The 144179-nt window shown below is 47.6% G+C and overlaps 2 protein-coding genes across 3 annotated transcripts; both read right to left on the bottom strand.

The window, feature by feature from the left end:
• Positions 1–39447: 39447 nt before the first annotated feature.
• FGF18 (fibroblast growth factor 18) lies at positions 39448–113000 on the bottom strand. 2 transcript variants are annotated; one of them, XM_051793823.1, is made up of 6 exons: positions 112945–113000; positions 111869–112146; positions 111540–111576; positions 82780–82960; positions 57217–57323; positions 39448–39807 (listed from the first exon to the last, which is right to left on the bottom strand). In XM_051793823.1, the coding sequence occupies exons 2-6, from the start codon at positions 111898–111900 to the stop codon at positions 39541–39543; spliced, it is 624 nt and encodes a 207-aa protein (XP_051649783.1). In that variant the 5' UTR covers positions 111901–112146; positions 112945–113000; the 3' UTR covers positions 39448–39540. The 2 variants fall into 2 exon arrangements, with proteins under 2 accessions (XP_051649783.1, XP_051649782.1); XM_051793822.1 differs by lacking the exon at positions 112945–113000 and adding an exon at positions 112613–112648.
• An 11395-nt stretch (positions 113001–124395) lies between these two features.
• On the bottom strand, positions 124396–137073 carry NPM1 (nucleophosmin 1). Its single transcript, XM_051793818.1, has 11 exons — positions 136927–137073; positions 136208–136287; positions 133263–133382; positions 132389–132482; positions 131551–131654; positions 130953–131014; positions 130422–130476; positions 129207–129296; positions 127706–127807; positions 125729–125803; positions 124396–124752 (listed from the first exon to the last, which is right to left on the bottom strand). Exons 1-11 carry the CDS (start codon positions 136988–136990, stop codon positions 124714–124716), a joined length of 885 nt encoding a protein of 294 aa, XP_051649778.1. The 5' UTR covers positions 136991–137073; the 3' UTR covers positions 124396–124713.
• Between the last annotated feature and the right edge of the window lie 7106 nt (positions 137074–144179).

Below are 144179 nucleotides of genomic sequence, written 5' to 3'. Positions count from 1 at the left end.
GACCCATGTTGGAGCAACCTATTCCTGAAGGACTGACCCTGTGGGAGGGACCTCCACTGGAGCAGTGTGTGAAGAACTGCAGCACACAGGAAAGACTATGTTAGAGAGGATCATGGAGGACTGTCTCCCATGGGAGGGACCACAGGCTGGAGCAGGGGCTGAGGGGGAAGCAGTGGTAGAAACATGTGATGAACTTACTATAACCCCCATTCCTCATCTACCTGCTCTGATGACAGGGAGGAGGTAGAGAATCACAAATAAAATTAAGCCTGGGAAGGAGGGAGGGATGTGGGAAAGGTTTTTAAGGTTTTTTATACTTTTCATTATCCTATTCTGATTTTGATTGGTAATAAATTCAATTAATTTCCCCCAAGTTCAGTCTGTTTTGCCCATGATGGTAACTGGGGAGTGACCTCTCCCTGCCCTTATCTCAACTCATGAGCCTTTTGGTGTATTTTCTCTTCCCTGTCCAGTTGAGGAGGGCAGTGATAGAGCAGCTTTCTTGGGCATCTGGCACCCAGCCAAGGCCAAACCACCACACTTCCCCAAGGCCTGAGATGACTGTCACAGCCTGTCAAACCACAGTAACTTCACATGCCTCTGCTCCGAGGGGTGCCTGGGGACTTGCTGCCTAGGTTCACATTCCTGACCCACTCAGGAACTCCTTGTGGGTCAACCTGGGTCACCATGACTCCTCTGGGGTATGGTTACGAGGGCTTGTAGAGCTTGTATATGGCTGAGCAGTCATGGGGTTGCAACCGTGGTTACCCTGCTCACCTGGTTGATGGAAGGCACTCCCAAGAGACTGTACTGCCTCCCAATTTCTACGTGGTACAATGAAATCTGCTGGTCCTTTCCCTGCAATGAGAGCTGCCTAGGGAGGTCTCAGCCACGCCAACTACCTCCAGGCTGAGCCTGCTCCTCCTGACACAGCATGAAACACCTCTCTTCTCATGGAAGCAACAGGACTACCCATGGAACACTTTTCCATAGGGCACTTTTCCTGCTGAGGCCCTGACACAGGTTGCCCAGAGAAGCTGTGCTGCCCCATCCTTGGAAGTGTTCCAGGCCAGGTTGGACGGGGCTTGGAGCAACCTGGGATAATGGAAAGAGTCCCTGCCCATGGTAGGGGGTGGAACTGGATGAACCCTAAGTTCCCTTACAACCCAAACCATCTTATGATCATTCTATACTAGAACAACTTATACTACAGAGAGTAGGAAGGGATGAGTGAAACGTGTGATTCCTTGCTCCACCAGGCTCCACAGATTTTAACATGGCCCCTCAGAATTTAAGAGTACAGAAGCCAATCCCTACATGTGCATATAAAGCACAGAGTAACAAGTGGTGATAGCAAACCAATGGATGAAAAATATGTTGTTCCTACATTGCATGTGATGAAGTTAGTAATGAATAGATAAAATTCACCACCCTGCAGGTAGAAGGTACCAACCTTCAGCTGAGATGCAGTAGCAGCAATTTGGATCCTCCTAGCAGGTACAAACACAAAGCAACATGGGATGCTACCACACCTCAGGATGCAGATCACCAGTTGCCATAAGTCAGTCAGGAGCTCCTGACCTGATGCAAAGAAAGGCCAAATGCTCTCCATTGCTTCCAAAGGGAACAGCAGGGTCGGTGCAATCCTACCTATACCCAGGCTCCAACAAGTCAACTCCAGATTGGAAAATCCCATTACCACCCATTGAAACATCATTAAACTCCCAGATCATTTATGGGCTGCACAGAAGCCTAGGTTACAGCAGTGCATCTGCACTCACAGGCTGTGCCTGCCTGGGTCACGCAGAGGCTTCTCAAACCTCTTAAATCCACCCAATTCGGCAATGTAACTCTGCGGCCCGGCCAGGCTTGGAGGGAGAGTGCTGGGCACCACTTCCAACCAGCCTTGCTCCCAAACTGGGGTGTTTGGGGCTGCTACAGACTGTGCCAAGAAAATACCGAACATACCATGCACAGTGCTGTGCACCTCAGCACTCACTTGGCTGGAGACAGAACTCTTCCCAAAGCAAGTATTCCAGGCTTGCATATAAATTAAAGCTCATAAATCAGGGGAGAAAAAATCTTCTCTATGGAAATGGCCAACTTGTTAGAAGGGAGTTAAAGGCTACAGACAGTTTCAAGGGAGTCTTCCTGGCTGTCAAGAATGCGTGAGGCAGCAGAGTTGTTTGGGTTGGGAGCACGAGTCGGATTTTTCTCCCCTCTTTTGAGGACAATGAAATGTAACAGCTTTCCTTCCCCTCTGAGCTGCTCTGAGCGACCCGAACCGGGAGACAACAACACAGATACCATCTCTGGAAATCATGAAGTGACTGAAGAATGGCTGAGGAGTTCTGAATAACTAAATAAAGCCCTCTGTGTTTTCTTTAGCAAGTAAAGAAAATACTTTTAGCATTTTAGTGCGACTTTTGGGGTCAAGGGGGGATCTCAAGTCCAAATACAACAAACCGGTGGGGAAATTGCTGCCAAGAGTCTGACAGTTAGGCTGAGAGCTTGCCTTGGGGCTCAGATGAGAGAATACGGCTCACAGAAGGCAGACAGAGTCTGAGGTTTCGCTCAGATCATAGGAATCTAGGACTTCCTGAAGGTACTTGCCTTTAAAAAGCTGAATGCCACTCAGCATCCCATGGGAACAGCAGGTACTGATCTCCAGTGCTCTCTGGAGATGGAGGAACACCCACAGGGCTGGTGTCAGGTCTTTCATGTCTCACAGCAAATGTGGACACATCAAGGACACCAAGCACAGAGTCACTATTTTGCAGCCTACAAATGCTTCCATGCTCTAAAACACATCTTCTCCTTGGGATTCTCAGATCCACTTCAGACACTTGGAAATGAAGCACTCCCAAACTGCTGACCATGGGACAGCACCGAGCAGCCAGAGCCATTACCCAGCACAGATGATTGCACCTCCAGGCAACTCATTACATCACTGGCTTGTGAAATCCTTTTAGGAAATAGGTACTCAACACCAAGTGATGCAACAGGGTCACAAAGCACATAAAAGGGAGAGTCAGGAGCCAAACTCACAGACAGAGGCTGTGGAGATGGAGTTCCACAGAGGCTGAATGTTTTTTTACCTGCTGTTTCTGATTCTCATCTTGCTGGTTTTGAAAAACCAAATAACCTTCTGCTTTCACCAGTCTCTTTCCCAAACACAGGCTTTCAGGTTTCCTTCGGTGTCTGCCATGGTGAGAGCAACAGCAGCTGTGGCACAGAAACAGCAGTGTCTCAGGGAGTACATTCACAGTGACTTGAGAGAGATGTGAGCTGGGAGGAACTAAAAGGCTCAACAAAGAAACAGGAAAAGAATTCCTATTTCTCAGTTTCCTGATTTTTGATGCATTTTACTATTGGAATTCCCATCCCTACACTTCCCACTGAAAGTCCTAACCTTTGTCTGGCTTGCACTGTTAAAACAGAGCCGATCTTCCAATGCCAGATTCCGAAAAAAAGTAGAAATTAATAATTCAAGCTTCAAGTAGATTCAACAGATTTTTGAAGGGATTCTAGGGATTCTTTGTTTGCTTAGGTAGTAAATGAATATTTGTATCAGCACATCCATCAGAGACAGGCCTAGTTCAATTTCATTTACCCCACCTGTCTTCATCAGCCAGGGTGGAACAACCCTGATACCATAAAGAGCAGAGCTGCACATCAGAGGCACACACCATTTATTTCTTATACTGGCAGTAGTATTACTGGAGCCATGAGCGGCTTTTGTTAGAACAATATAGCTGGAAAAACAGACAAGCTTTCAAGAGTATGAGGGCTTCCTCTGCTTTCCTGGTGTTGTCACAGTTAGCCTAATAAAAGGTATTACCTCTCTCTTCAAAATGGTCCTTGTTATTCATGACATTCAGTCAAATGAAATGGAGATTACAATAAATAGCACATGTTTTTGTCTCATTTTCTTCTATTGCATTACTGTGTCTGGAAACGGGGAGCACCTATGATTCCACACAGCATTGCCTGTGGCTCTCTCTCTCTCTGTGGTTATGGTGTGCAGCCTCCTCACAAGCCCATCTGCTCTCAGAGACAGCCAACATCTGACACACCACGAGCCACGTACCATGGCACAGCCTCCCAAGGACAGCAGCGGGCAAATGATACCCTGCATCTGCTCAGTTCACAGTCATTTCTAGCCACCTAAGGTTTGGCTGAAACAGCGCTCCTAAACCCAAATACATATGCTGGCTTAGAGGCACCACAGTAAAGTAGCCTAACAAACCAAAGCAATTGGTTTTAATAAGAATCTTGGCTTGTTTTGACAATGCACTGAATCTTCATGTTGGCACCACGAATGTTTTTTTAGGAAAATGTATGCATCTTTGCAGCACTCAGCAACTAAATCCTCTCTTCACTTCATGGAAAGGGTTTCCTGGCTATCCACTTTCTAATGTATTCCAAGTCCCTTGCAGCTCTTTGTTGTCTGGGTTGGAAATACTTTAATTTTAAGCTCACCCCTTTTCCCCCATTGCATTTTGTGTGCAGGCTGGTGAGTGGGGCATGAGGGTCACAACCCATGCCCCCTACATTTCCCAAGGTGCTCCCAGAGTGTGCAAGGCTGTGGAGGCACCGGGGTGGGCCTGCCTCTCGTGGGGCAGATGTGTCTGTAACAGCCACGGAAGCGGTTGTCTCTGCTCCCCAGCCTTGTTACAGGCAGTAGCAACACACCCAGAGTTCAAAGGCATTTCATGCTCACTGAGTGTTTTTCAGCAAGAAATCTGAGATTAAATAAACTTGAATCCTCTCTGAGGAGAAAGAAGAAGATGGAGAGAGAGGAGCTGACTCTCAGCTTCACAGTGTGTATCTCAGTGTACCTTGGAGAACACCCAGGTGAGGTGCACCTCAAACCCATGGCTGACCAGGGCGCTTCACTCCTGGGGCCAGATTTGCTCCTGCTGCAACCCCGTGGATCTCTGTGTGCTCGTGCCAAGGCTGCCAAAGTGTTGCAAACCTGAAAGTCGACCAAGATGCTTTCTAGCCTTTTGTTCCCAGAGGGCTTGCTGAGGGTAGGATTTACATTTGGATGCACATCTTTTCTCTATTTTAATCTATAAAAGATGACATGTTAGCTTGTCACCAACAGAAATATCTAGCTTTAGTGAGTACAGGTGGAAGACCCCGTCTCTCTAGAAAGAGCTGACCTGTTCATTAACAGAAGGCCACATTCTGCTCTTGTACTAAAGAAGAGCTGAGCATGCTGCAGTGGCAATTAGCACATCTTAGACAATACACTGCGAGTCCAGGACAGATCTAAAAGCTTGAGAGGCAGACATACAAGAGTGTTATGTCCTCTGTCTGAGAGCCGAATTCCAGGGAGGGTGGAAACAGCAATGTAGGACAGCTGTGAGTATGCTTAGTATTAATATCAAATATAATGGTAATTCAAAACAGAGTCTTTTGGTACAGATCTGAACTGCACAAGCCAAGTTATGAAATGATATTAGCAGCTGGATCTGTGAAGCAGCTGAGACTAAGCTGGCCAGCAATTGCCATATGTCTCATCTGCAGAGAATATTTAAATAAGTAAACACAATGAGTTAATAAATACATAAAATAACTTTGCAAGATAAGCAACTCTGTGCTAGTGGAGTGGCAGATTGTCAGAACGATCACATCCAGTGGAAAGTCTGAAAGGGAAAAATTTAGATGGCACAATGCTGGATTTTTTTTGAGTATTCAATTGACTGAACAGCATAACCCAGAATGGTGAACATTCATAATGATCTTTATCTGCTGGCAGGTGAGAGAATCCTGTTGCCATTGCCAAAGCTTTAACTCATCTTGGAAAGGTACACTGAAAACTTTCAAAGACCTTCTAGCTACCTCCCTGTGTAGGCAGAAGGGACTATCATTTTAAAAGCATCAAAGGTACAGAAAGTCATGCTGCTTTCCAGTAATTCCCTAATAACACCTAGAGGGTGAAACAAACCTGCTGGTGGTCTAATCTGAATGAGAGGAAGAAAAAAATGCTAAATGCTGATTCTGGGAAAGAAATTATTCCTTAAAAACAAGCCAGATGGATCCAGTGTCCTGAATTAATTTTAATTTGTGCATAAATCTAAACGTCTAAACTTGGGGAGGATTTTAGGATTTGACCCCAGAGAAGCTCTTGAGGGACCACCAGAATTCAGACTTTTTATTAAGAATTCTCTCCCCTTTGAACAGCAGATTGAAGGGCTTGGGCATGAGGTCAGTGTCATCCAGTTCCTCAGCCGCATCCACAGGCTTCTAAACACATCCAACCCCCTGAGCAGTTCACTCTGACTCTGAATCACATTTTTTTATTGACAGAGAAGGGAGAGTATTAATTGCACACCAAGGACATTTTTACACCGAATTTTTTTTGTAATCTCAGCATCTCCCTAGAAGATGTCAACAATTTGATTCTAATAGGCTTCAGCAATGCATGGTACTATGAGTTTATCAGCCTCTGCTCTTTTGCTTTGGGTGGTACAAAATGTTACTGAAAATCAATGCTGCTATTAACAATAGGTGCTCAAAATGGTACTTGCAGTAATTTTAGAAAAGTTCAAAGCCCAAGTTTGTTTTGGCTCTCCAAACTAGAGCACGTAACGTTATTTTAATTTAGAACAGGACCTTGCTTCAGTGAGTGGATTCGAACAGGACTGATTGTTTTAAAGATGCACATGCTGAGTCCTTCTGACTTCATTCTTGTTCGCTCTCCTTTTATGGAGAATGGGATAAAATGGATCATTCAGTAGAATCAAACCACATCCATTCAGGTTTCACGGGTTTTATTTCCAAGGGGTGTAAAATCCCTTCTTTAACATAAAGTAGCACTGCTTCTCTCCATCAAGGCTTCCTCCACTGAGAAATGTTTACCCCATGAAGGCAAACAGCTGCATAAAGAGTTGATACATGAAAGTAGGTCATATCTGCACCAACTATCAATAGCACTTTTTCCTTGCCTCTTGCATGTAATTCATAAACAAAGTTAAATTTTATAGAGACTGGTTGTGATGTGTAGTGGACTAAATGGTTATGATGCTTAGTGGATTAAATGGCTGTGATGCTTAGAGGACAGATGCTTTAGGATTCAGTCTGGGTGGTGGAAACTGCACAAATAAATCCAGTTGCCATCCCAGCATACTCTTCCCAATTTGCTCCCTCACATCTCCCAGGCAGGGAAGGCAGAAGAGTTCTGCACTGTGGGGTTGTACTTTGGTTCACTACACCTTCCCACCTCTCCGAGCTCTTGGCCAATAACATGAAGGCTCCATATCCACAGCAATGGACGTCAAAGGTCATTTGCACTTTCACAGCCTGATGTGAAGATGCAAAACATATTGAGAGGTTTTGTTAATGATGCAGACAGGTATGAAATATATCCCAGTGCATAGAACAGAAGAATGAAATGGCTTGAACCAACCAGACGGAGCAATCAGCCCAAGAGCACAAACACGCAGAAATATGATGGGTATGAAATCATTCAGAGCCAATCAGTAAGCTCCAGCTTCTAAAGCAATTTCATAATTGAGTAATGGGACACAGCAGGGTCTGAACTATTGTGTATTATAATCTGAATGGAATGCAGTGAGAAGGCTGGAGCAATCTGATCGCACCGAGCCCTCGTTCACCAGAAATGCCTTTGACATATTTCCTTAGCACGCAGCAAGGAGAGCGGAGTAACTGCTTGTTAATGACACCCTGATGGGTTGTCTGCAGCCCTGAAACTGAGATAGCATAGATTGGAAAGCATGTGCCTCTCCTTGGCTGGAGTTAACACACCAGCCCCCACAGACTGCCCACCCACTGCAACCTTAATCGCTGGCATGCCTGTACAATCACCAGTTTCACTTCAGTACATATTTCCTCCCCCAGAACTTCGCTTATAAAACAAGAGGCACTAATAATCTGAGATGATCCTACGCCAGCCTCCTGTCATGGCTTAGTGTTCTTGCTCCGTGCTGGCTAAGCCATGGTTATCCGCACAGCTATGTAGGCTGGGCTCTTTTCCTTTCCTATTTTTCAGTCCCTTCTTGGATATTTATGCATTAACTCAAACAAAAAAAAAAATTACGTCTTTCTGTTTTAAAAGAAATCATCCATTCTGCCCCCTCTTCATCCCTTCTCTCCCTTTTACTTGCAGACAAGCCTGGAAGGAGACAAAAGCTGGGCTCTGGAAGAGTTTGACAGGCATACAGGATGGATGGTTTGGGGTTTGGATTCCAAGAGGTGCTGTGGAAAGCAGGGCAAACCCTCAGTCTGATGTTAGGCAAAGGCTGAATCCTGGCTCCTGTGCTCCTGGTCAGTGGAACCACTTTGGAGAAAGGGAAAGCGTGCAGCTCTCTGGGGAGCAAGGGACAGGCTTTGCTGGAGAAAGCTGCAGTGGGTGCAGCAGCAATGGCAGAGTTTGCATCATGAGAGTAACCCAGAACACTCATGAAAGAATCAGGAATCATGATTGTGGTGGGGACCAGACTCGCAACCAAACCTCAGAGGAAATGGAAAGATGGGGAACCAGAAGGGACTTATGCAAGCACTGAACCAGCCACTGAACCTTCTTGGTTTCCTCCCTCAGAGAGCAGTTTGTTTTTCCAGTGCTTACACGGTTTCAAGAAGCAGTTTTGACCACTCTCGCTCTCGTTCTAAACTCTAAGAAGATATCAAATGTTATTGCAATTGTGTTATGGGCTTGACATGCTCCATCCACTGAAGCCCCACAAGACAAAGTTATGGGAATGAGGGAGATTTTCAAAGTCCCTCAGTGCTTCTGGGAACAGCTGAAGGAATTCACGTTGCAGAACTAGACTTTCAAAGGTCCCTAAAGATACAGAAAAGCTCCAGCTGGGAGTTCATAGATGGGTTTCTAGGCCTTGAAACTAACGGTAGCACACACAGGACTGGATGTCCCGGGAGCTCCACTCCCAGCAAGTCCCAGCACCTCACTGCACCAGGTGGGACCTGTGGCCCACCTAGACTTGTGGTTGCTCTGGTGGAGAGATGGGCAGCCTGGCACTGCCAAGGCTTAGGAGTCAAGAATAAAGCCAGCAACAAGAGCTGGAATGGGCAGAACTGATGCAAGAGAATAAAAAGAAAGTGGGAATTGGGTTTGGAAATTGGAAAGGCATTTTCAAAAAATTCATCCCACATAATTCTAGTCCTTTAAATACCAGGCTGTCTTCTCTCCTCTACCCAAGAAGTTGTTTTCACAAAACCTGTTAAAAAGTCGCTTGCTAAATTCTGAGCTTACAAGGATGCTGCCCAAAGATCGCTCAGGCTTCTTGCCAGAGGAGTTACTGGATAGATTTGTTCCCTGAACTGAAAATGTTAAGCCAATATTGAAGAGTCTCAGCAAGAATGATGGATATCTGCAGCCAGGTGAAAACATGGGAGAAACCTATTCCTGAGTGTTTCCTGCACCCTTCCAACCAAGAGGGCCTGGCAATGCCAGTGGGAAGGCTCCCTCTGGTTTTAGACAGACTATAATCAGGCCCATGTGAGCTGTGTGCATGCATGCAAGGCAATCTGCATTTGGGCTATCAAATACTCACAACAAACAACTCAATAATAAGCTACAGACCAAGATTTTCTGTCTTTTCAGGAATTATTAAAAAAAAAGGCTTCCAAATAACAAGTTTCTCTGGGAAAAATCCAACCTTTTCATACACACAACTCACATGCTGGAATAAAAGCAGCAATACTCACATAAATTATTCATTACAAATTACCCACCCAGTTCTTGAAGCCAGTGGTGCTTTTGCTATACCTGGAGCTGTGAAAAAGTTAGGGTCACCTCAGAGAGAGGGGAAGGGCTGCTGTAACCAGCCCTGGGACATCCAGCCAGACTGAGCTGATGGTGGGACCTCCTGACCTGGTGTTTGCCTGCCAAACCCTGACCTTCAATCCACATCAAAGGCAATCAAAAGAAGCCGTCCTCAATGTTTCCAGCATATCATCATCAAAATAATAGTAAAAAAAAGATCAGGCAGTATCAAAACAGATGATAATTGATAATTATTTGATTTCTGTCTCAAAAATCATGTGGCAGCAGGACCAGAGCAGTGATTGTCCCTCTGTGCTAGGCACTGGTGGAGATATATTTCAAGTCCTGTGTCCAGTTCTGGGCCCCTCACTCCAAGACAGACATGGAGGGGCTGGAGTGTGTGCAGGGAAGGGAACGGAGATGGGGAAGGGGCTGGAGCAGCAGGAGCAGTTGAGGGAGCTGGGGGGGCTCAGCCTGGAGAAAAGGAGGCTCAGGGGGGACCTTCTGGCTCTGCAACCCCCTGACAGGAGGGGGGAGCCGGGGGGGGTCGGGCTCTGCTCCCAGGGAACAAGGGACAGGAGGAGAGGGAACGGCCTCCAGCTGTGCCAGGGGAGGGTCAGGTTGGACATGAGGAAGAATTTCTTTACTTAAAGCATTGTTAAATATTGGAAGGGGCTGCCCAGGGAGGTGGTGGACTCCCCATCCCTCGAGGTGTCCAAGGAAGGCCTGGCTGTGGCACTGAGTGCTCTGGGCTGGGGGACAAGGTGGGGATTAGGCACAGGTCAGACTCAATGATCTTGGAGGCCTTTTCTATCCTTAATGATTCTGTACTTCTATGATAAAGCACTTGTTTATCAAGAACTTCCCAAGGGTCAACGGAAGCAAAACAATAGGATTTTACTGCAAACCAGAGCAAAGCTCTCAAAGTTTCCACCTCGAAATGTAAGTTATGAGCAAAAGTATCATCCATGTTTGCTAGAATGCCTTTGTTCACTGTTGATGCCAAAGACATGTAACTGGCATGTAACAGCTTCCATCTCCCCATCTCAACTTACTGAGCCCCCGTGGACCATCCAGATGAACAGCAAAGCTTCGGCACAGACACGCCCTTGAGGTCACAGCATATGGTGCATTAGGATTTCACAAAACCACCTGGCTAGTATCATTTCAGAGTTCCATTCTACCTTGTTCAGGCATCCAAAAAAGGTCTTATCTACTACCATAAATCTATCACACACACCTTCCAGCTGTGAAACTCTTCAGGAAAATCCTCCTGTCCTATAACAGTTTGGATGCATGACAGTTGAGGAAACCAGAGTCAGCAATTATTCTGTTGTCTTCCTACGTTTTTCCAGTGCAGCCATGGTCAGATGGTACCGTGTACATGGGGTATAGGTGGCAGCTGCAGCTCCTCAGGTTGGGTTAACCCTGGCTGAGTTTTGCACCTAAAGACAAAGCAGCACATCATTATGTACCCAAGAACAGGGCACATATTTTTCTGACTGATAGTTCTTAAGTGTTAAATTACTACTATTTTTTAGCACTTCAAGTCTATACTTTAACTAGTTTCAAAGTAATTCCTGGAAGTGAGGCAGTTGTGAACTTCATTGTGGTTTTTTTCTCTTGCTCTGAAAGTGGCAGCAGAACAAAGTGGGCTTTCAGACTTACCAGCTAGTTGAAGATTCCTGTGCCATGGATGTACATGAAATCCCTTCATAGGATATTAGGTGTCAGTGAAACCAGTAGTTCCTCAAAACTGATGTTCTCCTTTGGCAGAGGCCCCTCCAGCAGAAGACATGAGTGCACATTCCAGCATGTCTGTTCCAGCAAACAGCTCCTCTTGCTATCTTCCTCCACTTTCACATCTTACATCTGCTTGAAATTTGGAGGCTGATTTAGGACCTTACTTTAGTTCCTGACAAAGGCATTTGGACTTGTCAGTCTCTGAAATGGTGCTGTGAGAAGCCTTGATAACAGTTTAGGCAGTATCCGCTCCTAGAAGACAGCGCCTAACATGGGGACAGCTGGACACCCAAGTGCCAAACACTGTCATTCTCATTCAGTCCAGCTTCCTGCTCAAGTCAAATGGTATTTGATGAGTGACTGCTGAAATGCTCGAGGTTTGACCCCGTGTGTCTGCCTCGCTGTCTCCAGGCCCTCCCAGCAGTGACGATGGTCTGCTCATCAGCTGTTGACTCAGTTTGCAACAGAGCCAGCTGAAAATTTTTCAACACAGCAATTTCTCATCCAGTAAAGTCTATTCAAAAATCAAAATATTTCTCGGCAGTTTGTCAATTTCAATGAAATTCTACAACTGGAGATTGTCAAAACATGGTGTTTCATCACCACCACAATGGTTCTTCTCAATGGCATTGACGTGCTTCATTTCATTATGGTCTTTTTGATTCCACTGCTGCAAATAGTTGAATATTGACTCAAACCTCATAGACATTTTAGATTTTGCACTGCCTAATGTCTTTGTTTTCCTGGTTTTGTGTAATGGGAAAGTAGAAAGAAGTCATTTAAATAAGGCTTTCTTTTCTGAATTGTTTCTAAATTTATATTTCATTGGAAACTTCCAAATTTCACCCTTTTATCTTGATTCATAACAAAGAGTACTGGAGAGTCTACAAGCTTCTCCTGGAATGGAAGTTCCACATTCTGACCAGCTCCTGTTAACACTCAGCCCTCACCCAGCTGAAACCCTCGGGTCTGTGGGAAGGTCCAAGGTAGATCTGATTCACAAAACCAGCAACAACCAGACAACACAACTGGCAAACCAGCCTTTTGTGAAACTCAATGAATCATCCCAGCTCTGATGGAGCCTGCCGTCCTTGAGAGGAAAATGTACCTCAGCAACAGAAACAAGACCCTAAATCAAATCAGATGCGGCTTGAAATATCTATCTACTGTTCTTCTGGGAAGAGGAATTGTAGTGGAACAAATCCTCTGAGTTATTTTACTCCTAAGATGGGAGGAAGAAAAGAAAATCTGAATGTGGTTTGGCCAAAAATGAGGGAGATGATAGAGGAATATGAAGAAATTCAGGTTACTGAAGTAAGAACACCATTTGACAGTGAACAGGCAGCCTCCCCACAGGCTTTGGCTGAGGAGCTGGAATCCACACCAGATCCCACCAAAAAGCAGAGGAAACCCTTCCTGGTGTAAGTCACATCATGAGTGCTTGTGAAACACATGACCACCTCGTGTGGAATGTCAGACCTGGTAAGGTTCAGGCAGTCTCTCCTCTTCCAGATGGGCACTCTTTGGACAGAGGTGCTCCATTCTTTCTGAAGGTGCCCTCATGACTGCTGGAACTCATCTGCCATCTGCTCGAGTTTGCTGGTTTCAGATGATGTAGCTTCTTCCTGTGTTTATGGTGATCACCTGCCAGTGCAGGGAAGGAGAGGGTGGTGACCATATAGGCTGTTGCAACATGGAGTGAAAGTTGTCTGCAGAAGGACAGAGGAAGCAGGAGCTGGCAGGATGAGATGTGATCCAAACAAATGGTTCCACACTTCTCTAGAGGAGCCATCCCAGAAACCCAGTAGTACCCAGTGGAATGTGTGTCATAGAAAAAACTTTGATCCTATTCTAGGGGTTAGGGTGGCTTCTAAGATCACCTGTAAAATGACTTCACCTCTACAAGGCAAACCAAAGGTGCTGTTGCAGTTCTAGGAGCTGAAGAACCTTGCCTGGAAGACAATTTAAGACATCAGTTAATTCCATGTTGATCTTGGCCAAATTGTTCCAGTTCCCTTAGCCTTTGCTCCCACAGCCACCAGTATTCTGCCGTACCTAAGCAGACTACAGCCTTTGGATCACTTTCAAGAGGAATGTGTCTAATCTATGACCTGCTCTTCTCTCCACTTCCCTGAGGGTCCTACAGCCTTTTTCCCTTGTCATCCAGCTGGAGCTGAGTCCATTCGTGAAATGACCACACTCCCCAAAAAGAGTAGGGGCGATGAGTTTTCCATCTTACGGATGCCCACCCCCAGCCAAAGGGTTACAAACTGCAAGGTTAGATCATAAGTAAAACAGGGTGGGAACTTCCTAGCAGAACTAGGAAGCCTTTCAGAGCAATTTCAGTGCAAATAAATAATATATTTCAAATATGACTGATGTGGAGCCCCAGATATTGGAGGCTGGCTACCTTCAAGCAGAGCCCTGAAGACCAGAGGCCCCTCTGAAGTGCTGCAATTGCAGTGCTCTGACCATGTGCAAGTGGAGAGCACAGTTACAGGGCCAGGCTGCAGCTGCACTGGCCTGGGCAATGAAATCAGGCCCAGACAGAAGCAGTTTTCCTCAACAGTAAACTGCTATTTTTACCCATCTCAGTTCTCTAACCAAAGACACATTCAAAGTCAGTGGACTCAGTTCTGCTGCCTGGCACAACAGCACCAATCTCTGGAGGTGTTCCCTTGCTTGCAGTGGGGCTGGGCAAGGAGCACTCGTGGCTCTCCTCTCTGCCAGCACCCCTCTGGCATCTCAACACCCTCCTGATCACCTCAACACCCCCAATGATCAATGTTAATGTTGTCTCCACAGGTCAGACCACCGAGGACAAAACTCACAGTGGATACATCTGCCCTGTGTAAGAGGAGCAATGTAGAACAGTTTCCCAAGTCACGTAGCCCAGGGTGAGCACAAGGACCTGCAGCAGGGTAGCTGGAGGTGTATTAGATGCTCCACCACCTCACCAGGCACTGACTCTGCAGCTGCACCACCCAACACACAGCATTAACCTCCAGGAATTACAGAGGAGGAGCTGCAGGGCATGGATATGTCCAGTGCTTTACTCTCGCAGCTGCTGTGTGAGTATCTCATGTTGCTATTTATACATGGAGGCAATGGTTTCCTCCAGCTTCCTGAACTGCAGCCCTGGCCCTTGGTCACAGCCCTCGGTCACAGCCCTCACTCCCACCTCCGGGGCTGCAGCTGGGCTGGGCAGTACAGGCAGGCTCCATCTCTCACTCCGTGCAAGGTGACAGCTCTGTTTGTTCCCCATTTCTCCTTCTCCCCACCCCACAGCGGCGATGTGGGCTGAGGGAGTGGTAGCACTTCCCAAATCCCAGAGCAATAGATCTGGAGTGAAGTCACAAATAACTGCTGGTTCACGGGAATGAGCTGGAAAATAGAGCTGTGAAGGGGGAACATGGTGTTTATGCCAGAACCGCTGACATCTAGTAACACCAAAAAGGAAGCAAGGAGGGGGAACATTACCGTCCCTCTCTCCAATGGTTGATTTTCCCCCAATTTCTGCGCCTGATTGTGGGAAATCTGAGCTCAGCTGGAATAAGGTGGAGTGGGATGGGCAGGGGTTTGCAGCTCTGGCAGAAATGAGCCCCTGGCCCTGAGTCTCACAGAGGCCTGGTCGGTGGAGGATCAGTGCACAGCTGGAGATCTGTGCCATCCTCCTCCCTGCTGTTCACCATTACGTGCATTCCTTCAGCTCCTTGCAGCCTCACTTGATGTATGTGCGCATGAAGTGACCAGAATGTCTCATCACACCACCCTGACACAGTCACTGTTCTTTTTAAGCAGATGTTTAATACCAGAAAATGCTCTGATTGCCAAAGCTTCAGTCCCGCTGCCATCTCCCCTGCTCGCCCAGGACCCTGCCATGCTATGCACGGCACAGACGTATCGGGAGGCTTAAGACTAGACTTAATGAAAATATATAAATTAACATATGCCTCCTAGGGGGGTTGTTAGGCTTAGCTCATTAGTGGTTTAAAGCATATCCAATGCTCTAAGTTATTTGTTTGTTTGTATTTTTGCAGCTGTCCTTAGTTTTCTTAGGTCAAGTAGAGGTGTGAGGTCCAAAATAGCATCAGGATGGCTGAGTTTATGTTTCCAGCCCTGAAAAAACAATGAAGTGCTAATAAAAAAAAAGGCCTTGTGAGAAAGATTTCTCTCCAACATCCTTTGCAAACAACACACACAACAGCATGGAAATGCAGGAGTCTCTGCTCCCCGGGGAGGGGAGCTGCTGCCAGCTACTTGGGAGGAGAAGCAGAATCTCGGTGGCCTGGGAAGAAAACTTTGGACACAGATACCAGAGTAAGACAAGTCACTGGATCTTTGCACTTTATCTGCAGCTTTGCAGCTCAGCTGAGCGGCTGATGTGGGGGCAGAGGAAGCTGCCATCCAATCCCCCTGGTTGCTACCACTGAGATCCAGTTCTGCCTCCACAGCTCCATGAGAGCATCCCCAGGTCCTGCAGTGTGAGTGCCTCTCTCAAGTAGAAGCACTTTTAGCCCAGGCCCATTCTCCACATGTAACCCAGTGAGGGGGTGCATGTTCTCAAAATACGGGGACCACACCTGGGCTGCAGGGAGCGGCTCTTCCTCAAGAGAGCCGCTTTCCCCCAGCCCCCTGTCCTGAAAAACAAAGGGGTACTTGAAGCAGACCTGGTCATATTTTAAAGTGCTACTCCTTTTTCCAGCTGAGCACAGCAGAAGCTTCAAAAAATTCCACAGAAGTGCTGTCACCCCTCTCTGGAGGGCACTGAGCATGCAGAGCAGCTCCTGCACATCCCTGTGCAGTGTCTGAAAGAGAAAAGCTCTAACTTCTTCTCCAGCTGGCAACACTGGAGTGGACCTGCATATCTTTGCATCCTGAAATGGACAAACATCAAACTGGAGTTGAAGATCCCCTTTTCTGCAGGCAGCAGAGCCAGTTCTCCAAAGGACTTGGTCTCTGATCAGGTGCCGACATGTCAGGGGTTTGAGATGTGCTGGATGAGAAGCAGCACTGAGAGGATGCAATGACTCAGAGCAGGCCAGGTCAGCATGAAGATGGTGTGCTGATGGTAGGGCAGTACATGGCTCTCTGGGGCACATTCACCATCACAATCACAGAATCACAAAATGTGCTGAGTTGGAAGGGACCCATCAGGATCATCAGTCCAACTCCTGGCCCTGCACAGGCCCATCCCCAAGAGTCACCCCCTGTGCCCCAGAGGATCAGCCAAACCCTCCTGGAGCTCTGGCAGCCTTGGGGCTGTGCCCACTGCCCTGGGGAGCCTGGGCAGTGCCCAACCAGCCTCTGGGGGAAGAATCTTTGTCTAATATCCAACCTAACCCTGCCCTGACACAACTTCAGGCCAAATCAGACTGAGCATTAAGTCAAAGCCTGCAAACCAACACAGTGGTTATGTGAGGACCTCTCCACTTGTTTTGGTTGATTCCATCAGGGATGTGCCATCATTTTTTAGCAAAGAAACTCCACTGAAAATAAATGACCCCTCAGTTCCTGATGGCATCTCCCTTCCTGGGTATAAACATTGCTGGGAAGTGATGGAAGAACAAGCCATCAAGCAACACTCTGATGGAAACTTTATCCCTGAAAATTGCCCTGAGCACAGCAGGAGTTACCATTCAGTGTCCTGCCTTTGAGAAGAGATCAGGGAGAGTCTTCCCACAAGATCTCACTCTTTCTACAGCAGTCATTAACTGCAACCATCTTTGCCATAAAGAGGAAAAACTGCATCTTTAAAGCCTCAGAGGCAAAAGTCAGCCTTCCTAGAAGGTTTATTGCAGTGTCTAGTGATGGGGTGACCTTTTGAGCAGCAGTCAAGCACTTGGACTGTCCTTTCAATTTAACAACAGCCTCTTAACAAGCAACCCCCTTCCCTTCCCTGCCATTCCTGTCCCCAGTTCCACCTCACAAGTTTAATCTTAGAAGTGACTAATGGTGGGGTCAGCTCAGGCAAAACTATGATTCCATGAAAACCACTGGGATTCTCATTTTCTTTTGTGGAGCCAGTACCCCATCAGCCAGATTTCAGATGGGCGAGAAGAGGTTCACTGCCAAGTGCAAGAGATGTTGTGTGGTTACAGGAGGAGTTAAAGAAGGCCTCAGCCAAAGCTACAAACCCAGGGAAAGGGCTCTGCTGTTGCTTCTGCCTGCTAAGCCCTGTTCCAACAGGCAGGACAGAAGCTGGGGGTAGGCTTATCTCACGCCAGTCAAACTCAAGCCCATGCCAGGAGAGTTTTGTTGTTTTGGTCCTTCTTCGAGGGAATGAACTCAGATGAAACTGAAGCAGGTGCTAATTAAAAACAGAACTATTTCTCAAAGTGGGCTTTTAATTACTGTAAATATATGTCAAGGAAAGTTGCAAAGAAAAATAGTAATTTCTTGTGCTACCTGCCATTTTCACTTGATTACCATCACACTTTTCTGTAGGGCAAAAACATCAGTCGTTCATAACAAACTCCTCTCTTGGGGGCTAGTGTGAATTGAGAGCTGTGAGGCCCTGCCATGGGCTCCAAAACTAGCAGCATAATGTCTGTAACAGACATGCTACCTAATTAAATTGTTAGGGAACAGGCTTTTATATCTTTAACACCTAATTTACTATTGTTTCTTTGAAAGTGTTTGGCTTCTCTGTGGTTTTTTGGGCCTCCCTTCTCAGTTTTACGATGGCTTTTAAGTTTTTCGTGTGTGTTTCAACTAAATAACCATTTTGGAAGTTTTGTTAGGGTCCCGGCTCGAGTCAGACCAAGGGAAACAGGAGCCTGTTTTACTGTTGTTCATGCTGAGTGAGTTACCACTACCGTGCTAATTATGTAATTACCCCATTTTAATAGCTATTGTATACTGCTTTATTGCTAACAAATCTTATTTCCTCTTTCTTTGCTCACTGATGGAACAGTAAAAGCATAAGGACACACACAAACATTATACAACACTATAAACCTCAATGCCAGAGTTAGCAGGGTTCTAACCATAAACAATCATCTTCAAGGCAGCAGGCTTATCCAAATCTACTTGACACTAATGATGATATAATTCTTGCTTACTGGAAAGACACAAATTTGAATTAATTTCTCAAAAACCAAGTTCTACACAGTGACAGTTGTTAGTTGGTGAGCGTATGAGATGCTCACCGCAAAAATCATGGGCTATCCCTGAGATGTTTGGACTGTGCTGTACCAGAAATGAGTAATGAATGTGTTAATTAACTACTTCCTCTCTTATATTTGAAAAATCATTAAATATTTGGCCCCAGAGAGGTGGGGGAATGTATGTTCCAAAATATTCCTGAGTTTTGCATGGTCATTTGGAGTCCATGGCTGACAGGATAAGGTAGGATCACACTGAAATAGCAAAATGCAGCAGGGCAGGATGAAAAGGGAAAATATTACCCAACCAAATGCATCCAAGTGCCACTGAAATCAGAAGGTGTGAAAAATGCATGAGATAAAAAAAGATGAAACGTATTAATCAAGGGTTTGGAGGTGGGGGGAGAATAGAATCCAGCATCCATTGTCCATAATATAATCTGTGCTCAGCCATTAAACCAAACCAACATTCATCCAGGACAACAGGGGAAGAGCTGGAAATGGCTTCTGAAATTATACCAGACAGCATAGCCTGGAGAGGACCTCACCTGAAGCCCTGCATCCAGGACTGGGGTCCTCAATCCAAGGAATGCCCAGACTTGTTAGAGTGGGTCCAGAGGAGATCATGAAGATGCTCTGAGGGCTGGAGCCCCTCTGCTCTGGAGACAGGCTGGGAGAGCTGGGGGTGTTTGGTCTGGAGAAGAGAAGGCTCCATGGACAGCTTAGAGCCCCTTCCAGTGCCTAAAATGGGTTTATAAAAAGGAGAGAGAGGGACTTTCTGTACAGGCAGATAGTGGTTGGACAAGGGGTAATGGCTTCAAGAGGGCAGGGTTAGATGAGGTATTAGAAAGAAACTCTTGACTCAGAAGGTAGTGAAGCCCTGGCACAGGGTGCCCAGAGAAGCTGCAGCTGCCCCATCCCTGGAAGTGTCCAAGGCCAGGTTGGACGGGGCTTGGAGCAACCTGGGTTAGTGGAAGGTGTCCCTGCCCATGGCAGAGGGGTGGAACTGGGTGAGTTTCAAGGTTCCTTCCAACATAAACTGTTCTATGATTCTGTGGTTCTATGATTCTGTGAAATAACCTTGAAGAAGTTGCAGGTATTTAAGAGAATGAGCTTCAGGGGGGTAAAAGGGGGCCCAGAGAGCTCCTGGGAACTTTCCCTCAGGGAGAGGAGGCTTTCATGGCAGAATCCAGCTCAGGCAGCAATCCCACATCCTCAGAGCATTTCCTGAAGGAAGAGCAGGGAACACACATGGGGGGCAGCTAAAATGTCCAGAGGGCTGAAACCTCAGATAAGGGATGCTGGTGTGTTCTGAGAGGGTATGAAGATGAAGCAAAAAGCATGAGGCCCCTGGCATCCACAGGGATGAGAAAGATTCTGAGACGCAGCACCCAGGACTAGAAGCAACAGGCAAGGGAGGGAGGACTCTGAGCATCAGAGTCCCTGGCACACAGAGCTGAGGAGTGGAACTGAGAGAAGGGCATTGTTCAGGGAGGTAATTCCCTCGTGTCTTGATTTCTGAACACTAACCTCTGCCATTATACTCTGTATTTACAAATATATATATATATGTATCGATGTTATGATCTCTTAAGAGTATAAGTCTATCCCCTATGAAATTCCATCATCATAGCAAAACCCTCTTATTTTTTCCCACTCCTTATTTTTCACCACCACCAGCTCCAGATCTCGTCTCCAGTTTATCTGAAGGGGAACCAGTCTCCAGGCAGGTAAAACACACATTGAATTCAGCTGGACTTTCAGCCACATGATGCTGATGTGTAGCACCATAAACCATCGTGCCTGCTCATTTCCACTGCCTGGGATGGCCAGTGCCCTCCCCAGCCCACCCTCTGCACCAGGAGGATCTCTGCAAACAGCAGCAAGCTCTGCCTCTTCACATTCCTCCTTAAATCCACCCGTTGACAGCATATCTACCAAAAAATTGACAGCAAAAAACATTGCATTAGGCTGCTGGTGTGCTAAGACCACTGTCTATCATAGTGAGCAATATTGGCTCAGCTCTCCCTGCGCTCGCTCTCTGTCTGCACCCATCTGCTGCCTTTCCTCTCCCACCTGGGATCACAGCACTGGCACTGCACGTCCCTGGGGTCAGGGACAAAAGCTTTGGGGTGCTGGGGGATAACAGGAAAGGCAGAGAGGCACACACATTGTGTGTATATATTTGTGTCTGTATGCGGCTGTGTGTGTGTATATGAGTGTATGTGTGTATGTGCATGCACAGGTATGTCTAGGGGAATATTTCTATTTCTCTCTCTGTCAGACACCAAAAGCAGTGCAGGGCAGGGCAGCAGGGCAGGGGGAGATTCTGCCCCTCTGCCCCCTCAGGTTAGACCCCCCTGCAGAGCTGCCTCCAGCCCTGGGGAACAGCACAGGGAGGACATGGAGCTGCTGGAGAGAGTCCAGAGGAGGCACCAAGATATCAGAGGGATGGAGCAGCTCTGCTGTGGGGAAAGGCTGAGAGAGTTGGGATTGTTCAGCCTGGAGAAGGGAAGCTTTGGGGTGACCTAATTGTGGCCTTCCAGTGCCTGAAGGAGCCGACAGGAAAGATGGAGAGAGACTATTGACAAGGGTCTGGAGTGTCAGGACAGGGGGAATGGCTTCCCACTGGTAGAGGGCAGGGTTAGATGGGATATTGGCAGGAAATTCTTCCCTGTGAGGCCCTGGCACAGGGTGCCCAGAGAAGCTGTGGCTGCCCCTGGATCCCTGGAAGTGTCCAAGACCAGGTTGGATGGGGCTTGGAGCAACCTGGGCTAGTGGGAGGTGTCCCTGCCCATGGCAGGGTGTTAGAACTGGATGATCTTTAAGGTCCCTTCTAACCCAAGCCATGATATGATTCTATGATTCTACGATCTATATCCACATGTATTCAGTGGGGTCCAGCCTTTGGCAGTCAGTTCCTTGTTTCTCCCAGCTAGGTAGGAAAAAAAGGAAAAAAAATTCCCATCAGAAAACAAGACTTCCCTGAAATCAAAATGTCTGCAGAGCAAGCCTGTTTGAGCAGCTTCTTCCATCAGGAAAATTGAAGTGTTTTGCTTCATTCTGGACCAAGAGGTGCTTCCAGCCACCACAGAAACTGTGAAGACACACAGTAATGTCAGTGTGCCCTGACGTAGCAGGTGCTAATGGAAGTTGTCTAAGCTCTTCGTGTGGTCAGAAGTTTCAATATTCTGAATTTTCCTGGTGTGTACACTCTGTCATTCCTCTCAGCATGGAGGCTACAGACATGCTGGGCTGGGTAGCACAGCCACAAACTCGCTGTTGTGCACCCTCCTGCACCTCCTGCCATCACAGACCATGCACCTGACACTGCTCAGGCCTGCCCAGAACCAGCCTGCAAGCCTGAGGTATCACTGTATTGTCGAAACAACAATGCCACCATGGAGAGCCCTGAGCAGGACAAAGAGCCCGACCCTGGGCTCTTCAGAAAGTCAGCCTTGATCAGGAGAAACTTTGAACGTGAGTTTCACCCAAGCAAGGGCTGACAGTGGCACTGGACACAATTACACATGTTTTGGCTAGTACAGGGCTGGCTTCTCACCCTAGAGTGACTCACTTGGTGACTGTATGGGGCAAGGACTGTACTGGCTTCTCCCTCCCAGCACCAGAGATCCTCAGGAATGGTCCACCATCGTTTAATGACTGTATGAGCCAAAAACCACAGTGACAGCCTGTTAATATGTGCTCATTAGCAATGAGCTCTCATTCATGCTGGCATTAATTTTTAAAAATGCCAGGCTAGCAGAGCAGGGAGCAGAAGCTGATCCTCTCCATCTCCATTTCTGATACCCAGCTCATGTCTCAGTCACTCCCATTGCTTCTAGGACATCTTGGGGAGTTTTCAGGAGAGCGTCTGGAGTCTTTTACTCATGGACTGCCCCTTTCATCCAGATCAAACTAGGTCAGAAATTACTGGAAGCTGCCTTTGGAAGACCAAAAAGGCAAGAGCTGGTGCATAGAGCCCAAGATCACAACATTTCGAGCCTTTGGCCAGAAGCCTCACCTCTCTCTGCTCAGGCTGCTTCTGTCCTTCTCACTTTGCTGCCCAGGAATCTCATCCTACAGCCTCATTTCCCCAGTTTGGTCTTCAGGACATGACTGGCATCCCTGTGCCAACAGCCAAAAAGGGGCAAAGCCTCAGCCAACACTGCAAACCCACATGGCAATTATGTACCTACAGGCATCTATTCTGAAGTGATGACCACATATTAATAGTTTAACACTATTTTGCGGGTGTTGATCCCTATGCTCAGTGCTCCATTCAGGTATGAGGAGGGTCACCAAGATGATTGGAGGGGTGGAGCACCTCTACTATGAGGAAAGACTGAGAGAATTGGGATTGACACTAGAGAATAGAAGGCTTTGGGGTGATCTAACTGTGCCTTCCAGTGTCTGAAGGAGCCATCAAGAAAGATGGAGAGAGACTATTTACAAAGGCCTAGAGTGACAGAACAATGAGGAAGAGCTTCTGCCAGAGGGCAGGGTTAGATGGGACATTGGTAGGAAATTGTGCCCTGTGAGGGTGGGGAGGCCCTGGCACAGGTTGCCCAGAGAAGCTGTGGCTGTCCCTGGATCCCTGGAAGTGTCCAAGGCCAGGATGGATGGGGCTTGGAGCAACCTGGGCTAGTGGAAGGTGTCCCTACCCATGGCAGGGGGGAAATGAGATGATCTTTAAGGTCCTTTTCAACCCAAACTGTTTTGTGATTCTATGACTGGACTAGTCCAGGAGACCAGCATTCCACCAGCTACTGCGGTGACAACATTGACCAAGATCGACCCGCAGCCTCTGCCTTTCAGACCCCTCTTTCATTTCCCAGCCAGGCTTTTAGGATGGCCTTTAGAAGGGTCTAAACCTGATCACTTTGTCACAACCTGTGTTCCCAAGAGCTGTGAGGATGTTAGGTTTCTGAGTCCAGATACCATGTGCAAGCATCACTCCATCAGCTTCTGCCTTCCACCCTGAAGGGGTTAAGTAGAATTTACAGCATTTTTAACTTATATTACTCACTTGTATTGAATTATTCTTGGATCAGATATTAAATGGAGATTTTCCATATAATATCTGTCACAGATGGAAAAAAATCCATCATCTATGGATGAGTGTAATCCATTCATTGGTTTACGGATACAGCCCTCTCCAGGGATTGTCAGAAATAAACACGATGTCCCTGTTTGCTGGATTTTTGCATTTGGATTGCTGAGCTAGCTGAAAAAATGTGTGAAATCGCATGAAAGCCGACAGCTCCCTATTGACTAGGCATACGAACAAGCTCCCATGTGTTATTTATTCCAGCAAGGCCATGGACTGTGGCGTGCACATGAAATGCTAGCCCGCTCTGAAATTCGAGGGGATAATAATCAATAATGCTTTGTTTGGAATGCAGCTTTCATCTGCAGAGCCCGGAGCAGTGGCAGGGAAGCTGGGAGGAAAAGGGAGGGGGGATGCACAGACCCTCACTCAAAAGACAGAGCTGGAACCAGTCCCTCCAGCCCGGCAAAGCTGCCTGCTAACAGGGCACCTTTGGCATCTCAGACATGCTAAATACATGGATTTTTGTTTGTTTGTCTGTTTTCTAAGGAAACAGTGTCTGATAGAGCAGCTTTCCAGTTACTGCTGTGGTTAAAAACTACTTGTTCTTTTGGGAATTCCCAGGAGGAATTAAGGATATCAGTGTGTCCAAAGCAAGGGCACAGCAAGACAGGAAAAGGCAAGCCTCTTTCCATCCCTTACTTTTATTCCTGAATACAGGGTTTGCTGCAGCATGCCCTTCCCAGGCTGGTCACGCCGTGTCCCCGCGGGTCACCCCGCAGGGGCTCCCCCGCTCCCTCCGGAGCGGTGCCTCCGCGTGGCACGGCTCCAGCGCAGCATCGCCCCCACTGCACAGCTACCGCTCGCTCGGGGATAATTAGTATTTCCCCCATCTGCTAGATGAGCCTGGGGAGGGGAGGCAGGGGAGCGCTGCCAGGGTATGCTTAACTCTTCCATCCTCAGGCGTTTCGCTGTGGCTCCCCGCTCCCAGGCTCCGCGGCAAACCCATCTGGAGGCCAGGAGGTCTTGGAAAGGTGGCTGGATCCTGCCTCCCATGGAGGAATCGGGAGGCTCCGTCCTGCTCCCGTGGGGGCCACCGCCAAATCCCTGCGAGACCCTTCGTCTGTGGGCAAACCCACCGTTGTGCCCACCACGAGCAGCCTCCAGGTGAGCAGATTTGAGTTCCTCAGCTGGAGACACCCTCCCCAGCGCTCCAGCCAGCCCCAGCCAGGGCGGGGGCTGCCGTGCCGAGGGCAGCATCCTGTGGGCACCATTTGCCTCCAGGAGACAAAGGAGAATGCTGACAACTGCATCCCAGATGCAGAGACAGGATTAGTGCTATTCTCGGCAGCAGACTCCTTTCTTGCATTAAAGTCAACACATCACCCAACACTTACTTCACACCCTCCCTGGGGTGGCCGGAGAGTTCCCTTTCTAAGGTTAATACCTTCTCCTCCCCCAGCGCCCCAATAGAAACAGGATATTTCCTAGCTAATTTGTATATGTCTAATTTTCATATCAACAAAGCAAAGTCATGATTTGAGGCTTTTTCGGCTTTGCTTTATTTCTCACCACATTCTCACTCTCACTGAGTCCGTTTCCATTCCTCCACTCGTTTCCCAGACTCCAGTATCCACAGGTTTCTGGGTTAACAACAAAATAACACAGGCTGGAACATGTTCAGATGATTTTTTTTTAATTAATTATTTTTATTGTCTTGCTTGGAAAACCTTTTCCCCTCTCTTTCACCCTCCCCGCCAGGGAGTTCAAAGGGACATGTTCGCAAACACGGGCAGGGCAGCGCTTTCCACACCCACACTTGCCACCTTGAGGGAGGGAGCGGCACAAAAACTCGCTGGTGAACATTTGTGCAAATATTCATTTGGCATCTGCTAATGTCAAGTCTGGCTGGATTGGGGCTCAGAGCTGTAGGAAAGCATAAATGAGTCAGGCAGACAGCAAAAGCCAAGCTCTTCATTATGCAAACAGGAGCCCCTCGCAGCAGCTCCTGTGCACAGAGAAGTGGCTCCTGCTCTGCGTCATTTCTTTCGTGCTTTGTCCTGCCCTTTAGTTAAAAGGACTATTCTCATGCAAAGACCCTGGTGTGCTAAATACTGGACAAACCTCCAGCTCCAAAAAGCACAGCCTCAATAAACCACAGTCCAACGTGGAGAGCTTGGCATTCAGGCACAAGCAGCAGCAGCACCGGAACAGGAGCTGTTCTCACTCCTGTCCTCATGGCTGCTTTATTGCTGTTATTACACAGCTCTGTCCAGGACAGAGGAGATACATGGAGTTCCACGAGCCTTTGGTTCTGCCAGTTCCCCAGCTGTAGCAGGCAATGTGCGTGGCCACTCCAGTTGCAGAGCAGGTAGCAAGGGAGGGCTCACTGCCAGCACAAGCAAAACCTTCAAACAACTGCAAATAACCCACTATCTCAACATAATTGGGACAGCAACAGCTGGGGCACGTGGTTCATTAATAAAATGTCTGCCTGTAAAAACAGAGCCAGGTCTAGATCCAGGGGACAACCTAAAATGTTGGAGTCAGTTCCCATTCACTCACCTGGTGACAAACCTTCCCTGCGCATCAGTAGAACCTTGTGGGGCACAGTTGACCTCTCACAGCCACTGCAGAAACTTTATCCCTTTCATGTAAATTCAACAGCACCAGCGCAGTGGCTCGTGAACCACACAATCTATAATTTACTAGTCAATTAAACAGGAGCACTATTGCTTCCTGGAAGGGATGCCTGCAGCACCAAGTGTGTGGGTCCTGGGAAGGGGGTCACAGCACATCTTGTTCTGCAGCTTCAGATACAAACTGTTCAGAAAGAGTTCGATGGCAATGGTTGGGTTGGCCATGTCAACACAGCCCCGATTCACCCAAAAGCTGACCCCCTCACACGTGCCCCACTCTGGCTGTGTGCTGCCCTGCCATGGCTGACTCAGGGCTGGGGACAGGAGGAGAGGTCCTTGCACTGCACTTTTAAACCGTGGGAAAATTCAGCATTGCCATTTCAAACCTTATGAACTGAATAATCAATGTCAGAGCTGGCTGGAAATCTCCACACATTTACAGATAAGCAAAGCCTTTGCATTGAAGGAAATCTGTATTTTTGTCAAAAGCAGTAAACCTGGGACTTGAAAGGCATTCTTTTCACATTTCAATATTTCTACATTTTGTTTCTAGGCTGAAAAAAGGCAAAGAACTTTCCAAGAAAAAAAAATGATTAAAAAATGCAAGACTTAATCCTCTAGGTGTACTTTTCAAAGCAAAAAGGACAAAACTCCCAGTCATACTTCAGCAGACTCCTGGCTGATTCCTGATTTAATGTTTGGTCCTTGTTAATTCATCCCAGATTCAGCTCTGGCCTTGATGAAGGTGTCCCCTGTGGGTGAGGCCAGGACCAGGCACCAAGTGAGGGTGTCCCTGGGTGCCCTAAGGTGGTGGTCAGTGGGTGCACAGTGGGGTCGGGGCTGCTCCGGGGCAGCGACTGCCACCCCACCCTCCATGTCCTGGGTCACAACAGCAGGAAGAAGTGCCAACAGCAGTGACTCTCCCGCCAGCTCCCATGAAGTCTGGCTCACTCCCCATTCCTTTGAATGGCTTCAAACTGACAAAGGACAGGGTTAGATTTGGATATAAGGAAGAAATTGTTCCCTGGGAGGGTGGTGAGGCCCTGGCACAGGTCATCCAGAGGAGTTGTGGCTGCCCCATCCCTGGAAGTGTCCAAGGTCAGGTTGATCAGAACTTGGAGCAACCTGGGATAGTGTTTGCAGGGGGGTGGAACTAGATGAGATTGAAGGCCCCTTCCAACCTGAACCAATCTGTTATTCTGTGACACACCCCAGACAGAGAAGCTCTGGGAGAAAACCTGAGCTCCTCCAGGGTGGTGTAGGTGTAGGTATAGGTGTCCAGCCAAGAGCAAAGGCTAGTTGCTTAATGATGCAAACAGCATCATGAAAGAAGTCCATGGAGCAGGACAGGTGGATGAGTCAGGTCTCCTGCTCTCACCCACCTGAGCATCGATCCCTGGGTTCCCCACCATCATCCCTCCCCATCCTAAGAGCTTCTACCCAAAGCAGAAGGGTCTTGGATTCCTGGGCTTGACAGAAAACACTGGGGAGATGAATCTGAATTCCTTCTCATCAGCCTAAAGACTTCTTTATTATTTATGACTGGGAACGATTCCCACTAGAAATGTGTAACTGGTTATAATTTAAATGTTTTTCTAGCTCGGGAAATTTCCAGGAAGGTCTAATAGTAAACACAATAATGTGCCCACAAGTTACAAATCAGTAATCCTGTTTGTTTAATTCATTTACCCAGAAAAATAATGAACACAAAAGTGATTGTGGCTTTTGTTTGTTCCCTAAAACAATGTTATCAGTACTTGCCCTCCATGTATTTTTACTGCAATTATAAAGGTTTTTCCAGCTGGAAGGTGAGTCAGCTTAACTTTTTTCTTTTAAACTAATGACCATTTAATCCCAGATAAAAGGTTTAGAGGAAAGGATTAAGTACAAATTTCAAAAGAGATGGTGGGAGATAATTGACTCAATTTACCCCTGATATTAGTGCAGGGCACCCATACTGGTGTGTTTGAAATACAGCAGAGCAAGAGACCCCACCCAAGACCCCACACTCTTCCCATGAAGATGGGGGCTCACATTTTCTCCTCCATCATCCCAGCACATCCAACATCTCTAACAGGTGTCCCTCTGGGAGGATGCAGGTCCTGGTCTAGAACTAGCAACACCTTTCAAACAGCAGCGAAGTTGCATGACAGATATGAAGCTGATAATAAACCCCTCAAAAGTAGATAATGAGAAAAAATGCTCCAGTTCAGATATTTGCCTGCAGACAGAGGCACAGACCTCCCCTGACTCTCTAACCTTGAGCTACAGCCACATTTTCACTTGCACCCACCACCATTTCCTTGAAAACCAAATAAGTTTTGCTAATCTTTCATCTCTGCATACTCCTTTGATCCATTTTCACTGCCATTTTCAAGAACTTGGGGTAATTTCTCCTTGAACAATGAGTTTGCCACCTCTTTGTACTGAACAAGCTCCATCAGCAGCTGCTGCCAAACCTACCCTGGAGCTTTTTCTCCATGTTCCAGTGGACAGTGTGACCCTTTTCCCTCCAGATGTGAAGTTGCCAGGATAGGCTTTGATTGCTGTTCTGGTGTGGGAACCACTTGGCTTGGGTGGAAGGGTGTTTAATGAAGCACAAACCATAAGGTATGCACTCCATCACTGCTCCCAGCTCCTTCGCTACATAGAAGTCACCTATAAATTTACATGTCATGAATTCCACACAAGGGCAGGGTTTTGGTTTATTTGCCAAGTCAGTCACTTATTGAAGGCAATCCCTGCCTCCTGAGGTGGCCATGAGCTGGTATCCGGCTTTTTCCATGCCTTTGGAGAATGGTGCCCTGCGAGGGGCAGGACAAGGACTTCCCAGGCCCCGTGGCTGAGCTGACGACAGTCAGTCCCACTACCCAAGAGACCTTCTTGGAGGAGCCACCTGTGAAGAGTGAGTGTCTGTTTTCACTGTCTTCTCTCATGAGCATGACATGATCTCGGTTCACACCTTAAGGAGGTACGAAGCAAACATCCAGCCCTGAATCACTTGGCTGCTGCAGCAGATCGTAGATTAGGGCACCTTGGGCTGGGTTCAGACCACCCACCACAGCGTCTGATGGCAGCACCTGCCAGCTGGGCCCACAGCAGGGCTGCCCTGGCCAAACCCACGCCTGGGCAGGTGATGGAGAAGACACCCAGCCACCCTGCAGAGCCTCAGAGCTTTCAGAGCCAGACTCACCTCCCACCCGGCAAATCACACGCCATGTAGCCACTCAGATTCCCATAGCAAAGAGCCCTCTGTATGCATGGATCTCCTCCTGAAATCATGGGAGAAGTCTGGCTGCAACATGCCAAATGGATGGGACTTGAACACCTAAATCCTCCGGGCGAGGAAAGATCTCAGCCTGAATGTATGCAAGGAGCTTGTACAATCAGGCTGGGAAACACGGAGGTCAAAACTTGCCATGTTCAAGATCAAACGAGTAATCCCAACTTCTCCACCCCCATAATGGGACCAGTTGCTCTTAGTTGCCTGTCTGGCTGATGTGAAAGGAAGGCAGTGAGAGCTGGAGAAGATCTCGGTGCCCCTGTGAGGACAAGGGCTGATAGTTCTCCTCTCCAGCTCCATACAACACCATGGTCACGTGCCCATGCTGGCACTGCCTCAGCGGTGAGCAAATGAGGTAGTCCCTGTGCGACTTAGGAAGGGCTTTGGGATTCACAAAGCACCAAGAGAAAAGGAAAGGTGGGGTTTGCAACCAGGGTGGCTGCCACATGGGCAAAGGTCTCCTCGGGGAGAGGTGCCTGTGGAGCTTCTTGTGGGGATGGAAACATAACAGACAGAGGTTGGACCCTACAAGTATCCTACAAGGCCATCATGGAGCATCTTTGCTGCTCCTTCAGACAGCACAAGAGTGTGAGAACAACAGGTCTATGTGACATAAGGCAGGGTAAGGACTCAGAGCACACCTGGAGTTATTTCATGCTTTCTTCAGAGCTATTTTACATGGATGAAACAAGGTTGAACCACAATGGCTTTCACTGGGTGGGATGGGTGAAGCACCATCTGTAAGGGGCTATGCTGCCCAACACCCTTCCCTTCCAAGGCTGGTCTCCAGGCTCCCATTGTCTGAACCCAAAGCCTAATTTCCATGCTGTATGTTAATTTTCCATAAGTCAAAAACCACTCTCTTTCAGCAGTTTTGACGTTTGCTGCCTTTCATTGAATTTCCTCTGTGTTGGGAGAGCAGGTGAGTGGGAGATCCCAATTTACTTTCTCTGCAGTCTAGACTATTCATTACTTTCGTGTCTCTAAATGAAGCAGGCACAGTCCTTTCAATACCTCCATAAAGCATTCCCTCACCAGGCCTCTAAGTATTTTCATTGTCAGCCTCTGAACACTTATTATTTCCACTATATCCCCTTTTGAGATCAGATATCCAGAGAGGAGCTTGGTGTGTTAGCAAGGGTCTCCTCTGGACCTATGCTGTGAGCAGACAGACCTTTGGAAATATTTTACATCCCTGTCTTTAACCATCCTCCTATTTTGTTTTAGTTTCATAACAGCAAGAAGGAAAAAAGATCGCAGAGCCACTGTGACTGCACTCATTTTATAAGTGTAAATGATTACAATTAACATAGAACCTGATGGAGTGCATGCACAGCTTGAATTATTCCTCACCCTGCCTTGCCTTGCAGTTGTCAGGGGTGAATTTTATCTGCCATTGTGCTGCCCATTCACCTAGCTTTGTGTGGTCTGACAATATCACAACCCAAGGTGGTATATGGTTGCAGGCACTGCCGCTCTCGTTATTTACAATGGCTAATTAAGATCCTGCTACAACCTTCATCCCACCCTTAATTCTTATGAAGCAGCCAACAAAAGGTTTTGATTTCCTTTTTGGCTGGAAGACCTTTTGGCTTCTGCAAAAAGGGGATTAAGAATGAAAGCACATAAAGGTATGTGCACAATCACAAAGTCATAACAGCTCTCTGAGTGCAGTCTCCCAGGAATGAAACACAGCATTAGCAAGAAGGGCTAATTGGGACCAGTTTAAAGAGTGCACATTGTGTAGCCGAGTCCGGTAACACTTTTGATCAGGCAGACAACACAGCCACAAATTGCTTTCTTCCCCCTCCAAAATATCTGACCCCCGCAGGAAACAGTGTTTTACCTTTCCCAAGGAATCCAGACAGACAGACAGGCAGACAGACGGTGCACACGAGCTGCGTGAGTGCCATGGGTCGCTCCGGCTGCTCCACAGGGCACAGCCTGGACAAGCCCAGCTCTCTGCCAGCTCTGGGCAGATGCAAGGTCCCTATTCCCCACGCTCGTGCTGGCTCTGATGGTGATTGCCAATGTCACTGTCACGGCAACTTTAGGATCATTTGGAGTTGTACACACGCAACTCCCCCAGACTGTCTCTCCAGAGAATGCTTTAGGCACTGCCGGCAGCGGGGGGTTACGAGCAATTGCTCTCCATCAGCTCTTTGCCTTCCAGTGGAGGTGGTGGGTGCAGATCCCTGGTCTCAGGCTGCCTCCAGAGATCCTCCCCATTGCCAGCCTTGCTCCAAAACCTCCTCATTACACACCTTGCTCTGGAGCCTCTCAATTTTAAACCTTGCTCTGGAGCCTCCCCATTGCACACTTTGCTTTAGAGCCTCCTGATTGCACACCTTGCTCTGGAGTGAGCAGCCCTCCCCCCCTGCCATGTCTTCCCCTGGGCAGGCACCCCTTGAAGGCTCTTCTGTGGTGTAGGGGTCCCCAGAGCCCATCCCCAGCCCAAAGGCCTCCCCTCTTAGTCCCTGCGTCACCAAGGCAGCTCTGCAAGCCAAGCCTGGGAATCTGGTTCGTTAGCTCTTGGCAATGCCATCCACCCAAATGTCATGGCATGCAGAAATCTATGAAAACCAGAGGTCCAAGACATGTGTTTTTGTTTGTTTGCATGTGCCAACATTTCCAATGGCTCAGAAATGTGTGCCTGTGAAGGATGTATGTGTGTTATTCATTTAGGATTATTTTCAGTCCTTATAATAGGAGGCTCATTTCATCCTCTTGAAAGCTCTCGAGCAGAGATGATCACAGCCCAAAAGCCTGCCACGGCTGTAAACAACATTTAAGCTCCACATAGCTGTCTCTTGTTGAAAAACAGTCCCACGAAGGAGTGGAAGGGTTTTCACTCTGTGCTCGTGTCAGATACACAGATAAACAGGCAGCTCATTCCTCTAGGCTCCTTTGTAAACCCCAGCCAAGATTTTTACATCCTGATTCATGCAAATCCGATCATATGATCAAAGTAACATGTGCTACCTCCCAGGAACTGGTGCATTGCTGGCATGGCCTGGCCTGGCCACGGGCCACGGCCCATCACACACCAGCCCTTCCCTCCTGGTTCCTGATGCTGCTTCCCCCTGTCCTCACACACAGTATCCCCAGCAGACAGCGGTGGGGTCTCCTCCCAACCAGCTCCAAGCTGGCCATGACAGGGGCTACTCCCAGCTGACTCCCTGCACAGCCTTGTAACACACTGGGAAAGCCTTTCCTTGCACCCTCGCTGCTCCACCCGTGCCAGAGTTTCTGATGGCACGTCTCCCAGCTGCTGATGGTGGTGTACCCCAAAATGGGCACATGTCTCTGGATCCTCAAGCTGGGAAGTTTTGGGGTGAAATTTCCCAATTCCATTTTCTCCCATGACTACTATAACTCACTGCATTTATGCAGGGTGTGAGTGGGTTCAGAATTTCCTTTTTTGGAGAAAAAAAAATGTCCCTTCCAAAACTGGGATTGCACAAGCCAGTGAAAACACAGCCCTATGGAGAAACGAGGCCTCAGCATTCAACTGGGAAGGGCCATGGCAGCATCACCTGCAATGATTCCCCCAGCTGGATCATGCTATCCTTCACCCAGGGTGAACACACCGGGAACCTCACGACTCTTGCGCTGCTTAACCAAGGAGGAAACTCCCATTAGAGACTTTGGTGCGGTTACACCTTCTGTTATTCCTGGCCGCTGCGGTTGTTTTTTTCAAAACAAGGCAGTATTTTCTATCCTTTAGGCCTGAGCAGACCAATTCATCTCTCTTTAGATGGGTTTGATGTGGCTTGGGAAACTCAACTGGTTGTTTCCCAAGCCCAGCATAACTCAGTTATGCTTCCTGTGGCTCAGCCACAGGTCCCCCAGCCTGGCAGCCACTGGGGATGTGCAGACAGTTACCCTTCAGTCTGCTCCAAAACTGGGAATCAGCCCAGGCAGGTGTCAGCCACCTTCTCACTTCACTGGTTGGACTAAATTTTCCATAATTTTCTGACTAGAAACAAGTCCCACCCACAACAAACATGGTCAGGGACTGCAGTGGTCGCCACCAGTCCAGGGCTCACTGCTTGGCTCGTCTGTGTCAGTAACCACTAAATTCACAGGTCTTGGCAGCCAGGGAGACCCCAGTACGTGGCAGACCCTGCTGAGGTACGAGGACTCAGCAGGGGATGCTCACCATGCAGATCTCCTTGGGATGGCACCCTAACACAGGCCTTGAAAGCTTAAAATGCCATGGGAGAAAGAAAACAGTTTCATGAGCTTTGTTCCAATCAACCAGGACTTCTGGAGAAAGGGGAGGAGCAGGAGGGCAGCAGAAACTGGTAGGACAGGGTCAACTCAGTGAAGGTTTGGGGTCTGCACCCATCAGTGGGCTCTGGGAAAGGCGGTGGGAGTTACCATCCAGAGCCTCAGCTTTCCTGATAAAGAAGCAGCAAACTGACACAGCATTGGAGTTTTAGCAGGGGGCTCAAATCTATTGAGGGACTTTGAAAAGAGTGTCAACTGATAAATAGGCAGGGGAGACTTTTTTAGGCATCAAATAATTGCTTTTTGCTTTCGAAGTGAAGCTTCTATTTTTTTTTTCCCCTATAAAATCACATATAATTAAGGAAATCGTTAATATGGTGAATTAAATGTCTCTGGTAAACCCAAATCACTCCACTCAGTACTTTGTCTTCCTTAAAAAAAAAAAAAAGTTTTGGTTTGACCTGATTTTTCCTCCCTAATTTTTCAGCTCACACTGTTGGAAATAACAGACTCTACATAGGTTACATCATTTGTGAGGAATCTCCTCTCATCCGTCTCCAAATGAATAACAACAAACATTCAAAAAATAATTGAAGTTTTATATATATCCCTTGGCCATTCAGGTGGTATGGCTGGCACGAGACACAGGCACTTTAAACAGCTGTTGTGAATCTTAAGTATAAGCTTCCACCCTTTGGCACACCACAAGGAAATTATGCATAGGAATATACCTGCCTTCCCTTGCAGCAGACACAAACCATGATGTTAAATGCCTGAGAGTGGACAGCAGAGAAAAGCTGTTTTGCTGGGGGACACCCTATGCTTTGTGTGTTCCTCTCTACTCTGGTGGACAAGCGGGACCGAGTGGGGCTCTGGGTTGTTGCAGGGGGTATGTACAGCCACACCAACAGCTCCTCTTCCTCCTGCCCCAGCAGGTACTTGCATTGTACAGTAATCCAGTGCCCTAGAAAAGAACAACCACTGCTACACCCCCCCACCCCCCCAACACACCCCTTTCCACATATTCCAGCCTTATTTTTCAAAGGTAGGCATGGTAACACAGCAGGGTGTCGGAGCCAAAGTCACACGTGTTTTCTGTCCCACCTAGAGTTGACTCCTATTCCTCAGTCAGATCTTCCTTGGTGGACAAACTCTCCTAGACAAGACAAAGACCATCTTCTCCAGCTGGAGTCTAAAGTCCTGGTTGAAATCTTATTCCACTGCTTTTGTGTACAGAGACTCAAATTGTTCGGGGAATCAAGGAAAGCTGATGGATATCCATGGGGCAGAATACCACCCATAGGGCTACACAAGTGCCGGTCAAGCCTTGCTCCAAGGCTGGTGTCGGCTGGGTGTTTGCTTAAACCAGACCTAGCTTCCACCCTGCCATGTTTGCATGAGCCCAGGAGAATAAGCTACTGCAGAGACCGAGGTGGTTGGAGGCAATGCAGCAGGCAGGGGTGAGCTGAGCTGAGGCCTCACAGTGCTTTCCAAGATCCTCCCCAAGCTCTGCTCCACTCCAATACACACCTACAGACACATGAGGTTCACAGGCACTAGAGCATCCAGCTCTTTTAGACTATGGCCTTAATTCCAGTAGCCAGGGACATAAGAAACTGAATCTTCTTGCCACTGAAGCACTAGGGCAGCATCCCTTCCCCAGACTATTTTTGACTTGATTGCTTCATTCTCACCTGGACTCCCTTATGGCATTTACTGGAGAGATGTATCAGCTATGCTCCCAGAAGCTATTGTTAACCACAGAGATATCACACCTGCTGGTGTGTAAGAGCTGAAGGGATCAACTCCCCTGCATAGATAGACTACACGTTTGGGCAGGTGCAATGACCCTCTGCTTGCAGAAGGGTAGAGCTAAAACTGCAAACCTGCTCCTGGAAGAGGCTGCCACTCTGCTTCACATCTGCAGAAAGGTCATCCGAGCTGTCAGCCTGTGAACCAGCAGCATGGGGATGATCCTGAGCTAAAAACTGCAGAGAGAGCACATGAAAATGAACAAAAATTTCACGTTCTTGTGCTCCCAAAGGCTGTGTTGCCAAAAGCTGAGAGCGTAGATCAGGCTCCATCAGGGCACACCATATGCAGCAACCGCCTGGCCTTGCAGCACAGAGCCTGCAGTGGCACCTGCAACAAGGTGCAGAGGCAAGGCAGAGGCAGAACAAAACCACTCAGATGTCAAACAGGAAAGACCACACCAGCCTGGGGAATCTAGCTGCAGGGATGGCAAGCTGGTCAACTGCTCCCACCTGCTCACAGCTCTGTGGTCCAAGGAAGGTTGGCAGGGAGCTGGCATACACCTTGCACAGGGACCAGGACACTCTTTGTCTTCTTGGCCAGTGGTAAGCCCCAGGCAGGGCACAACACCATCATGGTGAAGAGTTTGCCCTACTTGGACTGGACACTAGCTGAGCTTTGGCCACTGACCCTTTACCATCACAGGGGCAGCACGAGAGACCCACCACTCAGAAGGTCTGACCAAACAGCAGCCTGGTTTGTGCGACAAGCTCAAAAAACTTTCTTGGACCCACAGAGTTTCCCTCCCGGGTGGGACACACATTTTAGGATGCCCTGCACCCGGCTTCATGACAAAGCCAGTGTTATCAGACCAAGCCATTATCTGATCTCAGCTATTGTGATTTTGTGACAAATCCAGCAGTATTTCTGAGACAGTAGCCACAAAATGCTTTTATTAAACCTAATTAATTAGTGTACCTGTTAAAGTGTGCTCACTCAGAGCTCCACACACATTAATGCCATCAGTTGCTTCAAGCAATCACCTAGTGTTACGCCCCTTGCTCTTGAGGTTATTTTCACAATAGTAATTAAATCCTTATTAACAATTTTCAATTATAAAATAAATCAAATGTCACAGTCTACATGGGAAATCTCAGCTCATATTCAGGGATACCAAAGACCTTCTGGAAGGAAAAAATTGGGTTAAACACCACAGACAAGCTTCTCTAGTCTGGAGGTCAGCAGAGAGACCTGTCCAGTGGTCTGTTGACAACCCCTGGCCTAAGCACCGAGCAACATCCAGGTGCAGGAACACCACGTGCCTGGTGGCCACAAGCACAAGGTTGTTCATTGCTGGGCACAGGATTGATTTCCCCTGTTTCTGTTCATTTCTTGAACGCCTTCTCCCCAGAGCACCCTTTTGTCCAATGTGAAGGTCCTCTGAAGGGAACCTGACATGAATTCTTCTCATCTTTGCCCTGCTTCTGTTGTTAATAAAGCCTGAAGAGCAGATGTTCAACACAAATACTTAATGAGCACCATTCTCAGACAACAAATCCCACTGACAGCACCTAATCCAGGGGAGCATCACATCTCCTCCCCACACTGCCTTTTCACAGCCTGAAGAACCTGTCTCACTGCTGTCCGGGAAACATTCGCCAACCCATGACACAAGTGCCAGAGGCCCCAACTGCCAACTGAGTGGCCCGTCCATCCCACATGACAACCTCCAAACCCAGCGGGCACCATGGGACGGGGAGCAGATCCTCCCTGGTTGCTCTCAGCCTCAGAGGAGATCCCTTCTGCCCAGACTTCTCCAGCATTTACTGCCTCCACCCCTTCAAATTTCCGCGATAGCAAACCAACCCTGTCGCTCTGACAGTGAAACCATGAGGGGTGGATTAAAAAAGCACTCATAAATCCTTTCTCACTCTGGAAATCAACTGTGTTTCTCTTCTTGGAGGTACTAACATAGCAAATCTACAGCCACTCCCAGTCCTCCACCCCAGCACTTCTCTGAACTTTCCCCAAACCTTTCCCACACGAATCAATCTGAAGACAAAGCTGGCAAAGCCTTCCAGCCCCCACCAACCACTTCCACCACCATGCCACTGGGTCCCATTTCTGTGCTTGTCTCCAGGTGCACCAGGAGAGCAGCTCCCAGCACATCCACCAGGAGAGGGGCTGTTCGAGTGACCTCCTGTGCTTAGCTGGAGTGAGTCTATCAGCTGTACAGCTGCCCAGCTTCTCCTGGAACAGCATGGAGTGACTCTGCTCAGCACTGTTCATTTTATTCTAGGCTTGCAAGGTTTGGAGATTGGTTCAGATAAGCATCCTCAAGCTTGCACGTTTATCTGCACCATCTCCCTAACAGCTTTGATCTGCAGGATTTGGCTGCAGCTCTCAAAGTTATCTTGAGAAAGCTTGTTCTGGGGAGAGTCATTCTTGTGATTAACAAGAAAAAGCTTTCTTAGTAGCTTTGAGCATTTCCAGCCCTGGCTGCAGCCAGGGAGTGCAGCAATGTCTGCACACAGAGAGAAGGGGAAAGCCAAGTGAGCACCTCCTTAAAACTTCACTTGGGCCCAGTTGTCATTTCAGCTAAAATCTGAGGTCCGTTATTTCAGCTTGCTTTTTTCCCCCACTTTCTGTGTATGGGTCACTTCACATCATCCATGTCCTATGCAGAACTCCCAGGAGAAAACCTGGCTGGGCTGACCAGGGAAGCAAGTCACTTGATGGGCTGGGAGAACCAGGGGAAAGGATTTGTCCAGTTGAGGGCAAGTTTTAAAAGTCACAATATTGAATTCAACAGCTGAAACCAATAGGCCCTCTAAAACCCCTAATGAAGGAAACGAGTCGCTCGTAAGGACGTGTTAATGGAGTCAGATGCTCATGTTCCAGTTCACCTTCTGCTTGGCCAAACATTAGGAAATATTGGTTGGACCGAAAAGTGTCAAATGTAAGTCCTGCTCTTTAAACACCCCAGCGAGGATCCTGCCATGCTCAGCCCATCTTCACCCCATGCAAGACCTCTTCCTTGTGAGAACAACCAGGGAGGAAGATGGTATTAAGTAACAGGAGGACGTACAGAATCAGCAATGGAGTTCGTAGCAGGGAAACTACCCTGAACATATCCGGCTGCCCTCACATAAAAGATAAATACACATTTAAACAACCACTACTCAGGGAGGGGAAAGAAGTGTGAACAGCAAAAATATGTACATGTGTTTTAAATAATTCTTTTTAATTGTTGAGGCAGTAATACTTGGTTCATGGAACTGCAATATACAGAGAGGTGAAATAAATAGCTTATATATATATAATATATATAATATAGCTGGTTTTAAAATATTCCCTTATCATTGGTGTACTAGGTCATCTTGTAGTCACTTGAATGTATTTAGCAGCATTCTCCAGAACTGAGCATAATGCAGGATCACGGAGCCGTGACACCTTATGTCGTCAGGAAGGTTACAGAAGATCCATGCGTCGAGAACTCCACAGAAACTCACTCACTGCAGCACACACCATCTTGTCTTGGGCCAGCGGGCAGCAGACAATAAATAGATTACTGCAAAACCGGCACTTTTTGGGGCAGGGTCTCAGTAACTTTGGGAAAGAACTTTGGTTTTCTTTGGTTTTATTTATTTATTTTTAATAATTACTTTTTTTTTCCCTCTGGGGATATGCTTGAAAAGTTGTCCTTTCCAAAGAGCGAAATAAGCACCTGTGTGTCATCAACAAGAAGTCAATTTAAATAGAGCAGTTCATTTCATTTTTCAAGTCACAATAAATCCCGGACAGCTTTCCCCAGCATTTGTCATCTAGTCTTTTATTAATTTTTTTTATTTTTATTTTTTTTTAAACACAATGTACAAAAATAGAGCTTCTTCCTTATTTTTAATGTAAAAATATTCCTCTGGTGCAGTTTTTTTTTTCTTTTTGTGGTTTCTTATTGTGACACTGTTTTTAATCTATTTTTAACTGGGGTTGGTGGGTCGTATTCTCTTAGTCCTCTTGGTGACTGTTGTGTACTTGAAAGGTTTCTGTATCTCCACTTGCCCCTTTGGGTACCTCTTCATAAAATGTACATCTTGCTGGTTTTCCCGGGTTTTGGGCCCTTTCCGCGGCCTCCCTTTTTTGGTGAATCCAACATACCAGCCTGAATATTTTGCAGACATCAGCGCCGTGTAGTTGTTTTCTAGGACTTTTTCAATGAAAACACACTCCTTACTGGTGCCATCAGGCTGGAAAAGGAAAAAAAAAGAAAAGGAAAAATTAATTATCCAAATGCAAGCTCAGTGACCAAAACCCAATTTGGGATAATAAAATCATCACATCTGGACCTCCTTTTTTGGTTCAAACATTGTTAATAGGAGCTGTAACAAGCATCAGCTGAAATAGACTTTTTTTTTTTTTTGAAGCATGAAAGCATGAGGTCATCATTTCTTTTTTTTTAAATACTCTTATGCAAGGAGAGAAAGATTTTTCAAAGACAACAATTAAGTTTATCCAGTCCAGCTCCGTCACCTGCAAGGAAAGCAAGACACGTAGCTTTGCTTTTTCTCATTAGGTAAAGAGGATGAATTGAACTCATGCCAGGGAAACATCACAATCAGCAAAAAACAAATCCCAGAATGTCCTATGGCCCAAACAACAGCGTTTCCCTTTCTACCACTTACTTCTGGTCTGTTTTCGAAAATGCCTCATGGGCTTGCACCCATAACTACCCAGATCCCACTAAGATCATTACAAGCTTTAGTTTAAGCCTTCACAGCACCTTGAAAACTCTCTCCCACCACATCCCAGGGTGACACCAGGCAGATGGACCACCCGTGGTGCTCTAGGGGTGAGCCAGAGGGGTGATAGAGGCATTGAGGCTCCCGACCCCACTCCAGCTCTTGGGACCCTGGATAGCCCTGAAATCAGTGGTTATTTTGGAGCCTAACCCTAGGTTTGGCTCTGACTCACAACCCAGAGCAACACCAGCAGGGGAAGGGGCTGTTCCCACATTGGAACAGTTCCTAGATGAGATGGCATCCCACTGGCATCCTAATGTGCCTGTGGCTGCAGGACCACATGGCAGCAGCATTCTCAGCCACCAGACCCACCCCAGCTCCACTGCCAAAGAGTGGGACATGCCAGTATCTGATTTACACCTCTTGCGTCACAGGGTAGGTTTCTGTTCGGAAGAGGGTTTCAATTCTTGTTGCACATGGGACGTGATTCCTCCTCTTTCCCAATGTTTCAATCTCAGACTGAAAACTGCCACCCGAAGCTCCAGGAGTGGGCTTAGGAAGCCACATCCCTAAAGCACTTTCCTCCTCGCAGAGGGAGACAGGATTAGCACTGAGCTTCTGAGCATCACTGCTGCTCCCCAGCCGCCCCACAGCTGGGACTTCTTTCCCCATGGAGCCACTGATTAGAGATTTTAGCAAACTGGGCTCAGTTCAGCTTGAAAATCAACACTAGTAGACCTAGAACTGGGCTTTGAATGCAGCAGAATGGATCTCTGCCTTTGGAACTCTCACTTACACAGTGTACGCAGCACTGGAGGGAATCACAGCATCACACAACAGCATCTTCAAGTCCTTCAGCACAGAGGAAATTCTTCTCACCCATAACCTTCTGTCAGAAAATATATTTTGCCCTTTAACTGCTGAGTTACTCGTGCTGCACCTAGAATTTCACATGTTGTCATGTGCACCAGTACTTTGGTTTAGACATGAAAAGACATCAGGGAGTAGATACAGCGTAACTGTGATATGGACCATCATACAGGACTTATCTAATGCTCAGCAAAGCCAAAGGAAGATTTCTGTCATAGTATTAGCCCAAGACAGTTCCCCACCGGTCACAGAATCGCAGAACATGCCGAGTTGGAAGGGACCCACAAGGATCATCCAGTCCAACTCCTGGCCCTGCACAGGTCCATCCCCAAGAATTACACCCTATGTTCAAGAGTATTGTCCAAATCAATGAGTTTTTCAGTACTGCAGGCATACATATGCTACTATTAAACTCTCTCCACCCAAATAGTATCAGACCCTCTCAGTCTTCAGCCATTTCAATTGTCATGCCCCAGGGCACACAGAACAGCCACAGCAGCATGACCAACTCAGTCCCTGAGCGATGGTTGGTCTCAGGCTCTGATCAGGGGTTCCTCTGGGCACAGAGCTGAGCCCTGCATCTCTTTCCCAAGGACAGGTCAGCCTGCTCTTCCAGAGAAGCCTTCCTAAAGAGTCCTGCACAATCACAGTGGAGTTTGGTGCAGTTTGTGGGAAGGGCAGGGGATCACGAGACAGGAGGGAAACCATGCTGCCATGCTGCTCAGGCTTCCCTGCACCTCGATCCCCAAAAAACCGTGCATGAGCTACAAACAGAGCTGCACAATGGGAACCATTGGGCACGATGACCCAGGCTGGAGTCACACAGGCAGCAACAGAGGATGGCTGGTCACCAGCAGCCCCCAGGACGAGCCATTCCTCCATGACTTAATGCCTTCAGCAGAGCTTCAATTCCATCCGTGCAACAATATGTGATGTTTGCCCTAAAGCCAGTAATGCACATCCTGCCTAAAGGGTTTCATTACCAGGGTAGGTTTCATTAAGAGGGCAAATGAAATTCTGGCAGCTTTTGCAACAAATATGCTAATGCAGGGCCTGTACAGGGGCTCTGCCATAGGACCAGCAGTCTCCATCCTAGACAGGAACAAAGGTCCTCGTTTTACCATCCACAACTGGAAGCTCACAAACACTTTAATGAACGGCAGAACTGGGCAAAGCTCAGTGGTTCCAGTTCCGGGGGGGGTCATTCTCCGAGTCCTGGGTTTGATCAAAGCCACATGAGTGGGAAAGGGGAAAATCAGTCGACACCACAGGGTTCCACAGGTTTCAATGGGAAGCCATAAAACCAGCCTCAGGTTTCTCAGGGCTCAGCCCACTACAAACCCTTCCCCAATGAGTGGAGAATTTTTAAACAATAACGTGGCTGAGATTCAAATCCACCCAAACCCAGGTGCTGGTGAACTGACCGGATCCATACCACAGAGGGAGCAGGTAATTGGAAGGGCTGTACCCCCATGCTCATGGAAAGGGACTGGACTTGAGCCCTGACCTTGTTGCTAGGAGAATTAAGCAATTCGGGAGGTTTCTGCTTGTACTGCAATGTCAGTTTCTCATAAAAAACAAAGACTGGAATGAAAAGAAAACATATGTAGAAGAGGAAACTTATTCTACTGATAACAAAAAAGTATTTACTTATACCTTCAAATCTGCCGACAGAGCCTAAGACGGAGACAGGAGGTGGAAGAATAACGAGGTGCAACTTCAGGCCAACCTCAGGGCTAATTTGAAGTAAACAAGGTGCATGAGATAAAATAACTTCGTTCTGGAAGAGGAAGAGCTAAATGATTTGATAACATGAAATTGCAGTAACATTTACAAGCACCTTGAGATAAATCAGGATAAGGGCCTCACTTCCCCAAACAGAGCATTCCTGTATGTGCTAAGACACGCCAGAGACAGACAAATGATTTTCAAACACTTAAAAGATAATTTTAGAGCATCTGTTATAATCCCCAATAGAATAAATCATTCGCACATGTTACCTACACCACAAAGAGCTGGACCCACAGCAATCTGTTAGGGGAAAAATCGATTTATAAGGGTTTTCAATACTTTTTAATCATCAGGTGTCCATCACTTAAAATTTAATCATGTCCCTATTTAAGCCATAGCAAATCACTGCTTCGGTCTGTCAGCCATCTCCTCACTCCTCCAAAGAGAAGGGGGTGGAAGAGAAAAGAGAGACAGCTTTGGCCAAGCATCACTCCCTGCTCCAGCCACAGGCTCACCCTTCCCCAGCAGCTCCCAGTGCAAATGCTCCAGGGCTGCACCCTTCATCACCGACGTCAGTCGGGAGCTGCTGCCAAGATGCATTTCATACATATCGTGCTGGCAAGGATGCACCTTGCAGAGCACTCGCCCTTCAAAACATGGAGCTTTATGTTTTGAACCAATTCTTTACAATAAAGAAGTTCTTGAAAGCCTCAGAGCTGCACAGGAGCCATCTGGCTCAGTGGTTTGGTCATAGGATGGAAGAGGACCCACAGCCACCCCTACATGCCCACATCCTTGCAGGGCAGGCACAAGAGCTTTGCAGCTCCAGCTCCCTGCTCAGAGCAGACGCAGAGCAGAGGCACAGCCCTGCTCCTGTGAAGGGTATGGGCTCTTTGCAGGTCAACACCTCCTGGCACCTGTGACGAGCCACCACCAAACTGCCAATTTTGCCCCCAGAGGCTGCTGCCTGGCCACATGATGAGGCCACACCTCCACAGAGCTGACACATTGCAGATCAGTTCTTTGCAGATAAATAATTCGGAGCATATTTAGTTTAAACACACCTCTACCACTCATGGGAAGATGTGGTATCTGTTAGCCAAATTTCTGATAATTTACTTATAAAATGCCTGATCTAAATGTCACCTTCCACAGACACGTCTGGGACATCGCCCAGGTCTGCGCAGAGGCAAGAAAAGCACAGCCTGAGCAGCATGAAGTGCTGGCTTCCATCTCTGGAATAACAGCTGGGGAGCAGCCCCAGTGGCAGTGAGCCACTGCCCAGTGCCAAGGCAGCAGACTTGAGTAGTCCCAGTCTTTTTATTGAGCAGGGTTAGAACACCAGCAGCCACCTAAGGCTCACCCTCCAGTAAAGGGTGAGTCTTTCTACACCATGGACCAACCCCACCCCGTGTGCAACAGAAGCACAGCCAAAGGAGCCACACTGGAGCCAGGGGCTCTCTGAGCACCCTGAGCTTACCAGGGAGCAGCCTCAGATTGTTTGTGCAGAGCATTTGGCGACAGGCTCTCCAGTCTTAAACGTGAAACATGTTGAACTGACACTAAAGCAGAATTAAGTGCCAAAGCATTTGCTACTTCTACAATTACACTCCAGAGCGCTTTGGTGCTCCTGCTCTCTTTTTTATGACCCAACTTGGTCTTATTGTAGTTTGGCTTTCTCGTTTTAAGTTCTCCAAATGGAAGGGATCAAAGAGCTCTTTGTTGTCGTAGCAGGAGCGCTCCTCGGAGCGAGGCATTCCTGCCACGAACAGCTTGCTGCTCAGGGGGAATTCGCGGCAGCCTCTGTGCCACCAGCCTGAGCCAAAGCATTAGCAGGTGCAGCAGCCGCCTCCGCCTTCCCCCATTAGCCTGCCATACTAAGCCACCTGAGCAGCTTTTTATGGGAAAGGGAGGCCAGGGCAGGTTTTCTCATTTATGCTTCCCAAATCTGGCTCAGTGGGCACCGGCAAATCCAAACTTCACTCGGCTTTTACAGCAATAATAAGCTCGCGCAAGCGGCTCGGGGAACACCACAGCGCGGGGAGAGATGCCTCCAAGACTGAAAGGTTTCTCTGTTTGCAAAGATCAGGGTACAAATTAAGCCCTGTGAGTGATGCTGTGCTAAGCTGTTGTTAGCTAAGCTTATGTTAAAATACTTCCCCCTCCTCAAATGCTGCTGCAATTAGGAGCTCTCCGGGTAAGTGACTGAAAGCATTGGTGATGTGCTGCAAATGAGAAAAAACACCAAACCCCATGAAACACGTCTGTGACAACCCAGGAATGCCGGCTTGGCACAGGGCACAGCAAGACTCAACCCCTCAAGTGAGAAGGGTATGAGTCTCTGTCTAATTATCACCTTTCTGCCAGCTCAGCCCCCAGGCTCGAAAACTGTCAAACTGTGGTGATACCAGTCCTGCATACAAGGGAGAGCCTCTATCTCTGCAAGGGAAGCAACCTCTCCTCCTAAAAATCCTGGAGCAGGAAAGTTACCACTCAAGCAAAAGGTTTCCAAGAGGTGCACACACCGAGGCTTTTTCAAGGAAAACCCCTGAAAACAGACCTTTCCTGCAACCATCCGTCCCTCCCCCTCCACAGACAGACAGACAGAGGGGTTTCCCACGCAGTGGCACCCCACCATGCTGGATTTCATGCCACCCCCAGGTGTGAGGTACACCCACTGAGCTCAGCAATCATTTCAAAGGGCGCTGAAAATTTCCTTCAAACTCTAGCACTGTTTGATTCACACAGTGCATTACATGGAAGAAATCCTGCTCTGTATTTCCTAAATTTCATAGCAGTGACAGCAGGGAAAAGGCTTGGGTTTTCAGGAGAAATACAGCTCAGCAGTCCCAGTGAGCCACTCCTAAAGCATCTTGAGCTGAGGACCAAGGGCTGGTGCCCCCAGAATCACTGATAACCCCTAAAAGCCCCAGAGCTGTTTACCCAGCATGTGCCCAGTGACATATGGTTTTCAGGAAGCACGTTCCTCCTCTGTGGTTTTGCACAAGCTCAGCTCAAAGTTAGACAGGCAAAACTCAATCTCCTCCAGATTCACTCCATGTGGGTTGGAAAATCCCGAGTGGAAGGAGGCAATGCAGGAGCTGTGTTAATGCCACAGCTTTTAGCACTGCCCCCTCTCCCCCTTCACACACACACACACACACACCCACACCCACACACACACCCCTTTTAAAGGCAGGTCAGAAAACATGATGCCGAGGTGGGTACAGTAGCTGCCAGAGCCAGCAGTGCTGGGGGAGACAGAACCTCCTCACCACACAGGAGATCAGAGTGCTCCGTCACCCCCATGCACTTTATGGGCATTATAAGGACAGATCCATCACCAGCATCCTGATGCTCAGTATCCTGGATTTATGACAAGGCATCCTGACCACAGAGACACCTCTTGACCCAAATGCACATTCCTGCTCCTAGAGCGGGCTGTAAATCAGGGAAGCCGCATCTATAACTGCCAAGAGTCACTCAGCTTCATGTGCGTTTCCTCCAGCTCTCTGCCCTCTGAACCTGCACAATCCTCCGAGGAAAATACTTAGGAGTCATGATGGGCAGTTCAATAAAAGTGTCTGCCAGCACAGCAGAGAGGTTAATTATGTATACAGGACATCTAAGTGCATTCACGAGGCAGGGGAAGTAACACAAAACTCATGCGGAGGAGATTCTCCAATGAGAGGGCACCCCTCTATCCAGAGGCCCCGGTTCAGAGCAGCACTGCCCAGTTTGCCCCACCTGCCCACACGCCCGGGGCACACCCCACCTCTCCTGACAGCAGGCGAAAGCAGGCATGGTCTTGCACATGTGGCACAGGACATCCAGGCTTGGCAGAGCCCTGTCCCTGTCCATGCCAGACACAAGCTGCAGGAACCAAGGAAGGAAGAGAACAGTTTAAAATTTTTCTTCCCTTCTACCTTTCATTCCAAAATTCCACTTTTATAACCAAGTTCAGGAACCCTCACTTTGCCCTGGAAGAGCATTCTGTCGCAGGATAAACATGAGGACGCAGAGATGAAAAGAGTCTCTCTAGGGATGAACCAAGCAAGGTTGAGGTTACACCAGGACATGCCTCCTAATCTGCTCCTTCTGTCACAACCACTTTTCCTGCCAACAGTGCAGCAGGGTGGCCATATCCGGAATTAGGGCAAACTGGGTTGGCTGCACCTGGAAAGATGTCCATTTAGTTGATAGACTTTCCTAACTGCAACTCAGAGAGCTGCAAATACTTACTATTAATGATGAGAAACATCAACTACTTTTTAAATGAACTTTATTAAACCAAAAGAAAATCTAGGAAAACTTAAGAAGTCAAAACTGTGGGTTTCTTGCAGTAGGAAACTACTGCACTTCAGGAGATCTGAAACCACAGCCAGGTTTCAGATGTGATATCTGAGCAGATCTATGGCATCTACCATTACCTGCACCTACCTGGTCCAGTTACATGTGTGCTGGGAGGTGCTACATGTGATAAGAGCTGGGAAGGCATTTTTGCCCATCTGTACAAAGCACAGCCTGCTGTTTAAATGCTCTGCTGGGGTTTGCTGGAGTTTCTTTTCCAGCAGTCATTTTCAGGCCAGTCCTGAATTTTCTATAAAAGTCATCTAAGAGCAGCAGCATATTTTGTGTAGGCTTGAATTCAATATACAGTTGTAGCAAGGTGGAGGTCGGCCTCTTCTCCCAGGTAACAAGCAAGAAGACAAGAGGAAATGGCCTCAACTTGTTCAGGTTGAACATCAGAAGGAAATTGTTAAACATTGGCAGGGGCTGCCCAGGGAGGTGTTGGAGTCTCCAGCCCTGGAGGTGTCCAAGGAAGGCCTGGCCGTGGCACTGAGTGCTCTGGGCTGGGGGACAAGGTGGGGATGGGGCACAGAGTGGGCTCCGTGGTATTGGAGTTCTTTTCCAATCCAATTGATTCCATGATTCTGTGATATGGGAGTTATGCCACTACTGGATTTTTTTTTTAATTGTTTAAAACATTAAGTCTAGATCACGAGTGGAACAGGATAACGGGACTAGAACAGTTGCTGACCCCATAGCAGTTCCTGGGTTGATCCCAGATTTATTCACGTTAAACAAACATGCACAGTGACTTTGTAAGTTATCATTTCAAATGAATGCAATCTCATCCAGCCAACATTCCAGTAGTGACACTGGTTTCCCTGAGGCAAGTTTAGATCGGGGGAATTTAGAACAAAGAAAGGTCATTGATTGTCTGCACAATGGCATTAGTTCTCTTCATGTCAAGTTATATTACTAAGAAAAGAGATAAATCCATGATCAAATCAAGTGCCATCCATAAAAATTGATCATCCAGAATTGTTCCAGCCTGTGAATGACCAACTTCCATCTGTACACAACAAATGCAAGGCTTGAGACTTGTCCTCCCTTAGGAAAGCTTAGTACCTTCTGGTATCCAAAAGACAATGTAAGAAAATTTCAAGAACAAAAATGTATTTGAGCAAGATCTACTTTTTTTGACCTTAAATTAGGTTTTTAACAACCACATCAACTGGACTATATTTTGCTATTGTTGGAGCACAGGTTTTATTCTCTATTTCAAAATTAGCCTCTGTTTTCTCCCTTCATCTCCAAAACCAAACTGAGAAATAGTCCTTGAAGAGCAGGACTGATATGACTGTGATCTCAGCTGCATCCACTTGAAGAAGACAAGGTTGCACTGCTTTGTTACAAGTTAAATACATCCGTGTATTTGCTAAGTAACACTTAGGAGAAACATCACCCTCAGCTTAGAAATGCTCAAGAGCAACAAAAAATGGTGCTTGGGAGATGGGATGCTCTGAGGAAAGCAAGTAAATTCAACTTGATAATTGTCAGCACAAGATGCACACAGCAGCACACCCTCTCCACTCAGAGAGGGTGAGGCATGACGAGGGCTCAGGGATCCCCATCAGTAATTTTAATTACCATTTAACGTTAGGGAACTGAAATATTCCAACATGACACACAGCTGCAGCCACCAAGAAACACAGGGGACAGGATATTAGCAGCTTTATGGTGACACTTGCTCCCTGAACACAGAAAGGATTAAATTAAATTATCACGCAGCTCTCAAGAAGATGGCACTTCTTCCCTGGAAGAGGATACAGAGCTTCCAGCCATGAGATAAGGAAAAGATTTAGAAGTCAAGCTTACAAGCTTGGTCTGCAAAGTGAACCCTGACTTTGCAAAGCTCAGTCTGAGAGAAAACGGGAGCTTCTTAGGAATACCCGAAGGAAAGCATGGCGCTTCCTAAAGAGGAATCGCACAGCTCTCTGTCCAGACACAGCCTGGACACACAGGGTCAACACTCACAACCTCAGCAGAGCAGCTGTGAGTCTCTAGCATAAAAATAATATAATGAAGAAGTTTGATTTATTTTTTTTTTTTAATAAAAGGACCTTTTGCTTTATTTCAGACCGAACACTTAAAGTACTATGGCTGTGTTAAGAAGCTTAGGTTAAATGGAAATGTTCATATATGGCTAAAACATGACTACAAGGACGTCTTGACCATGTGGCTTGGCCTGTGAAAACACGTTTAAAGCATCAGCCCCATCTCAGATGTTTCCACTTGCACCCGAGGCAGCCCCGCTCGCAGGACTCACAGCTCACGTCAGGCACGGCTCCTCCATCCACTGTGTGGATAAAGCCAGACCTTCTCCTCTACCCACTGTGTGGTTAAAGCCAGACCTCCCATCCTTGCTCATCCCAAGAGGATCAGCATCCATTCGGGGTGCTTAGAAAATTGCAAGGACTTAAGGTAGCACTTAGCACAAACCGAAAATACTCACATTACTCTCACAAGATGCTGGGGCATGTCCAACCAGCACTGTCAGTGTTCTGACTGGCAAAGTACCTAAGCACAAACCCAACCCCAGCGGCACACTATCAGCATAAATGTACCTGATGTGCTCCATTTATGAAACCCGTGACATAAATGCATGAGACCACACAGATAAAAAGTAAAAACAGCACAGACAAAGGATCAGCAAAGGGAAGGTACTGGCAAGTGCCTCCATGGTGACATAAGCCTCTCTCCCCATCCCCGTCAGTGCCATGAGCACCACAGCCTGCTGGCTCAGACAGCCTTCAGGGTTTTTGCATCCAAGCCTTGTGCACACACTGACTCAGTTCAGAACTGATGCGGTTTCAATCATTTGTGAAACAGCAGGGTCTTCCCCATACAAGCATGATGTTTTTGCCATCTCCTCAGCCTCTTGTGCCATGTGACCTCAAGCACTGCCAGCATTCCCCAGCCACCCCAGTTCTGTCCAAGAACTCTCCCATCACTCCTTCCCAAGACTTGCAGCTGTTCAGTGTTTATCAGCATCCTCCAAATGCTCTCTGTCTTCTGCACAAGGAGCTTCCAAATGACCTCTACTTTCCCCATGATACCAAGATCAGTCACCTGCTGTCCCACACCACCACAAACCAACCTTCCACAAAACTCATTACCCACAATCACATCATTTTCCCCTCCCCTTCCCACCTCCACAGAAACTGCTGTAAACAAGTCATCACAAACACAGAACCAGGACAAGGTCCATTGCTCATGACGAATATTAATGCTGCAAAGGTCCAGCGAGTTTGCATGAACTCCCACTCCAAAGGGAACTGCTGCAGCACTGGAGCCCATCCCTTTCTGTGCCACAGCAGCCTCAGCAGAATGAACACCAGGAAACAGTTTCGCTGGGCTCAATCATAAATGGCTTCTTGGGAATCATTACACAGAATCACAGAATATTCTGAGCTGGAAGGCACCCACAAGGATCATCGAGTCCAACTCTTAAGTGAACAGCCCACATGGGGATCAAACCCACAAGGCTGGTGTTATGAGCACCAGGCTCTAACACAGTTGTGCCATGCAGAGTCAGGATTCCTGGAAAAGCTGGCTGCCACTGCTCAAGGGCAGGAGCTATTCCAGTGGGGCTACTGCTCACCAGCTGAGCAAACCCAGCACAGCTGTACCCACCTCAGGCTGTGACACCTCATCTCTGTGCCTACAGCAGAGCCACCACAGCCCCCTGGGGAAGGTGCACAGTGGGGTCTGGCCAGCCCTGAGCACATTACACCCACGACAAATTGTTATGAGACAGCGCGACAACAACATGCCTATCATAATGTCCGTAACATCCAACAGCCCCTCCTCGGGGAACTCCTCTGACACATTTCTGGCACTGTAAAGATCTGAAACTGCAACAAATTAATCAGATGATACAAATTCCATCACATCTAGCATCCACAGAAGCTTGAATGCAATGTTTCAGGTCAACCAGTAATGGGAAAGGGGCAGCTGTGGAAGGCTGAAGTGCTACCCAAAGCCTCATTATCAGAGAATCACAGAACACAGAGCTGGAAGGGACCCATCGGGATCATCCAGCCCAACTCCTGCCCCTGCACAGGACCATCCCCAAGACTCACACCATGTCTCTGAGAGCACTGTCCAAAGTCTCCTGGAGCTCTGGTAGCCTTGGGGCTGTGCCCACTGCCCTGGGGAGCCTGGGCAGTGCCCAACCAGCCTCTGGGGGAAGAACCTTTTGCTGAGATCCAACCTGAGCCTGCCCTGACACAGCTCCAGCCATTTCCTCAAGTCTTGTCTCTGGTCACAAGGGTGAAGAGATCAGTGCTGCCCCTCTGCTTCCCCTCAAGAGGATGTTGAAGACCCCAATGAGGTCTCCCCTCAGTCTTCTCTTCTCCAGCTGAACACACCAAGTGCCCTCAGCGTCCTCACACGGCTTCCTCCCAAGCCCCTTCCCCATCTCCATGTCCCTCCTTTGGACACTCTCTAATGGCTCAATCTCTTCCTTCCATTGTGTCCCCCCAAACTGCCCCAATATTCAAGGTGAGGCCGCCCCAGGGCAGAGCAGAGCGGGACAATCCCCTCCCTGATGCCCCAGGACAGGGTTGGCCTCCTGGCTGCCAGGGCACTGCTGACTCAGGGTCAACTGGGCACCCACCAGGACCCCCAGGGCCCTTTCCACAGAGCTGCTCTCCAGCCTCTCGATGATGTTTGGGGGGTTGAATGGAAGGAAAGAATTGCTGATTTTAGCTTCCACTTCTGCTTTTAATTTCATGAGAATCTCAGCTTCTATATTTTCAGAACAATAATTCAAATTTTTTTCCATGGGTTGCAGGAAAAAAGCCTGATCAGGTGAATGTAGAAGATTCCAATGGCTTACCCAAAAGAAAAGTGGTTTTGTCATCTTATTGCTTTTAAGACCTTTACAATCTTGCAGGCCCTGATTCCAGATTTTTGGTCACTTGAGACTGATATCGAATCAGGTCCCCCTGTTCAAAGTATGGCAGGGTCCAAGACTGCTTGGCTTCAGGCTCCACTGAAGGCATTTATTTAGATGACTTAAACTAAAACAAACTCACGGGGGAGCGAAAGCCTGGGAACAACTCACTTCAAAAAAGGACCAACCTCTCCATATGAAGAACCGGATTGCAGTTCAAAACAAGATCTGAGTGAGACCCAGCAAAAGCCATGTCAAGTTTTGCTTTCAAATGAGATGCCAAGTCAGAATAGTTTATGGTTGAACATGCCACAGAGAGATCCACAAAACGCACACTATTAAACCCGACACCCCACCAATTCTGGTCATGTTTATGTTGCAAATTCAGCATTCAGCTCCAGAAATTGTTAGGTTTTACAAGCCCCTTTCAAGCAACCTGAGTACTGTGCAACTCCAGGAAAAAATCTGGATAAGCATCAAACCCCTGTGAAACTCAGAGTTCTGCCCCAAATCCAGTTAGGTGTGGTTTTAAACATCCAAGCTAAGGAGGGCAAACACCTCATCTACTGCATTAGAGTTCCAAACTGCAAACCTCGGTGTGCCCCTGCCCTCGCCACACACCTCCGAGCAGCTCTGCAGCACACCCGGCTGCCAGGACAGCCCTGGCACACCAGGAGGACTCACACCCTGCCATGCAGGACTGGGGCATGTAAAGGGCATAGGGCTCAGAGCTCATCCCTAAGTCTCCTTGCCTCAGCCCCCTGGCCTGGAGTCTCCACCAGCAGTGTTTCAAAGGCAGCTTTTCAAGAAATCTTAACCTCGACCTTGACCAAAGCCAATCGATGAAAAAGCTGCTCCAGGTATACGAGTAAGGCTTTGGAGAATCACCTGGTCTCTCCCACCCAGGTAAGTCTCCTTGTCCTACAAAGGATGGCTCCCACTGAAGCCCCTGGAGTTCCTGTAACACAACACATGCCCTCTCCCATGAGGCCAGAGGGGTTATAAAGGGCCAAGAGCACATTCAGGGGCCATAGCGGGTGCCTTCACTCCTTGATGCTGTCACAGTTTTTTAGCCAACTTTTCTGAGTAAACACACACATGCTTCAAGAAAACCCCTATTTTAAAGCTGTAATGTAAACAATCCCAAATTATTGCTATCCCCTAAAGGCTACTGCTGGCAGGCATCAGTGATAAAGCTCTGCCAGAGCAGTCTGGCATCTAGCAACAATTTGTTTGTTGTCCTGCAAAAATACAGAGAGCCTTGCCATATGGTATTAGCAACTTTCTGGTAACATTAAGAAATATATTGGCTTAGAAAGCAGTTATCACACCAGAAAAAAATCTTATGTCTGAGAGGCAGGTCTATGTTGTAAGTGGCAGCAGCACAGTGGTGCTGGTCAGGGAGAGGTGGTCAGCACAGCCATGCCACCTCCAGCCCCCAGCACCAATGACATGCCCCTGGCACTGCCATGCTTTGGCTGGCACAGTTTTTTTCAGGAGCTGGACTGTGCTTGAGGGCACAAGCTCAGCACTGCTTGTCAGTGCTTTGTGAGCGCTGAGAGGGCTCCAGCGCTGCAGACGTGGCATCAGCAAAGCTGTCCCTGGAAGGCACCCAAATTACCTGTCCCCAGCCTGAAGCACTGCCTCGGCCATCCAACTGGCCATGGCTTCCTACCTTTCACCAAACACCTTTTCCCCACTGCTCACATTAAGCTCAGAGAAAAATTCTTTAACAAAAATAATGCTCATCTACTACAATGATTTTGAGAATGTGTGGACACCAGGTCACTAAGGATTTTTGAAAGAAAACCTAAAGAGAGATGGTGCAAGTCAGCATGTGTTTTTGGTGGGAAACCACCTATTTTATAGAATCACATGCTCTCAGGCTTCAATTCTCAGGAGCAGAACTGATGCAACGATGCAGTTCTCTCAGGATACAACTTTAGTGCCCTCACTTTCTGTACAGTTCGAAGGGATGATTTGTGATAGACCTCATTCTATCAGTTTTCTAACTCTATTCCTATTTCTGGAGTTTTCTCTGTAGCCACATCCTCCCTCAGAAGAAGGACTCCTCCACTTTTCCAGCAGTGCAGGAGTTGCCTGCAGAGTTGCAGTATCAATGGAGCAGCATTACAATGGAGCACAGCACACAACAGACAGTCACCACACTGCATTCTGAGTCCCAGCCCACTAAGGAGATACATTTCAGCACCACCACCTTCTTCTCCTTCCTGGAAGAGCTCAAGGAGTCACTTAATGCACTGAGAAGTGGAGTTGTTCTCAAAATGAAGCCAACAGGGAACAATATCGCTGCTGGATGTGGGAAATCCATCTAATGCCATGGAAGAACATTAGTGGGATTGCTTGGAGCATCTTCTGAAGACACTTCTGGATCAACTCAAATATGTGCTTAGCTCTTTCCCCATTCTTCTCAAATCTTCTGCATTCCTTACAGACATTACTTGTCTCCCCTGCTTCTGTATCTTGCTCTGAAAAGTGGTGTCTCCCTTGCCACAGTCTGCAGTAGCACCCTCACCTCCCACATGGCAGCTCTGCAGGAAGCCAAGTCCATTCTACCCTGCCCTTGGACAGCCCAGAAAAACAGGGCTGTTCTCTCCTCTCCCTTTACAGGTGGGAGTGTAAACTACCCTCCTTATGGATACCTGTCATAGCCTGCTCCAGCCCATAATACACTTTCTAGGTTATTATGGGACATAAAAGGGTCTAAATTCAAAGCAGGTTTTCAACTGGGGGGACTCAAGACTGCTGACTGAGGAGCAGAATAAAGCCAGATGGCATGTGCTGGTATTGTTGGGGATTATGCTGTGTAAGGCAATAGGAAATGAGCAGAGGAAAAGACCCGGTTTGGTCCCATGGTTCCTCTCTGGCCAAATGAACATACTGGGACAACCGTGAAACAATCAGTTTATGGGTTTCATTCCCCTCCACCCCCAGACAGAACTTAAATATTTGTATAAGCCCAGGCGTAACTTTTATCTAATGTTTTCCTTGGGGTTTACTAGCTGTTTAGAGCATTCGAGCTAAAAAGCATTCCCTCAAACTCTTGCCACAAAGAGAGTTGAAACTATGATAATAATTAAAACCACGTTCTTTTGGTATCAAGAAGACATGCTATTATTTTCTTTTTTTGCGCATGAGAAGCTGTTAATATGGGCAACACGTCTGGAACATTTTCTTTCCAAATGCCATGTCCCATACCCCCTCCGGCTCAGGTCGGCTGGTTTGTGAACTTGTCAGCAGGCTGGGGTGGGAAGGCTCATATTTACAAGAATAGACTCATTTATTTTTTGTAACAAACCATTTGCCAACTTAATGCTATGAAAAGCATATCAGGGGGGAAAAAATGGTTCATGCTGCGTGAAAGGTGACGAGCTAAAGAACTGTCCTGCCTTGGCACCCAATGGACCAAATCAAGGGATGAGTCTTAAATACATACTATATACAAATATAATGCATGTTTTGAAAAACAGGTGCTGACTTTGCCAGGATGCTCCTGGGCACTTAGCACAGAGCAGGAAAGGCTGTGGGCTGCACCGTGTGCCATTGCTGATCCACTTGGGGAAAGGTCTACTAAAGAAAAAGGTAAGATTTTGCGCTTGTTTCACCCCATCTAATTTGAGTGCCTCTAAGGTCTCCATAACTGTGGTATCAGCACCTCACAAACATTAACAAAATTATCCTTATAACATTGCAGGGAAAAACGCTATCGTCACATTTAAAGGATGGAAAATTAGAGCACAAAAAAAATCAAAGTCAGGTTTGTGTCCAATGCAACCTTTGAAAGCATCCAATGTGTATCCTGAGAGGCTAAATCTGGTTAAAACAATGAATTTCCCTGTCCAAGATCAAACTACAGTGTCTCACGCGGTGTTGCAATCGCACTGCACAAGGGCAGGAAGCAGAGAGAACCGGCTGCTTCGGTCCTCCCGGAGCACCAATCTCCAAGTCTCCCCCAGTCCAGAGCAGTGCTCTGGATGCCTCGACAGGCAGCTCCGAAGCGGGTCAGGCACAGGGCACAGCTGGCAGCAAATGATCTGGACTGAGCCTCGACAGAGCAGCCACACTGCTCCCGAGGAACACACAAGGGGAGGAGAGGGGGATTGCTGGGGAGGGCAAGTGTCACCCCCGGGACCACAAAAGTAAATAATTTTTCATCAGAGCCATTTGGTTTCTGATTTTTGTTTGGGAGCGTGGCTTTCACTGCCTTGACTCAAGCTTTCCTTTTTCACAGCCACAAAGATGCTAGATTTGAATGCCTGGTGGTACAAAGTGTGGGCAGCAGGGTTTGGAAGGCTGGGATGTTTTATTTTCCTTTTATTTTGGTAGTAATTTAGCTTTGCACAAGCCCCTGCCTGCTTAGCAAGCCTCCAGCTTCACCAACAATACAGAACTGCCTTAATTACAAAAACAAATTAATACAAAAAAAAATGCAAAGAAATTAAGCTAGATGGGTAAACACATTGTAATTTGTTACATGGTTCCATTCAGGGGGGATCCAAAGTAATAAAAAAATTCCTGTAACACTGAATCATGAGGCCCAGCTCCAGCACGGTGCTGGAATTCAAGCATGAGTTCTGTCACACCATCCTCTGGCTCACCACTGAGAGGAAGGGGCCTTATGTTGCCTACACCCCCCGCGGCACAGTGCTCCACTTGCCCTTTTATTTTTAATTTCCCCCTAAAAGGAATTTTTGAGGGAAATTTATATTCGCATTTCCCCCCAAAGAAAGACCAAGTAAGGAAGTTATTGTGGAGTGCCATCCATGGCACTGGGATGCTGACATGACATCTCATGTCAATTGAACACAACCGTGAAGCATGAACCCATCCACATCTGAGGCACCACTGGAGATCCCAGCCTGGTTGAAGGCTGTCTGACAGGGGCTGGGGAGGCTGGGAGGGCACGGGCAGCCTCACAAACTCCACATCCCCTCCATCCTGCTTCTCATTTGAGGCTGACAGGCGAAGCTTGAACACATCCTTACAGCCGTGACGAGGCTGCTAAGGGTAACACTCAGGTTACAAATTAATTAATAGGAAACACTTACCTTCCCCACTAGCTTGCCTTTCCTGTTCATGCAAAGGTAGAAATCTGTCTCCTTCCCTTTGATCCGGACTTGACTGCCAAAAGTGTCTGTTTCCACTAGAAGCTGGGCTTGTAAAGGAAGAAGAAAAAAAAACATTTACCAGTGTGGTCCCATTAAGTCACAGGGTGCAACCTGCACTGTCCCACTGCCTCCAGCTGAACCACCCTGGGATGCTCCGCACAGGAACAACCCAAGGGACCACCCTGAGGCTGAGCTCACAGCTTAGTCACAGGTGCAAAACTGACACCTCTCCACTAACTCCTGCGTGGATGGTCCAGGTTTAATGCTGGTTTTAGCACAAAGGAGGCATACACATGTGTGTGCTCCATCTGTCCACACCAACCCCGCCACCCCATCAGCAATATTAGCTTGATGTTAAGCCCTTTAAGATCATCGAGTGCAGCTGTTCCCCCAGCACTGCCACAGCCACCACTAACCATGTCCCCAGGTGTCATATCTGCACGTCTCTTAAACACCTCCAGGGATGTGACTCCGCCACTGCCCTGGGCAGCCTGTATCAATGACAGTGCTCTCCTTCACATTGCAGGAGGGTTCTTGGAGGGTAAGAACATAGATTTTATTCTCATGAAGATGTAAGCTTACCATGACAAGAAAGAAAATCCTTTCCCCATAGCCAGCATCCGTCAAACACTGCATAGAAGCGGTCATGCCACATGCTCCTGGTACAAAACATCGCAGTGATCTCCTGAAGATCACCACAACAGCTAGCAGGGGAGAAATTTGGCACTGCTTGTTCTGTCTGATACACACTCACCCTGCAGATGTCCTCCATGTCTAGCTGTGCTTCCAGGATGCCACAAACTGCCTTCTGGCAGTCCAGGTCCAGGTCTTCAACTCTCGATGGGACACATACGGCCAATCCCACAGTGTCTCACACATTTATTGATGCCAGAGCTGGTTTGCAGCATCACCAGGAGCTATGGCAGAGGACAGATTTCTGCTGCATCTTCCTAAACCACCTGCTCTGACACAGCTGTATCTGCAGAAGGGGCCAAGCTGCCACCTAGATGAGCAGTGTGCCATCATCATCTCAAAAACCCAGACACATCCAAATTCAGCCTTTTATTCCAGCTCTAATCTAAACACAAATTCCAGTCATGCTCAAGATTCAGATTCCGGGAATTTCCCCGGAGAGGCAGGAACAGGCAGACTGGACATTTTGCTTCAGATCCATCTCCGATATGGAGGGGGAGAAAGGAGACATGGTTGAAACACAATGCAAGAATGTGTAAGTGTCAGCAAGTGCAACTGCATGGTCCTGCTCTGGAAATACTCACGCCTGTAAGATCCCAGCCTTGCCGTAGAAGCACGGCTTATGCCAAACTCTGGAGAATGTTTGATCTGTGCTGCAAAAAGTCACATTCTTTTCAGCATTCATATTTCAAGCTTTAAAGCCCTCTAAGAGCAAATACATTCATTGTAAGGATTTACCATGGGGATAGAAATGGGAGTTTGTTTCATTTAAACACATTAATATTTTTCCCACTTGTAAAGTCAGCTTTTGGCTTCTGCAGCAGAGCAAATATCACAAACTTTTAACTCACAAGGGCCCTAAACGGAGTTTTCCCTTTGCAGCTCAGTCACATCTGCAGGTTCAGGGGTTTCCAGTTAAATCTGTTATCACAGGGGATATTTAAATTATAACTTCTTTCTGACAGCAAGTGGGGTAACGCCAGTATTACAGCAGAATATTAGTTGCAATCGTGCACAAATATGGATATTTATTTAAGTTTTTCAGAAATGCATCATGGGCTTGGGAGTTGGTGATGGAGAGCAGCTTGCAAGGAAAAAATGGGTGCTGCACGTTTTCTCCCCACACCTGCCAAGGTGGTATCAAACCTGTGACCACTCCTGTGGGGAAAGGCCACGTGATCCAGAAATAACCCATCACAGTGAGAATATCAAGGTGAGCCCAGTCAGGATGGGGAGGATGGCACAGGGCCAAAGAACAGTCCTCAAGGATGACCAACATGGTAGATAACCTGGGGAATGCCCACTGCTCCAAGAAGTTCAGGGAGGCTGCTCAGATGCAACACAGCATTAATAGACAAGGGAACAGCAAAAAACCCCTATCTACCTTTGATGACTTTGAAAGGGGTTCCTCTAACAGGAGTAGAGGGCTAATGGCCAATCTCAGAGAGGGAGAGCAGCAGTCAGCACATGAGTGAAGGTTATGGAGCCAGCAAAGACTGGTCCGAGAACCACGGCCAACGCCCAGAGCACCAAGGAGTTGCCCACAGATCCACAGTGTCCAAACCACCCAGGCACACAAGCAGATGCGGGGCCACCCACCGAAGGGGTCAAGCGAGGGCTCCACACAGGCAAGAGCAGGATGCCACAGGTTCCCTTCTAAGCTGCAAGGCATTTCCCATCCATTCCAGCCTCAGTGCTGCAACTAAAGCTGTTGAGAACAGTGAATATCAGGCACCAGCTTTGGCCAGCCAAAGCAGGAGCTAATGCCGACAAAACACTCCAACACAAGAGCCTGGAGTTGCAGTCCCCATGGACAGGCAGCAGCTCACACCTCTCTGACACAGATCCCCATGAGCAACCCACACTCGGACAAACATGGGGCACGCCGGCTCACACTCCCCACCCCCTCGCTCTGCAGCCAGTATGAGTAATATCCAAGCTGATTTTAATTTGAAAAATATCACCTTAAAAAGATGCCGGTTCCCTGCTGTGAAAATTAAAACCATCTGGATGGAGTGATTTCAAATAATTAATCTAGGTCTCTTTTGGCACCCCGCTACTAATTAAAATATGATACCTTCCTCCCCCTTTTTAAATAAAAAATTTAAATAAAGTTTAAAGATCTAATAAAATAATGTCATAATTTAGAACTAAATGGAAGTCACCTTTCCCGTGGGCCGCAAAGGTTACAGCAGTGCTGAGATCCCTCCCAGGCTGATGCCATAGCCCAGACCAAGCAGCAGTGGATAAGCAGCATCCAATGAGACACCCATGCTAGCAAACACACCAGCATCCACAGCCCAGCGCCCCAAGGGGCCTGCAACCCTCAGAGATCATCCTGCACCCAATGGCCAGGAGTGGGGAACACAGGGAAGGAAGTTCAGCAGATGATATCTGATCCCCACTGTGGCCTGAGCTGCCCCAGTACAGGCCAAGGCCACCCCCAGGTACCCACTTCTAAAAAATCTGAGTCTTATGATGTTGGAAACATCTTCTTACTTTTAGGGATCCCTGACTGCCTTTCCTACAAGGGAGACCAGTGAGGCTTTAGGGTGGGTTATAACCCAGTTGGCTTCCAGTCTGCAGCATCCTTGACAGCTGATGCTTCTTTGTAAAACAGGCATCTCCCTAAATTCTCTGAGGAGCAGGGACAGGGACCTTGAACAACACATCTAAAATCAGCTGGGATGAATCCCAGCCCTGAATGCTGCAACAAGATTTCCTGGGGGGCGGAGGCTGACCCAGCACAAGGGGCTGCTGGTGTCTCCCACCCCACTCACAGGCAGCAGCAGAAAAGCTCAGTCATTAATTTTAGATTAATTCAAACTGGACTTGGCATCTGTCTCCATGACAAAGACGCCACGGCCACAATGAAAGCAACAGGGAAAATCCAAGAGAATTTCCATGGAGAGCTCAGGTAAAATGAGTCCCACCATGCTGGAGCAATATCCCCACAGGACTCTGCTGCTCAGCACACCTGAATTCCAGCTTCATCCATCCCTGGATACACTGTACAGAGATTACAATCTTTCTTTTCAAAGGCCCTGTACTCCAGTCTTCAGATCAGGCATTATTGTTTAAATTCTTTGACAGCTAGATATTCTGATATATTTTCCAGGGGCTCGGGGGGGGAGGAAAAGAGAAAGGATGTCTTTAGAGAGTGAGATCTCCTGCTACATGCTTTTGTGCTTTTGCCTTATTGGCCCATTTAACCTAAACCTTCCTGAAAACTCCCACTGGAAGAGACTGGAATTCCTCACAAGTCTAGGTGAAAAGGATTACATATATATATGTCGAAAAGCTATCTTCCAGCTAAGAAAACATGAAGTCAGGGAGATATGTGAAGGTGGCAGAAAATATGCCAAATTATCTTTCAAATATTTCCTGGGAGTGGGAGGACGGGAGCCAGAAAAGCACAGGGAAAGAGAGGAGAAAGAGGACACCTGAGAAGTGTAAGGTTTACATGTACCTATCACAAAATCCTCAGTTTCAGATAAATAAAAAGAGAAAGGAGAGAACACAAGGAGCGTGCAGAAGGACTGGATTTTTTTTTGCAGGTAAAAACCTTGCAAAAGGAGTCATAGAGAGAAGGAACTACAGCCACTGACACTGCTCACAGGCACCCTGAAGGCAGCCAGCTAAAACAGATTTGCAGCGGAAAAGACTCTCACAGAGGACCAAGATTCTGTTGCTTTAGTTGCACTTCTATTAATGAAACAAAGTCTCTTAGACTTGAAACCATTTCCAGTGAATGAAGAGGAAGGATGTACTGATACCCTGAGGCTGGGAGCAGAGCATCTGGGATAGAGAGCAGCTTTCCCATTTTGTTACTCTGGCGCTATGAACCAAGACAAAGCACATTTCCATAGTTCATGCTGTATATATTGCATCTGATGGGAGAGCAAAATCCACTCTGGTAAGACTGAATCTTCTCGTGTGACTCCCAGCACAGGCAAGTGTGCTTAAAATAGCTGAAACCTGTTCAAACACTGTCTACCCGCTACTAAAACCACGTGAATCCCTTACATGACCACAACATAGGAGAGAATGACCCTGTCTCCACATTCATGATGTAATGATGAGGGAATAACGCCAAAATTAGGTAAAGTCTGGAGGGTCTAATGAAGCCCAAAGGCTTCATGGACCAGTAAGGGAATCTAAGCTGCATCCCTAAGTTTTGTTTGCACACTTGCATAGTCCTGCAAACTGTACGATATTTAATAGTTATGAACAATAGAACCCAACTCCCCTCTCAAATATTCAGGTGCAAATCAGGAGTAACCACCCCAATCAATGAGGCTGGTGCTCAGGAGGGCAGAGCTCTGACCCACATACCACTGCAATGAGCTCATCGTGTCTGTCCTGAGTGAGCAGAGTATATGTATGTCAAATTATTAAAAGGGATGTTGGTGGGGAGGAGCAGTAAGAGCAGCTCCAAGACCCAGGCTCCAGTAATTTTCATTTTTAAGCCACCACTTTGCACGAGCCAGGGAAGGGCTCGGTGTCAGCGCAGGGTCTGCCTGGGGAGCAGTGCTCCCAGTCCTGACACAGGCTTTTAAAAATGCTGTTACCTTAAATGAGGTTTTCTTTTAAACACCATATCTGTCCCTCACTAACTGTTGCAGTGAGAGACAAAGACAATTTGGAGTGTGTGGAGTGTGTGAGGCCCCTCGGAGCACCAAGTGCCAAGTCTCCACAGCACATCTTTCTGCCCCATCATGGGGTGGGAAGGGGAATAGGACCAATGGCTCTGTGTGAACAAATGACAGACTGCAGAGACAACCTGCAACCTGCAGAACAGCCTCAGTAGCTCTCAGGAACTAGTCAGGTTAAATATTTGCATGGGAGACATCAGAAGAAAATCTATAATGCAGCAGAGACCTCAAAGGCACTTACACTGCAGCAACCTGATCCTGTAAATACTTCCACACAAAGGACTTCACACACATCCCCATCGGAAGTCCCTGGAGTGCTGATAAAGACCCCTGTACGGCCTCAGGGTCCCACCTCTACCACCGCCTGCAGGGTGGAACACACTGGGAGAGCAGCTTTGGACACGGCTTTGGTGAGAGCTCCCCCCTCCCCAGCCCAGGGAGCTGTCTGCTCCCCCTGCCCTTCTGCCACTGCCCCAAGGGGGATGGATCACAGCATAAGGACCAACGTTCCCCTTCCTGGGAACACCACCTGGGACACCTTCATCTGGGTTTCACCTCCGCACAAGCCGATAAGAGCTTCGGTCTCTGGGAGATGGTTTCGGGCACCCCCATCCACAAACAACGACCTAACACCAAGAAGGTTCCTGTCCCACTTCCAGTGTACTGAGCTATCCCTTGGCACTCCCTGGGCATGTCTACGGGACACAGGGCCAAGACATGCAGAAATATCCGTGTCGGTGCCAACCATGCCAGCCTGAGTGCCCAGCCCAGGACAGACCTGCAGGCATGACACACTGTGCTGCAGTTAACCCACAGAGCCTGAGATGTTCAGGTCATAAAATATCACTCACACTAGTGAAACCTCCACTGTTTAAGCCATTCACAGAAACATGGAATCATAGAATGGTTTGGATTGGAAGGGACTTTAAAGCTCAGCTAGTTCCAACACCTCTGCCGTGGGCAGATCAGGTTGCTCAGTGAGCCACCCAACCTGGCCTTGAACATTACAGAGGGCTTACCTAGAGGCATGTGCCCACCCAAAAAATTCCCATACCAGTTCAGCAGTAGCTAACAAGTCATGCCCAGGGAACGATGCTGAGCTGCTGGTGTTCCCCAAGCATCTCAGGGACCATCTCGGGGAGGTTCTGCCTCCCCACCCTGTAGGAGATGTATTGTTTATGACAGAATGGCAATATCAAGCTAAAAAGGGGATTCTAAAACAAAGAAGTCCTCTTCTCTGAACTGCCCAGGCTCCTATAGGATGACAAAGCTTCCAGACACAGTCCCTACAAACTCACTGTTATTCACCACATCTTGGGAGAAGCTTAATTAAAATGTGCTAATCTGAGTCTTTTATTAGTCCATGCATAAGGAAATTGTTTGATAGTTTAGTTGATGTAAGATCAGAATAAATACAAAGGTAGGTCTTAGAGATTTTTGTCCAACTTATATAAAACTTTAATAAATCCCTGAATCTGTGACTCTGTGAAAAACCAAAACAAAAAACCCACAAACAAACAAAAAAACTCAAAAACAACAATAACAACAAAAATTTGAGCTATAAGTACCATATTACTGGCCCAAGCCTGTACTACCCACAGGTTGGTCATCGTTTACCCACAAGAAAAATGAATGTAAAATACTGTCATTCTGACATGGAGCCATTTGCACCCATTAGTAGATCTAAGAAAACAGAATTAAGTGGTGGGAGATCAGACTTGGCCTCTTGCAGATGTTTTATACATAATTCACCATAAGAGACACTAAAAATATTTTGGCAGTTGCTTCAATGATGGTGAATAAGCTTATTTAGACAAGATTCAGTAAAAGTGGAGACGGATAGGTTGTGTGCTTTAAAATGCCTGGGTGGGAACTGCAGTGAACAAATTCTGCCCTGAACTTTGCCACCTGCAAACTCGCCATGACTAAGAAGTAAGCCTGGAAAGAGAAACGTTCAAAATGTTAGCACAGAAATTCCTCTATCTCACCAGGGTGTCTTGCAGCCTCCAAACACAGCTCAAGTGGACAGTATTTCTACACAGGCAGGAAAACTGCTTGACAAGTCACCAGGCTCTGAGTTTGGAATTAGTGAAGGATGAGCCTCAAAAAAGTTCAGAAGCTCTGTTATGCTTGAAAAAGCACCTAAAATGAAAAGTAAAGGGCCAAACCCTAATGTCTTTGATCATTCTCATTTGAATAAACTCCTACTGACACAGTCAAGCCCAACAGACAACGACCTCAGAACCTGGCCCTGAGCACTTCGTTGAAAGGCATCCAAAGCACTGGAGTCTCTCGGGTCTGGAAAGAGCATGAACCTTTCCCATCCCCACAGAGGGTTAGAATTACCACAAGAACAAATCCTGATGAAGTTATTTTGACTCTCTTGTTCCCAGTCTCAGCTGAACCCAATAAAAACACTGATGTACACAAAAATAACAATAAGGAGAGAATGACAACTACGGGAACCCCATGTACTCTTGTTTCTCCAAAGCTGCTCTACTTGTGGCCAGGAGCACAGGACAGACCACACATACCCTGCAGCGCTCACCCTCCTCCCTCAGGCAAGCTGAGGGTTGGCTGCTCATCCTCAGCGATGAAGGAGGTGTGATGGCAGCACCACCATATCCTCTTACCAAGGAGTCCCAAACACATCAAGCTCTCATGTGTGCCAACCCTGGGATGGTTTCACACACTCCATCCAGGTTCCACTGTCACATTTGTGAGTGCTCCAAAACGGGGCTGGTCGGGAGAAATGCATAAAGCGTTTCCAGTGTTAGCTGAATTAAGATTATCAAATGTGCCCGATACACAAAGATGTTAAGTTCTACCAAGCAAGGCTCTTATTCTGTGCCAGTAAAAGCTGAAATTAGGATAATTAATTTTATGGATCAGAACATAAGCATGCTCACGCATTTTCTCAAAGGGGCTCATTGTAATCTTCCCTTCTCCAGAAAGTAAAAAATATGCTGAAAATAAAGTTGCAGGATGCTTTGGTGTTTTCAATGGGATTCTTGTGGCTCTGGAATCCAGAGGAGCGGAGGCAGCAGTGCAACCCAACAGAAGAAAATGTTCTGGCACATGGGGAAAATTCCTCTGTGTTTTAAGATTTTAGCAGGGTTTGCTCTTAAAAATGGTTGCAAACACAATTTCAAAGATATCTGACTTCCTAATGCTTGTGCTGCTGAAGCTCCCTTTTCCCAAAAATTAAAGTATTACTAAATGAAGTATAGAAAATCATCACTCTTAGGTAAGAGTACACGAGAGTATGACTATTTTTGGGTAAGGTTTAAAAGAAGTGGACAAGAACTGACCCTCTACAGCACCTGGGGACACACACCTGGAACCAGCTGCACCCAAAAGAGTTCCTCAGGTGAAGGACCTTGGGGAAGGGTCCTCTGCACCAGTCTCTTTGAAAAGGTTTCTCCCAACAGACATAGCACAATTCCTGCAACTATTCTCAGAGCAGCAGCCACAAATATAATGCAACAACCAACAAAAATCAGGTATCACATTAACTCTCCCTTTAGCACCTTTGGTTTCACATATTTATTTTTGGAAATGCATTTATCATGAGACTTTTCTTAAACTGTTACCCCTGGTCCTCAGCATATGTAAGACTATTTACTTGCCTTTTACTGCATTTTAATTGCATGAGAAATTTTAAAAGTTTTTTTTTTCTTTTCTAGAGTCATTTGGGACAAAAGGCATCTGGCACTGGGCATTTAAATAAGACCTGTCAGAACTGTAAAATTAGTTTTATGTTTTAATAAAGGCACTTTAAAAATCTCAAATATAATTCTGTATTCAAACCATAAGCATTTGGATTAAGAAAAGCAGATCCCATGTTAAATCTTAACATAAAAATTAAATCAAGTACAGAACTAAGCCAGTCCTCATCTGTGGCATTATAAACAAGAGCAGCAAAGAAAAGAGGTAATATCTCCAATAGTTCATTCTTGTGGTATTCTAAGTTTAAAGAATCAGCATTAAGAGAATAAAATCTGTATGATTTTATACTATTTGTTATTTATCTCAGTTCATCTGGAGACTCAGGTCACCTTTAAAGCTCAGACTCAATCCCGTGTTTCCATCCAAAATTTTCCCAGTCCTTTCTCTCCTCACTGCACTGGAGCATCCTGCCCTCCTCTCCCCACCTGAAAGGTGGGATGTCCCCCTGAGATGGTAAATGCCCTGGCAGGGGACACCATTGCTGCAGGTGTCCAGCCCATACCTATCCAAACATGGATCAACAGAGCTTGTTTAGCTTGGAGGACACTTTGATTAGTGCTGTAATCAGCTCATAATTCATTCTAGAAGTCTTCAGACATAGAGACAAAGGACAAAACCCAAAGCAGAAACCTTCCTTCCAACACTTGCTATCCCACTTCCTATCCTGCAAGCACATCCCTCCTCCCCACTGGGACACCTTCTTACTCTCCTCTTTTTATCTCCCTCCACAACTTTTGGAGTGCATAGGAGAAAGGAGTTTGCCACTACTATTTCTACACAGCAGACCTGAAATATTTGCAGTAAGTCATGATGGCCACATCCACGTGCCAAGCAGGGTTGCCCCTCACTTTTGTCACAAGGGGAAGAAGCCACCTTAGACCTCTGCCAAGGTGGCCAAGTCACCCCCCACTGCTGCCACCACTTGAGCTCAGCAAGCAGCAGTATGACCCAGAGCCACTGGCAGAGAGGAGCCCAAGGACACACCACATGGCCCGTGGGGCAAGAGGCAGCCCTTGGCCAACAACACCTGCTCCAAGAGCGTTAGAGCCTGGCAAAAAGCTGCTGACTGACCTATGCCAGCAGAGAGCCACTTCTCCATCCAAGACCCCGAAGGAGCAACAGAACCAGCTAAGGTGAGCTAAAGAGCTGCTGCGCAAGCTCCTGGTGGGGAACTAGCTGGTCTTTAAGATTCCTTCCAAACCAAACCTTTCTGTGATTCTATGAAAGCAGATAGCTTTCCAGGTGCCCCCCAGGCCTGGCCCTCCTGCGAGGTGAGGATGCGGGTGAGGGCAGCGGGAAGGGAAGCGCTGCAGGTGCAGGCGGGCTCGGGGCAGCCCAGCCGGGCCACCCCCTCCCCACCGCCAGCTGCCCAACCTGGCACTTCTCCGCAGGTCACCTCCGGTGTGAGGAGTTACCGCTCATCCCCCAACAGGCACGATGAAAAGGAGACAAAAAAGCAGGATGCTGGTGAATGACAGCAGTGGGTGGCCCGGCCCCGGCCGGGCTCTGCACACAACAGGCACAGCCAAGTGTGTCTGGCCGCAGACAATGATGAGGCTGGAGGTGTGTGGGGCGGCGGCGCTCGGCCGTTCTCACGGCGAGGCACCGGGCCATGTCGGCCCCGACAGCCGCCCCTCCCGGCTCCCACCGCCCCGCCGGGCTCCGGCTTGGTTTGTTCTGTGTTGTCCTTCCTGCCGCGACATTTGCAGCTCTGAAAAAAAAGCAGGTCAAACATCCTCAAATGGTGTATTTAGTGCTTCCCCTCGGGTTTCCACGGCTTCCCTGCCACGTTCCTCCGGCCTGAGGGGGTCGGGCTGACCCCTCGGCTGCGCTGGGCGAGTGGCTCACATTAAGTGCTGCTAATGCGTTTTGCATTTCTGCTCGGGGGCAGGAAATCTCAACTTCCAGTGCCAAGGGGTTAATTATAATTTATATAGCAAGATCTCAGGCTGGGGTGGGGAGTGTTTCTCCAGCTAATTAAGAGGTGCAATTACCTTTGAGAATCAAAGGGATATTCTGGTACCCAGCTCTGAAAAACAGATTACAGGCACTTAAAACACAAGGACATCTTTGCTTCTCTACATGCTCTTAGTTTTTGCTGTTGATCATTAAAAACAAACTGTTATATTCCTGATCCATCATCACAATGTCTTGCTGACCACCTTACAGAAGCCACTGCAGTGGGGTAACATAAAGCATTGCTGCTTTCCCTAGGATTACCTATACTTCCAACAACATGCCCATCACCTGCTGCTTAAGGCTCTGGCAAAACTTTCTGCTTACTAATTAACAAAGCTTCAAAACCTTGAGGTGGGTAACACCTAAATAGCCCATTCTAAATAGTCCTGGACCGCAAGCCCAGGACTACTCACTCCCAAGGCAAGCAGTGGGTTGATGGATATTGTTGTATTACTTGAATAATAATAATGACTGTATTTATTAGTAATTATTATTATAAGTAATAATTATAAATACAATATTTAAATTAATTATTGTAGTAATAAATATTACTACATCGTCCCAGACCACATGGCAGCCCCTCTGCATTGCCCTGTCCTACTCACTGGCCCAGTGCAAACAGGGTGACACCACTTGCTACACAAACCTTGGGAACTGTGGCCAAGGGATAATTAGCAGCAGCAGTACCCAGGAGAGACACAAGCACCCAGCATGGCCAGAGAGGCCAGTGGCAGCACCTGTGGAACACACCTCAGCAGCTCTTCCAGTGGGGAGATGCAGGGTGAACACTGCTGGGCAGCACTGGGCAGCTTTGGGTTCCCATCCTGCCTGGGGCTAGGGGATCGCTGGGAGCACGTCCATCCCCTCCCACAAGCTCCCTCTTCATCAGCACCTTGCCTTCATATTTGTGCAGCAGTTTAACAGTTACAGCTCTCTCTCGCCGCTCCCAAAGGTGACTCCTGAGCCAGGAGGTGATTGCTGAGCCATTTGCAAAGGGCTAATGTAATTGAACATTCAGATGTCAGGAGGAGGTTTGGGCTGAAGACAGCAAAAAAAAATTCTGGGGAACCAGTCCTGCTCTGGGGAGTCAGTAGTTACACATGCAACACAGGCTGCAGTCTCAGCTTGGCTTGGCACAGGCTGCACAAATGGATCTTCCACCATTCATTATTTTTTAGGGATGCATTAGGCTGTTGCTCTCTGGAAAATGAAGTGCTTAAGTTAGAAACTGATGCTGTGGAATTGTCATCAGCCCACACATCCCACAGGCTCTTAGGCACCTGCACCAGCAGCCTCCACCTTGACCCAGTACACAGCTAGAAGCAGAGGTGAGGCTGGCAGTGGCAAGAAGACCAACCCTTTCTCTAGAGAGGGGATTAGGATGAAGAGGAACGTCTGTCCATGTGGGTTAGAAATGAAGCTCATGCTGGCAAAGCCCACAGGGGAGCTCAGCAGCTGGTATCCAACATCAGCAACTCTCTACCTACGACTTGATTACACTGTGGCAGGTTTATCAGGCTGCCCTTTGATGTGCTGACAGCAGCAAACTGGCTGTGTTGAACTTCCGCCAAGCAGGCGGAAGCACACAACCCAAAAACATGCTGTGTGAAGCACTATTGTTAAATTAGGAGGAGATAACACAGTTGCCACCTTGGCATGGAGAGATGCTGACTGACACTGCTGCTCCCAGGAGCTCTAAGAACTCTTAGACCTGACAATCAACATATCCTATGACATCCATATGACAATTTTTAGAGGCTTTATTACTCTGTAAAAGAAGGCATCTCACTTCTTGCTGGTGCAGGCAAGAGGTTGGTAAAGGACCTGGCTTAGCCCTGGAGAAAGCAAGATAGAGATTACAAAACTGTTGCTTGTAGTCTCAGTTTAAGCCACAAACCTGCACAGCTTTCAGTGAAAAGGATTGTAATTGCTTCATCAGCAACATGAGCAAGCTACATAGGAAAGAAAAAGAAAGGAAGGGCAGATCCAGAGGGAAATAAATCTACACCAGCATTACCTTTCCCTACAGCTTGCTGTTTATTGAAGAAGCAGCAAAAGCTCCAGTGCGCTTCAGAATACAAACGCTGACATGGAAATTCAGAGACCTGAACCACTTCCAACAGGGAAAATATACTGACCACAGTCTCTTTGGAGGTCAAACAAAATCAATAGCCTTTCTCTCCACTCTGTCTCTAAACTAAGCTTCTTTCAAAGACATCCAGAGAAAATGGATCATCTTTTGTTGTTGTGTGTGGTTTTGGGTTGGGCTTTTTTTAAGTGGTCAAACATTCACAGAAGCATAAGAAACTCCTTCCTCCCTCAGAATACTGAAAGGATTGTATAGAGGTCAACATTGCCCATCAGTTTTACTACACAATAGATGAGTTATCCACTTCTTGGGGAGGAAACCAAGCTGGAAGCCGCTTAGCGCTCAGTAAGAGAGGAAAAAATAAATCAATGCATTTGCTTGATTGGGGTACATTTAAAGCTGGTTGTCAATTAGTTCAACACAGTTCGCTGTTAGAGAGCACAACAATTTAGCCCCAGGAGCTGAAGTTTGCTGCATTTCCTCAGATTCCTCCTGCTGAGAGACAGATATTGGCTGCAGCCAGGTCAGGCACTGAGGAGGAGGAGTGAGGCTGAAGGCACAGCCACAGAGTGAGAGCTGCTGAGAGGGAGGCTGACATCAGATGCAGCCAGGCTGGTGACTGCTTCCTTCCATTCAAAGTACACAGCAAACTGGATTCATGTACAGAAAGGAGTAGAGATGATAGCTGGTTATCACACAGCATGCTTCTCCACTCCCCAGCACACACCTTTTAAGATAAACTACAGTTTATACACCCTTGTGCAGAGGGTATCATCCTTACCATGTAAGTGGGTCACCTCAAGCTGAGGGAAACGGCAGAAGGACTAAAGGAGCAGAATGCAAAACTTTGCCTACATCCAATTTTTTAAATATGAAAAATTCTCAAAAATATCAATTCAAAAAATCACAAAGGGGACAAACCACAAAAGACACTTCCCTAAGGGTCCCACTGAATGCATCCAAAGGAGGACCACTGCATTCAGAGCAACGGATCACTGATGGCTTTACCTGCCAGTTCTGTTCTGACAATCAGTGTTGAAAGACACTCACCACAACACAAAACAATTCAGGCTGAGAAGGCTCTCCAGAGGTCACCCAGCTCAACCGTGTGCTCTGAGCAGGACCATCAGGGCTAGAAACTATCACTCCTTAGCTGTGCTCCAGCTCCCCTGCAACAGGAGGGGGATATGGTCTGTCTTGATAACAGACACCAACATAGGGGCTTTCTGAGACAGCCAACATCTCGATTTGAGCCCACCTCAAGGTTGTGGTTACTGTGTCACAGATGTGGCTGGAGAGGGACAGACATATCTGCAGCTGACTTGGGCCCCAGCACCAGCAGCACTGAGCACAGACCTCAGCAGGGCAAGCTGTCTACAGCCAGGATCGTGAGCCTCTGCTGCCCCTGCAGCCACTGTGAGACCTGTTTACCTAATGGGCATCCCACACTGCTGATGTTTGCTGCTGTCAGTACGTATACAACCTATGTTCAAGCCACTCTCTGTCTCTGACTCCCCTTCAAGCACAGCAGATGTGCAGCGCCAATATCCCGACTCCTCCACTGCCCTGCACTCGCATGTGCCCCAGGAAGGAGGGTTTGTTCCACCAGCCCACATAAAGGCCAGCTCATTTCTGAGTGAACATATTTAGCATCTTATAACTAGGATCTTAGCTACTTGTGCCCACACAGGTGTAATAGTTCCAGTGCTGGAAAATCCTGGCAAAGCTCAGAACAAGTTACAGCAATGGTGACCATCAAACGTTCACCCCAACCCCACTTGGCTGCAGGAACAGACAAGGCTAGTGGCTAGAAACAAAAGTGCTGTTTCTTTGCAATGCTTTTTATCTCCCCTCCTCCAATCCCCCCAGGTGGGACAATTTACCCAGTGACTCCAGAGCTCTTACATGTGCTTGTTAGCACCCCCAAATTAGTAGGTGTAAAGTCAATATCCTTTTGCCTATTTACTCCTAATGAGTCACCAGTCAGAAACTTCACTTGAAAAAAAACGGTTACAAATGCAGATGCAGAAGCAAATGAAATAAAGGCAAGAATCACAAACGTTGCACAAAGACAAGGGGCTGGGCACACCACACAGCACCAGGCCATTGTCACTGGCTCAAACCTAACAGCTTTGATTTACCTCCCACCGGCTAAAATGGTTTGAAATGCAAGGTCTGAACAAAGGTGCAAGACACAGGAGGAATGGGAGGCACTGCTGGGCACTTAATCTCTTTTCAGTCTCACAGTGGAGCTCCAGGAATGGCTCTGCAGAAGTCGGTAGAGTCTCAGGAGTGTAGGAAAGAAGATAATCAGGCCTTGGCTGTAACAGAGATTCAGCCCTGTGATCCTTCCATGCAACCAGCAGAAACCTTATTTGGGATTTACACTGAAGTTACCTTTAGGCAAGCTCCTTCACTGCTGGAACCTGGGGCAACATCACTGATCCCAACAGGACAAGACCAGCTGTAGGCAGCTGCGATGTCCGCCCTCTAACTCAACACAATATGTGATTCGAAACCAGAAGCCCAAAGTGTTCCCCAGTCTGCCTCAGCACTCACCCCTGCAAAAACCTGCCAGAGCAGTAACAGTTCTGCAGCGGGGACACCCCTCACGCCCATACCCCACCCATGGCAGGTGTGGACACATTGTGAGCCTTGCAACTGCCCACAGCCAAGCACTCAGGACATTTAGACATTATTTTCTAGATTTATCTGGTGTTTATATGCCATCCTATTCCTGTTATTTCCCTGCTGCTTCTCTACACTGAGGTCTTAACCACCTCCGGAGGCTGTCCCTTGATGCTACATCTCCCCTCTCACATTCAACCACCCATTTCCTCTCCTGCTTGTCCTTCCAAAAGCACTTGAGAACATCGGGTATAAACCAAACCATGCCAGCCGCGCCAACTCGAAGCCAGGATCACAAACATGTCTCCTACCATATGCTCAAGCGTCACAGGCTTGCGTCACCATCATGCCACTCAGGCACAACATCCATTTCTTCTCTGTCCCACCAGCCCAGCTTTTGGATGAGATCCAGAAACAGCTGAGCAGCATCAGAGAACAAGGGCTCCTCTCCACAGGGCGACCTGGGACCAGATCCTTTCAGCCAGCACAGCTGCCATCCAGTTGTTGGAGAAGAGCCAGAACGCATCACAGCTAGAAGGCAGCAGGGTCACAGCAGATGGCAGGATATTTTTCTTATTGCTTTGGGAAGAAAGGCACCCTTTTTGGCAGCTGCGAAGGCAGAGGAGGAGAAGACCTCTGAGGCACACATTTCAGCCAGGAGAGAAGAGGGTAAAAGAAATCTGAGCACTGCCCAGTCATTCTTCAAGCACAGCCACTCCAGGTAGCATCAGTAAAGCAACTACAGCAGAAGTCAGGGACATGAGGCTCAAGAGACATCGAGAAGGTCTCAGCTCCTACATCATCATAAAAGCATGAATTGGCTGTTATGGGCGTTCAGAAAATACCGAAAATTCATCAGGGACCAAAGTGTGCGCTATTTATTGCTGGCACACACAGCTCATTAACAGGGATGCTCAGAGAGCCACGCCACCATCTCCCTTCAGCCCCAAAATGCTGGCTCTTCCTCACTGTAAGAAAAAATAGGGGATCTTTTTACTGGGCCTTCTCACTCCCTTTACTTCCAACTCGCCTTCCCCTTCTTGCGAGCGCTGAGACCGCAGACGCTCTACACGTGTTCTCCTCTGCATCTGACTGGCAGGCACTCTGGAAAATGCCAGTATTGGAACGGCCTGAATTCAGCGGTTTCTGAATGCTGATCGGACACTATTTCGTTCAAGCCACAGATAGTCATTTTTGGGGGGTATTTTCAGCTCCCTTTTTAGACTCTTACAGATTTCCAAGTGTCATGCATCAGCAATTTCTCCTCTTCACAGCTTCATTATTTTTCACCTTTCCGCCGAGCCTGAGGCTCGGTGCAGTTTTGTAGGGGCCTGGGTACTTCCCTGCTCTTCCAGACAGCCACGCAATGCTACTGGCGTTGTTGATGTTTGCTGTGCTCCACCTCACAGCTGCGGAAATTCCTGACTACCTGGTTTTTAGAAGAGCTGAGGTGAAATCCGAGTGACTGAAGTCCCTTATTTTTCTGTAAATGTAACACCTTTCTTGAGGAAACCCCAATATGAAAACAGGAATGGTCTCACAGCATCTAAAACCACCAAATAATTACTCCTAACGAGGCCACCGATGTGGTCTCCGTCACCACCATCTCTTTAGTGTCTCTCCATTTGCAAAGCTTTTATCCCAGTGGCACACCACGAGGTCAGGGAACCGTGCAGCCCCTGCTCTGGGATGAGGAAGGGACGTACAAGGACACTTGAGAGGATGAAATTCGTGCAACTTGGTTATGCATGAGGAACAAAGGTCCTTCTGTCTCCACTGTCTGGAGGATCCAGCCTCAGTGTCCCACCACCCAAGCTTGGCAAAGTGGAGCAGGAGATGCTCCAGGTGAGTGATGTGGCCGCCACCACCACCACTAAGTCTCCAGCAAAGCAAGCTACTGACTTTAGGAATCTCAAACAGCAACCTAGAGAGGTTCCATGGTATCTTCAAGTACACATCAAGATTTGCATTTCCCATCCTGTCTTTAGTTAGGCATGTTCTTAATAGGGTTATTGATACTTTTAATTTCCTCCAAACATTTCCTATGAAGGAAAAAAACTCATTGGCCACTTGACATCATGCACGGTGATGTACGCCAAAGGCAAAATGTACAAGAGAATTTGTTGACAATGTTTTCCTTCCTTCCTCTCCAATGTAAAAGTAATTAAAAATCCTTTTGAAAATGCAGGCTAGCCTATTTGTAGGGTTTAATTTTAATTGCACCCCAAGAACTGACTTGAATTCATGACTGGCCAAATGCTTAGATGTGGGAAAATCTCAGCACAAAACAAGGCTTGATAACAGACACCAACACAGAAAAACTACAATAAACCCAAAGGAGCTCTCTCAGCGTTTGTGTACAGAATTGCTCACGGCCTAGAAATACATTTAAAATTATGCAAACTTCTTCCAGAACTTCATCACAGAATCACAGAACGGTTTGGGTTGGGACGGACCTTAAAGATCAGCTCCCCCCATCCCCCCCCAGCCACCAGTAAAGATTTCAGATAAAAGTAATCATTAAACTAATACACACAGTGCATTTCCAGAGTCACAGAGGAGAATGGGAAGCCCTTAGACTGTGTGTGTGTTATTTCATCACAGCCAGGGAAGAACATATAGCAAAGCAGCTGCTTGAGCTTCATGGGAAAACACCATAAACACAGCAAGGCAGGAACAGATAGCATCATATTGACCTGTCTTCAGGGTCTGGCATTCACATTTTCATAAAGTGTCTAAGAAGATAAATCACTATACTAATAATATTTGTATTGATTATCTAAACTGAAGCAGCAATCGACTCCATTGTCTCACTTCCTCTTAAATTGCTCACAGATGGGATCCTATTTCCTATTCTGCATTTCTAATGGGAACACTTAAATCACAGCACAGAATTAGATACACACAAACTGTTAACAAAAACCCTTTTATGACTTGCATGAAAATAAAGATTTTTCACTTTGTAGCTCAACTTTCCGCTCCACAAAGAAATTAAAATGACAAATTATCAGCAGACCTCTAAATTACTCCTCCTCATTATTTCTGGGTCCTAATATTTGCTGACAGACAGGCCTATGCTTTCCGAACCCCGATCGGTGGTTATGGAGACTTGAAGTTTGGACACAGAGCTAAAAGGGGATTTTTTTTTTCCATGAAAGTCAAGGCTCTTTAAATTATCTCAAGATCCAAAAGTAGGGAAGTCCAAAATCACTGTAATGTCAGAGGGAAAATAAACAACAGGTTCTGCTGTTACTGCAGGTACAAAACAAGAACTGCTGCAGAGAGAGATGGACTTCAGGTGTGAAGCTGGCTGCAGCAGGAGCTTGGGACAGCAGCTTCCAAAATCAAAAGTAAAGGAAACTGACAACAAATTCATTGTACAAAACAGGTTTGTCATGACTCAAAAAGCAAAAGGCTTGGATTTTTCTTCCGTAACTTCTCATCCTGCCTAAGCAAGCCTTTTCCTTACCGTGGCACAGAATACGGCAGAATAAAAACTAAAAATGTCTTCAATGTACAGATGGTTTGTATAAAATGCTTACAGCGTATTTTAAATGGAACCTCTCAGAGCCACCAGGAAGGTGAGGGCAGCCGAGGCCCCTCACTGCCCGGAGCAAGCTGGGAGCCCATCCCCACCTCCTGCCCCATCCACAGCCCAAGCTCTATCCCCATCCCCAGCTCCATCCCCAGCTCCTACCCCGTGTATGGGTGAACAAAGTCATGAGCTTCAGCTCATCTCCTCGCCTGCTTTCAAGGGACAACTTCGGCACTGCTCCACTGCAGATGAAAAGGGGAGATATTTCAAGGAAAAAAAAATAAAGGTATTGGGGATTGTTGGGCAAGAAGGAAAAGCCCAGAGCCACAACACAGCAGCTGGATGGCGAAGGCTCCTCCAGCTCAGGCCAGTCCCCAGGACACATATGACTGTACAGCTGCCATGGTGAATAATCATCCCTTACGCTGAGGTCAGCTCTGCCCCCGGGCTAAGTAAGTGAAAATAAATGGTTTAGAAGATAAAAGGTCTTTTAAAAAATTTATTTGTCTTGTCGTCATGTCAAAACTGTAATGGGAAGAGACTGGAGGCAGCAATACGTTGGTTAAATGGGAAACAGCCATCCTGATGGTTCAGCAGAATAAATTACAAAGTGAATCCCAGCTCATGAGGGATTTGGGGCTGAGCTGCACCGGCAGACAACCCCTTGCACGCACCTGTTCCTGGGAAGAAAAGCAGATTGGAAATACACGTGGAAAAAATGCAGAAATACGGCTATATTTCATAAACCCCAAATGCTGCTTGGACTACATCTCCCCCCCTTCTTTCAGGTAAATTCTGCGCCTTCCAGCCACAATGAGTTTAGTTTTCCCTCCTGATCTTCCCAGGAGAGGGATCGAAATTAATTTAAACTATTCCAGGAAGGGAAAGGGTTAATCAGGTTTCCCAAGGCAGCTTGCTGTTCAGGTGCCAGAAACACCGAGGGGAAAGAATGACTTGCTAAAGATGGGACAATGGCACTGGTATTTTGCATTTGTTTCCAGGATTTGAGATAGAACAAATGGGAGTCATTAGTGAAATGAGTTTAGGGAGTTCTAAATTAGCTGTCAGGCTGCCAAGCCTGAAGAAGTGCTATGTCAGCCATTAATTCTGGAGAGCATAGGATTACCCAAACCTAGGAAGGAATCCTGCAAAACTGAGAGTCAATTAAAGGAGGCTATTCTGCTATAATAATATTTTCCACACATATTACACCTCCTCATGGAACAGAGCCCACTTCTACCACAAATGAAATCTCTGGCGGGATGGAGTGTGGCTGATGTCTAGACAGCTGTAATGTGCTCTCCATGGGCAGGTCCACTGGCATCTCATGGAAGCTCCAGCTTGAACAGAAGGTGGGGTCTGCAAGCTGCGGAGCACACCACCCAGGCTGGAGTGGCCCCAGGAAGGAGTCACCCCTTTTCCCCAGCTCCTTGCTTTCTCTGTACCACCCAAAAAAGCACATCTGTACGGGGTGTTCTGTCCCCAGCACGCCCATGACATGTGGAGGTAACACCTGGCATCTTGCACGCACACAACCTCTTGGGGTTCCTTCCCTCCTTGATCTACCTGACCCCAGATGTGTCGACTGCTGGCAAACCATGGTCTGTTAACCCCCCTAAACCTCCTGTCTCAGGAGCATCTCTGGAGTCCTGGGCTAAAACCCACTGAACCCAGGGGGAGTGTTTGAGGGGGTGTCACTGGCTCAGGGTCCAGCACTGGGGTGCTGAGGAGAGATATCCTACCTGTGCACCGCCCCTTGCACAGGGTGTCCTCAAACACAGCCTCTATGCTGCAGACTAGAAGGCAGATAAATGAGAAGGTTTATAAAATAGAGGGTTTATAACCTTCTGGGGGAGCCAAGAGTGTTTTTTAAATTGTGATGGAATAGGTCCATGGACAAAATACCACCTGGAACACGCTGACTAGTAATGTACCTACCAGCACATCCCAGCCTTCAGGACATCCAAGCAAATTAAGGCTACCTCCACCGGGAGGGCAGTAAAGGGCTCTCACACCTCTCCCCTCTCCGCCGCCGATGGCTATCACTGCTCGTTGCCCCGCAGGACAGCAGTAGCTGGGGACAAATTAAACCAAAAATCCCATGGCTGTGAAATACAAATAAGGCAAAAAATGCCTTCACCCAACCAAGAGAGCTCTGTCTCCCCAACTGCGCCGGATACACAGATCATGAACAAACAGGATAGAATGTCTTCTGCCTTTTGTGAAATGAAAATAAATGAAAGGATCTAAGGTTTCAGGTCACTGATCTCTCTCTTCCCTATCTGTACCATTTATCAGAGGTAGAATATAAAGGTTCCAGGTCCTTTTCTTTTTTTTGTCAGCACTTTAATGGTTGTTTTTTCCCCCTTCCCCCTTTCATTTTCTGAATGAAAGGACCACTTAGGAACCTGTAAAGTAATAATAAGCTTATAACAGGAATATTGTTTTTCTGGGCCAGTGCAAACTCCTTCTGAATAGGTTGAAGAGATTAAAGTAAAAATGCAATCTGTAAATAGATCAGTCTTTTAATTAGTTTATAGTCTGTTAAGAGATAATATTTTGCTCACATAGATCCTCTATTATCTAAAGATCTCAGAGCACTTTAGGAACATCAATTAAGCCTTTAAAAAAAAACAACCTTGGGAGATAGGTAAGTGTATTTAGATTAATTAGTGTTGCTGTGAGCAGCAGGCATTATTATTAGATTTAATTTAGTCCAATAATTGACTTATCTGTTGATGGATTCTAATTCATCTGAGAAGGGATCAAATCCATCTGATTAAAAGGATTACATCGATTCAATTAATTCTATTAACTGACTTAATTTGCCATTTAATAATCTGACACACGGGGCCAGATCTTGATCCCAAAGAATGCATGAACCAAAAATTACACATCGGAATTATTATGCCAGCAAACCCATACATTACAGAGCATGTATTTTTCCTTGCACATGGCATTTGCACACCTGGATAAAACATTCAAGGGGGATTCCTCCAGCCCTGCAGCATCGTTCCTCCCTGAGCCAGGGCTGGCTGCTCATTCTGCCGTACTCGTGGTGGCTGCTTGGAAAGGAGCAATTCCCTGCCTGAGATCTGCCCCCTCCCTTCTTTTCTGGGCACTCTCTGCAATCAAGAGGTGAGAAGTTTTACAGAAGTCAATAAAACCTTGTAATAAAAGTAACTTCCCTTCAAAGGCAGGACAACCCTCCCATGCCAGCCATTTGGAAGTTAGGTATGTGAAAAAAAAAAAAAAAAGACAAAGAAAAAAAGCATCTCTTCACTTGGACACTGTTCTTTAACTGGTTGTGAATGTATGGGAAGAGAGGGGAAAGAGGTGTTAAAACGTTATTAGCTCCCCTATCCTTAAAACTGGCTAGTGCTAATGGCTGGTGATGAGCATTATGGACCTGACAGAGTTCCCCAGGAGAACTCTGAGCCTGTGTGGCCTTCGCCTGATGTTATCTTCTCTTAATGGGACTGAGTTGTTGAGAGAATTCAGGGCTGGAGCCAGCTCACGGGCACCTTTTCTCACATCTCTTGCCTTTTCTCAGACATTGGCTCTTGCCTGTCCTCCCAAAGCCTTCCCCAAGCCGTAATCCTTAGGCCATCAACCCACAGCACCCCCACCATCGCCTCCCCGCCAGGAGGGACAGGGGTCAGGCAGTGCAGAAGCCGCGGGAGCTGCACTGTCTGCAAGGACGATGCAACCCAGGAGGCAGTGGGTACCCCCGGAGTGAGGCCTGGCTCTGGCACACCGTGCCAGCAGGGAGGCAGACAGAGAGGGAAGGAGAGGAAAAGAACAAGGAGGACACACAGCCGTCTGCTGCACGGGAGGAGAGGTGTCCTCCTCCAGATGCAGACCCGACGGGCAAGACGGAGATGTGGATCAAAAGTTTGCGACTTGAGATCCCCAGACCCCGTTTAAGCCTCTCTCTGGTCTTGATCAAAGGTTACTCCATAATAATGCCTCGGGGGGAGGGGTTCCTGGCACATAATGAACCCTGTGTCATTGCCTTTGTGTCCAGGTTTGGCTGTAACACAGATGGTTCTCACTCCAGTAACTCCGACATCTCTCCCCTCCATTATCCCAGAGAGGAGCTCTGCGTGGTCACATCCTGGACCGCCGTGTCCCACCTCACTGTCTCCCCGATTATCATGCTCTGAGTGTTCCCGTGCCAAGCAGGTCGATGAGCGGATTTCCATAACCTTTCAGCAGGGCTAGGGACGAGAAGGCTTCGCAGCCTGACGCCTCAGGGAGTTTGATGAGGAGGCGCGGGGAGGGAGCCGGGGCTGGTGTCGGCAAACAGCCCCCAAGGCCGGAGCACTCCGGGCTGTTCGAAGGACGCCAGCAACCAGGAGCGGCGGGGGGCTTTGGTGGCGAGCAGGGATGCAGGCAGCAGGAGCTCCCCAGACGGGAAATCTCGGGCTCTGCCGTGGTGCAGCATCGCCATCGGTCACGAGCACGCTCCTGCGCGCCGATTTGTTGTTCAGACACGATTGCATATGTATGAAGGGGACAAGATGGGCTTTGACACATAAATTAGCACTTGTCAGCTGCTCCCGGGCACACTTCCCTGCTGCACCCACTGTAAATGCCGCCTTCTTTCACGAAGAGGAAAACTCCATCACGGCACCTGACAGCCACCGCGGGCAGGAGCCTTGCCGGGCGGCAGCAGCAGCACCCAGCGATTCGTTTACATATCAAACCTTATGAGAATGAATGCAATAAAGTGACACAATAATTAGCAGCCAAGTGGCACTTTCCCCTCCTGTTTTATCTGGAAATTTGGGAATGACAAAGGACAAGGTTGATGAGATCTCAGGGCAGGGCTTTCCCTGAGAGATGGGGTGACTCCACACAAGGGCCGTGGGGGTTCACTTCAGCCAGGTGCTCTCTGGCTGTCACGTCCTGTGACACAGCTCACGCTGCTCCTCTGCCTCAGCAGTGGCCAGAGCTCCCCTCTGTGCTCAGCACAGCCTGTGCCTCATCAGGCCTGAAGCTTCCTGAGGGATGAAACCGTTCCCAGATTCTGCACTCCACCTCACCAGTGCTGCACATGAAAGCAATCTCACATGAATGGTCACAGAATCACAGAATATGCTGAGTTGAAAGGGACCCATAAGGATTGTGGAGTCCAACTCCTGGTCCTGCACAGGCCCATCCCCAACAGTCACCCCCTGTGCCCCAGAGGATCAGCCAAACCCTCCTGGAGCTCTGGCAGCCTTGGGGCTGTGCCCACTGCCCTGGGGAGCCTGGGCAGTGCCCAACCAGCCTCTGGGGGAAGAACCTTTGCCTGAGATCAAACCTGAGCCTGCCCTGACACAGCTCCAGCCATTCCCTGGCTGCTGTCCCTGGTCCCCCCCAGAGCAGAGCTCAGTCCCTGCCCCTCCTCTGCCCCTCGGGAGGAAGTTGGAACTGCACTGAGGTCTCCCCTCAGTCTCCTCCTCTCCAGCTGAACACATAAACGTGCACACCCCCCTCTGCAGCAATACATGAACATGTGGGGCTGTACATCCCAAAGAGAAACAGGATGAGTGTTCTGAACAGCCCTAAAATCCTCACAACAACCAACGTGAGCAAAAGCATCTCAACCACTACCATCTCAAAACACACCAGAAGTACAGACTTTTTTGTCACTCGGTCTCAAGCAGCATTTCCAGCATGTTGCTTGTGTGCAAATCACAATGAGAAGAGTTGAAGGCGCTGATAGCACCTGTATTTGTTTTCCTGTAAGATCCACATGCCCAGAGATTCAACTTGAGCTCTCTCAAAGCTCCCAAGGACTGCTTCATTTCAGCTCAAACCAAATATCCCTCCACCTGAAAACACGAGAGTGCTTCACTGAAGTACTGAGTTTGCCCAAACTCGAGCCCAAAGTTCATGGGGAAAGGACTTCTGCAATCACCAATTTGGGTATCATTTATGAATTGCAGAAGATACACCCTAACCCATCCCTTGAGCAGAAAAAGATTTTTCTCTTCAAGCACCATCATACACTAATAAACTGGAGCAGGCAGTACTTTGGGAACTGCCTGCAGCTGAGAGGCAGCTCCAACAGAACAAACCTCATGTTCTTATTCTGGAAAGGGTTTTTTTCCTTTTATTCTGCTTTTTATTGCTCTTATTATTTTTCTCTCAAGAGGTTCTTTGCACAACATGCTGGATTAAAGCCTTTGACCTTCAGTCTGGGGGATGCCAGTAAATATTCTTACCATATTTATCTCCGTCTTCTCCTTTGGCACTGATCCTCCTGCCGAGCACTTGGATGTGCTTCCCGCTTGTCCTGCTGTAGAGTTGATAGAGCCGAAGCTGCTTCCTGCTTACATCGTCCCTCGCTCGCGTCTGGTTCTCCACGTGTATCCGAAAATCCACATTCTCCTCGGCAGCAAACATCTGAGAGGGATGGGTCGTTGGGAGAGAGAAAAGAACAGACCATGAACACAACAAGCCTCTTGGACAGGACTGCACACCAACCTGCCAAGGGGCACGTGGTGCCGAGGACTCAGATTTGGCTGCCCTTCACTTGACAGCCGTGGCCACGGTATCAGGCGCTCAGCGTGTAACTCTACCCAGAGCTGGCTCTCAACAGTAAACCAAACTTGGGGTTTTGCAATCAAACGGGGGTTTTTTTGAATAAAAACTTCTGTCTGGCCCTGCATTGATTTAATCCTGGTCAGCCATGCTGGCCATAAATTAGGCTCTCCATTGCATATGCAAAACCTCTACCAGGTTACATGGACACGGACGGGAGAATGGGGATGGACAACCCCATCTCAGGGATTTGGTGCATCACCCTCAGCATCTGCACTGATTCCCCAGATTAGCTCCAGGGAGGAGTCAAAGGAAAAACTATCTGTGCTGCCCTTAGCAGACTGGGCTTGAGCTTTGCACAGGCACGAAATCTACTGCAATAAAAGTGTCACAGGCACTCTTCAGCTTAACTGTTTCACCAGCTCTGCCCTTCAGTGAAGCCAGCTCACTGGTGATCGTCTGTGAATGCATTTCTGTCCACCTCAACTGGACCACGGCTTGGGGAGAGATCACAAGGAGTGGTGAGAGTCATGTGCAACTGCACACCATGATCAGCAGGGGTGTGATTGCCTCAGCCACCTCATCTGTCTCTTCTGGCCAATGCAGTAAATTAACCTTAGTTCACTACAGCCTTAAAATACTACCAGAAACTTTTTGTTTAGTTTCCTATCTTAACTATTCTCAAAAACCACCAAAACAGGATTCCCGCTTTTGCTTCCATGAGTCATCCTGACTTGCCCAAGGTCCAAGTACCTGACAGCACAGATGTTCTCAAGATGCCCTCCCAAAGGGGAGCCTGGGCAGCATGCACCCTAAAGCACTTCACACCCAAGCAGTATGAAAGCCCAAAAATCGCTCCATGATCTGTCCATCTGTGATCTGTGGAGCATCTGCACCATAACATCCACGCTGCCCACTCCAGACTCACAGATGGACAACATTTTGGTAGCAGACTCCCTTCACAGGACAATAAATCATTTAGAAACATGGGACTCTTGTCCTCCTGTTGGCCTGCAAGCAAGTGTTCTAATGTATCAGTGTGGGGAGGGAGCAGGCGATGCAAATGAAAAAGGCCAATAAATCCTTCTTCAGATCTATTCCAGACTAAAACACATAAGAGCAAGTGGCCACAACACATGAAACAGCCCCACTTCAGCCTCCTGCATATATCATCTCATACCAGCAAATACTTCGAAGTCATACACTCCCTGAAAGTCAAAACCTCAAAAGAACTTTTCAATTATCAAGGGGACAACCAGGCCTGCAGCGGGAGGAAAACTTCAGGCCGGCAGTGCTGCTCAGCACCAGACCTTCACTAAGCAACCTGAACCAAAACACCACGTTCAGCACAGTGGCCACAGCAATGAGGTTCACAGTGATGTTGCACGATTGCCTTTGGTGCCGTTACTAAATGCTTGGATTCTGCTATTTGAATTTTTGGAGGGAAAGTGATTTAACTCTTTTTTGCTGTCAGAAGCCCGTAGGGAGCTGAAGGCATGGGCACAGGCTGGGCAAAGGGAGGCTCAGGGTGATGCCAGGTCTAAACAGACATTCATGGAGTTGACAGAAGTTACAAGGGTTACAATATTTCCCACTGTCAGAAAATAGCACAGCCAGAAGCTGTGACCCAACGCTGAGGATGTGAGAGGAGAAGCAGCTATGGCACCTGCCCAGAAGGTACGGTAGGATGGCACAGTGGGATGCTGACAGAGTTCTTTCAGCATGGAGCTGAGTTCTGCTCGCTCCGCTCTCTCCAGGCACCATGGCAAGCAGGACTTGGCTTTTGACAGAAATAATATTAATGTCTTTTTTTTCCTTCCTACATGTCTTCTTGCTTTCTTTTCAAATGCCATTGTTGCAAGAGATGTTAAACTACCAAGCCCAGAGATGTTCCAATCATGCTGACAGTCTGCCTCATGCCCACAAAGCAAGACTATTTGCAGTTAAAATTCTGGCTCCATCATTTTAAGATTTAAAACAGATTTTAAATCAAGATGACGTCGTTACATTGCTTTCACCACGTTAATGAATTTCACATTTTTCTAGGAAAAAAACCAAAACAGGTGGGATCTGAAGTGGGGGGAAGGGCATGTTGCTTTGCTTTCTTAGAAACTCCCAACAGAAAAGGCAATCTGTTTTCGAAAACATGTTTTAATTCTCTTCTAATTGTCTCGGGAGCACTCACACTGCAGAGGCCCCAGCCCGCAGCTGCAGTGCCTGGGTGGACTGGGGAGCACCCACGGAGCATCCTGCACTGTGCTCAGCCCCACACGCATCTCCAACACTCCTACGCATGTTTGTCACCACTGTCCTGCCTGAGAGCAGCTATTTAAGCTTTGCAAGAAGGGCACATCCCCCTGGCAGCGCAGGGGGATGACATCTCCTCCTCCCCAGCCGTGGCTGGCACCACCCACAGCCCATCACTTCATCCAAGCCCAGCAGCAGCTTGATGCAGGAATCAGCAGGTGACACTGACCCCCGAAATACAGTCAGCCCAAGTGTGTATCAGTCCATCACTTCTCCAGCAACAGGCCCAGCTCTGACCTAGGCAAAGAAATCCTGGAAGAAGAACGCACTTACAGGTTCCCCTCGCAGCTGACCTGTCCCCTGGCCAAGAAGCTGTGGTCCACAGCAGCAGTGAAACCACCCGGATTTAGCTGCCTGTTTAAAGATAAACTCATGATTAACCACTCTGTGGAAACAGGATGCTCTGCTGGAGTGTGGCCAAGGGGAATTAGCTGTGCCAGCCTGGGCTGCATCTGGCCTGCAGCAGAGAGCATCAATACCCGAAAACAAAATTTCACGCAGTGGTGATTTCATGAGACAAAACCTATTTGATCACTGCTGAAATCCACTCTCACAGGATCCCTGCCCTACAGAGCACACTCCCTCAAGCAGCGAACTTCTCTGAGATAAAAAGGTCCCTTTATATATATACCATAAGAGAGACTCTCTTCCCTAAATCTCAAAAAAATTAGGAACATATGTCTCCTTCAGCAACTGATCGCCAACACTCAGTCAAGAAGGTCACCTAAAACCAAGTACATCCACCCCCAAATATATTTCCATAACAATCATAAAAACAAATGCAGAAATGCCTTTAAGTCCCTTAAACTTAAGGGCTTTCACTCCTGTTCACCAAAGCAAAAGGATTTTTTTTCCTTTTTTTTTTACTGTTGATATGTTGTGCTGCTTATAGAGATATCATACACAAAGGGTATCTTTTTTTGACCTTTCAATCTGATCATCCACGTGTCCACGCAGTAGGCAGCAAAACCCACAGACTGGATCCAGAGCTGCACACACCAGATTGCTGAAGGGAACAGTTGCTTGCACCTTCTGCCTCCTGACCAGCACCACGCCCTGTGGGACATTCTCCAGGGACAGGAGGCAGGACTCCCCCAGCATTTTGGTGGGATCTGAAGTTGTATTATGGTCTGGTTTGCATCTATGCAACTGGCATGGGTCTCTGTCTATGCACAACAACTTCAACGTCTCAGGATAGTGGTTTCACATAACTCCATCTCATTCTTTGGCAACAGATCTGCAAAATCCCAGTCGTTAAATCAGAGCATCAAATTTGGTTTAATTTTCACTCTTGCTCTCTTTCTGTTTTCCATCAGTTCCTTATCCATTTATTAGTTATTTGTCACTACACCTTTCAGTGATAATATACAGCTACAAAGACATCCTAAAAACACACTTGGCAATACAGAGCTTATGCAAGAGAATAAACAGCATTCCTTTAAAAAACAACTATCACCTCAAGCCACTGATGCATCAGAAACACCTCACAACTGAAAAGAAGCAGCTCTCCCTCCTCTGTTGTCCTTGTCCAATCATTCAAGGTAGGTGCATTTAGTCCTACCTCCTTTCCAAACAGCCACCAGAAGCAGAAACGACATCTGTCTTCAGCAAGTCCACATGGGAGATTTTCCAGTGATTTTTTGCCAAATGATTCTTACACAATGAGTAGTTTCATTTTAAATGGCTTTACAACAATCCTTCAGCTTAAAGAATGACTCCCCTATTTGTTAAATCCCAGACACAGGGTGAGGGAAAGACCATTTTGCTGATGCCACCCAAGGTTTTACCACACAGCAATCCAAGAAAAGCCTCCGACAGCAGTGGTGTCAGTCCCGCACAGGCTGTGCCCCATCTCCGCACTCGTGGATGCCTCGTGTGAACAGAGAGCAAGCCCAGCCCCACCAAGGTCAATGAAATCCCCACTGTGCCAAGCCACATTCACAGGATTTGGCTTTCCACCCAATCAACCTCCATGCACTTAGGATTTTCTACTTTGAGCTTTCCAGTAACAGGGGATGTTAATCTGTTGTTGTTCATGTCATAAAGCATTACAGCATGAGATGTCCAAGGCCCACAACATGGCCAAGTTAGCTGGGAGCTGGACTTCAGAATTTCCTGATGTTTTTGCTATTTATGCTACGGAGCCTCCAAGCCTCAATAGAGAGCAAACCATTTGTTATTCCCCCAGCTGAATCAGGAATACAAAATCCCTCTCGCTAAGGGCCGTACCGATTGCAAAAGATAAACAAATCATGCTATTCAAAGTCCTCTCAAACCCCATCTGATAAGCAGGAAATACTTATTACCTTTCAGCCATCAAATCAACCCAATATTAATGATTTTCTCCATGACCTTCTAAACACATGAAAGTCAACTTGATAAGGTCAACAAGAGGATATCCAAGACAGATCTTTCTCAAGTCCTCAAAGGCAAGTAACAAACCACTTTGCTTCCATGACTTTGGCAAAATTCCTGTATGCCAATTACAGAAGGGTTTGCTAGCTCACCATGACAGCCATCCTCAGCATACAGTGAAACACAATGCACTCCTTATTTGCTGCTTTTTCCTCCACTTAGCTGCAAAGTCAATCCATAGCCAAGATATTGTTACCTTTGTGTTACAGAGCCTAGTCCAGAGCCAGGCAGAAGTGGATGGGCACTGCTTGGGCGTAGTCACTTCTTTGGGCTTAGAAGCACAAATTAGAAATTCATTTAATGCAAAGCAGCTCCACGTTCAGATATGCAGAAGGAAACCAGAGTGAAGGGAGTGGGCACTTCAGAGTGAAGCTCTGCACGTTCAGTGGGAGAGAGGCTATGGCACAAGAGTGCCAGAATCACACCAATGCAGCTAAGCCTTGCAAAACAACAGAACTTAGAGATTTACTTTGGTGTTTGTTTCCTCCTGCTGCCCATGGAAAACTATTTTTTCCTTAGAAAGTAAATATCCAAAAAGCTAAGTTGCACTCCCAAGTTGCACTTGGGAGATGTCACTGTGGTTGGTGACTGCGCACCCTCTGGGATGCACTGAGAAAGGGCAGCACGGTGCACCGTGGAAGCAGTTGTTCAAAATGATGCAGATATGAGATTCCGCAAAAGATTCCACCAATGGCATTTACAAAGTACCTCACTTGAAACATTTTTTGATTTTTCTTTTTGGTGAGAAAAAATATTCCATTGGACACGCACGAATGTCCCATTAAAAACCCAGAGGCCAAAAGATCTCACTCCACAAGAGCTGTACCACTTTACAGATTGTCCACAAATTAGGACATGAACCATTTTTGTCTTTGATTCCTTAGAAATCTGTTTCAGAAACACTTCACTAATATTATCTGCCTTCATTTTCTACCTCGTATATTTACCTCCAGTTTACATTTGTTTACTCTATGTCCTGGTTCCAGCCAGGACAGGGTTAAATTTTTTGCAGTAACCAGGAGGGGGTGTGGCCAGGACCCAAATATTAGGCTATACCACCTCATGTCATTGCCAAGGGCAGGAGGAAGAGACTCTCTTCTGAGGAGAAGGGGGTCCTCAGGGGGCAGCGGGGCAGGCTGGCACCAGCTGTGGTTGTGTTGAGTCAGGCTGGTGAGCATTTTGCATGTGAGCCACTTTCTCTTTCGTACACTTTTGCTGTTAATACTGTTGCTGTTACTGGTCCTTTTCTTATCTCATTGCTGTTTCCAGTAAATTGTTCTTATCTCAACCTTTTGTGCCTCCAGTTCTCCTCTCTGGCCACACACGGGGGAGGAGGGGGTACAAAGGAGGGGTAGGAGGAGGGAGGGCAGTGTGGTTTGGAGAGTCTCAGTGGAAAAACTAAACTGGGGGGTATCGTTCCTAAACCATGACACTTTCAGTAACAGTGTCCTTCAGCTTGAATAATACTTTTGCCCCTTGTGCTTCTCCTTGCAATGCATTCAGGCTATTCCCCTTCTCTGCTCTCTTCCCAACCTCCATTTCACCATGCTGCAGCATGAAGAAAGCCAAGAACAGACCATCTCCACCTCCCCTCGTCACAGAGGGGCTCCTGCCTGCAAAGAGGACGGGTGCCAAGCTCTCCCTTGGCATGGGCCCATGCAGGAGATGTTGGCCCATCACAGCGAAAAACCTAGAGCTCTCCCTGCTCCTGCACAGATAGGCTCTGGAACTGAGCCCCTCATGGCTTGGACTTGAGTGTTTTCAAGTTGCTGCAGTATGTGAAATTCAAGGCAGTTTGCTCACTCTTAATTGAAGTGCTTGCAGGGATGGAGCTGGAAAGGAGAAGGAAATGGGGTGATAAGGGGGTCAAGCCCGCCCGTCCCTTTGAATTTCAGATATGTTAAATAAGAACCAAAGGGAAGATGTTTCCAGGGCTTGGAAAAGGGGACATACAACTCAGTGAGGTGACACATACTTGGATCCAAAAGCTGTTCTGCAAACGAAGCCTCTTTTCCTCCAGAGAGCTGCCTGCTACATTCAGAGTTAGATTAAATCTCCTCAGGTAGTGTCAGACCTCTGTTCTTTCCGAAACACACAGCCTCTGAGAAATACAGCTATTGCTCAGCCACACTCCCCAGCAGCTCCTGAGATCCCACCAGCTGTCCAAGCCATGGATCACTGCTAAAGCAACGCATCCATCCACCTTCAGGTGGCAGACACAGTGTCACTGAACCTGGTATGAAACCAGGAGGAAGGGAGGATGGAGTGCCAAAAAACTGGAACCTGAGAGTTTCAGGAAATGAATGTTTTATGGCCCATCAGCCAGTATTTGACCGTTTTCTAGAGAAAGATGATGCCACCTTCAAAAAAAACAAGTTTCCCCTTTTAATAATGGAATGAGCCGTAGCCAGAACTGTGAAAACACACTATTGGTGAGATGGTGACATTTTAAACTTGCTCCACCCTGGGAAATGGTTAATTCTGAGGAGGAGCAGGATTTCAGCCTTGATTAATGGCTTTTAGAACCCCAGCCGTCCAGTCAGCGCTGCCCACACTGCACAGCTTGTCACCAGAGCGCTGCCCAAGTGCTGCAGTGCAGCTCTCAAATGCCCCACCACCCCCATCCTCCCCATCTCCACCTGCATCTGCCTGTTCTCACCAACTCAGAACCAGGCCACTGCCAGCAGCCCCTAGGTCACATTATTACTGCCATCCATCCCCACGAGCAGCCGCAGCTCAGCAGCCCTAACAAGCCAGTCCACCCTCTGGCACCTGTGCTGTGTTGTGGTGCAGCAGCACCAAAGGGGCCAAGACAGAGCCCCCTCCCAGCACACAAAGGCAGCTCTTTCCCAGCTGGGACCAGTTCCTGCTACCTGTGCTGACCAAAGCAAACAACCCCGTGCATCTCAGCTGAGGGAGATCTGCAGGACGCCACCACTTGCCACGAGCTCTCGACAGTTTTGAGTCTCCAGAAGTACAATTCAGATCTTAAGTCTTTTTATTATTTTCTCCAGTTGAAATATATCCTTTTTTTTTTGTTTCGTTTAGTTAAGGGCTGGTGTTATTTTACCACAGCAATCCATCAGGCAAGGAGCAAGCAGGGCTCTTTCTTTCTTCCTTTCTTTCTTTGTCTTTCTTTCTTTTTTAATGCTTGTTATATCTCTGCTATATACTTCCTCTCCACATAGAAATATCCCTTCAAAGCTTGATATTATTGAGCAGCTTTCAACCATGCCCAGCAGAGCCATGTATTCTCTGCATTTGTCTGGCCTTTGTTTCTAGGAATGAAATACCAATGGCTGAACAGTGTGACTTCGTTTCACTCCTTCATTCCAATACTTGTTCTATTTCTATCCCACTGGGTCAAACTCACCTATTGTGAGACCTCACCGATTTCAATTACATCAGGGATTAATTTGTTCCATTGCGTTGAAGCTGTTAATACAATCCTGGCTGGCTCTAGATTAGAAAAGGCACGGTGAGACCTCCCTCGCAGGCAGTGTGTTTAACAGCAGTCTTGATCTTCAGTTTTGTTCGGCAGTGGGGTGTTTTTTTCTTCCCTTTGTGCCTCTTTGCCCCTCTTTTCACAATCTTCCCCTTCCTTTTTAAATTGCCCTTATCAGAACTGGGTGGTCCTTCTGACTTCCACTGTGACTGGCAATGTGTTGCCTCCCAGAGCCGCTGCCCAGGGCTTGAGAGGGAGGTCAGCGCTGGAAGGACGGTCCGACCTGACACCACACAGATATGACCACTCCAGCTTTGGCACCTCATCTCCCCCAGTACTGGATTTCGGAGGGTCACTGCAGGTCCCCATGGACCCAAAGGGAACTGCAGGTGCTCGGTTCTGCAGCTCCAACCCTTGGCCAACTGCCTGTCGACCGAGGTCTCCAGGGGAGAACGGAGATGCTCCGTGTGGGAGATGCACACGCTGACGTGTGTTTGTCAAGCGGCTCTGGTTGTCCTGTCCACGATTCCCAAACTGGGACACAAGACCGTGACAGAGCTTTAAAATGTCCCTGTGGTCTCATAGGACATCTCTGATATCAGTGATATGACAGATCCTGACTCGAAATTGTGCTTATTCATGTGATTTTGTCTCAGGGGGAGACGCCGGTGCAGGGCAACTCAGGGCCCGCGTCAGTGCAAAGCAGTTCAGCTCTGCTTGAGTGCTACAACTCCCTCCCACAAAATCCACTGCTTTTCATTTGAAAAAGAATCCAACCATATCTTAGCGAACTGTATTTTTGGGAAACAATGTGATGATTCCAAAATAATAAGAACAAGAGTTTCAAGAGATAAGCAGAAGGAAAATTAGAGGACATTAAAATCAAACAAACAGCTCAACATATTCCTCTCATGCTTACTGAATCCATTAAATTTCCATGGTGGTTTCATGAGGTCACCTCAGGCTTCCATGGGGCAGCTCTGTGCAGCCTGGGCTACAGGAGCTTGCAAGCATTAATGCTGGAGCTGTCAAACTCAACAGACAGAATTTGGACAGGCTGGGTTCCAGGGCTCCAAATTTGTTCCCATGTTCAGCACCCAGTTTTCCAAAATGTACAACATTCTCATTTACTACTGCACTGTTTAATTTTTTTTTATTGGAGAAAACATAGCAATAAGCTGGACTGTTTATTTAACTCTGTTAATTTAACTGTTTATTTAACTCTGCCACTCACCTTAGACCTTGGCAGAGCCATCCAGGGACAGGGTGAAACCCCCACGTTCCAGACACTGCCCCACCTGCCATCTCCCAGTCCAATCACCCACTCAGGTCTCACCCCTTTGGTGCCAGGTATTCCTGGACAGCACTTCCTTGTACCTGCCCGGCTTGGACGTGGATGGTGTCTGATCATGGCAACCCAAGTCTTGGTGCCAGCAGAAACCCTCACACCTCCACAGCCCCGAGACCTCCCTGCATGTGCATTGCTCTGGACACAGAATCACAGAATGCTCTGACCTGGAAGGGACCCACAGGGATCATTGAGTCCAGCTCCTGGCCCTGCCCAGGACACCCCAACAATCCCACCCCATCCCTGAGAGCATTGTCCAAACACTCCTTGAGCTCTGGCAGGTTTGGTGCTGTGCCCACTGCCCTGGGGAGCCTGGTCAGTGCCCAACCACCCTCTGGGGGAAGAACCTTTTCCTCAGATCCAACCTAAACTTCCCTGACACATCCTACCATGAAGATCAAACTCACCCTGAGACACAGAGCCCATGGAGAAAAGAGAGGATCGGCTCTGGATGATGTGTTACACTCCCAGCAGCTCTCACAGTCCTGATCTACAAAAATTACTGCTTCCTCAACCCTTAGCTCTTCAAAATATCCCCCTCTATGGTTGAAATCTGCCGTGGTTTCTTCCAGGTGGTTTTGCTGGGGATGGGCTAAGCTCCCATCGCTGCCACTTCACCACAGTCATTTCCAATGCTATCAAGTTCAGTGAGGGCAAACCAAAACCCAAAACAATTCCCCCCCTTCCTGCCATGCCTCCCACAGGGTGCACTCTCTGCTCAGGGGCAAGTTTCCATATTCATTTGCTCTGCTGATCAGTGGCAACGTCCTTCAGACTTCGCATGCGCCACAGTCAACCCTGCACCCCCGAATGGCCCTGTCCTGCTGCCACCACTCCTCGCTGCTCACACCAGGACACACATATTTCTCAGAAGTGGTTTCATGCCCATATCCCTCCTCACTGCATGAGTGTTGCTGAAAAGAAATCTACAGCAGGCTTTGCAGAACAACTCCAATCAACCCCTGTGAGACCGCGGATCAGGGAGCTTGGCATGCTACAACTGCCTTCGCTACCTTAACACAACAAAACTTTTCTTGCTGAAATAAACTGCCCTGATATGCAGGAATTAAACCCATTCTGCAATTCAGCCTGTTGCAAAGAGTTGTCTGCTAGTGGTTTCAAGCAGTTGAAACAGGCATTCAAGAAATAAAACCTTGAGAGAAAACCGTTAAGTCTCACCAGCCCAAAACACAGGAGGAGTGAACGTGGTCCCCGGCGCAGCAGCAGTGCAGCACCCTGTGTGCATCACCCACCCAGCGTGCGTGGAGGAGGAGGCCCTTTTTGCAGCAGACCTAGCAGCCAACTTACTCCTGAGCAACTTAAAAGCCTTTGCCCAAGGCACGGGGAGCTCTGCAAAGGTGAGAAACAAGGGTGAGGGTCTGCCCCCCTCCCCCAGGGTGCTGCTGGCTGAGCACACGGTCTGTGCCCAGCACCCTCCGCTCCTCGCCCTGTTTCACACACCGCAGTGGAGGAGCCTGGCTTGGCAGGTGGGGCTGCAGTGAAGACCAGGTCAGTGCTCCCAGCAGGATGCTCCTGGAACAAAAGCTGCAGCACCCCACTAAAAATACTTACCAGCAATTTGTCTGTCTCTTCAAACGAGACCTGAGCCCAATTGCTGACAAACCTGCCAGGTTCAAAGCACTCCTGACCTTTTCTCCCCTTCCCTCCACCAGCAGCAACCTCTTGCCAGGGCAGATGCTCCAGCTGCAAACCCATTTGGCCACAGCAGCAGGGCAGAATGGAAACCCCAAGCCCACTCCCCTGAAACTGGTCAGGGGTTTTCCAAACCCTGGAAAAAGGCAGAGTCATTTGTCGCGAGGGCTTAAAACGCCAGTTTAAAGCACAGGCCCGCCAGGTTCAAGGTGACCTGCTCCTCTGCTCAATACCAGCACAGACAAGACCTCCACAAAAACAGGAGCAAAAGCACAAGACATGGAAAACCCAAAGGATACTCAGGAAACGCTGCCATCAGAAGGAGAAGGAATATCATCAGAGACCAACCTCCCCAAAACGGAATAAACATTTGCAGGGGCAGCACCGCAGCAGATCCCATACTTATCCTGGGAGCTCCTTTCATCCCGGACCCCTGACATCCTCCAAGGAACACACAGATCCCTGCTCCCACTGCAGAAAAGCAACTCCCTCTAGGGTAAAACCCGGCAACTGCCGAGCAGTGCACACCAGTTCAGGGCAGGATTCCCAAAATACCTTTTTGCACTGCATTTGCAAAGCAAACAGAGATGTGGCTAACAACTGTCTCCACAGCAGCTCCCAAGAACTGACCTCACGTGAGAGGTGGCTTCTCCAAAAGCCCACAGCTTATTCAGCAGAGATGCCTGGGGACTTGATTGAATTATCCCAGACCACTTCTCCTCTATCACATTTCCTCTCTGGAAACCTTTTACTAAACTCCAATTGGTCCCAGTCCTGCTCATTCTGGCAAGATAACACTCAGTGACCCTCTGCAGGAATGATGCCAAGGACAGGGACCTCCTCAGATGTCCCTGCTCACTCATCCCATGATTTGGCAGCCTCTACACCATGCTGGAATATAAGAAAATGGTTGTGCCCAAGGACAGGGAGGTTAATCCATCTAACAATAACTGGAGGTCATTCAGGGGATTTACTGAAATTGCAGGAGTCATTCAGCTGGGAACACTTGTGCTGCTGGTACCTCACTTCTGCCCTGGTTCACCCCCACTAGCCTGTTTCCACTTTTTTCATGCCTGCTGCTAGGATGGCTGACATTAGCTGTTTGAGACTCAAAATCCCTCCCATAGTCTGAACCCTCCCCTACTACACTTCAGGCTTGTCTTCTCCATCATTCAACCAAGCTGCTTCTTCACTCCCACAGTCTCCAACAGCACTGCTCTGAAGGGAGACTTGCAAGGTTAGAGCAAGTATCAAATCCATGTTATGGAAACTATCAAACCACCACTGGAAACTGGGAAATACACAGCAGCCTCCATGGTTACAGGTCTCCTCAACACCAGCCTACTACTATTAGTTACTGAGGGGGAAAAGTCTGGTCTCTCTGGGCTGATCTCACTTTCAGGGCTTAATTCCAACATGCAGGGGGGATGCCTAGCTTGGGGATGGGCTTTCTGGGCTCTCCATGCTGACCCAGTGAAACAAAGCCTGTGAGAGCAGGGCTTGTGTGGCCCAATGTGGCTGACACATGGCCAGGGGTCACTGTGGACCTGCCCTTACCCAGGCTGATCCAGAGCTTTTAGGCCTTTAGAGTCAAAACAGGAAAAAGAGTTGTATGTGAACATCTCTGCAAATTTCAAGCTATGATTCAGAGATACAGTGACTTCTCCTCGGGTCTAAAAACCCAATAAAATACCAACCACCAATGGGCATTTATTTTTTCCCCTCCATTTCTCATGTGTCAAGGATGCTGGCAGTATGTAATGACATGTTCTCTGTCCTTGGACATCACCCACCATATCCAAATTGACTATTAGATAAGCTCTAACTTCAGATACTGTTGCAAGAGCCAGGGGCACAACCCTTGCTTTTTAAAAGAGCAACGTACACAGCTGTACCAAACCCCAAAATTTTCAGAAAGGGGACAGAGATGACATAAGATCCATCTGCCCTGTAACTGCAGGGGCCAAGAGGTGCCCAGCACTGCTGTGCCCAAGGCAGACTTAGGTGTGGAAACGACATTGGAGGCTCCTGAGCAGGAGAGGGAAGGGAATGGGGACAACAGCACAGCACAATCCAGCAGCAGAACAATTCCCAGGAACTGGAATTGTACTGGAGCTCCTGGAACCCACTGAGGCCTCTTAAAGGCAAGATCCTGGGGCACCAGTGTTGAGGAAGAGCAGTCAGGGTGAAAAGTGGAGTAGGGCAGCAAATCACCTGAAACTAAATGGCAATTTGTGAAATGACTGCCATGGAGATGAGCTGCCCCTTGTCCTTCAAACACCTTTTCCCCATTTCAGTTGCCCACTTTGCCAACCCATTGCTGACAAGTTTCATTGCTTCCTCTTTCTCTTCCAAAGTTACTGTGACCAAGTACTTGCAATATTAGAGTTGCTCCTGCATAGATCCCTGCCTATGTACATGAGAAATGTCTTTCTTCACGCAAGTCTTGCAAGCTATTTCTGGAATAGGGCTTTTCAGAGGTGATTTTGATTAGTAATTTGATCAGTTATTTGAAACTTAAGATGCAAGATTTCCTTTGTCTCCGTAATGGAGATATTTTCTTTTGATCTTGCTTTATGCTTTGCTTGCCTTGCAAAACCTATTTCGTGAACTGTAAGGCAGGATGGAGCTCTCTGGATGTTCCATGAACTCCCAGATGAACCCCATGGGAGCCTTGGCGACATAGGAGGTGGACAGAACCAAATTCCATTTGTAAATGTCCTACGTGCTTTAAATAAATCTATTCAAATCAATTTACCTCAAAAGACCCACTTCTATTTAGCAAAACTCAATCAATTATAGTCATTATTAACAATCTTTTCTATTTCCTATCATTTCCCTAGGGTGGCACTACCTGTAAACATGGTCTGAGATGCAGAACTTCCTGCAATGATCAGAAAGCGTGACTTCACATCAAAAACATCCCCAACGTAAAACCAAGATGTTAAAAAATGTTTGTATTCTGTGAACAAAGTGTATGGCCAGCTCTGAAAGCTTCAAGGGAAAAAGAAGAGATAGGCACCACCTCTGTTCCAGCACTGGCACCCAAGACGCTCCTCACCAAGCCTGGAGCTCTCACAAGCCTGCAGAGAAGGTGCCAACCCTTTCCCTCCTGCCCCTGCCAGACGTGGTCATAGCAAACTGAGAGGGAAGTAAGCACTGAAGCGACCTAAACCCAAGGCACATTTGAGGAGATGTGCTCCTGCATCTCCCAATTCATTACTGCCCTCCCCACAACAATACTCCGGTCCCCTCGCTGCTGCTCTCAGCCTGCTCTACACATTGGCACAGTCCTGCAAGACTTGCTGGCACCATCCCAGACATGAGAAAAATGGCTTTGGAGCAGCAACTGAGGGCTGCCAGTCACACCAGCTTGGTACCTGCTAAAAAAAGAGTCGAGCATCTATTTGGTGCTCCTGGTTTCCCTCTGTGAAAATCCTGCTGCCACAGGGTCCCCTAGTTGAGGAATCACAGAATCACAGAATGGTCTGGGTTGGAAGGGACCTTAAAGATCACCCAGTCCCACCCCCCTGCCACGGACAGGGACACCTTTCATTAGACCAGGTTGCTCCAAGCCCTGTCCAGCCTGGCCTTGGACACTTCCAGAGATGGAGCAGCCACAGCTTCTCTGGGCAACCTGTGCCAGGGCCTCACCACTCTCATAGTAAAGAATTTTTTCCTAATATCCAATCTAAACCTACTCTCTGTCAGTACGAAGCCATTCCCCCCTTGTCCTGTTACTACATACCCTTGTAAATAGTCTCTCTCCATCTTTCTTGTGGGCTCTCTTCAGTGCTTCGCCACTGCCTGCTCCTGCTTGTGGACTGATCAATTCTGCTTACACGAGTTCCCCCCAACGACAGCCCCAGCCTGCTGTCCTGGGCCAGTGGGCTTGAGGAGCATTTTCACTCTGAGTTGTCAACTCTGCTCCAGGCTGCTCTATGGAGCACCACAAAACCCATCAGCATTTAGAGAGAGCAATAAAAAATATCCTGGCTGGGTTGTTCTGTAAAGGCTCTTCCTCCAGCACAGCTAGGATCGCCCCATACCTGCCAGCAGCCATGGAACTTCTTCCCCAAAAGTGCTTTGAAATACATTCTCAAGCCCTATTATCTCTCCTGTTTATACCACGCTCCCTCTATTATCAAGAAATCTCCGAGTAATTTATAAGCCCACAAGCTCCTGCACTAACAGGCAATAAATCGCATTTACAAACCCCATCACCTACTGTTCCGAGGGCTGCAGTGCCGGGCGGGCGTGGGGCTGGACGAAGAGGGTGAAGGGAGCAGCTGCCTCCCCAGCCCCTGCACACCCCGGGGTGTTCCGAGGAGAAGGCAGCTCTGTTCCACACCCCTGGATGTTTATTTTTTAAGTATCCGGAGAGGATTCCAGCCAGTGTCCTACCTCACTGTGTTCTCCCCATCCGACCCCAATACAAGCACACAAAAGAGGGTTTTCTTTTCACAAAATCAAACCAAAGGAGGAGGATGTTTTTGGCTATTTTCCTCGAGGAAAGAGGTTGCCCATCTAATAATCCCTAAATGGGCAGAGGGTTGTTGGGCTTTCATGTATGCCTCTGAGCCTCCCCTTGCCGTGCCAGGTCGCTGGTTTTCTTTTCCACAGAATTGCAAAACCCCTGAATAACAAGGTTTGTGCATGGAAGTGCTGACACAACCCTTAACTACAGCATCCTGAACATGATACCAGAATAAGGACGCTCCCTGTGTGGCCCAGCCTATGGATAAATAAAGCATTTCAGCAGCCAGTGCCGACAGATCATAAACCTCCACGAGCCTAAATACCAACAACTCAAAAAGATTAGAGGGCTTACGGGCAAGGCAGGCTGAGATGATTTAGAGTTGAGGTGGAAGGGTCATTATTGCTGAATAGGTGGGGGTGAGTGGGCCACAGAAATCAATAAACCATTCTGCTCCCAGGGAAGGAAGGGGCCACGCTAATTGTGCAAACACACATTTTCCATTTGAGGCTGGAGATCTCCGACTCACCCAACACAGATGGATACAGGGAACTCGCACCGTCTTGCAGAGGAACAAGGACCACACCCCGTGGCACATGTCCCAGGAGCTCTGTCACTCAGAACAGAGCACACCTAAGCCCCTTACTGGGCACAACCCGCTGCTGGAGGCAGCTTCAAATGCATGCAGACCCAGGCGATGTTCAGCTTATTAATTCCATTTTCTACGAAGTTAATACATAGCTGGGATAAGTATCTTGGTTGCTTTCAGCATCACCATCAAGTCAGAGCTTTTCCAGTGCCCAGTTCTAGCCTTGCACAACCACCCGGCAGGTCCTGCCAGCACCGGTTACCTTCAAGTAACAAAGTTTCCCAAGAAAACTTTGGGACTGGCTTCATCCCTGATAAAATAACCCCATTTGGAAGTTTCCACACTGGCATCAGTGATGGAGGTGGTCACAACATTAGGCACAACAGATCGCTGTGTCCTGCAGCGAAAACAGACCCAAAGCTTTGCAGACAGGTTTCCAGGCACACAGCTGCTGAGGCACAGAGTTCAAAGGCAGCAAGCAATTCCTCCTTTGCCAGAGAAGAGAGAATCTTCTCCTTTGGTTCCCCCCATTCCCCATTCTTTCTACCTTTTTTCCGCACTTTCTTTCTAGGGAACACAGTAAAGACAAAAGACACCAGCTTTGGAGAGTGAAGCCTCTTTAAAAACAGAATGAATCTATACTGTACAAATAAATAAGTACTTGCACCTAATGGGCATAAGTACCCAAAAGCCCACCTTGGGACACACTGCAGGAGGTGGTCCAGGGAACCAGTGGGCAGTGGCAATGCCTGTTATTCCCATGAAGAAGCCTGAACTCACAAGCACGTACAGGTACAAATGGTGAGGATCTTCACTCCTGCCGATCAGAACCGGGAGCTGGAGCTAGTGGTAAAGTACAGGAACCTGCTCTGGTCCCCCTGTGTGAGCCAGTGTCCTCCTCTCTGCCTTTCCGAAGGTATTTAAATAAAACACTCTCTAGATCAGTTAATAAATGCTTGAAGTTTGCCCAGCTCATGTCAAGCTTACAGCTTGCAGTTAATGGATTTCAACTTTACTTGGGATTTTGAGAGTTTTTAACACCAGTAATTTCATCTTCCCTCCAGAAATAAATTCCTCAATGGTTTCACTGCAAAAATATTCCCAAGAATGGACAATTCTGCTGCTCGTGTACTAAAGACAGCACAAAAAAAAAATCAGATTACTATTGAGCTTTATCAAAAATATGGCATAAAGCATGTGTTGACTTTAATCCAAACCAAACTGTCAATCTGCCTTCAGGATCCGATCTAACAAACGCACGAGCCTAGGGTCAGAAAAGAAAAGCAGAGTTTGTCTTCTAATAAAAGATTTGTTCCAATCTCTATTAGCCACGCTTCTGCCTGGAAATATTTACACTGCAAACACCAGACAAATAGGATTTCTTATCTTTCTGCTTTGTTGAGTCGGGGAAAAGTTTCATTTGTTATTAATTAATTTAGATTGCAGGTTTCCTATTTTCAGAGAACAATTCTCAACAGTTTTGGAAAATAAATCTGGTTTTGAAACATTTTAAATGGGGGAAAAAAGAAAGAAGTGTTAAAATCACTCCAGTTTGGGCTGCTGCATCCCCACACATTTTGCTTCACCCACTGCCAGTCACCAGCAGTGGGAAGAAATGCTTCTGAGGTGAAATTCAGGCCAGGCATGGGCAAACACAGACATGAGACCTTATGGCATGAGGTTCCCCAGGAGCCCTTTCTTAGAGGCACCCGCATCCATTCCTACAGCCCCGGGATGCCACGAAGCACCGTGCCTCGTCCCAGACATGCCCAGTTCCCTGGTTGGTCTGGGAATGCCCACAGCTGTCCCTCACCTGGGCCCAGCACCCAGCACAGAGCAGCTCTGCCAGCTCAGCCTTCCTGGCCCGGGGCAGAGTTAGCGCACATTTCATTTAGAAGTGAAACCCCCCAACTCAGCCTGGTGGTGCTCAGCTTCTTGGCACGCATGGTGATGGTGCACGCTGGGGAAATCAGGCTCCCAGAAAGAAATCTAAGCTGAGCAAATAAATTCCATTTTCTTGTTTGCTACATTTAAACAGCAATTAAATTCCTATTACCTACTCTTTCAACATAAACAGCACAAAGCCCTCTGCATCACTGGCAGACTGCTCCCATTTATTACAAGCAAGAGGGAATGGCTTTAAACTAAAAGAGGAGAGATTTAGATTAGATGTTAGGAAGAAATTCTTTACTCACAGGGTGGTGAGGCCCTGGCACAAATTGCCTAGAAATCACAGAATCACAGAATATTCTGAATTAGAAGGGACCATTAAGGATCATCAAAGTCCAACTCCTGGCCCTGCCCAGGACACCCCAACAATCCCACCCCATCCTTGAGAGCGTTGTCCAAACCCTCCTGGAGCTCTGGCAGCGTTGGGGCTGTGCCCACTGCCCTGGGGAGCCTGGGCAGTGCCCAACCAGCCTCTGGGGGAAGAACCTTTGCCTGACATCCAACCTAAATCTCTCCGGACACAGCTCCAGCTGTTCCCTCAGGCCCTGTCCCTGCTCACACAGAGCAGAGATGGAGCTGCCCCTCAGGAGGAGCTGCAGACCCCGGTGAGGTCTGACCTCAGCCTCCTCCTCTCCAGCTGAACACACCAAGTGCTCTCAGCCGCTCCTGGTATGGCCCCTCCATGCCCTTCACCATCCTTGTGTCCCTCCTTTGGACACTTTCTAACAGATTTAGATCTTTTTTATATTGTGGCACCCAAAACTGCCCTGGTTGTCCCTCCTGGCTGCCAGGGCACTGCTGACTCAGGGCCAACAGGCCACTGACCGGGATCCCCAGGGCCCTTTCCCAGCACTGCTTTCCAGCCTCTCATTCCCAGTCTGTCTGCACAGCTGGGGTTGCCTCATCCCGGGCAGAATCCAGCACTTCGCCTTGTTGAACTTCCTATGCTTGGTGATTCCCAGCCCTTGGATCTGTCCAGGTCTCTCTGCAGGGCCTCCCTGCCTTCGAGGGAGTCAACAGCTCCTCCCAATTTTGTATCGTCCACAAACTTACTTAGTATCTCTTAAAGTTTTGCATCCAAGTCATTTATTAAGATGTTGAAGAGCTCTGGGCCTAAGAAGCTGTGGCTGCCCCATCCCTGGAAGTGTTCAAGGCCAGGTTGGATGGGGCTTGGAGCAACCTGATGAATGGCAGCAGGTTGAAATAAGGTGGTCTTTAAGGTCCCTTCCAACCCAAACCATTCTGTGCTTCTATGATAAGCAGGGCAGACTCTCCATGCTGTCCAGGCCTAGCCAGCACCGCCAGGCAAAGCTGCCCTCACTCCTCCCTTCCAACCTGGGATGTACCAGCTTTGCTGGTCATTGAAAGCCCTGATGGTGAAACATGCACACCTGTTTTTCACCACAACATTTCCTATTCCCAAGGCCCATGGTCAGGCTGGCTGATCATACAGCAGGATGCCCAACATGGAGTTTCACATCTAATTTTGGATGAAGTCTGTAGAAGAACCGCCTGCTCCCCAGGATAAAGATGCCATGTGTATGCAGCCTCCTGTAACAGGCCTCAGCCACCAGAGCTGTTGGTTCTCTATTGATTGCTGGGGGGCTGTTTTCTATTCCGATCTCAGCTGGTCAGAAGTCTCCCCAATCACCGCAAGGTCACGACCATGGGGTCAGAAACCTGCACTACATAGATCATAATTTATTTTACAGCTAATCAATACCACTCTGCACCATGCAGTCTTACAGTACAGCCTCACACTGAGGGACTGATGCTATTCATATGGGATTGTAACCTTACGGCCTGGGAGCTTAAGGGGGTCAAAACCAGCTTCCATGTTAGAGCTGGAGAACAAGGCTGGAAGTGGAGCACACACTCCACTTGCTGTTGGTTTGTACATTCCTATAACCCCATCAAATTCCACCTATGATTTGAATGCAACTTGGAAAAGGAAATATGATTATCTGATCAGGATTGTATCCAACACTCCAATGGGAAAAGCCATGGAGCAGCACCATCAGCAGATCACCCAAGGTTTGACAGGAGAGAAGTGACCCCAGCCCCTGTGATTGCAGTACTGCGGTGCCAGCCTTCCAGACCATCCTTCTCCTCAAAAAAAGCATCAGAGAAGCAGCAAAATGCCTTTCTATTAATAATGTTCTTCTTCCCATTTTCTAATTTATATACCCATCCCACCAGCCATGCCCACAGGCACCCAGCGCACATGCTACAGCCTAGTTATTTACCAGGCTCACCATTGCTCCCTGCATTTTTCTGTTAATTCTGGATTTCTGTGCAAGAGTAGTTCAGGGCATTCCAAAAGATACAACAGCTTTTTAACAAGCTGTCCTTCAAAACGATGCCAAAGATAGTATTTTAGAAGGAAAGAAAGGGATTTGAAATATGCAGCAAGAGAAAAAGGAACTGAGAGGACTAAAGAGTGCTGGGAATACCTTGTAGGAAGAGCAATGCATTAATTGCTGCATCCTGGTATTTGTATCCATGCAATATGTACTTCCCTGGGACCTGCACCAATTCATCAGCCTCAACATGATTTGTATTATAAAAGAGAAATCACAGGGTGCACTTGGCCCCTGACCACTCTGCTTCCCCTCAGGGCCATCCCCTTGCTGTTTCAGGATCCAGCCCCCCTCAGTCTGGCCACTGTTGGGGGCCCTGGCTCTGCCTGGGGCAAGTCCCAGCTCCCGCAGTCTGCCCCATCTTCCATCTCAGTGCAGCCCACGGACTGGACTCCATCTCATCACCTGTCATCAGTGCTGAACTGTTCCCCACTGCCTGCTTCTTATCACAGAATCATTTACTTTGGAAAAACCCTCTAAGATCATTGAGTCAACTGTTAACCCAGCATTGCCAGGCCCATTGCTAAACCATGTCCCCAAATGCCATATCCACACATCTTTTGAACACTTCCAGGCATGGGCAGCCTTCCACTGCTTGACAACCCTTTCATTGAAGACATTTTTCCTAATATCCCATCTAAACCTGCTCTGGTGCAACCTGAAGCCTTTTATCCCAATGCCACAGCCTTAGATCTTCCCCCTTCCTCCCACTGCCTCCAAAGCAATGTTCATCTCAGCTGGCATCACCAGCGAACTCGACAGCACCCACCCAGCTACAGCCAGAAAGCTGAAGAAGCACTGAGACAGGAGCTATGTGCAGGAGGATGAATCAGACACTGTTAAAGCACCCTAAGGTCTGGAGGTTAAAGGCATTCTGGGTTTCCCAGCAGCACCATCCCTTTTCCATGGGCTGCAGCAGAATCAAGCTGGTAACTTCATGAAAAAGCAAATGCAGGCCGTGAGCAGGGTGTGAGTAGAGTCCAAAGGAGGAGGATGTGCTGTCACTACGTGGACAACACTGCCATGTGGTTCAGCCTGAAATCCAGCTATTTGTGCAGGCAGAGCAGGCAGGGAGCTGTGGAAGCGGTGGCCAGGGAACCCAGCCCCACATGGAAGTAGCAGGGACGCAGATCTGCAGCCTGCCCTTGGCCGAGGGAGAAGATTGGCACGTAGGCTCCCACCCACTGCAGCCCCTAGGGCGGCAAGGAGCTCACACAAAGGGAAATACACAGACCATGACAGGCTAAGCCCCCTCCTTCCTCTCTGTTCCCCTTTCTTTCTCTTCATGCTATGGCAAGGCTGCTGAATGGGAATAGGAAAATACTTTGGCAGAGCCAGTCTTTTCTATTTGGGAGGGTTTTTTTATATACTTTCCCTCCAGCTGCTTTGCTGGATGCCTAATCCTCCATAGACATCTGGGGAGGTATCAGGACACAGAAGTGACATACCAGGTAGGCAGCTCGATGCACAGCTCTGCATAATTTCTGCTGGTACCTGCTGTTATGGCACAGCAGGTGATCAAACCACAAAAATCCAGGGAAAGAAAGAAAAAAAAAAATCATGTTCAGACTTGTTGGGGCCACAGATACACAGGTGAAAGCCCCCTGACCTAAGAAGCAGAGCACAGGAAGGTACATCTCTCAGGCAGGAGGGTGTTTTGGTGCCTCCCTGGGCCCAGGGCTTCCAGCTGCCCCAGCACAACCTACCCCAGCCTTCCCCAGGACCAGAGCAGTTTCCAGAGACCCCAGGCAGAGGCCCTGGCAGCAGGTATCATTCTTCACCAACCTCTACCCAGGCAACAACAGCAACCACTCCTCTTCTCCCTTTTCAAATCATGATGTTTCCTGAATGTATTTTTCACCTGCATTTATCACAACTGATATCTAGAGTACCCATATCTGGGGGAAAATGAAGCAAAAGCAGTTCAGCAATGGAGGAGAGAGCACAATGGGTTTTCTCAACTCCTAAGGAAAGGAAGAGAAACAATAAAATGCTCCCAAGGATCTGGGAGTAGATAGATCCAAAAACATGATTTTCAGTCCCGGGGGAGTCTCTCTCGAGCTCAGCCTCCTGCAGCAGAGAGAGATACGCACTCACCCAGCTCACCAGCTATCACCTTACAGCAAAATCGGATATTCTGAGCGGCTGCCCAAGCCCCCCAGTGCTGTTCATCTTACCTGAGCCCCCTGAAGTCACTCCCAACAAAGGACCCACCACCAGCATCGCCACATCCCAAAAGCACCCACACAGCTTTGAAGCGACACTTCCTTTGCCTTGTGGCCTTTGCCCGTTCCACTCTTTTCCCTCCCGCCTCAGAATGCTGTGGCCAAGCAAAAACCAGTTTTGAGTTTGAGCTGCCATCCCTCCTGCAAAACCCCACAGCACTCTGAACCCCGCAGCATTTGCCTCTGTCCAGGTGCAACAAGGAAAGCAAAACCAAAATTAAATACAACCCCCATGCTGCATCCAGCTCTCTGAAACAGGGGAAATCCGAACCTCACAGGTACCCCTTCTGTGTGCTCTGCGCAACAACACCTGCGCCCTTCTCTGTTTCTCTGAAGCAACTTGCGTACCTCTGGAGCTTCGGAAAAGCAAACTGCACACACAGGGGTGCACACTGAAGCCTCCTAGCAGCAGCTCTGCTCTGCTGCCCGTTGTCACAGCAACAGCCACAGGGGATGCTGTGCCCATTGCCACAGCACACCCAAGCCCCCAAATGCTGAAGAAGCTCAAGTTTGTGTCAGCCTCACTAGGGTGGGAATCTGGAAACAGCTTAGTCCTTGCACATCTTCCTGCTAAACATGCGTTTGAGGGGTCTTTCTGGCAGATAACTTGCCCCAGCACACTGAGGGGCTAGAGACTGTCAGAAGCAGAGGCAGGGCGTGCCCAGGGCAGGCAACCAAAGCCAGCGGTGGGGCACAGGTTGCACACTCTCACCCCTGTAGGAGCAAGACCCACGTTTGCATTCGCTCCATGCTAATCTCAGTCTCGCTTCTCCCACTCCTCCCAAGTGTGCATCAGCACAAGCACGAGCCCAGTGCCACTCAGCAGGGCTTCCAGCCCAGGCAACTGCTCCAACATGCATCCTCTTCCTCCACAAGCCTGAGCTCTTCAAAGATCAGGAGGCAGAAACAGGACACGAGGGGCAGCTTCAGGACACAGAACTTCATAGAAGGGTGCATTGAGTCAGCAGCAGGGAACAAAAATCCCTTGTGGCAAGCAGCAAAGTTGTTTCTTGGAGAGCAAGGGGGTTTGAAACTGGAACAAACGATTTAATATGCAACCAGACCCTGTCTCTGCAGCTTGTGGGTCAGCAGAGCCACACAGGCAGGCACTTCATATGCTGTCTTAAGTCCAGCAGCAGCAAGGAGCCAGAGCTGTGGACCATCTCATCAACTCCAGCCTATGACGGGGTCATGCACTGCAACATTGCTGAGCTCCTCTGCTAATTAAATCAGGTTTTGCTCATGCAGTTTCCCTGGTCTTCTCATTGCCTAGTAATTGTCAGATGCAATCAGAAAAATCAACAGAGAGCTGTCTAGCCTTTCCCAGACCACCTTTGCCATATTCTGTCCTTCTCAGCATGACTTCTACACCCTCGCAGAGCAGGAGGCAGGTGCTGGCATGGGGATCCTGTGCTGAGGCTTGGTGGTCCTGGTCCAGGCTGAGCAGAGATGTCAGACAAAGATCACTGAGCCTGGGAGCCCCAGGGCTCTGGGTCCAGCTGAGTCTTGGCATGCAGTGGACCTCAAGGATGGGAGCAGCACGAGGTTCCACTCGCCCTGTCCCACAGTGCAGGCTTCGGGAGCAATGTGGTGATGCCCAAACTCCACCCCTGGCAGTACACACAGCCGTGGCTGCTGTGCCAGAAGAGACACTGTGCCACCCAATGGCGGGCGAAGACAGGTGGCTTCCCATCCACAGGGAAGGTAGACATGAGAATGGTGCAGTCCAGCACCTTCCTTCAGTGCCATGACAAGCACTGTCACCAGGAGGGGCAGGGCAGGGCAGGGACCTGTGGCACTGCTGCACACCTGCAGAAGGGGCAGCCAGGCAAGGCAGGCCAGGCAGGCTGTGATCAGGACCACCTCTTGCTTCTCCACAACACTGTCCCCAGTGCCATGTGGCAGCACTCGCCACTCGTCCTCCTTGTCCTGGGAAGGACGGCTGTGGAGCAGCAGACAGGGAGAGGGGAGGGAGTTGCTCAGCAGGCTCACGCCTCCAACATGTGCCGCACGCAGCTCCGCCAGACCGCAGGATCTGGCTCGCTGAATGCGTGGAAGCAACACTTCTCCGTGTCTCCCTACAAAGCCCCAAACAATAACTGTCTGTCGCTGCACAGGAGCTTAGGAGAAACATAAGTTGCTATTGGCATGGTGCACGGCAGCCTTCCTCTTACACAACACCAGCAGATGTGAAAATAGCCCAGTGCTGCCTTGTGCATTCCTCTGACCTCGTGTTTGCTTCTGGATCAGATTCCAAAGCTGGATCTTAACCTACAAGAGCCATAAAAGCAAAGGATTTGGCCCTATCAGGGACCTCTCATAATCTAAGACAGATGCGCTCCACGTAGAAGAACACGGTGAGGTTTATCAGGGCAGGGAAGAGGCTGAGGCAGGACCACCCTCTGCTCTACAGCACAGCCAGGGCAGCCCCTGCAGCGGCATCGCCCTGTGCTCCGGCTGACAGTGCACTGGAGGTGGCTCAGGGACAGAAGAGTTGGAAGCTCTTGCAAGCCAGGACAGCACTCAAAACCTCGCATTCTACTGCTCAGCCTACACTGAAGCTGCCTCCAGCCCCCACCCGCCCCGGCAAAGGAGGCCCCAAGCCCAATGTCCTAAGGGTCATGGTGCTGCCAGAGTCAGCACAGCTTGGCTGATCCCCTCCAACCGTGCAAGGTGCTCCTGGTATTTCTCACCTGCTGGAAGAGCAGAGACTGACTCCAAAGCCAAACCCAAAATCACCCTGGGAAATACAGAGGGGAAAAGCACGTGGAAGAGAAATTGCTCCTGAAAGTATGAAAAGGTAGCAGGAGAATAAACTGAAGGATGCTAAAGACATGTGATAAGAGGGAGAGATCAGTAACCATCGATGAAAGGGCATCCCTAAGAACAACCTGCATAAATAAATTAATGTCTCCAGGGTCCCCAAGGGTATCCAGTATCTCTGCTTTGGAACTGCAGCAACCCCAAGCAGCAGAGGAACTTCCTAAGATGAAAGAGAAGAAAACAAGACAGGGCTATTGCTGTTGCAGGGGAAGGGATCAGTGAATGAGTTGTCCTCCAGGCAGCTCTGTGAGATACTGGGCTGCTGCCGGGGCTGTGCTGTACCTACACTCCAGCAGTGCTCCCCTCTGACCCAACATGTGTTCATCCCCATGTTTCTTGGTGGAAATGTCACACGACAGAAAAGCCCTGGAGTCTGACTCATCCAGAAGTCTAAATCCTGCTCCTGGAAGCTCCAGACCCTCCAATCTCCCTGTGGCCCAGCCTGGGGAACAGCCCCTCCAGTGCTGCCACAACCTGCCCACAGGTGATGCTGTCCCTGAGCGGGTCACCCACCGGCAGCTGTGCAGGTGGGCTTGGAGTCTACAAGAAAGTTTTTAGCCAGCAGTGAGCCACTGACCACCAACTGCAGGCAGCTCACACATCAACGCACCGCAGGTTCGTACACGAGGAACTAACAGAAGACACAGAACAGCCAAGCCGTGGTGTTTTGCCCTCCAGCCCCACACACGCTGGAGAGATTTCTACCTCTGCACACAAAGCCACGGGGTAACAGGCAGCAGCAGAGGAGCATAATTCTAAGACTAACACATAGGGCAACCCGCAGATCACGGCTTGAACAGGAGGGCGAAAGGTGGCCTTAGAATATAATCCACTTCAGGAGCTCTTAAATCTCTCCAATACAACACAGAGCCCTTTAAGCAAAACTAAACAACTTCCTTTAGACTAAATAAATATTAAACCTAAGTGATGCATTAATTTACTCCAGTTCACCAAAGGCTAACTCCTACCCAAACTGATCATTATAAAAGAAATCCTATAATCCCTCGCTCCCATTCAGGCTCAAAACATGTAATCCCGTGAATAAATCCAGAAAGAAAGTGTAACAAAACGGGCAATAAAAACTTACAGCATTCACATCTTTTCATCTACCATTAATACTGTAAACACTCACTCGAAGGCCCTCGAGTATGACTAATCTAATGTTTTGGCTCCCAACCCTGATCGCCGAAGGAGCTCCACTCTCACTGTGACACCCAGCAAGCTCCGCTGCCCTCCAGCCACAGCCAGGACACCCCTGGAGTGCCCAGCGCAGCCATCCCCACCTCACATCCCACAGAATGCTGCAAAATCAGCACGAAATGGAGCAAGTATGGTTCTAATAGCACCAGAGCGCAGAGCTTTCTTTTTTTCCCCCCTTTTTTTTTTATTATTTTATTGCTTTGGAAGCCTGCAAGCTCCAACTGTATAAATGCCAATAACTTTGTTTTAAGGCTGCTGAAGTAAGAGATCAGATTTTAGCAAGTGCTTTCCAGGCATCCAGCCAAACTTTTTCTGATTCACTAAAAGCACCAAAGGGAGGGGGAAAGGGAGGGGGTCGGAGGGCTGATTAACTTCAGTTACCGCACAAGCACAAAAAAATGTCTCCCCGTTGCAAAGGGTGCTGGCGCTGTGAGCCCTGTGTAGCCTGTTATTCCTTGAGCTTGAAAAAAAATGCACCAGAGAAATAGAGCAAACACCTTCCAACTGCAGGGTAATTTACAGCTGTGGATCCTCTCCTGCTGAGGAGGCTACTCCACCGGGGGAGGCTCTGCTGGCGTTGGGTTCAAGCTGCAGTTTTTGGTGGGGATGAGGAAGAAAATGTGACTGGGGATTTTTTTGATGGGTGGGGGACCAGGGATGGGGCTGGTCTGGGTTTTAGCTTAGCCAGAGGGACAGAGCCCCCTCCAAGGCTGTGGCTGTGCTCATCCAGGACCATCCCTTGCTGCTGATGGGGATCTGGAGAGGGTGAGCAGGTGCAATCCTGGCCAACACATCACACGGGGCCAAGGGATGGCACAGGCATCCCCCAGTCCTGGGGGGATAGTGGGCTGGAGCCACTGGAGCAGCGGCACCTGCTCTGCCCAGCCCCGCAGCTGGGTCTGCTCCAGGATGCCCAGCTAAAATCCCTGAGGCAGTGAGGTGTGTGGCCATGGGGCTGCTGGGGGGCAGCTGCCATCCCCATCCCCATCCCCATCCCGCGGGCGCCTGGGCTGCAGAGCTTCGCCGCTCAGGGTGTTCCTCCAACGGCTTCATTCCTGCCGAGGCAGGATCAAAGGCTGGAGCTGACTTGGACGGCGTTCTACTGAATAATGGGGAGGGAGCACACAGCCTCCTTCTCCTGGCTAAGGAAACTCGTGTTTTTCAAAGTATCAGTTTTTGGGAGCAAGTTCTCAAAGAGGGAAAGGGGGAAAAAAAAAAAAGAAGGAAAAGAAAAGAAAGAAAAAAAATAAAAAAGAGAGCGAGCAGGAGAGCGCCTGCTCTTCCAAAGCAAGTGCATCAATCAACATCGTGCAAGGAGAGTCCAGCACTCCCTCTCACATCATTAGCCAGGCTAATGCACTCCAGAGGATCCCGCTACGGCAGGCTACCGGCGCACCGGCTGCTCCTCAGCCTCGCACCGGCGGCAGAGCACAACCGGGCACGGAACGGGAGCTGAGGGCGAGGGGCAGTCCCGGTCCAGGGCAAGTGACACTCCAGCACCTGGTGTGGGGCTCGGTTTAATACGGCTATAAAAACTAGAGGGAAACAAGTGAAAGCCCCAGCCAAACCTGCCTGGCACTCGAGGTCAGCACGCCGCCTTTGTTTCTATTTTACAACCAAAAGCGAGAGAGGACAGAAAGGACACGTACCTGTACCTGAAAGCACAGCAGCAGGAAATGTAAACATCTGGAGAAGAGAAAAAAAAAAAGGCAACAAAAGATCAAATGATGTGGTAAAATGGTTAAAGTTGGGGGGGTTTGCTTTTTTTTTTTTTTTTTGCTTTGTTTTTGTTTGCAATTTTTTAAAGGGCACAGAGCGATGCTCTGCTTATAGAAAGGCTCGGGTCCCAATTACCACCTGGTTGCAAGGAAAATGCAACCGGAGACTCCAGAACGAAAGTTTAAAAAAAATTTAAAGTATTTTTTAAAATTTAAAAATAAAAATAAAAAAATGTTTAGAAATATGTCATAATCCTTACAGGCAAGTGCAGGCTGAGAGCAGTGAATACATCGCTGGGCGAGGAGGGGGTTGGCCGGCGGCTGGTCGCTAGCGGAGCGCAGTCCCCCGCCGCCGCGCTGACATGGGAGCGATCCGGCCGGCGAGCTCCGATCCGCGCCGCGCAGCTCCGCGCCGCTCCGCGCCGCCGGGAAGTTGTGGTACCGCCCGCTCTGCCTCCGCCGAGTGACTCGTCAGGCATCAGCTCTCCTCTCCCCCTGTCTCTCCTCCTCCTCCTCCTCTCCCTCTCTCTCTCTCCGCCTTTGGGGGGATGAAGGTGCTTATTGTCAGTAACTTCCGATCATCAGCAAGTGCCCCCCCGCGCCCCCCCGGGCCGGGCCGGCCCCGCCGGGCGGATGGAGCCTCTCGGCCGCCGCCGCGCCCCGCTCCGGGCTGCGCCCCGCGCCCGCTCCGCGCTGCGGGCGGGCGGCATCGCGGGGCGCGGAGCGGGAGGCGGGATCCGCCCGGGCGGCCCCCGGGGCTGGCACCGCCTGCGCGGAGGGGGCACCGCCCGGCCCGAGGGTAGCGCCAGCCCGGGAAGCCTTTTTTTGAAAAATGAGGAAGGGAGGGGGCTCCGGCTGCCCCGCGCCCTCCCCGGCCCGACGGAGCGGGCGGCGCCGCTGCTCGCCCGGAACGCGAGGGGTCCGCAGCGCCCCAGCACAGCGGCCGCTGCCGCTGCCCCGCTCCGCTAACACGTGTCTCCGCTCCGGGGCCGGTCCGCCCTTACCTCCGAGCGGGCCGGAGCGCGTCCCGGCCCCGGCCGGCCGGCAGCGGGGCCCCGGCAGCCCCGGCGCGGCCCCCGCGGGCCGGGACACCCGCGCGGTGCATGGCCCGGCTCCGCTCCCGCGGCGGGACGCGGACACCGGTCAGGCAGTGCCGGGCTCGGCCGGGCCCCGCTCCGCACGGCTCGCCTGCCCTCCAGCGGCCGCTCCGCCGCCCCGCACCGCCCGGCCCGCCGAGCCGCTTCCCCCGCCTCGCGTTTGGGGAGTTTTGATGGGTTTCGTTTGGTTTTTTTTTTTTGTTGTTGTTTTTTTTTTTTATGTTAAGAAAAAAACTCACACACTGAGAGCGTGTGGTAACTCTTTCCCCGTGTCTGAAAGCTCGTTTATAGCAGACAAGATGCCAGGAACCGTTAACCTCCACGCATAGCCGAAGTCTCCACAGAGCGCCCAACGTCAGTTAACACCTTATTAAGTGAGAACATAACCACAGCTCAGAACGCTGAGCTTTCCAAATTCTCCACTCGAATAACAGCATCGGAACAGGGTGTCGGGCCCAGCTGCTCCCACTGCTGCAGGGACTGAGGCACTTGCTCCCCTGGCACCCTCAGCCAAAATCAAGTAGCATCTTTAATCTCTGGAGTTCATCACTGGGGTTTTTCAGCCCATGGTTTCAGGCCCAAGAGGCACAGAAAACATAAAGAAGTTTTAAGACAGTGATCAAAGTAAGTCCTTACAAAACCTCCAGCACTAACACCCACCTATCTACCGGACTTCACACTTCTGGTCTTCTAAATCTGCAAGTCAAAAAAAAAAAAAAAATCCAAACTGCTCTCAGTTTTGCTGATGTCACCAACATCAGAGACCCCAGGCATCCCTGTCACGGCGGTCCCACAGCACCTTGCCACAACTGAAAGCTGTTTTCACAGGTGCCCAAGACCATCAGAGCCACCATCCTGAACCCTACAAGTTGAGCTCACTGAGATGCCTACTCTGGAATGTTACAAACAGAATTTGGGCACCCTTAAGATTACAGTATTTAGCTTAGATATGAAAATATTCCATATATTCCTAATCACCCCCAGTACCTGATTTCCTGGCAGCTCTTTAGGTGGGAGAAGCCCATCCTATACCATCTTATGCTATTGGGTGCTGCTCAGTCAGCCACAGGAGAGGCACCCACGGCATGGGGTCAAGCCCAGTGTTTCCATATGCATCAGCCACCCAAGGAGCCCCTGCACAGCACACACAGGAGCCAGAGGCAATAACTCCTCTGTGACACTCACAGCCACTCGTACTCACCTGTGACCACAAGCTTTGGTTGTTCCTCAGGCTTTCCATCGTGGCAGCCCCATCACCTGCCTCCAAGAAAAGGCTCCTTAGACAGCAACCAGTGGCCCAATACCCAAGCTGGCCCAGGGCTGCTGCACCTGGATGGAAGCAGAAAAGCTAGAAAAGGAATTTGAAGCTGCCGCTAACCTTCATAATTTTAATTGCCCCACAACAGCAGGGAAAGTTAGAGCAGCTACAGCAGAGCTGTCAGCTACACATGGAAAAACTCATCACAGGCGATGCTGGCCCAGCCCATGCTGACACACCAAGTGACCACCATAACCCGATTGAGGACAAGGGACTTGGATCCACACAAGGCAGAAGGCACCTGGACACCTCAAACAGCACAAACTACCAGGGCAACACCAGGGATTGTTTTAAGGAGGGCACATGAGGTGTCTTCTTTTTTCAGTTATTTCATTTGCAATCACACAAGTTCTTTATTTAAACTAGATCCATGTTTTGTGCCTCATTAGTCTGGCAAAAGTGTTTAATCTTTAATATCCCAATAGTTACCTGGAGAATAATACCAATATTGGGTGAATCTTCAAGGCTACCAGCCTTGAAGAACACAGATGGGCACAGAATAGAGATGAGGCAGCTCGTATGTATCTCTGAAAAAAGAAATATAATTTAGTTGCATGTTGTTATGAATGTGTGTGTACATATATATATATATATGAAATATTCAAAGCTCCACAGACAGACCTGCTGCTCCACTGCTGAAGGCTGCCGTGTGATCCGATTCCCAACACAGATCGAGCCAGAACAGCCAATGCCCACTGTAAACCTTTAAAGTTGTTTATTTTTCACACAGCATATTCCATGTGTGAAGGCTGGGGCAGCAGGTTCCTGAGAGCTTGATCTTCTCAACACTTTATTAAGCAAGACACAGACCAGGTTGGTCCGTGCAGCGCAGGGTGTCCCTGGGAGCTCTCAGGCTTGCTGCCTCCCACTCACCCATGCAAATGCCTGAATTAAGGCTGTCTCCTACAGTGCCTCAGTGGCTTATTGGATTAGTGGCCGTTCTGCAGCAGCTCAAATTGAAGTCTGAGCAGCATGACCTTTCACTTGCAGGGCAGTGAAGGTGCCCCTGGTGAAATGAGCTTCCCTTGCCCTGCTCCAGTGGTCCATATCACACGAGGAGTGGGCATTTCACAGAGCACGAAGCCCTTTCAAGGGAGCCAAGGACTTAAGAGTATGCTTGAGTGGGAAACCTTCCCACCCCCTGGAGACCCCTTTGGAATGTGAATGAGAAGCCAGCAGGAAAGGCCAGCACAGGATCTGGCCCCGCTGCATCTGGAGTACCAAGACTTAAATTAAAATGAAAAAAACTGGTCTGATGTTTTATAAAGACCAAGTTCAGCTCTACATCCCAGCCCTGCCACTGGTGAGCAAACCTGTGTGCTGTTTGCTCCTGTCATCTGCATCCCCAGCCTTGTGCTGTTTCAATAAGAAGTCCTTAGTGAATATCAGATGGAAGAGAGTTTCTGCAATTGAAACTCCAGGTAAAAGCAAAGACAACTTTTAGACTGGCTGGGGCGCATGTTCTGTCTTTCTCCAGTTTACACACAAAAAGGCAATTCCTTCCCAAGGTAAGAAACACTTCTGCCACATAGTCTGGACAGACAGGGAGAGAGGGGATGCTTTGCAGTTACCATCATTTGACAGAAGAGCCACCTCAAAACGACCCTGAACTGATGCCCAGGAGGACAGAACTTCAGCCTCAGCATCATCACATTCAGCCACAGTCTTGCAGAATATGGTGAAGAACAGTCAGGATTTGGATTCAGCCATCACAAAGCCTTGGGCTAAAGCCCTTATTTGAAGCACTGGAAGCACGAAGCACAGAACCATATGTAATATGTAAAAACACAGAACAGTTTGGAATGGAAGGGACCTTCAAGATCATCTCATTCCCACCCCCTGCCATGGGCAGGGACACCTTCCACTAGCCCAGGTTGCTCCAAGCCCTGTCCAACCTGGCCTTGGACACTTCCAGGGATCCAGGGGCAGCCACAGTTTCTCTGGGCAACCTGTGCCAGGGCCTCACCACCCTCACAGGGAAGAATTCTTTCCCAATATCCCATCTAACCCTGCCCTCTGGCAGTGGGAAGCCATTCCCCCTTGTCCCAAGTCCCTCTCCAGCTCTTTAGGAGTTCCTTTAGGCACTGGAAGGGGCTCTCAGGTCTCCCTGGAGCCTTCTCTTCTCCAGGTTGAACAACCCCCAGCTCTCCCAGCCTGTCTCCATAGCAGAGGTGCTCCAGCCCTCAAAGCATCTCCATGGCCTCCTCCATGGACTCTCATATAAGTGTAATTCCCATGAAAATTCTGCAAACCTTTTGTAAGTCATCAGTGTGGTGGATGGCAGTGTGGCCACTCACACATGGATACTCACATATGGGAGAACAGAGAAGGTGGTACAAAACAAACCAATCCACATTTTGTAGATTCAAATGCATTCCCTGAGACAGAGCCCTTTGGTGTTCGGAAATTTTGTAGTGGTGCAGCCTTGGTTGGTCCCTGGTGAAGGACCTGTGGGCCATCAAACTGAAGCTGCGAGGCTGGAAAGCTGCTGGTGCTCAGCCCCTGAAGCTCAGAGATTTCCCTGCATGCCAAGAGGGAAGACCCACTTACCAGTTAACTCCAGATGGAAGTTAGGTTTTAGCATACTGAAGTTTTTCTCCTGGATATAAATAAACTATGGAGGAACAAAAGCAACCCAAACCATTCGTTGTCAGCTTTTACATACAGATTTCACCAAGCCCTGAGACAGATGAAGAGCCTGGGAGATAGCACAGACCCAAGGTGTGTCTGCATTCACTACGCTGGTTCCCTGGACTTTGAAAGCACATGGAGATGTAAGGAACTAAATGAACAAAGGTGTAAACACAGTGAAGGCAGAAATGCTGAACTCCCACACCAAGCATTTGAAACACTATCAGAACATGCATAGCAGCTTTCCTTCAATAGACTGAAAAAAGAAGCCACACCAGTGTGTTTGTTGCTGGGTGCCCTATGCTCACACTTTTTAGCTTGTGACCATTGAGCTGTTTTATAAACCCCACAAATCCAACACCAAGCTGAAACACGTGAACTGCACCACACCACGCCAGCCAGGGGGGATGGCACCAGGAATCAGAGACTTCAATCCTGCAAATACAAGCATCAATCCCCTGCAGTAAGCCAGCACCTGGGTGGGTTGGGGCCTGGAGACTGGCACTGTTGAGGCGCAGGTGTGGCACGACCCCATTGTTTCAGCAAGAAATATTTGCTATTTAATCGCTGCTGGAAAGCCCAGCTGGAAGGAGGTGAAGTTTATCCAGCCTGGAGGCTGGATAAAGGCAACACAGCCATGACCCAGAATTAAGCAGAGACTATCTGTGAGGAATGATCTGAAGTACCTCAATGGTGAGTGAGAGCTCACACAGATGTATCAGCCCAGCTCTGCTGGAGTTTTCCGTGCTGTGATTAGGGCAGGCTTCTTTTGGCCACCAGGAACTCCTGCCTTGGAGAACACAGGCTGCAAAGGCACTTAATGCATGCCAAATATAAACAAGCATAAAACAACAGAATAATGGAATAATATAAGAAATACAAATAATAGGATAGCAAGCATGGAAGCTTCATTCTGCAGCATTAATAAGAGGGACAGCAAACTGGGGCAGCGTTGTGTGGACTGGAGGGGAGGGAGCTCGGACAAGGCAGAGCACCTAACCCTGGAAGAAGAGAGGTGGCCAGGAAATCCTGAAAGCCACTAGCAACAAGCCTGGTGCTGCAGAAAGGCCATCCCAACTCCAGAGAGAGCAGGAATGCTCCCAATAGCTTCTGCAGGTAACAGCCTTTCCTGGACTTCTTGGGAACAGAGGCAACCACAGCATCCCTTCCAGCTCTAGACCACATGGGTGTCTCATGGCCCCTTGCAAAGGGAGAACCCACCACGCTACAACCCTTACTCTGATCTGTATCATTACTTTGTAAAAGAAGATAAACCCAACACAGCCTCTTATTCAGCAGACAGGGTTTCAGAGTTTGCCAAAGTTTTCCCCTACTGGAACACTTCTTGAATTTCCATGGGATTTGGGGCCTGTCACCTCAGATTCCTTTGAAAGCTCCAGCATACTCATTAAACAAATCTCAGTGCTTTATTAGCAGAGCAATGAGGCAAATGAAATCACTGACAGTGATGGACACCTCAAGCTAAGGAGAGACCAATGGATTAGTTCAATACGCTGTTCTCCTGGGTAGCCCCCCTCAGTGCCCAGGGCCCCTCAGGCAGCACATGCCCCCACCCTGTGTCCCCCAGCCCAGCCACCCCTGCCCTGTGTCCTGCTTTTGTCCTCCCATGGGCTTTCCTTGATCCCAGCACCCAGGAGCATTGCAGCTCCCCTCTGAAGCATGTGGCAGCTGCTTGAAAGCTTCTGAAGGGAGGCAAGAACAAGCCAACCTCAGCAGACACCCCTACACAAACCAGTAGGAAATTCCACTTTCCAGCCTTTGCACTGTATTAAATCCAAAGGCTTGGTTCCTCGGATTTATATTCCTCTATGGTTTCATTTTTCCCTTAAAAAAAAAAAAAAGAAAGAAAAAAAAAGGAAAAAAATCACAAGCTGTTAAGCTTCAAAACTTAGTATTTCCTTAACTTGGAGCTTTTCAGCTCAACAGCTCTTAAACATAAACCTCTTTGACTGAAGTCTCCTGAATTAAGCTGTCTCCAGCAAGTCACCATCTCAACCTCTGTCTGTGGGATGACTGTTCCCTTCCCACACCACCACTGTGGGCTCTTGCCCTCTGCCCCAGCTGCTATCTCAGGGCATGTCCCTCCAGCTGGCATGTGCCACTGTGGGGCAGTTCAGGGTTGATGCACACAGCTGCAGGTACGGAACTGGTGACACCGTGCACTCTCAATGCCCTGTGCCACTGCCCTCAGAGACAGCACAAGTGACTGAGTGACCTTTGAGCAACTCAAGGTGGGCCATGAGATAGACACAGGACAGTTTCTGAAAACAATACTGGAAAACTCATGTTTCTACTAATTCTCCTGAAGGGAAGCTCTAGGGCCACACCTCCTTCAGAACAGGAATTCAAAAAATATAATAGGGGTGGATTTACATAAAAATACACCAGAATGTGTTATTCTTCTGGAAAATCAATGCCCTGGGTCAGTCAAGAGACATCTCTGTCAGTCCCATTCTCCTGGGGCACGCACAAGCATCTCGCAGCCCTACAAGCAAAGCTCCATCCATTTGGAGGTACAGCAGCAGGGCTTTGATCATCAAGGTTCTTCACCACAACCAAAATGAGGGCACCAGGCACAGAGGGACTCTCAGAGACACTTTGCCAAGCAACCTAGAAAGGGGACAGACTCATGCAGGAGCACCGTGTTTGCAAGCTTTTTCTGGAGACCAGGGAAAGGCTGTGCTGCCCCAACAGCAGTGGGTAGAGAAGACTAGAGGAGGAACTGATAAGGATCAGAAGACAGAAATCTGAGAAGCAGTGAAGGACTAAGTTAGCAAGGAGGCAGCTGTGACAAGATGTAGAACTGGGAATGTATTGGAAGGGACTATTCACAAACAAAAAGCTAAAGGGAACAAGTAAAAGCATCTCTCCTAGTTTGAGACCCTAAAAGCCAAGATCCCCAATTTCCCTGTCCTCCTGTGGTCTCTGGAGATCACAAGGGCTGGCTGGGTTCCCTGCACTATAGTGGTCCCGTGACATGTTATTGCCCTTAGATTTTAACTGACTATAGCTACTTCCATGTAGAAAATTTGAAGGAAAGGCTTGAAAGTATGGGAAAAAGAGTTAAGAGGCAGGTAAGAATGTCCCAAACATCAGAAATGGCCTTAGTACTAAATTGAAAGCTTTACTTATTAGCTGTAATTGTCCCCGTTCTTGGTGTCCTCACACACACATTTACATACAGAAAACAGCTAAGGCAGCAGGTACTTTGGGAACTCACAGTAATGCTGAGATAATACTTACTGCCTCCATGTAGCATGATATGGGTCATTAGAAGCCTCTCACCGAGGACATTCTTGGGAAAATGACACAATTCCAAACTTTGGGACAAACGTAAGGAGTATTGGGAAAAGTTACACAAACCAGGCGTGGATCAAGGTGGCTACAGTGGTGAAATGTCAAATACCTTGACAATATACCTTCAACTCTCCCTGCAGTTATTACTCACTAAAATAACCCTAAAGCAATGTAAAACCTCAGGCTTAATTTGAAAATAGTCAAGAGAAACTATTTTCTCTTAAATACAGTAAGTCAACAGAATTGGATGGGGCTCAGCAGGCTTCAGACCCTGGCAATTAGATGAGCAAGACTGTGGGATCTTTCTAACAAAACTGCCTTCAGTGGAAACAAAAGATTGTTTCTAGTACCAGCATAAACTGAACACTGAGATGAATCAGGAGCATCAATTCTCTTGAGTGGCCTAGTTCTGTTCCCTCCTTTTGCCACTTGCTGTTCCAAGTACAGTGGTGTTCATGCCCCTTGGCTGCTGCCATGGCCAGCTCTGCAAGTGGCAGGAATGGTCAGAGGTCCCCTGCTGAGCCTCCCTCTGAGAGTCTTCACTTTTCCCATTCTCACTTTTGACACTCAGTCACCTTTTTTTTTAATTCATTGTCCTTTCTTGTTGTTTTCTTCCAGAATCCTTTTCCTATAAAGGTTCCTGTGGTTTGGTTAGGGAGAGATGACGCAAGTGCTGGAAGGAGAGAAGAAAGCAAGGAGCAGAGCATAAGTTATCTTCATAAAGTGGGCACAGGTCATACATGTGGTCCCCATGTCACACATCCTAAGTAACGCAATATATGGGACTGATTTATTGGTCCCAATTAGGCACTCACTGCTTACAATCCATTTACATAAGACAACCCAAGGGCCAGACCCTGAAAAGCTAACCCAACACAGAGAATTGCTCCCAAAAACATAAATGTAGATAACCAGCAAGTGGTCAGCAAGGGATTCTCCCTGCTGTGTGCAAACAGGAGGACAAGTCAGGCCCCTTCAGGTACACCTGGAAGTCCTGTACCACTACTCCTGCACCCCATCATGCAAGCTCAGCTCTTCTTGTTCACACTGGGAGCCAGGACTCAGACAAAGCAACCCTTAATAAATACCAGATCACAAAACCTCCAACCCTCACTCAACACAACCAATTGCACTTGCTGCTGCTTGCCAGAACCTACTGCCCACTAGCCAAGGGTAGGGAATAACAGCTCTGTCCAATGTGCAGCTCCAAACCACGCCATTTATTTGCACTTTTTCTGCCATTTTCTAAGCAAGATCTCGTCTTGAACTCCCCTTCAGGAAAACAGCAGGGGGAATAAGGATCTAGGTGCTTGTTCCACAAAGAAAGAGGGAAGGAAACGTAGGGAAGAGCTTGGCTGCTAGTCAGTAATGGCACATGGGAAGGAGACAGGACATAGCTTGGGGTATCTGGGTAAGATTACTAGAGGACAGAGAGTATGTTCCAGCATGAACTTAGTCCCTGAGGGACCGTCTGGGTGGCAAGAAGCCCAGAACCGCCACCCATCCTGGCCCTGTTTTCCATTACCTCAGCCCACACACACTCCCACCCTCCTGCCAGCCATGCTCGAATTGCTCCTCTCCAAAGGCTGCAACAATTGCTGAGCACAAGCAAAATAAGAGCCTTGCACTCATCACAGCACTTGGGGTCCAGGACATGATTTTGGCAGGAGAGCTGAAGCCAAAGGAGCAAACAGAACCCCAGGACAGACCTGAGATGGTCACAAGCACTTCTCTTGAACACCCCAAGGAATAAGGCACAGACCAAGAGCTCCTGCCAGGACAGTATCCTTCTATTATCACCTCTTCTGCAATGAGATGCCAAGAAACACCTGAGACTTCAAGTACATCCACATGGAGCTGCTGTACCTGCAGCCAACACTTGTTGAGCAGAGGACAGTGCTGCTGCCCTCTCTGCGTGGTCTCCACTCACGGCTCAGCTGAGCCTTTGTCCTGTGCAGGGGGACACCAGCTACCTGTTCATTGTAAGGAACAAAACATGGAAAAATCCAGAACAGACAGGTTCTGCAACAGGAAAGGCAGCAGTGGGGGAAATTCATGTAGAAAGCAGAAGTGAAGGGACAGCCACCTAGAGAGGTGTTTTAACTGTCCTGTAAAGGAAGTCACGTTGTTCACCCATCATGGAGTGAGAAAGCATTTGCCTATGAACCTCCATGCTCCCAAATAAGCCATGGGACCAGAATCACGCACATTACCCTCGACACAGCTATCAAAACATTACAGTTTTGTTGCCATCATTGCCATGGCAAAAACACATTTTAACTCTGCAGAAAGTCAAGAACACAGTACTTCAACAACCCACATCTGGTATTTGTCTCTTCTCTTCAACAGGTATTATCACATCCGTTTTTTTTCAAACTGACCTTTGAGGCTCTGTTCAAAGAAATGAAAGAACTGGCAGCTGTGGTGAGAATATCCCAGAGGATATGGCTGCAGTCATTGCATGGCCAGTCCCAAACAGAGCAAAGTGTTTGTGGAGCCTGGCAGAACAGGGCAGGGACAGGGCACACAGCCCCAGACACTGCCCACTCCTCACAACTGCAGCTCTGAGCCTGACCTCAAGATAACCAGGGCCAGGTGAAGTTATCATTATTACGCCATGAGGTGCCTCAAAGACATCTCACGATGTATAACAGCAGCCTGACACAGGTTTTACTTACATTATACCCTGGCAACAGCACAGGAGGAAGTTTTCCTTTAGAGCTGTCCATACAGGCTTAATCTTCCCCCTGAAATGGTTGTGGCTGCAGCCCAGAGCTGCTTTGGTCAGTCACCTACAGACAACACCCTGGCTTTTCTTAAAAGTTTAATTATCAGAATATTTTATTGGCTGGATAGCCTCTTGCTGAAATTACTGCAGGATTTTCACTTGTTTCAGCCAAAATTGAGAGCAATTTTGCTTAAATAAGCTTGTCTGTGCCATCAGCTCCATTTCACCAGGGAAATTTGCTCTCAGTTATGCATATGACACCATCTATTGACATGACTCCACCAAAACAGGCATTTCAAACCCTTACATTCTGCCATTTCACATGCTGCAATTAATACTCAAGTTTAAATGAATCTTTGACACTAGACTTGCACTGTTTCACTTCTCTACTATGCACTTTGCTTGGTTTTGTTTTTCCAAAAAGAACTATTTGTTCCTGGAGACCTGCACTGCTTCCTATCACACCCAGAATCTCAACCATAGGAACTAAAGGTTTTACAATAGTAAACTTTAAAAAAACGTATTTCCGGTGGCAATTTTACAAACCAAACTGTACATTCTACTAAACAACTTGTAAAAAAAAAAAAAAACTCAGTAAAAAAGAGACCCCCCATGCCCAATGAGCACAACCCAACAAGAGTTTACTATGTTTTGGGAAGGCAACTCCTACAGAATTCAGTGGTTCAAGTTCTTAAAGCTGATATGGCCTGTTTTAATGCCCTTCTGTTCTCAAATGATGGGTTTGCTGCTGTGAAGAACAGAAGTCAGCTGCATTAATTCTCAAACGTAGCATGGATTAAAGCCAAGTTTAATGGTTACCATACAACCGCTTAATTTTTTTTTTTGCTAAGTCTTCTTTCAGTCTCCACACCATTACTCAGTTACTATACACAGATCTAACAGTCAAGCATTTGAAGTGATACAGCAGTTGGGCAAGAGCCTTGAGGAAGAGCTCAGCGCCAGGCACGGCATCCATGCTTTCCTTCCTTCACCTGAAAGCCCTTACACCTTATGTGACAACCAAGAGCAGTCCAAAATTTTAACTCTGCTTCTTAGTGTCATATGTAAGCAATAATCAAAATAGCCCCGTCTCCCTGCCCATCTGTCTAAGCTTTTGTATTTGCTGATTAGTTCCTCAGCATTCCCAGGAATTTATCCACTGGCACCACTCAGTGAGCTCTCCAGGCACACCCTACAGCATTCAAGCTAATTCCCATCTCCAGAAAACCATCACAGGAGTCATTATGAGAGGCAACCTCAGAGACCACAGCTCCTCAGAGGAACAGCACAGCCAGCAATTCCCAAATCTAAACTATTGCATTTTACAAAGGGAGTCATAGCCCTACAAACCCGGTAGTTAGAGAGAAACCATAAACCAAAGCGCAATGAAGCGGATCAGAAACTGAGGCAGGAAGGGCTGGTTTAGGCAATTACATAATTAGTGGTCACTTTCAGACAAGAATAAAGCCCCGCTTACCACTTAGTCTTCTCACCAATCAGCTGTTCAGCAGCTGCAAAGCTCACGGAACTGGAGTTCAGTTGTTTTGAAAGTTAACACAAATGAGACTAGCTGATGTGTACTTGATGGAGAAAAGTAGCTAAAATACTTAAAGGTAAATTCCTAGGAGAACTTTAAAGCCTCATCTCTGAGTTCAATATGCAAGCTACCCCCAATCCATAAAAAAGAAACAATAGTACTTTATTAAAATACTAAATTTTATTCTTTTTCCACATACATTTAGTCTCCCCACCATTTCCATTTGTCTGACCACCACCACCACCATGCCTTATCAAAACATTCCATACATACTTAAAATGAAGCTGAGGGTGGAGTCCCGTCTTTAAAAACTAAACAGGCATTTTGGACAACACATTCTTGGCAAGGTAATCTGGATGACATTTATCAGACACAGGAGGGAAAGCTCTTTCAGCATTTGTAAAAAGAACAGCCAAATAATGGTTACAGAAGTAAGACTGCAGATTTTAATGAACTGTTTAAACTGTTTTCTTTTCTTACAGAGTCTGTCTCCACTGCCAGAGAGCTTGAATGACCTGGAAGTGTACACAAAAAGTTAGAAATTGGAATCCATTATTCAACTTATTTTCAGTTTACTATCCACTTATTCCATAAAATATTGATATTAAATTTTATAACAAAAAATGCATTTCTTTCAGAGAAAATCAAGTTGAAAGCATGACATTAGGTCCTTCTGCTAGAAGGTTGTTATTCACACTAAGTCACAATAGTAAGAATTCAGTGAAGGTGAGTGAGAGGATGGGTGTGGACCAACTAGGTAAATATTGGCTGAACTCTGCCTACCCTGGCTAATGTCAGAGCAGCTCCAGCAGCTGAGGAGAACTTCTTTTCAACATTCTTTCAAGAATCTATCAATTTGTCCATCAGACAAGTTTACTCTGAACCACCAGGGGAATCAGGAAAGCATAAGGAATTCTGTCACTGGATAAAAGTTAACTTACAGGAATTCTGATAGGGAAATCTAAGACACATTTTAACCGAGTCTGTGTTAGGTAATAACTAATTCAGAAACTTGCTTCCTGATATCACCATCTAGCTTGCCCTCTTTCAAGAGCTCAGTTCATTCTGGGACAAAATGTAGCAAGAACGCCACAATCTCCATCACAAAACAGCTCCCCCCTCCCAGACACCCTCCCCAACCAAGGGCTGAACAGCAGACTGGCCTAGGTGGCCAAATTCAGCAGTAAGGAAAACCACAGCTCATTTCCTTAGCCAGTATGGTGCCAAAAGGAAAATTCTGTGGGTTTAGTATGCAAGAGATAATTTACCAACCATATAAAAGCTGGAAAAATGTAATAAAATATTAGCTTTCCTATCTTAGCCAACTAAACCCTTAAAAACCATTCCCGTTTATGTAATTTGAAGTATTGTTTGTGGTTTGTAACCCTTTGAAACAGTCCAAAGCTTGTAAAGATTAAGAAGTGGAAAAGAACCTTTAAGTCAGGTTATAAAAGTTTTTGGACTTTATCAAGCTCCAATAAATTCAGTTACCTTCTGGTCCTCCGTCCTGAAGCAATTCTTAACGTAGTTGGCAAATTTGGGTTCCAGCTTAGGCAGGATAGTACCCTATTTTGAAAAAAAGGCAAGCTTTAGTGTATGCAGGTCATTTAATGATTCCAATAAATAACCTATGTAGCTGAAACCCTTTGCAACACATGTGGAATTTTACTGAGCCCACCTTGCAACTTCCCACAGCAATCTGCTTTAAACCATTTTAAAATTTTCTTCTCTACAATATCCAGGGCATTTCTCACAGGAGTGAGTGGTTATGCACTAAAACTGCTGTCCAAGACTCTTGCTCGTGCTCCAGAGCATAACAGCAAGCAGTCACCACTTCAAATAATGCTGTTTGCAGTCAGATAGAGCTGTTAACTTGCTGGTTGTCAGCTGAAGTGCTGTGGAACCTGGGAATGCACACACCCCCTGCCTTATTCAGGGATGCTCTAGCACCATCTTGGAAAACATTAATTTAATCTGCCTGCTACAGTAGCACCATACACAGCATTTCCCAGCAAAAACACTCTTCAGCAATAGTGTATTTTTAAGCTCCTTTTGCCAATCCTCTGCTCTGCTCCCCTCCACAGCGACACGTCTCCCGGGACCAGCTCAGCCATTGGTGCTTACGCTGCAGAAACACCCCTGCCCGTGGTTCCTCTGTCACAGAACACCACCCCAGTGTCCAGGTTAGTGTGACCCACTGGGATGGTACCACCCACCCCATCAGATCACAATCCAGGGAGGTGCATTCCCACGCTCAGCACAACCTGTCATTGCTCACTCTGCACCCACTCTGAATTGGAACACTTTTAGCCTTGTTTTGCATTCCTGGGACAAAGCAGCCTCAAAACACTAATGATCTAAGCAGAAGATAATCCTAATTCTTTAGGTGACTTTGTCTGCCACTATAAGGGGTCAAGAAGTTTATCAATCTTAAATAAAAAACCCAACAAATAGAATTCTTCATAGCACCATTATCAGCCAAAAGTAAGTCTCCAATGAAGAATCTGGTTCAGTCACAAGTGAGCATATGATTTCTAAGCACACTTCTTGCCAGCAGAGCAAAACCAGACATCAGGCCCTCAGTACCATGTATTCTAGGCACAGGTGTACTCAGAATACACCCCCAGCTGGCACAATCTCTGCAGCCAAGGAAATAAAACATGGATTGCATGCACAAATTTAAATATTCTTATGTCCTATTATAACTTTTTTATACAGACTGAGCTAAATCAAACCACTTTTAAACTTGGCTAAGGGGGAAAAGAATTGCTATTACTTGCTACACTTTTACCCAACCAGCCTGTAACTCAGTTTCCTTTTTAGACTTAAATAGCAGCTAAGAAAAATACTCATATGTGTGACTATGAAGTCCTAGTCAAAGCTGGTAACAACCAAAAGCCAAATGACTGCCCTGTTGCCTTCAAAAAGGTGAAACAACCATTGAGGGGAGACCCAATTAATCTCATATCCCTTCAGAAAGCAAACACTTTCAGGTCTTCCATGACATTATCTGATATGACAAGCTATCTCCCTCTTCTGAAAGTTACTGAGGCTTACAGGCATCTAGATAGCTAAGGTGGATATTGCTTCAAGACCAAGCCATTCCCAGCATGTGAAGAACTCACTCTGCCTTACTCTAGTAACCTAAAATGTGTACACTAGTACACATATAGAATAAAGATCGTTGAAGGTTTGTTATAGGTTTTTTCAAATTTTAACTGAGACAGTTCACTAAGAAAGACCAAACTACTAATCAGCACCACGAGAGGCATCCAGAAACAAAGTGGTTTTGTTTCTCCTGAGTACAGAGGCTTCTTTTTGTCCCAAATGTGTATTTGTTTCTCTGAGTTTAAACATCAACACCCTCTGATAACAGCCATCAATGACATATAACCATTTCTTAAAAACATCCAATTCTTCTGATCTGTGGAAGCATAGAAGAGAAACCTCGAGTTTCCAAAAACTCACCTTATCTACAGATGCTTGCATTTTCGCTTTAATCTCCTCTAATGACAGAGGGACTTTTGGTGTTTTTGGAGTTAGAGTTTTATCCTTCTTGGAATCTGGAGTCTGAAAATTATTAATTTTATTAGCAACTTGCACATAAAGCTACTTAGTGTATAAGACCAAGATTTATAAAAGAAGCATATATTAGAACCTACTGTGGATTTTATATGGAATGGAAAAACTAGCTAGCACATACATATTCCATACGGTTTTCAAAAAGTCATGAAAGCTAAATCTGTGCTTCCAACACATTCCTCAGAAACAAGAAAAAGTACAGTATTCAAGTTTGGAGCTAACATTTTATGTTTCTGAGCAGGTGCCTCCACAGCTCTTTTTCTCAACAGATAAGGTCATGCTTTAAAAGGCACATCTGTACTGCTTCTGAGATGCTCTCCTGCCATCCAGCCCATGTTCATTTCTGTATGAACACCAAAAAATGTGGCAGTTTGAGCCACATTAGAAATCCAAAATCCAATTTCCAGGCCTCTCTCTCTTCGGTCCGTCTCCAATTTCGCCTGGGATTCCTTTCCCTGGCTCCAAGTTGTTTTATCAGCAGCCCATCTACTTGGTTCTGCTTTAATGCTGAGCCTCTAAAATCCACCCCCCCACCAGCCTCAATGCAGTGTGTGGGGGGGAGGAAGCCCCCTAGCCTTGGCCACAGGCAGTTTGGTCCAGTTATACACTGTCCCAAGTGTCCTGCAGCTGCAGGGGAGGGGAAGAGGGCCTGGCCTCCTCCCTCTTACCTCAGGTGCTGTGAATCTCTTCCTTCACAGCACACACTCCAAATGCTGACTCTAACTCTGGCCTAGGCAGGGTTGGGGGGGCGCAGGGCTCCCTCCCCCCCGGAGGGGGAGTGAAGGAGCCCAGCCACCCCCTGGCCTTCTCCACCTACACGCAGCAGACACCACAGCAAAACTCCCAACAGCTCCCAGTGCCGTGTATATATGATTTTTCAGCAGAAACAAACAACATGGACAGTGACTGGCTCTCCAGGGAACACTGCCCTGGCACCTGGCATCACATGTGAATACACGCAGCAAGGAAAAGCTGCATAAAGCAGCAGGACACAATTACAAAGCACTGAACAAGAAAACTGTCCGTTCTGAGACAGATCAGTTCAGTGAGAGCCACTCAGCAGCAGCAGCCTCCAGATGTACTCCAGTGGGAATATGCTTGGCAGCCACCCTCTTGCACAAGGTGCTAGCAAAGAGATTCTGAATTTCAAACCGAGGGATCACCAATATTCCCAAGGGACAGCACGTCTGATTTCAAACCTTGGTTGTTGTAGTCATGTATTGATCACTGAAGGGTTTCACAGGAGAACAGTATCCTCAACATGCTTCGTATTAAGATTCAAACACCTAACTTAAAGGCTAGTATGTTATTTGAAATTACCATTAGGCAAGAAAACTAGCTTCCACACTAGAATAAACCTTTGGTTTACTCATCTGTTTTCACTCACTTTTGATTTAGATGCTGGTGTGGACGGCTTAGAGTCTTTTCCATTTTGCTTTGCTTTCTGCATACTTTTTCCTGAAACCTCACGGACTGGCTGTAAAGCAAGCACACAAGTTCATTTGTCAAATGAACTGCACGTAGATGCTAAGATCATTAAAATAATACTCAAGATTTTGTGACAAATTCATATACTACTTAACCTCAAAAAACTATTCTCACTATCCAGGAAACATGGTCAACATCCATCATTTAAGCAAAAAAGCATATTACAGGAACCCAAATGAAAACCTGTTAGTGCAGCACAATACGTAACATACATTCTATTATGATACTATACAACTACGTGAGATCCTCACTTTATATTCCTTATATATTACACCTTTCCTTGCATATTACTATGCAGTCTTCGGGGGCAGATATTGCTTTAACTATTATTTCTTGTTTGGCATTCCATACAGAAACATCATCTGACATGTGCATGGGACATGATACCACATGCACATTTAGGAATTGGGAGTCTTATACTCCTATGTAAATCAAGGGACCATTTTGTTCAGCCACACTAGACTGGGTTAGATGGCAGGAATCTGCAGTTCAGATTGTCTTTACCAGGCCTTAATCCACTGTGCACTATCACCTATGGAAATTCATTAGGACAGAGCAGCACACAGTGAATTAAAACACTAAATATTCGTTTCCAAACAGTACATATGAACATAAAACTTCAAGCCTAAGCACACAAGAAAAAGAAACTGCCTCCCCTTGTCCCTCTGCAGCTGCCCTGCTGTGTGTTTGTTCCACCAGCAGATGGCCCTCGAGGGCTGACAGAACTGCACTCACGTTTATATCCTTCTGTATTTGAAGGACTAATAAGTCCTTTCCACAGCCTGCAGGACTAACAAGGGCAAACCACAATCCACTGTGACCAGGATTTGCTGCCCAACAGCCATACAGGCCCCCTACCAGTCTGACAACTGCATGTGTGTACTGTTAACCCCCCAGTAACCCCTCTGCAGCCAAGGAAATAAAACATGGATTGCATGCACATTCATATTTAAACATTCTTATGTCCTATTACAATTTCTTTACACAGACTGAGCTAAATCAAATGCATCCCCCATTTGCACATGCCAGACAGCTGTGCTTAAACTCACTGATTTAAGGGACTACCTGCCCAATTACTGTTGTATCACAGTGTGTCTATGTATATGCCACTTACTTTCTTCACTGGTGGTTTAATTTCTTCCTCATCATCCTCTAAGTCATCCTCATCACTACAATTAGAAAGGAGGTCACTCACCAAAACTCAAGATTCACGTCAGGAAATAATCTTCCCCTTCCCTCCCAGTAAAATGTTTTCCTCACAAAGGAAGTAATCTTCCCAGCTCTACCTTATACCTTGTTTTCACACATGGCAAGCAAGGTGTCAGAGCAAGCACTACCTTTAAAGCAGTTAAATGAACTTCCTTCTGCCTTAATACTGAAGGCAAGTATCTTAGGGACTTCCACTACTAATAAAGAAATTCTAGCTTTATTACAAATTAACAAATAACAGGAAGCTAAGTTTTATAACCCAGTATGACACATTTGAATAACACTAATTTAGACTGCATTGTGGAGATAAATGAGGCAATTCTGCTTTTTCCCTAGCCAAGATAAAAAACAGTTTGCTCACAGTTATGCCATACAATTCATATTCTGAAAGTTGACCCTGTATTTCAAAATACATTATCAAAACAAGAATACATACTCATCATCATCATCCTCATCTTCATCATCATCCTCATCATCTTCTGATAATTTTGGTTTTTTCTTTAAAAACAAAAAAGTATGCTAAGCGTTTAATACCATTTTACACCAGTAAAGAGCAACTGTCATCCAAAAAATTTCACAGCATAATTACAATACTCTCTTCCATCAATTTAGCTAAAACTCAGGAGGTTACAGCTGCCAAGTCCAAAACTACTGATAAATTTACAGCACGCTCTGAGCACATGAACCTTTCATCTACAGGAAAGAGTTTCAATCAGCATTTCAACCCCTGCAGTAAACTGATGTTTATACCAGAATCTGCACACACTCAGTTCACAGAGAGAATTCAGAGTATTTACTGCAGTGGACAAAGTTTCCACAAAAGTAGCCATTGCATTTTGTGCCTCCAACAAAGCTTTGGGAACTATCTGCACTTAAATACAATCCTGTAACTTGTCAAGATGCAAATACAAAATAATCCTTTCCCACATATTAAGTGAATCATAGCAAGCCATCTAAGTGCATACTTCTAGAGGCAGCATTAATACCAAACCAAAAGAAAATGCTTCTAACAAGGTGACTGCAAGTCCATATACCTGTGGTGTTTTAGCTCCTCCTCCACTTGCTGGTCTCTTCGTTGAAGCGTTCACAATTTTTGCATCATCTTCTTCCTCATCTGATTCTGGTTCTTCTTCTAATGCTGAAAAAGTGAAGGCAGCACGTAAAAAAACTCACCTTATTTAATAATGGGTAAAGCAAGACTAGTAGTAAGAAACAAAGAGAAGAAGAGCGCATCACCCACCACCGAATGGGCTTGGTCTTACTGAGGTGAATTGATGGGAAGCTCCTACCAGTGACCAAACCACTGAGATCAGAAACTTTTCCAGCTGACTGCATGCAGGTACTACTACACTGAAACCAAAAGTAGGCAAACAACCATTCATACACACTAGTTTTAACACCCCTCACAGATAAGAGGCCAAAAAAAGTTAAGAGTAACATTTTCTCCATTCCTCAGGAGATACATTTTAAAACTTCTAGAGAAAGATGAGTTTCAAAGACAATCCTACAAAGGAGAAGGCTAGTCCTGGCTTAGTTTAGTTCAAACTCAGAACTATTTCATGGGCAGTCTTCTCACACTCAGCTGAGAACAGAAGGCCTACTGTAGGACGCTTTCAAGGGCAGAAACTAGAACTCCAATTGCAATGCTGACAAATGCCCCCTACCCATACAAGGCACATGGCAAGAAAAGGCATGCAAGCATTTCAATGAACTGCTTTGTCCTACAGCCACCTCATGCCTCCAGGGACTGTGACAAAGATTCAGGGGGTCAGTAACAGAAAAAGGCACTGCTTGAGACACCAGTTACACACCCCTGTAAGTTCTGTTGGGGCTGCTAGGTGCAAAGCCCCATGAGTACCCAGCCATACGTACCCACGAGGTGCTGCCCGCTGACATAAACAGGCCCTGAACCGCATTTCAACCTCAGCACCACGGGCGGTGTGATCTCAAAGCCCCCTAACGAAACCTGGAGGAAAAAAGGTTTTTATTTAGTCAAATCTTCTGGGCAAAGTATAGTCAACAGACAGTCCACTCAAATGAAAACAAGAACTCTGTAGACAATATGACTAACACAGTTACTCCAAGTTCCCACCTGACAGAATATTCCAGAAGTGCTAAGAGTCAAATCAGGGTCAATAAGCTACCAGCAGTGTTTACTATATTTAATTTATCCTATCCACCTAAGCCAGACCAATCCACACTCGTTTTACTTCCCTTGGTAACAATGCCAATTTGAACATTATCCATCCCACCTGCCCACAGCACAGGGCACTTCTACTTGTACATCATCAGCAACACTGAATCAAACTACATTCCAGATGGCAGAAATGACAAGAAGAGTGCCCTTAAATCAAGAAACAGCAGCAGTCATCTTCAGAATCTCTTAAGAGCTTGGGACATGCAGAAAAGCTAATTATTCTCATCCCACGCTCAAAGAAAGCAACACAGGCTACAGATGCATCTGCCTGCATATACATCTGTATACATTTAGATAACATGCATAATTACTAACACTTTTTAAAAAATGCATAATTTGAGCAAGTGTATTACCTCCAGATGAGTAAAGTAACTCTACGAGGCACAAAAAGTACTTTCGTATTTACTACACATCAAAACTGACATTTGTCTTAGCACACTTATCACTGCTCATTTTCACTAAAATTCAGTTGACCCAAGCCCATTTTTATCTACTTTTTGTCACCCAAGACCAAATTCCCAGTAGATTTTCCCACATTCCTGCACTTACCGTAGGCTGCACTGACATTTTCAGGGATGCCAGCACTACTTTAGTAGGGTTGCCTTCATAGTCCAGTGCTTCTGCTTCTACAACGTGTAATTCGTCTTTGGCTCCAGCACCTAAAGTAACCTGTAAAGTCAAGAACAGGGCAGTCTGAGCATCTGCTTAAATATCTTTAAGTCTTTTAACTCCATTCGCTATTCTGCATCAATTAATGCTGAAGTCTTTATTTCTGACTGCTAATGATTCCATCAAACTCCATCCCAAGCCAATATCCCTCTTTCCCCACAACACTGGCACTTCCAAGGTGCAACTCTAGGCATGTGTTTTGAAAGCGAAATCAGGCCTTTTGCTACTGGATCACTGCACTGAAATGGGTCGGTGACAAGTTCAGTCAGCCCTGAAGCTGGTCCAAGGAAAGAACTAAAAACACATGCCAAGAGGAAAGCTAAAAACTACCTCTTTCACAGGATCACAGTCTATATTCTTCCCCTTCCCGCCCTCTTTCATCTGCCAATGGCTTCCCTTTGTCACACTGCACTTTTTGTTTACTTGCCATTCACTGAGGAGTCAAGTAACAACGGCTCAGTTCAGTACTGTCATTTATGCACATGCCTTTTGCTTTATTTCACCATGGACTGAGAGCTGCTGTCCCAGGGCATTTCAAAACTCGAGTGCCTGGATTCCTTACCCTGAGTATGAGTCTGGTACTTCCTGAAGTTTCAAAACTCATAGCTGCAGGGAGGCAAATGTGTGACATGCATCTGTCAGGCCTGAAATTCCAGTTCACTGAACCTCTGCCCTTTGAGTCAGGACTACATGCAGAAGATGTAAAAACCAAGATTCCTTTGAAGTACTACAGTTACTCCTGGGACCAGTGCACAAGGCTCTGTGCTTCCTTTCCCACTGCCCATACAAAGAAAGCCTTCCACCCTCCACAAAAGATGTGGGTGTAAACACTTCAGGCAGAGGCACACAAAGTTTCCATTCTCCAGAGCTTTAAGGAGGTTACAATGGTCCAGACTAGATGTATCAGACTGAAGGCAGAGAAACAATACTGGATTTACTACTCCATGCACATTTTGTTACTGCTAATTTAAAGAGGTGAAATTGCTGCTCTGATCTCACCTCTTGACAGGTTGGCAAAAACACCGAATTTATCAGCTGGTGAGACAAATTCTGGAGCATGCCCTTCACCCCCAGTTACTGCTGTCATTTGCACCAGTTCAAGTAATACTACAGCACTTACCATTCACGTATTTCCTGAGTGTTTGGCAAACATCCATTCACTTGCTTTAATTTCTACACTGAAAGAATGCACTGACTAAACAGGTAATGAAGCAATGACCATTCCTTTCCATTCTTATCTGGTTTTTGTAAGACATTTACAGAAACTCTCATGTCAATTTAAACCTCTACATACATTAATAGTCTTGTACTTTTATCCTTTTTCTGCCCATCTTTCTGTACCTCATGCCCAAGTCCATCACTACATTTGTATCTTAATGGGCACTGTCAGCCTTTACACCATCAGGCTTGCACCAGGTGCACGATCAGTCACCAGGTATTTGCTACCTTCACACCTTATCAAGCCCTTCCTCAGCTCACCAAGGAATTTTCTGTTTGTAGCCATGTCCAAGACCTTCCAAGTCTCTTAAATATTTCCAGTTTGCCACTCGATATTTTAACACCCATTTCTCCTGTTAGTATTAACTCTTACCTTTCAAAAGACAGATTTAGCTTCCCCCCGCCTCCACAACCCTAACAACAAAGTAGTGCTGTGGATCCAACCTACTTTATCCCCCTCATTGTCCTGAAAATCAGAAGAGATGCTACAGGTAATTAAAAAAAAAAAAAAGGATCTTTGGGTAAAGCTATACAAGTCAAATATTACTCAGTGACTAATTCCATCTGCGTGACAAACGTTCAGATACAAGACTTTTGTGTATGGACTTGTCCTGTACATACTTTACTGTCATATACTTCCACCAAAAGAAATTGTACTTAAGAACAAATTACTCATTGTCAAGTCCAGGCTGTAATTTTCATAATATACAAGGACTGAAGACACGTGACTCACACCACCAGAAGTGCTTTAAATAACGCTATATTTGGAGAGCATTATTATGCAAGTCACCTGTAGAAAGCAATTCTGCTGCAGGAATTAGTCCACAATTATAAGACTCTTGTTTCATCATCAAAACACCTCTTTGTATTCAAATAAACACAGCAACAAACAATAGCGATGCTACAACTCTAATTCCTTTTCCATGAAGCTGAGACACATTGATGTTCTCCTACCCAAAACCAACATGGTCAGCCCAGAACAAAGGCCTTGAAATACTGTGCCTGGCTTGTGTGGCACCACAAAGATCTAAGGACACTTCCAAGAAATCATGTACAGATCCCATTCCCAGGATCAGCGAGGAGTCTGTGAGATGAATTATCTGAAGAGAAGATGTGCCTTCCTCAGAGGGCAAACCAAGGACAGTAAATCAAAACATAAACCCTTCTTCCTCTCATTCAGACTTACTTATTATCTGCTTCTGGGCAAGAAAAAGAACTGGAATTATGTTTGGGAACATACTGAAAAGCTTTTCAAAACAAAGTTACTAATGAAGTCTAAGAAAGTGTGCCTGTGTATGATTCCTATAAATTTGTCCTTGCCCCTGTGCTCCTGTAGCACCTGCACTATTGTATTAGAGATGCCTGAGTGCATATTTTGGCATTTAATTATATTTACTATATACTGATTAACCTACTGTGAAAAGCAATGAAACACCACTGGATGCACTTTTTTCGATACAGCAAATATTAAAAGTGACACTTTACTCCCACTAAGAGGTTATTTTTAACAGATTTGCCTAAAAACACTTACCACTAAAAGAATAAAGCTCTAGGGGAAAAAAGATACACAAAAAACTCACCCCCTGTTAAGACAAAACAATACTTGCCGTTCTCAGAGACAACTGGTGCTCATTTTCTTCATCATCTACTTTGAACTGATACTCCTTATCTGCTTTAAGTTCACAACCTGCGAAAAGACAATTTAAGTATAAGCCTCCTGTTTTATTTAATAAGCAAGTATTTGGTAATCATTTATTTTAACCTTGCTGCTTTTCTAAACTTGCACCGAGCATTAGCGGCACTCTGGGCTCGCAGGCGGGGAACACGTGGGATGGGGAAAACCCCAGGCGAGCCCGCGGCCTGGTGCCGAGCACGCAACTCCCGCGTGGCCCGTTCCAGCCCATCCGCTGTGAGACCACTCCCGCCCAGCGTCCCCCGCGCTGTCCGGGCCGGTGCCACCTCCACAAGGGCCCGGCGGGGCGGCCGGGCCTGCGGGGCAGCCCCACGCTCGGCCCCGTCGCGCTCCACGTGCTCCGCCTCCCGCCGCGCTGCCATGTGCTCCGCGGGCGCGCCGCGTCCTTAGGAACGGGCGGGAGTCACCGGGAACAAAGCGGGAACAACGCGGGCACAAAGCGGAACGGGCCGCGCCACGTGCGGGCTCCGCACCACGTGCGGCGCGCGCGGGAACGGCCCGGCCGGACCCTCCCACCCCACCCACCACCATGAGGGGCCGCGCTCGGCCCGCACAGGCCGCGGTCACATGCGGGCCCTGCCCGGCCTCGGGGCCTGCGGGGACGGCGGGGCCCGGGCGCGCGGGGCACGTTACCGAAGAGAAAGGTCTGCGGGCGCAGGGGCCCCATGCTCTCCATATCCATGGCACTGTCCTCCATGGCGGGCGGGCGGGCGCAGCGGGCGGAAGATATCAGCAGCAGCGCGAGCCGACACGCATTAAAGGAAGCCGCACCCCCGCCCCCGCGCTGATATAGCCCGCGAGCTCTCGCGAGACCCGCGAGTCGGCCACGCCCCCGGCTCCCTCCCCGCACCGCCCCTGCGCACGCGCGGAGGGGGGTCGCGCGCGCGGGGTTGGCCCGGCCGGCGGGGGACGCCGAGGGGGCGGAGCCTGAGGGGCGAGCGGTGTGAGGGACGGGGGGGTCAGAGATGGGGGTCGGAGATGGAGGCCCGAGGGACGGACCGATCTGCCGAACCCTGCCGGCGTCGTTCCCGCTCGGGGCCCGGCCACGGAGCCTCCCCAGGGGCTGAAGGACCGAGGGGCTCCCTCGCGACACGCGGCGCAGAGCGGGGGGCGCGTCGGGAGCTGCTCGGCGGCAGCGGAGCCCTGCTGCGCGGGAACGGGCTCTTCTCGCTCCCCTGCTGCGCGTGCCTGGGCTGGGCGCTCCTCTCGGTTTGGACTGAAATAAAAACTAAACAACAGCAGCCCCGTGCACTGCCTGCTGGGATGAGCTCCCATCCCCAGGTACCTGGGCCACTGGCTCAGAGACAATAATCTTTCGGGAAACCCCTTTTCATCTAGCGTGTGATGGGAGCAAACCAGTTTTTAATGTGAATTAGCACATGGGGAAATCTGTCACAACAAATTTGAAAGTCACAGGTTATTTTATACTCGGAGCTACAAGCCCTAGAAAGACAGGTGGCCCTGGATGGACCCACCGTCCACGTTCCAGGCTGTCCTGTCCAGGGGCTGGTCTGTACAAGTCAGGTCCCTTGGGTGCTAATCTCAAGATTACTTTACCTGAGCACTTACTCTTCAAAAACAAAAGTTTATAGGCTCTTGTTGCTCATCTCTTCACTTACTTGAAATGTGTAACTTGCGTTCTCTGCATCCATATTCATTAAGGAACAACATTAAATGATGTTGCGGAAAATGAGACAAACTGAAATGAAAATTAACTGACGCAGTGGTAAAATGAAACCTACCTGTCAAAGATTCCCCTTTCTCACTCTCCTACGAAGCTGATCCCTTTGCAAACAGTAAATACAGTTCCAGAGAACATACACGTTGAGCTTAGCTTTGAGTGTAAAGTCTCCTATTTGCAAAATACAATTACTTTTCCAAGTTGGAGGTTACCTGAGCCATGGTTTTACCAGGATATGATCCCCTACAATGCTGTGAATGTTACAGCACATCATGCACTGAGGATTGCCACAGGCTGACTAAAACTTGCCTGTGTGTGAAAACAAGGTACAGGAATAAATTGGAGTGCAGCTTAGCATGTGAGTGAGGACGGGCAATTTGGGCCCTGTGGGAGCCCTCTTTTAGAGTCACTGGATAATTTTGGCTGGAAGGCACCTCTGGAGGCCACCTGGTCCAGGAGCACCAATGTGGGTCACGCTTAGAGGGCTCTGTGTCTACTGCTTGTCTGGGCCAGTTTGTACAGCAGTGCAGGGACTGACCAGCACTGGTTACAGCTGACCTGGAAATACTGACACGGGGTAGAATTTGTGGGGGTTTTCTATTTCTCTTATAATCTTCCTACCACTTCTTCTTTTTACCTAAACAGAAGGTGACACACTTGTAGCATGTGGCAAGAGTATTTAAGTAAAACCAGGAAAAACTAACAATCTTTTTTTTCTTCCCTTGCATCTTATAATAGAGATGTTGTTAAATTGCAACCTGTGCATCATTTGTATGTATAGAAATAACACCCTGATGGATTTTAAAGTCACAAAAGAGATCAGGGCGATCACTGAAGCATCCTGGGCCACCCTTCCTGGTATTTTTTCAGTCTAGATCTTCTTCAGGGGCAGCTCCCATCCCTGCTCTCTGTCACCAGTGACAGGACTGAAGGCAATGGCTGGAGCTGTGTCAGGGCAGGCTCAGGCTGGATCTCAGGAAAAAGTTCTTCCCCCAGAGGGTGGTTGGGCGCTGAACAGGCTCCCCAGGGCAGTGGGCACAGCCCCAAGGCTGCCAGAGCTCCAGGACTGTTTGGACAACACTCTCCATGTTTGGACATGGTGGGATTGTTGGGGTGTCCCATGCAGGACCAGGAGTTGGACTAGTTGATCCTTGTGGGTCCCTTCCAGCTCAGGATATTCTGTGATTCTGTGATTTACGTCTCTTAAAGTCTGACCAGGAAACCAGAAAAGGAAAAGGGTTTATTCCATTTTCTAAACTTTGGTTTGGTTCATTTCTTATTATGTTTATGACACAATTACTGCTAAGCGTGGCCCTTAATGTAGGAAGAGTGGCAACTGTAGAGAAGATAGACACAGGGATTCGTGAAGCAGCAGACAGAAGTGTGGTGGCTGGTGTCCCTGGCAGAAGAGAGGCTTCATTAGCAATCAGACATCTCAGCCTGAAGAGTCGTTCAGATGCAGATAAGACATTTGTTCGGTTTGGCTTGAGATGAGAACAAGTGAAAAATGAGAATGAGTATCAAAATTTAAACTGAAGTTATGGCATGACTCAAATACCAGACTGGAGCTGGAAGGTGAATGGTAGTAGTTGTCAGAGACTGAAGTGTTTGATGATTTATGCATTCTAGGAGACTTTTGCAGGCTTTTGACTTTTTGATGGGCAACTGGGCCCATCCCCCCTCCTCCAGCACAGAAGATGAGCCCGAAAAGGCGGGAAGAGCTGAGCTTGCAGGCTTTTGACTGTTGCACTGTACCTCTGATGGCCCATAGAAGCCCATCCCCCCGCCAGTCGGGAAAAGGGCGGGAACCAGGGCAGACACAGCAGCTCTTGCAGGGCCCAGGGAGAGGTTGGAGGCAGGAGGCATGGCCCGTGACACTGAGCAGGGATATGATAATTCATAACTTCTTGGAGTGTGGAGGCTTCCCTCCTTCACCCCCAGCAGATCAAGGCCACCACTTCAACCGACAGACATGGAAGCTGCAACTATCAAGTTTCATCGCTGGACCCCGTGGGTGGTGACTATGGACATCTGTCCACTCTCAGCTTTTCTTTCCCTTACTCTCCCTTGCTCTTATCCTGCCTTTCTCTCCCCTATGCATTTTTCTCCTCCCCAGAAAGGTTGTGACAGCACCCAAAAATGTTAACTTACCTGTTGATTCAAAATTGTTAAAATAAATCTTATCAATATATGTTCTCATACACCGATTATTTAGTGTCGTTTCCCTTTAATCCACCCCAAAGGAATTTTTGATAAAACCTGGGTTACCCCCCCCCCCCTCTTTTCCTGGGGCGGGTCGTAACATTTTTGGCGTAGTCGGCAGGATACTTTGGATGTGGTGGAGTAATCGGTGTATTCTAAAACTGATACCGAGGGTGAGTCAAATGGTGACTATCCCTTCGTTGTAAAATTATAGTGAGAATTTTTCTCCTCTCGGTGTGACCCGGGCACATTAGACCTGTTGAAAGGTTTCCTGGTGTGGCCTGGACCTGTTGAAAGGTTCTCTGGTACCTGGACCTGTTGAAAGGTTTTCCAGGAGAGAGTCAAACCAGCCCTCAGAGGGTTAAGGGGGAGAAAGACATTAACCTAAGCTGGGTTAATGATTGAAGCAAAGGGGATGACACCCCAGGTTGAGTTATATGGGGATTATTCCCTCCTGATAGTTACCCTTGGTTTAGAACTGTTTTTTGTGGGTGCTGTCTTAGGCTTGTTCCTTAGAGCAGTGCAAAAGCAAAAATCAGCTATTCAAAAATCTGTAAGTGAAGTGATAGAATCTTTCCAAGAGTCAATGAGATCTTTGCAGGACCAACTAGAAAAAGAAGCTATTCAAAAATCTACCGGTGAGGTGATAAGATCTCTTCAGGAGTCAATGAAGGCATTACAGGAGCAATTAGGAAAAGAACGCCTGCAGTTAGCTGCGGAGCGTCAGGCACTGGAGAAAGAGAGAGAGATTAACTCATTGCTTCGGTCAGCTCTGCAAGATGAGGAGGAACAAAATGAAAGGCTTAAAAAGATACTGGAAATGAAAAATTGTGAATTGCGAGACATTCATTCAAAATACCCTAAACCGGTAGATGTTAACAAATCCCTGTACCCCTCTGGGGAATTAGAGGAGTTGAAGCAAAGTTACCCGGAGGACGGGGTAATACATATGCGTCCCCTCATTAAAACTGAAACCACTGGCCTGGGGGCAAATAGGCAAACTACCACACGAACTACCCCGTACACGGGGGAAGCACTGGCCAGAATTCAGGAGAAATACAGCCGTAAGGCCAGTGAATCAGAGACTGAATATGTGTGGAGGGTGTCCCTTACTGGGGGAGACCGAATTTTATTAAGTGAAGATGAGGCCAGAGGATTTTGGGGCCCAGGGGTCTTCCTGACCACAAATGATAACCGAGCCCCGTGGTCCCTGACCCAGAGAGCTGCCTACTGGGCAGGTGGGTTAGACCCTATAGAAAGGGGAGATCCTTACACGATTAAAACACCCACAATTGGCCACATTGTAAAAAGTGTACAAAAAACCGCATGTCTTCAGTTAATGCATACAAAATTATTAGACCCACAACGAAATTCCCCAATGGAACTCGAGGCAGATCCACAGAGATTTCCAGTTTTAATTCGAGGCCTGCCTGATGCACTAAAAGTTTATGCTAAACAATTACAGGAGCGCATAAAGGCAACCCCCAGACCTAGAGGAAGGGGTGCTCCATCAGGAATAACCTGGTTGGAAATAGCCCAAGAATTAATAGCTACTGGTCAGCAGCTGGGGCTCTCTGGTACCAATGGCCAGAGAATACACTGCAGGAGGGCAGGGAAAGTCCAAAAACCTGCCTCGCCAGGTATTTGTCAACAAAATGTGTCATCTAGGGGGAGAAAGAGATACAGTCTGTGGAGAGAAGGTGTTGCAAAAGGAATTCCTCGAGAAGTGATGGATAAATTACCCACTGCTAATTTAGAATACTTGATAAAGCAGTGGGATAAGATCAAAGAGCACAAGGCACCCCCTAAGGGCAGCCCCTCTAAAGAGTCCAACACTGTGATCCCCTCAGCCTCTCCAGAAACCGGACTAACCAGTTTGACCACTTCTGAGTCAAGGAACTGGACTTACTGCCCTCAAGTAAATAAGCCAAAAAATAGCCAGTGGGTTTATGAGAGAAAGCTTACAGAAAACAACCAGGGAGATTTGGTAATCACTTTTCCTCTTGGCCCTTTTAAATCTTTGGTTACATTCGTGGTAGACACGGGTGCACAGGTCTCAGCACTCCAAACTGAAGCTGCTATTCAGTGTGGCATTAAACCAGACAAAAAAAAGTTATGGGTAACTGATGCTTTTGGCAAATCCCGACCCCAGTACACTGCTCGAGTAAAATGCTGGTTACCGGGAGATGAGACAGCCACAGAAACTACCATGATTGTGGGGCCACTACCAGCTAACATCCTGGGGTTAGATTTATTAAAGGGTCGAGCCTGGACAGATGCCAGAGGGAGAGAATGGGTGTTTGGTCTCCCATCCCTCTCTGTCCGTCTGTTACAAACCGCTCCAAGTCTGCCTCCTTCCAAAATAACAAACGTAAAACCCTACCCACTTCCTTTAGGGGCACGTGAAAACATTACCCCAGAAATTGCAGAATTGCAGGATCAAGGAGTAGTTGTCCCTATACACTCACCATGGACAGTATGGTCTGTCCATAAACCTGATGGGCAGTGGCAGCTGCCAGTGAGTTACCTCGATGCTGACACTGGCTCACAAACAGCTGCTGTACATAACAAAGCTGAACTGATTGCCCAGATTGCTGATGTCACCACAGAGGACCAGACTCAGACAAGTACTATCACCCACTTAGAAAGTCTGAGACTTCAGATTCCCACAGAAAAAGTAACAGTGTGTTTTGCCCCTGACACCTTGGCCACCCCAGAGCAAATAAAGATGCTGAGAAGTAAAAAAGAACTCCAGCATGCTCTGAGTTTATTTGTTTTTTGGAGAAAACATGTTCCAAACTTCTCTATTATTACTGCCCTAGTAACATTATGCCAGATAAGAAAAGGAGTTGGATAAATAGATAATTCCTTCTTTTTAATAATGGGTCCGTAGTGGACCAGATTTTCTTTTTTTGCAGGAACCTGCCAGCAGATGAAATCAAACTGCATGAAACATAAGAACATGAAGTAACAACAAGACTGAAGAGTTATGCTGTTGTTGTTGTTTTGCCACATTAGTTGGTTGTATGTGTTTTACCTTAAAAAAGTTATGATCTTAATAATTTTGCAATATGTAAAAACCTATCACAAATATTGTGTTTGTGTTCCCCTACTCCCAAAATTGCTTGTATTAACAAGTTGTTAATAATTGTTAACTTGTGTGGTTTTTCCTTTTATATGAGCAACTTACTGGTAAAATTATATAAGATGTACTGTTAGTTTGATTTTTGTCAAGTTCATTTTGTCTTTTTAAATATCTCTCTCGATTGAGAAACTCAACCAAATATAACCTGGGAGTTAGTACAAGTATTTATGCATATTTAGAGTCACATAAATATGCATTATATACATTAACCTCCTACCTTGAAAAGCAATGAATTTCCTATTTGGTTAAATTTAACAAACGGAACTAAATTTAGGCCTAAAAGAAAACATAAGAAAGCCTTTTACCAGCTCCCAAGTAACTCAGTGTTTTTTGATGTATAATTTCAAATATTTGTGTGTATGTTTGTAACCTCATTAATGTTAAGAAATTTGATTGTAGCCATTGAGATCCTATTACTTTCCCTATGACTACTCACGGGGTGGAGAGAGTAACTAATGCAAATTAGCTTACTATGTTATTATAAAATTAGTTTGTTTTTTTTTTGAGAGAGGAGAATTGCAGTGCATTGGGGCTATCTCTTCCTTTCCTTTACTCTTCTGTCTTCCTGTCCACTATACGAAAAGCACCGCCCACAAAGAAGATTCACAATGAACGACAAAAGATTATTGAATGCATAAATCACGGGGTGGTGTCAGAGACTGAAGTGTTTGATGATTTATGCATTCTAGGAGACTTTTGCAGGCTTTTGACTTTTTGATGGGCAACTGGGCCCATCCCCCCTCCTCCAGCACAGAAGATGAGCCCAAAAAGGCGGGAAGAGCCGAGCTTGCAGGCTTTTGACTGTTGCACTGTACCTCTGATGGCCCATAGAAGCCCATCCCCCCGCCAGTCGGGAAA

Source organism: Manacus candei, unplaced genomic scaffold (genome assembly GCF_025592945.1).
Source record: "Manacus candei isolate 608988 ecotype Guabito, Panama unplaced genomic scaffold, ASM2559294v1 h1tg000037l, whole genome shotgun sequence".
In the NCBI taxonomy this organism is placed as follows: domain Eukaryota; kingdom Metazoa; phylum Chordata; class Aves; order Passeriformes; family Pipridae; genus Manacus; species Manacus candei.
The sequence above is the reverse complement of the archived record's forward strand: the minus strand, read 5'-3'. Positions and strand labels throughout refer to the sequence as shown.

What these genes read in the sequence shown, in the direction of transcription:
- NPM1 (XM_051793818.1), bottom strand. Translation starts at nt 136,990, where the DNA reads ATGGAGGACAGTGCCATGGATATGGAGAGCATGGGGCCCCTGCGCCCG. An exon ending in AAATGTCAGTGCAGCCTACG is followed by an intron (nt 132,483 to 133,262) that starts GTAAGTGCAGGA and finishes TTTTTCCTCCAG; the next exon opens with GTTTCGTTAGGGGGCTTTGA. An exon ending in TCAGGACGGAGGACCAGAAG is followed by an intron (nt 124,753 to 125,728) that starts GTAACTGAATTT and finishes GTACACTTCCAG; the next exon opens with GTCATTCAAGCTCTCTGGCA.
- FGF18 (XM_051793823.1), bottom strand. Translation starts at nt 111,900, where the DNA reads ATGTATTCACTGCTCTCAGCCTGCACTTGCCT. An exon ending in TGCTGTGCTTTCAGGTACAG is followed by an intron (nt 82,961 to 111,539) that starts GTACGTGTCCTT and finishes CATCCCTCTCAG; the next exon opens with ATGTTTGCTGCCGAGGAGAA. An exon ending in AGAAGACGGAGATAAATATG is followed by an intron (nt 57,324 to 82,779) that starts GTAAGAATATTT and finishes TTCCTTTACAAG; the next exon opens with CCCAGCTTCTAGTGGAAACA.